General features: G+C 39.1%; 1 protein-coding gene and 1 pseudogene across 2 annotated transcripts; one reads left to right on the forward strand and one right to left on the reverse strand.

The window, feature by feature from the left end:
- Window positions 1-21,076: 21,076 nt before the first annotated feature.
- Window positions 21,077-119,002, forward strand: USP12 (ubiquitin specific peptidase 12). Of its 2 annotated transcripts, none has more exons than XM_054577142.1 (9): window positions 21,077-21,298; window positions 76,828-76,908; window positions 86,602-86,815; window positions 94,180-94,409; window positions 98,572-98,648; window positions 98,761-98,844; window positions 110,597-110,794; window positions 111,925-111,974; window positions 114,584-114,662. In XM_054577142.1, exons 1-9 carry the CDS (start codon window positions 21,251-21,253, stop codon window positions 114,613-114,615), a joined length of 1,014 nt encoding a protein of 337 aa, XP_054433117.1. In that variant the 5' UTR covers window positions 21,077-21,250; the 3' UTR covers window positions 114,616-114,662. The 2 variants fall into 2 exon arrangements, with proteins under 2 accessions (XP_054433117.1, XP_054433118.1); XM_054577143.1 differs by lacking the exon at window positions 111,925-111,974 and adding an exon at window positions 115,848-119,002 and having other exon boundaries at window positions 21,179-21,298.
- LOC129073402 (60S ribosomal protein L9-like) lies at window positions 33,686-36,903 on the reverse strand (annotated as a pseudogene).
- Window positions 119,003-144,179: the final 25,177 nt, after the last annotated feature.

Consider the following 144,179-nt stretch of genomic DNA (forward strand, 5'->3'; position numbering starts at 1 on the left):
TTTGCTTAGTTTGTTTCTTAGATTCAGTTGTTGACAGGTATGCGTATCTGGCCCTTTTATCCTTTTATTGTTCATAGCTCTGATCTTTTCTTAAGTAAGTCTGTTGAAAATTTCACATAATGATGGTTTGGTGGTGATGAACTCCTTTAGCTTTTTCTGGGCAGGGAAGCTCTTTATCTGCCCGTCGATTCTAAATGGTAGCTTTGCTGGGTAGAAAAATCTTGGCTGTAGGTCCCTGCTTTTCATCACTTTGAGTATTCCTTGCCAATCTCTTCTAGCCTGCAAAGTTTCTTTTGAGAGATCAGCTGAGAGTCTAATGGGGACTCCCTTGTAGGTAACTATCTGCCTTTTCTCTTACTGCTTTTAAAATTCTCTCTTTATCTTTCACCTTTGGCATTTTAATTATGCTGTGTCTTAGAGTGGGCCTCTTTGCATGCATCTGGTTTGGGACTCTCTGAGCTTCCTGGACTTGCATGTCTATTTCCTTCACCAAAATTAGGGAAGTTTTCTTTCGTTATTTTTTCAAAGAAATTTCCAATTTCTTGTTCTTTCTCTCCTCCTTCTGGCACCCCTATGTGAATGTGGGATCGCCTGAAGTTGTCCGAGAGGCTTCTTACACTATCCTCATTTTTTTTATTCTTTTTTCTTCTTTTGTTCTGATCGGTCATTTCTTGCTTCGTTATCTTCCGAATCATTGATCTGATTTTTGGCTTCAGCCACTCTACTGTTGTTTCCCTGTAAATTGTTCTTTATTTCAATTATTGTACCCTTCAATTCTGACTGGGTCTTTAATGCTGTTGAGGCCCTCACTATTGAGCATCTTTATAACCCGTGTTTGGAACTCTGCATCAGGTAGATTCCTTGTCCCCATTTTGTTTAGTCCTTTTCCTGGAATTTTGTTCTGTTCTTTCATTTGGGCCATGTCTCTCTGTCTCCTCATTTTGGCAGCCTCCCTGTGTTTGTTTCTATGTATTAGGTGGAGTTGCTATGACTCTCTGTTTTGGTAGCGTGGCCTAACGCAGTAGGTGTTCTTTGGAGTCCCGTGGCACAGCCCCTACTATCACTCAGGTTGGGTACTCAAGGTGCACTCTCCATGTGGGCTGAGTGCACCCTCCTCTTGTAGTTGAGCTTTGATTGTTGTTTGCAGGTCAATGGGAGGGGTTTACTCAGGCCAGTCAGCTGCAAGGAGTGGCAGTGACCACTGACCACCAATCTCTGCCTTCCATGGAGGATCAGCTGTGCAGGGGCAGGGTTGTGGTGCTCTGAAGTGGTCTGTAGCTGTCCACAGGGTGCACAGGTTCTAGGGTTTCATGGGTGGTTCAGCCAAGGTCGGCCCCCATGTGTGTTGCCCTGGGCCATCCTGCCTGAACTATATAGCAATCTGAGATGGCTTCTAATTGAGCTGGGCTTGGAGATTGCCAGATGAAGCCAAGCTGTGAATCTTGGCTGGCTGCTTATAGTGCCAGGCCTGGGGCCACTTAGCAAGAGTTACAAGCCTGGGGGATCACTAAGGTTAGCTCCTGCTTGTTTGGGGGGATTTAAGAAGTTGTAAGGCATGAACCAAGACTGGCCATTCATGTGGAAAAGCAGCTTAGTTGGGCCCATAAGTTGTGTGGAATGGAGTCTTTGGGGAACTCCAGGATAGGGCATATAGTGTTATAAAGGTTGATGGAGTCTTGGGTATGGCATGAGCCTGCAGCCTCTGTAGCTCCATTAGGGGAGGATTCAGGAAAGGGACATTTGCCTCTCTCCATTTTTCTGTCTGGGAGGAAGCTGTTCCTCTGCTCTCGCCTTGATGCCAGACATTTCAGTTCTTCCTTGTATACCACTGGGGCCTTTCAAACTCTTCCCCCAGTGCTGGAGCTTAGAGGGAGTGAGTCTGAATAAGTCCATGTGAGGTTCTTTAGGAGGAACTGTTTCAGACACCAGAAGTTTCTCTACTGACTCAATCCCTGTTGGTTTGCAGATAGAAGTATGAGGACTTATCTTCCTGGCACTGGTACCCTGGGCTGGGGGGCATGGTGTGAGGCTGGGACTCCTCACTCCTGAGATATCCATCCAAAATTTTTATCCATCACATGTGTATGTGGAACCAGCCTGTTCCATGTACACCCTTCCTGCCAGTCTGGATGGATGTGGTTTCTTTTATCCTGTAGTTGTCAGACTTCCATTCAACTCAATTTCTGCCATTCTGATTGGTGACTGTTCTATAATTTAGATGTGGTTGTGTGAGGAGGTGAGCTGTGCTTACTTATGCTGCCATCTTGACCAGAAGTTGATAGAAAATCAACACTTAATTCAATGTGCCAAGTTCAGAAACATAAAATAATGGAGCAAGATAACTAAAAGATGGGAAAGACTCCAAGATCTGTCTTCTTAATCTGTAGGCAAGTTCCCAATTACTTTATAAATGAACTGCCCCTGCCCCACAGTGTCCTTAAGGCACTGCAATCACTTAAACTGAGTTGAGAATATCTCAAATATATGTTTTCTTAAACAGCTGATTCAGGTTTGGCAATTGGTTGGTGGGTTTTTTTCTTGATAAGTGCTCTTAACATATTCATTCATTCATTCATTCATTCATTCACTGTGTTCCCTTTAAATGTTGAAGGTATTACGAAAACGAAGTAATTATATCCACATGGCTTATTTTCACATTCCTTATGTGATATATACTCTTAAGAGCAGTACAAATGAAGCAATGCAGTAGTTTTAAGGAGTGAGAGAATATTTCTGCCTGAAGACATCAGGGCTGACTACACAGAGGAGATGACATTTGGACTTTACATTGAAGTACATAGGATTCCAACAGTTAAAGAGTAGAGAATGCCATTGCCTCTCTGAAGGCAGAAATTACATTTACCTTGTTCACCACTGATTCCATACTTATTAGCTAGGCTAAAATGAAGGTATTGAAATGGCTATATTTCTTTCTGGAGACTTTAGGGAAAGATTCATTTTCTTGAATTTTTCAGCTTTGAGAGGCTACCCACATTCCTTTGTTGTGGCCCTTTCCTCCATCTTCAAAGCCAGCATCATAGTATCTGTCTGACCCTGCTTTCATCATCACATTTGCTTCCTCCTTCTGACAGAGTGCTTGTTGGCCAACGTGGCGCTCATCCCTCAGAGAGCCTCATGCCTTAATGGGAGCTGACCCCAAGCCCCAGCTCCAGGGTTGAGCCTGCTTCATCCAGGAAAACCCCATACCTATACCCTTACCAGTGATTTGTTCAGAAATTCAGTAATGTCTGTTTCTTCCACTTAAATGTAAACACCACCAGAATGTATCAACAGGATGTTCACTTGTTTTGTCAAGAGCCCCTAGAACAGTGCCTAGCACATAATTCTTAATGAATATTTAAAAAATTCAGTTTTTCATTTCTATTTAGTAAACTTAAGTTGAACAGCTGATACATGTTGGGACTCACTCTTCCATGTGATAAGGATGCAAAAATATGTAAAATTCAAGAAGTCTAGGAGGGAAGACAGGCATGTAAACAATTTCCTAACAGCTAAACCTGTCATGACTTATACATAGAGGTGGAACAAGCACTAAAGGAGCCACTGATTTCTCCTTCAGGACTTGGGCTAGGTTTCCCTGCACTGACAGGGAGCAGGTCATAGAAGATGAGCAGAGACTTCCCAGGTAAAGAATTAGGTCATATGTAGTGTGACCACATAACTTGTTGCCCAAACCAGGACACTTTAGAGAGTCCTATTAAAGGAGGCTATTAATAATTATACTGAACAACAGGTATAAGCAGAGACTGCTCTGGGCCAACCAGCCATATGATCACTCTTGGCAGAAGGAGCACTGTGGAGAACAGAGGATGGTGGAAGCACCTGGAGAAAAAACAGAACTTCTCTGTGTTGGAGTAAGGAGTACAGCACAGCTGAAGGGAGCATGAGGGCAGAAGTAGGGGTGGGGGTTAGAGTGAGAGGGACCTACTCTGGCATGCGAAGAATTTCAGAGTGGTCCTCTGGCATGGCATTTCTGTGGCCTTCTCAGCAGGAGAGCGCCAAGACTAGACAATAGCTCTGGCAGGCATGTGGAGAAAGGACTGGAGGGACACAGACTAGAGGAGAGAGACCAGAGAGGAAGCTGGTACAGTGGCTCATTAGGGGATGATGGGCTCCTAATCTTAAGCAACATAGAAGGGTGGGTTCAGAGGGAAATATTTATACATACACAGGTACCTTTGAAGTGGAATGGACTAGGCCACAGGGAAGGACAGGAGATTTGGGAAAAGAGAAATGAATGATGCTTAAGTTTCCAGAAAATGGATGATGGTGGCTTCTGTTCTTTCCCAAGGGGTGACAAGCAACCTCAGCTGCTTGCCAGACTTTGAGAGTTGACAGGGAACAGACAGAGGAAGCTGACTCTTGTGAGGGGCCAAGTACAGAACTGAGTCACTAAATCCAAAGGGGTCAGGGCAGATAGAAAAGGAGTCAGAGTGGCTTGTGGGAACAAGGAACACATGTGAAGGAAAAGTATTGAAGCAGATGGGCAGGAAAGCAGGAACCCAAAGCCTGGTTATATGTTGAGTCACAGGCATGACCCATGCATTTGTAACCTCTGCACCTTCTCGTTGTGATTCCGATTGCCACAAGGATTCCCAGGCAGAGCCATGGAAGCACAGGTAGAACATGCCCCCTAGGAATGGAGTAGATTGTATGGCAAAAGAGGTGTATCTGCAAGCAAGTCTTTGTATGGAAATGACTGATGTTCTGGGTACCCAGAGGAGGAAGGAACTCAGTATCAATGATCAAACTGGCATTCTGTTTGTCTACAATTCATTGGTAAAAAATTATTTTTTAGCCCTGGGTGGTGTGGCTCAGTGAATTGATAGCCTGCAAACCAAAAGGTCGCCGGTTTGATTCCCAGTCAGGACACATGCCTGGGTTGCACACCAGGTCCCCTGGTGGGGGTGTGCGAGAGGTAACCAATCAATGTTTCTCTTGTACATCGATATTTCTCTCCCTTTCTTTCTCTTTCTTTTCCTCTGTCAATAAAAATAAATAAATGAAATCTTAAAAAAACCAAGATGCATTTTTTGATGTCTGCTTTCTTTCACTTAGAATAATATTTTAATAATAATAATAAATTATTTTTTATTGTGGTAAAGTATACATAACAATATTTACCATTTTAACAATTTTTAAGTGTACAGTTCAATAACATTAAGTACATTCGCATTGTTGTACAGCTGTAATCACCATTTATACCTAAAACTTTTTCATCATCCACGACAGAAACTCTGTCCCCATTAAACAACTCCTCCTTTCCTCCTCCCCTCCCCCTGACCCTTAGAAGCCATCTTTCTATTTTGTCTCTGTGAATGTCACTGTTCTAGGGACTTCATATGAGTGGAAGTATTTGCCCCTTTGCCACCGGCTTACTTTAGTGAGCATAATGTCTTCAAGGTTCACCCATGCTGTGGCACGTGTCATAATTTCCTTGCTTTTTCAGGCTGAATAATATTTTCTTATATGTATTTACCATATTCTGTTTATCCATTCATCTGTCGATGGACATTTGAGTTGTTTTCACATTGCTATTGTGCATTCATTACTTTTTGAATCAAGCAATCACAAACTATTCTGACTGAATTGTTTTGTTGAAGAGGGGAGAGGAAAGATTCTAGGTAAACAATCATGGTTTCTTCTTATCTCATCATCCTGGGGGTTCAGTGTATGGATGAATAGCATGTCATTTAATCCTTCCAACAAGAGTAGGGGTGTTCCCCTTTATTTAATGAGGAAACTGAAACTTAGAGGGTTAAGAGCTTTCAGGATCACTAACTGTCCATTCTGGGCGTTGTGAGAAAGGGGGAGAGAAGAAGGGGTGATTCAACCAAGCCTTCTTATGCCCTGTTCTTAACTTGAGACACTCTAGTATTTCAGGGGCCAACTACAATACTACTTTTGAGCTTTATAAAATTTTACTTTCCTTTATTCATTATTTTTGTTGTCTATTTCCTATTTCCTGTGCAATGATTAACAACAGAATTCTTAAACTAAAAAACTCCTTGCTGCTTACAGGCAACAAAAGAGAAGAAGTAGGGGCTCTGGAGACATTGTGTGCCAGCTTCTCAGGAGAAGCAGCCCTAGGCTTGAGCTATGTAGAGATTGGTGTGTATTTCCCTGCTACCTGGAAGACTATTTATTTACTAAACACTGTGAGTTCCTTTTTTGTCTTTTTTTAATCCTCACTGAAGGACACATTTTATTCATCTTAGAGACAGGATGGAAGACAGAGAGAGAAACATTGATCTGTTGCCTCCTGACCGAATCGAACCTGCATCCTAGGTATGTGCCATGACTAGAGGATTGAACCCACACCCTAGTTATATGCCCTGACTAGGGATTGAACCCACAATCTTTTGATGTATGGGACAACACTTCAACCTAGTGACCTACCCAGCCAGGGCTACCTGGAAGACATTTTAAAAGAAATTCTGGTATAAACTGTTGTTAGTGTATCCTCAAGTTTTGTGCCAGAAGGCAACAATACCTACTCCTGTGCATAATTGCTGTTAAAAAAAAAAAAGGTAAATTTCAGTGTATATCATGCCTGGTGGATATGACCTGAGGAAATTGGGAAAGGCTAAAGCAAAAAACAAATAAAACCCCCATAAAATGAAAACATAAACTCTACCAAAAAAACAGAAAAAGCTAAGATGCAAAAGTGCCTAGGAAGGTGAGGGTGCTTCCTATGCTGGGAAAAAGTCAGTTACAGGACTGCTTTGTGAACAAGTGTTGGTCATCTTATCATATGATCATGTGATAGACTGTGAACATTGCTTGCTTTTCTGTTTGGGCCTTGAAGATGGAGTGCCAGGAACATGAGAACATAGAGGAGTTTCTGGGTTCATTTCCTTTCTCATCTCTCACCCCACAACTTCTGTCTTTTGACAGAACAAGAAAAACAACCCATGGACAGCTGCTTGAAGCAGGCAAATAAAAGCTTGCCCCAATGTTAGTATAAAGAGACTGTGACTCTCTTTACTAGGAGAGTCTGAGCCACTGAAGGCAGAAGATAAGAGCTCTAAGAGAGTCCTAGGGAAGGAAGTGTCAGAGTTCAAGTGCATATTCTACTCAGAATTAAACTAGGCTCACACTGAGAAATCACTTTTAAACAGAAAAACATCATTTAAAAAATTTTTTTAAATTTATTTTTAGAGAGTGGGGAAGAGAGGGAGAAAGAAAGGAAAAGAAACATCAATGTGTAAGAGAAATATCAACCAATTGCCTCTCGCACACTGCCCCAACCAGAGACTAGGCCTGCAACCCAGGCATGTGCCCTGACCAGGATTCAAACTGGTGACCTTTCAATTTGAGGGATGATGCCCAACCCACTAAGCCACACCAGTCAGGGCAAAAAAAAAGAAAAAAAAAAACATTAGAATGTACCTCATAATTTTAAAATATTGTCACATAAATGTCTTTTATTTAAGCTTTAAATGTTCAATTTACCTGATTTTTGAAATAGTTAATGAAACATTTGCATGGTTCGAAACTCAAAAAGTATTAAAAGGTATTCAGTAAAAATTTCCTCTTTCCTCTTGTCCCCAATTCCCTCATTCCTACTTCCTCAATCCCAGGAAATTACCATTAACAGTTTCTTGTATATCTGCCAGGAGCTTATGCTAAATATACTTTGAAGTTCTTACTTTTGTTGAACACCACAATGCTTGAGCACTTTAACAGAGTATGTTTTAAAAAGAAAAAGTGGAAGCCATGCTTATTTCCCTTAACTGATGATGAAGCTTGAATGTTTCAAGAAAGCCCCAGGTGGTCCATTGCCTCTCACTAGGTGCCCCGGGTAGGTAAATTAAATTAAATGGCAAGGTGGCCTTGTGGGTCTTTGCTAATATATAAATTTGACAGTAACATCACCAGTTGCAGCCAAATTCTTACGTTACAAACTCCAAACCTATGGTTAACCTCTTGTAAAGCATATAGAAAGATTACCCTGAAACATTTGAGAAGTAGGTAATAGGGAAAGGGCAGGGTGAAGGAATAAGTTGTCTCTACAGGAAAAAAAAAAAAACAAAACCCTGAAAACACAATAAAGATAATCAGAGTTATGATGGGGAAGTTAGACATAGGTGCTGGAAACCTTTTGGAATCCAGAGGATATTATTTTTCTTTTTTTCTTGATGAACTTTCTGAGAGGTGGGAAAATGCTGAAGTGCAAATGGAGAACTCCAACTTGAAGAAGGTCTGAGAAGCAGCAGAGCCTCTGTGACTGTAACAAGGGGACCCCCACAGTAATGGAGGCGGGGTAGGGAAGCACAAAGGATGGGGCATGAGTGGAAGGCACAGTGTGACTGCTGAACCAGCATATGTTTCCCTGGAAACCAGGGCAATTCATACATGCTGCACAAGGGATTCTGGGAGCGGTCTTTAAAAAGCATAATGTGCAAGGAACATATAGCAAGGACTCATGGACAAAACCAAAGGGGAAAGATTGAAGGAGGGAGGGGAGAAGGGGGCAAGGGAGAGTGGGGGGAAGTCAGAGACAAATGTATTTGAAAAAATAAATAAATTTAAAAATAAATAAATAAAAAGCAGAGTGTGTGTGACTTCTGGTCGAGATGGAGGTGTAGGTAAAAGCAGCTCATATCCTCACACAACCACATCAAAATTACAACTAAACTACAGAGCAATCATCACTCAGAACCATCAGAAATTGAATTGAATGGAAGTCTGACAACTGCAAAACTAAAGAAACTGCATTTGTCCAGACTGGTAAAAGATGGGGAGACATGGATAAAAATTCAGAAGGGATATCTTGGGAGTGAGGGATCGAGCCCAAAGCAGGCTCCGAGACCAGGGTTCAAGTTCCAGGAAGATAAGTCCCCAAAAATCAGAGGGTTTGAGTTAGTGAAAGGAACTACTGGAGTACCAACCGGCTCCTCTTAAAGGGCCCACACACAGAGTTACACAGACTCACTCCATCTGCACTCCAGCACCAGGGTAGCAATTTGAAAGGCACTACTGGCATACAAAGAGGAACTAAAGTGTCTGGCATTAGAGCGAGAGCTGAGGGTCAGCTTTCTCCCAGACAGAAAAGTGAGAAGAGGCCATTGTTCCTTCCCTGAGTCATCCCCCTACAGACCACAGAGCCAGCTGGCAGGTACCATATCTGAGACTCCATCACGCATGCTCACATGGTTTGCTCTGCCTTGGTGAATGGCTGAGGCTCCACCCCACCCAATTTACAGCCCACCCAAGCTGTTAACAGTGGCTTTTCCATATAAATGATAGGTCTTGGCTCAGGCTTCATATCTTCCTAAATCCTCCCAAACAACCAACAGCCTGCCTCAGTGAGCCCAGAGACCCTGTACCTCTGGCTAAGTGGCCCCAGGCCTGGCACCAGCAGTAGCCAGGTTTGGATCACAGTTTGGCTTCATCGGGGGACCTCCAAGCCCAGCACAAGTAGCCACCATCTCAGATTATTTTGTAACTCATTCTGGGTGGCTCTAGACAGAACACAGGTGGTTGCTGAACCTGGTCTGCACCATCTGGGGAACCCTAGAGCTGGTACACTCAATGGACAACTATGGACCACATCGGAACACCACCACCCTGCCCCTGCACAGCTGATCCTCCATGGAAGGCAGAGATTGGTGGTCAGTGGTCACTGCCACTCCTTGCAGCTGACTGGCCTGAGTAAACCCCTCCCATTGACCTGCAAACAACAATCAAAGCTCAACTACAAGAGGAGGGTGCACTCAGCCCACATGGAGAGTGCACCTTGAGTACCCAACCTGAGTGATAGTAGGGGCTGTGCCACGGGACTCCAAAGAACACCTACTGCGTTAGGCCACGCTACCAAAACAGAGAGTCATAGCAACTCCACCTAATACATAGAAACAAACACAGGGAGGCTGCCAAAATGAGGAGACAGAGAGACATGGCCCAAATGAAAGAACAGAACAAAATTCCAGGAACAGGACTAAACAAAATGGGGACAAGGAATCTACCTGATGCAGAGTTCCAAACACGGGTTATAAAGATGCTCAATAGTGAGGACCTCAACAGCATTAAAGACCCAGTCAGAATTGAAGGGTACAATAATTGAAATAAAGAACAATTTACAGGGAAACAACAGTAGAGTGGCTGAAGCCAAAAATCAGATCAATGATTCGGAAGATAACGAAGCAAGAAATGACCAATCAGAACAAAAGAAGAAAAAAGAATAAAAAAAATGAGGATAGTGTAAGAAGCCTCTCGGACAACTTCAGGCGATCCCACATTCACATAGGGGTGCCAGAAGGAGGAGAGAAAGAACAAGAAATTGGAAATTTCTTTGAAAAAATAACAAAAGAAAACTTCCCTAATTTTGGTGAAGGAAATAGACATGCAAGTCCAGGAAGCTCAGAGAGTCCCAAACCAGATGCATGCAAAGAGGCCCACTCTAAGACACAGCATAATTAAAATGCCAAAGGTGAAAGATAAAGAGAGAATTTTAAAAGCAGTAAGAGAAAAGGCAGATAGTTACCTACAAGGGAGTCCCCATTAGACTCTCAGCTGATCTCTCAAAAGAAACTTTGCAGGCTAGAAGAGATTGGCAAGGAATACTCACAGTGATGAAAAGCAGGGACCTACAGCCAAGATTTTTCTACCCAGCAAAGCTACCATTTAGAATCGACGGGCAGATAAAGAGCTTCCCTGCCCAGAAAAAGCTAAAGGAGTTCATCACCACCAAACCATCATTATGTGAAATTTTCAACAGACTTACTTAAGAAAAGATCAGAGCTATGAACAATAAAAGGATAAAAGGGCCAGATACGCATACCTGTCAACAACTGAATCTAAGAAACAAACTAAGCAAACAAGAAGAACAGAGACTGAATCATGGATATGAAGAGTATTTTGCTGGTTCCCGATGGGGGGTGGTTTGGGGGAATGGGTGTAGAGGTGAGGGAATTAAGAAATACAAATGGTAGCCACAGAATAGCCAGGGGGGTATAAAGTACGGTACTGGAAAGGCAGTTTCCAAAGAACTTACATGCATGACCCATGTACATGAACAAAGAAATCGTGTTTGCCTGAGGCTGTAAGAGGTGCTTAGTGGGTGATGGCAAAACAGAAAAAATTGGGACAACTGTAACAGTATATTAAAAATATAATTTAAAAGAAAATGATAATATAATAAAATAAAAGGCAGAGTGTGCAGAAATGCTGCATGCTTTCCAGTCTGCTCTCCTCCCTGGTCTGGTTGGCCTTTGGGGGCTCAGGCTCCTGGGCCAGCAGGAGACCATGTGGTCCAGGGAGGTTCCCAGAATCCCCCTGTCCTCTAAGGCCTGTCTGTAGCACAGTGGGAGGTGAGAAGAGAGGACCATGCTGGCCAGCAGACCCTGGGTGCTATGCAGCCACACGGCAAGCCCTATACCCCTTCTCCATGTGTGAAGCCATGGTGGCCTCTTACGGCAGATCAATCTTGAGAATGTGGCTGCCCTGCATCCCTCTGCAAGGTACTGGTTGCCAAGATTGCTAGAACAGTAAAAGGAAACAGCTAGGGAGGGAAAGAATCCCAAGACTGTATGAGCTGAACCCACATGCACACTGGTATTGGGACACAGTGCCTCATAGTCGCTTCACTATCTTGGGTGAGCCATGTGAGTGTTCTCCATGTGGGATGAGTCACGTGTATGTGCCACCATTTTGGCTCCAGGCAGGGTGGTGGCCTACGCACTGCGTGTGGGCTTTGTGCTGTGTGAACACTGCAACAGTCAGGTTTTCTATGCTACTGGGTTTTGATAGAGAGCTTTGATTTGAAGGCCATAACCTGGCATCTGATGGAGACAGCTCTGGTTCTGAGGGCCACGATTTGGGGCCTGAGCGGGGAACATTGAGCTTGCAACTGAGGTCCAATGGGGACCATTTTGTATTATGGGGAAATAGGGCCCATGCATGGTTTCCTAAATTGCTGTACCATTTTGGAGTTGGAACTGTATTGCCTGTGGTTAGGGAAGTGGGATGAGATACCATATGTCCAGGCAGTGAGGTCATTACACAATAAGATCTTTGCAAGGTCTGAGTTTCAGTAATTTGCAGGATGTCCTTGCAAATCCAGGGACTTTTAGCTGCCAGATATTGAATTAAGGTATGGTCCTTCCCATTGTTATAAAAACAATGATTGAAAGTGAGTTATGGTTATTTCTGAAGGAGTATAGAAAGTTGTAAGAGTTCTAGTTTAAAATGAAAGAAACCTAAGTTTTTGGTTACAGTCATTCTTTGCTTGCTTTCTGATCTTGTGGGTACTGGGGGAACTTAACTGTTTTGTATACACTGGGAATCCTCTGCCTCTGCCATTTGGACCCCATAAAGGTCATTTGTGATACCAGTTGGTGTGAGATAACATTTCTGCTCTTTGGACTTTATACCATTGGACCTCATCAGTGTTGATCTTGGTACTGGTTGGAGTGAGAGAGTGTCTACCATTTGGGGCTTCACTTGGGCCTCAGCGAGTTCATCTGTGTGACCACTTTATGGGATAGGTTGGTGTGAGACAAGATTCTAAGGCTAGTTCCAATCCCCCCTCCATTTTTATGAAACTCTGTCCTTGCTTTGGATTTCTGTTTTAGAAAGAAATTGAGGCTCCAAAGGGTTAAAACTTCATATTTAGTTGGAAAGTAAAGTGACAAAAGATGTAAGAGATGGAAATGTAATTTTGGTAGATACTGGAAGGACAAAAATTTTCCCTTTTGCTTTGTATTTTTCTCCCTACCTGATCCCTCTAGAATCTGGCATTTGTAATGAGTGAGTACTGACATGAAGCTTCTTTGCATGAAACCAATAAGACTGGTTTCAAATCGTGGTTTTAATAACCAAGACTCTGACTGGAATGTCATGCCTGAAGGAGGCATGCCTGGACTCTGGGTGTTACCAAAGAGCCTTGAGGAACTGAGATTGACTTTCAAAGCTAAGGAAAGCCCACTAGAAAAATGGCCTGGTACCTTGTTCAGTCGTGGGATTTATGGCAGTATTTCCAGGGAAGAAATGAAGGTTGCTTTCCTGAAAGATAGCAAGGAGGACATGATGGGAACCTCAAGGACGTGAGGAGTACAGGTGCCGCAGGCAAAGATGTATGGCAGGTGTGTTACTTGACCTCTGTGCCCCAAAGGGCTAAGGGTCAGTCTAAAGTTTCCTTGTGGAAGTTCCAGCAAAGAAGACTTAAAGAGCCTATGTGATAAATTGCTGCCCTTGTTGTGCTCATGCAAATGATGAGGCAAAATTAAAACCTGACAGTCTCTTTGATCATAATGAGGGTAATCTTAGGGAGAGGAATCAGGTCTTAAGGAAAATAGATATGCTCAGTTATGAATGTTGGACTTTAGTATACTTAACTGTCTCAAAGTTTGTTTTCCCTTAGAAGTTGAACTAGTTTACCTCAGCACCTGATGACATCATCAGAGGTATTCAATTTATAGACATGAAGGAATTGTCAAATTGTCACTGCTTGTTATCACTCCAGCAAAGGTCTTGCAGCTGAATGTATTTTCAAAAGACAGTTGCAGACTCAGAGATGGTATAGGCTGCACTTGAGAAGCCCACTTGCAGTGTAACCTCCTGAAACTCAAGTTTGACTGGACTAGATGGTTGAGTTGGTGAACTATGCAGCAACCTACAGGCTTCACTTTAGAACTGCTTTCCTCTTCTGCCCTAGTGGTTTAGACAGAAAGGGTGCAGAAGTGTTAAAGGGGAGGGGGATTTCAGAATATTCCCTGCAGCCTGAGCTAAGTGTTGTGGGCAATAGGGCTTTGGAAAGGTGTGACAGGCCTTGCACACTTTCCTCCAAGAAAGCCACTCCTTCTTAATAGGGGACACTGTAGAATTAGCCCCTACCTTTGTCACTTAGCTGTTATGGTTCTGATTGTGCCTTCTAATGCTCTTGCTGAATTTGTTGCCTCCAGAATACAAGTTTGCCAGCTTGTCCAGCAATACCACCCTTTGGACATCGCACATGCCACTTTCTAGGGACAACCAACTGATATGGACCTTGCAAGATCCTTCCTTCGCATGAACACTCCCCTCCACTCCAGAACCCCTTTTGTTAGGGACTGCAGGACCAGGAGATAGGCAGGACTATGGCATTGGCCAGCAAGGAGCATTTACAGAAGAATGAGAACTTCATCCATTTTGCCATTGTAAGATTTGAAGTGTCCAGAGACTTAGAAGAGGGGGAATTGTAATGGGGAGACCCTAAAGGAATGGGGGAGGGAGTGGGAAGCACCAAGGATATTGCATGAGCAGTAGCTGCAATGCAGCTGTTGAACCAGCGTATGTGGCTCTGGCAACCAGGGCAACACGTGTATGTTGTGCAAGGGATTCTGGGGGTGGTCTTTAAAAAGAGCATGTAGAAATGCTGCACATTTTGCAGTCTACTCCTCTTGCTGGTCCCATTGACCACTGGGGCTTGGGCTTCTGGGCTAGCAGGGGACTGTGTGGTCTCAGGAGGTTCCTGGCACCCCTCCCCAAGGGCTCCAGAGCCTGCCTGGAATGCAGCAGGGAAGAGGGGAGGCCTGTGTGGGTTGGAAGACCCTGGGTGCTGTGTGGCTGGGAGGCATACCCTGTACCCTTCCCCACACAAACAGATATGGTGACAGCTGCCTGCCTGCTGCCCACACATGCTCTTCCAGTGCTGTTCCTGCTGCTAGCCCAGGCTCCCAGGGCCTGGGAGGCAGAGGCAAGGCCCTGAACCCATGAAGAGAAATGTCACTTCTATGCAGGGGGCGGACAAGTGTTTTGGTTGCTGACCACTCCAGCACCTTACTGGGAAGGAACAGCACATATGGAAACAGAAATCTGCTGTGAGGTGATGGCGGCTCTGGCATGAGAGAGTGAGAGAGAGAGAGAAAGCCTGGAGCTGGAGAGACAGAGATCAGTCTTAGGCTGCAGATAAGAAATAATGGGAAATTCCTGGGCCTGGGTTTGGATTTTAATCTTCCTGGGGGTGGCTGGTTTTCTGTGCTCTATAGATGAGGCCAGCTCAGAGCAGGAATGCTCCCAGCCCGCTCAAAATGGGTACCCTGTTAACGAAAACCTATTTTCTTCCCACACATCTTGTTACGTGTGTACACGGAGACAAGCAGCCAGACCCCAGGCTGCCTGGTTACATGACTACTTTAGGACAAGTCAAATTTATCGTGTTGATTAGTCAAGATGAAATACCTCTATGTGCCAGAATTCTTTCTTTCTTTATCTGTTCTGGAGTTGGGCATACTTGAAATGTAGATGTTTGTCAGTTTGAATTCACTCAGCAACAACTATTTCCTGAGTTATTATTCTCTCCCAGGCATTGGGGATAGAGCTCTACAAATGGACAAGGTTCTAGTTCTCATAGACCTTACGCTGAGAGGAGGGGGATCGGGAATCAGGGCAGCCCTCCTCGAGAAGATGACATGTAGTTGAGGCCTATCAAGTGAAGGGGTAAGAGTGTCCCAGAGGGAACAATTGGCCAGTGCAAATACTCAGAGGAGGCATGGAGTTTGTTGGAGGCAAGTGTGATAGGAACGTAGTGATTGAAGGGGAAGAGTAAAAGATGAAGCTAGAAAGACAGGCAAGAGGAGGAGGAAGTAATGGTGGAGGATAGAAAATAACAGATACATCTGTTCTTCAAATATATAATTATGTTACTCTAAGATTTCCCTGTGTCATCATTTTTGATGCCTAAAGAACAATCCCTGGTGAGGTAGCTCAGTGGGTTAAAGCATTGTCCTGATATGCCAAGGTTGCTGGTTCGATCCCTGGTCAGTGCATATACATCAACCAACCAATGACTGCATAAGTGGAACAAATCGATGCTTTTTTTCCCCTCTCCCTCCAAAGTCAATCAATTTAAAAAAAAGAAGAAATACTCTCTTCTCTGAGCCCTTATAACAGGATAAATCACACAATTAACACTTATATAATTAAAATCGTTTGCATACATGTCTTCTTTCTCAATCAGATGGCAGATTTTTGAAGGCAGGACTCATTCCTTCAGTGTCTACCATAAGCCTTCACAAGTAGGAGGTACTCAAGGGATATGTATTGACTAAAAAAAAAAATGCAATTTGGATATACATGGCTGAATGATTGCATAATCAGAATGGATCTTGTTTGTGCATGAGGTTGTCAGTGTGTTGCATACTTTTTGGCTCTCTGTCTTCTTGTCACAGAAGAAAGGGGTAGCTAATGAAAGCATTGGGAAAGGTGTCCCCCTCTCAAGTTAAGTTCAGCAACTTTTGAACTTTCTTTAAAACAGCAGGAATGATTTTGTCATTCTTCCCAGCATCTGGGTAGTCCCTTCTGGCCACGTCCTGCTTAACCAGAAGCCAAGTGCACAAAGAAAATATTCTGGTTTACTATTGTGCGCACCAGAAGTCAAGGTTTTCTCACCAGTTATAGACATCTTGGTTTGCTATATCCTTCAGATTCTCTGCCATCCTTAGTCTCAAGAAATGGCAGGATCAGGAATTTAAACTGATACTATGAAGAACAAGGAAGAGGTTTAAAGTAGACTAATTGTACCACTTATTGATGGATATGACAGCAGAGATCCCAGAGTTCACCACCTTTGCTGGTGTCGCTGTGAGTTGAATTGTCCCCTTAACATTCCACTCATGTCTACAAACTCCCTGTAAAACTCCTTGAGCAGCAGCCTTGACACATCCCATCTCTTTCAGGGCTCCTGCAGGCAACTTTCCCTCTGCCTGGGAGTCCACTGCCTTCCCCTACTCTCTCCTTACTGTCCATCCTATTCTTCTGGACCTTAGGCTATCCTCAGTTTATTCCTCCTGCAGGCAGAGCCAGGCCTGCTCCCCCACCCCCACCTCCAGCTAACAGCAGTTGGTTCTTTATTTTCTCAGCTCATTTTCCACAAAAATCATCTGTCTATTCCAATGGACTGTGTGCTTCCTGAGGACAAAGATTTCTCTTAGTCATTTGTAGATGATCAATAATAATTGTTTTAATGAATGAACTCCCATTTCAGTTTTAAATAGCATATACTGGGGCTGTGCCTTTGGCCCCCTTATTTTAAACCTAGATTTGAATAAAGACAAAGTTTTAGATATATTTGCTCTGTGCCATCTTGCCCAGCAAATCAGTCATGTGTCCACTGTGCAGATAACTAGACTTTGCTCCTCTGAATTAGAAGTCAGCCTTGAAAAGCAAGTGGCTGACTTGTTGACTCAAATCAACAAAAAGAACATCACTGTTTTAATGTTTACCTTTGAGTAGCAGGAAGATGTTAATTCATACGACCAAGAAGGTTGATTCATTCAACTGTCAATGGGCAGGGTAGAGAAGGGTAGAGCTATGGGTTTCGAGTGAGTGTTTGGGTATGGATCCTGGCTCTGCCCTCCCTGGGCAGCACCATGGTGATTGTGGTAAAATGAGCAGGAAGTGGCTGAACTCCAAGGGCATCAGAAGGGTTACATTAGAAAAAGCATCGGAAGAGAATTAGGTGCCTGGCACATAGCAGAAGCTCATTAAATTGGCGGCGGGGGCGGGGGGGGGGGCGGGGGGAAGTAAACTGGCTGCTTGAGGGCAGTATCTGCCCACATTGACTCTTAAAATGTTGACTCTGAATAGCCATTGTGAGCCTTCCAGCTTGTGTTGAGGGCCAGGCACGATTCTAAACATGCCCCATGTTTTGTCCTTGGAAGTAGGCGAAACTGTTACCCTTATTTTCCAGATGAGGAGAGTGAGACAAAGAAGTATCTCTTCGAATAAGTATATTTTGTAGCTAAAACCTTCATGTGAGTCCCAAAGGAGCCACCTCTCAGGTTCACCCTAGTAGAATTCAAATGAGGCACTTTCACATGAGCTAGTGTAGCAGGAAAGTGGATACAAGTGTGGCCTCTAGAGCAGAGTTCAGATCCTAGCTTCATGGCTTACTAGTTGTGCAACCTTGTACAGGGGAAGAAAGCTTTCCTCTTCTTACCTTCCAGGTTTCTTCACTGGTTTAATAATTGACAGAAGGCAGATTAACAGGAGAAAAACAATTTTAATTTGGAATGTACAAAAGCTCATAGAAATATGAGACTCAGGAAGGAGAGACCAAAGCAGGCAACTTTTTACCTTTTCCAGAAAGAAACAATACATTTGTGATTAACTGACAAAACAAAGGGGTTTGGGCTGTGGGGTTGCCAATGAGTGGAGAAGTAACAAGGTTTCTTGATGCAGCTTTCTCAGCCTTGAATTCCCCATCTCTAGTGATAAGGATGTTTCTCTACCCTCCTGTTATAGGGAGGGTACCTTTCACATGAAAGATTTATCTCATGCTTTCAGGGGGCAAAGAGGCTCAGCATGTTCTTGCACCAGCTGTTTCTCAAGTAACTTTAACTCAAAATAATATGCCAAAGAAATTTGAGGAGACCGTATTCTGTTCCCCCTCACTTGAGAAAGTTATTTGTGAACCTCGATTTCCTAGAAAATTGGGGTAATAAAGCACCACTTTTCTGGCGTTGTTAGAGGATTTGATAAAATGCGTGGTGTACAGGTAAGTCCTTAAGCATTACCTGTCATTATAGATGTTTTACACCCGCCCTGTTCACCCTCTCCACCTCTCCCTTCCCTATCCTATCACAGGCAGCATTTCTTTCACTCATTTATGTTAGCTGGTGCTAACCCAAATGCCTTCAGGGAGAAGTGGCAGAAATATATGAAGGGACATGAGGTTCAAGAGAGACAGGATAGGTAACAGAAAACATGGATGGCTTGCAAGGAACTGCACAGTACATGATTATGTAAAGGTATTCAAATTAAACGATTTTTAAAAATGTGTGACCAATGAATTAAGGTTGGCTTTAGTTCATTTACTTGCTTGTTTCCTAAGGTTATCTGGGTCTGTTTTGTAGCTTACACTCTTATGAAGGTCCAGTAGAAGTCAGAGGTATACAAACTCATCTTTCTCTAGGCACAATCAAGCTCTTTGTAAAATACAGCCGCTGGTAAAAACTGTGTTCTAAGCTCAGAGGGCCTCTTCTAAGCTCTAGGTAGAACCGTGTGGCCTTTCAGCCAAATCTTATCTTCAATTGCATTATATATAATTAAAAAAACACCCCAGGGTAGCACCTAGCACATAGAAGAATCTCTCTTTTTATTGTGCCTCTCTGATTAACCTTAGGCTGGGGAGACAAGCATTGTGAGGTTGTACAATTAGGTTCTATGATATTACCTGCAAATTTAGATGGCTATACCACTAAGCACAACTCCAGATAATTCTATCAGAAATTCACTTTAAAAAGGCCTTGTTCTTATATACTTATGTATAGAGCTGGTGGTCTCTGTTCCCGTGACATTTTAGGATTATGGACAAGGAGGCATGTTGGTGAGCAGTGTAGATGGAGGTGGGGCTTAAATTCTGGCACATGAGACTTTTGTGTTGGAACAGAATAGCAGCAGGACAGGATGACTATTAGACATATATCCAAATAGACGACACAGGACCTAGGAGCATGGTGACAGTGGTAGGAGGCCCAGGCAGGCCCTCGAGGTCTAAGTAGAATGGCATACAGCAAGTAAAATTCAGGTGGGTGACACTTCCAAGTCTAGGGAGGGAAACAGGAGGCAAGTACCCACACACCTGAATGCGTAGTGATAAACAAGGTCATAGCCACTGGCTTGGGTATCAGGCAAAGAGCTTGGGCCCCAAATTAAATGGAGTCAGGTGCCTGGAGAGCCCAGCCAGCTACTATGGGACTCAGCTATATTCTAGTTGCAATTTTTTTTCCACAAGCGAGCTTATAATTCATGAAACAATTCATGCACAAGGAATGTATTTTCCACCTAAATTTTTCTTTGAGTGTTTTGTTTTATGTTTTGAATACTTTGAACCTGTAAGGTAAGGCATATTTGAGTTTAGAGGCTTGTGTGAATTCATTTCCTCAGTCCCACTGAAATGGGGGAACCCAGAAATCACCCCATCACCACATTTCACCAATAGAAAAAATATCACAAGCTTTCTAATAGAATAAAGTTATTCTATTCACTCAAACCGCTTTCTCAAATAGGAATGAAGCTGAGCTGCTTGACATGAACAGGGTACAATGAATTTTATAAAAGTAGAAAAGAGGAACTAACCACTGGTTAACACCGCTTAAATATTTCTCACGGGACATTTTCTCACTTGAGACTTCTTGTCTTGGTAACATCATCATCATTGCTGGGTTGAGATCTTCCCTATTTTGTAACTCACCTTTCAGAAGGAATATATTTAGAAACTATATTCATAAACATATTCTAAATGTATGGCCAACAGGCAGTGATGAAGGCAGTTTAACCCCACTCTCCCCTACCCCATCACCATCATCACCTTTCTTAATTCGAAGAGCTAAACATAGTTTCTTTGTCTCTTTCATTTTTATGCAATTAGTCTTTAGCTAAGTTAGGGAATTTTGACTCAGGAGACTTACCCCAATATACAAAGAAACAAACCACTTTACATTGTAAGTGCTTGGGACGTTGAGTTACCTGGGTTTTTTTAAGTGTAAAGAAACAGATTTACTTCCATCCCACTCGGAATGATCCAGACCACCGCTCCATTTTCTGATTCAGCAGTGGGAAATAGCTGTCCTTTCTCTCTCGGTGGAGGTTGCCGGTCAGTTCCTTCCGGGATTTGCGTAGGTCGCCCTCGTAGCCAACGCAGCGCCCCGCACCTCCCCAGCAGTCCCTCGCAGCTGGAGCGCGGACTGGCGCGCGGGCCCTAGGACCGCGAGGGACGCGCGCAGGAGGCGGTGCCTGGCCGCGCGCCAGGCGGGGCCCATTCCGAAGTTCCGGGGCAAGCGCGCTCCAGGAGGGCGAGGCGTGCGCGGGGGAGTGGGAGGGGCTGCGCGCGGGGCGGTCCGGGAGCGCGGCGAGTGGGCGGGGAGCGGCGCTGGGCTGGGAAGCTGCCGGGCAGGCCGGGCATTAGGGCCTCGGCGGAGCCCGCTCCCCAGCGCGCTGGGCGGGGTGTGTGGCGGACCGCTTCGCGGGCAGGCGCGGGCCCCGAGGCAGCGGCTGCGCCCTGCGCCGGGGAGGAGCCGGAGGCGGGCGGTCGGCCAGCAGGCGGGGGCTGGGACCCGAGGTAGGGAGTGCCGGAGCGCCGGCGGCGACGACGGCAGCGGCGGCGGAGCAGCCTCAGTGCGTGGGTCCTTGGAGACTCGGGTTCCGCCCGCGGGCTGCGGTGTGAGCGGGCGCCCGGCTCCGTTTCTACTCCGCCCGCCGCCGCCGCCGCCGATGTGATTGGGTGGAAGATGGCGCTGGGCGGATGGAAATCCTAATGACAGTCTCCAAATTCGCCTCCATCTGTACCATGGTAGGTGCGGCGGGGGGACGGCCGGGGCGGCCCGGAACCCTGGGGCAGGCGGCCGGTCGACCGACAGCCGTCTCCGCCCCTCACTCCGGCCGTCCGTAGGGCCTGGGCGGCGGCGGTTGGACGGCAGCGGGCTGGGAGCACGGGGATTAGCGGCCCCCGGGGACGGGGAGGTGGCTGGCGATCCGGGACGGCGCGAGGGTGTCCAGAGCGGAGGATCCCGTGCAGATTGTGGCTGGGGGCGGGCCCCGGTGTTCAGCGCCCCGGGGCTTAACTGCTGAAGTCTCGCGGCGCCGGACTGAGCAGTTGGGCGCACCCGGTCTGTGGGTGCGCGGGCTGGAGCGTAGCCCCGGCCCAGGTCGGAGGTGGAAGGACACGGGGCGGTGCGCTCCGTTTCCGTCTGGCTGTGCGCGGAGCCGGGAGGTGGCTCAGAGCGGCCGTGGGGGTCCGAGAGTAGGAAGGCAGGGTCTCGTTCCTGCCCCAGAGAGGACGGAAGTCTAGTGCAGATTCCCTCTCTGCTCCTTTGGCGAGGCCGAGTTCTCCACCCTTAGGGGAAAGGGGCTTGTGTGAAGATGGAAACTTTAAGTAAGTGCGGTGGAAATTTCCCCCAATTCTACTCTTTCTGAGAAAAACGAGCTCTTTTTCAACCACGTGTCCAGGTGGCAGTCTTGTCTTTGGGAATTCACGTTAATGTTGCAAGCCGATTAAACTTCCCTGTCACTTGTTTACTTGAATATACTAGGCACACATGTGTGTGGCTTGAAGTAGTTCTGTGTAGGGACTGACTGCAAGGGTTATGGTCTGTGTTTTATTGGGGTTTCTAAACAGTCTTGAAGGGCAAAGTGCTAATACCTGTTGAAAAGTACCGAATAAGCAAAATGTGGGTGCATGTAAATCTTGGTGATTTGTGCTTTGCCAGGAAGATCACAATTTTCCACACCATGTGGCAAATTCATTTCATTAACTTTCATGAGCTTACATCTGAGGATGATAATTATGGGCCATCACAGAAAAAAATTCTTTGCAACGTGGGCTTAGTGACTATGTTTTTAAAGACTTTGAAGATCTCTTCTGTTTTTTCTTACTAGCCCCTCCCTTTTTTTAAAATGCACCTGACTGTATATAGGAGATCCCCAAAGCAATCTTCGATTTAAGGGTGGTACATTTTATGTACTTTTTAAAAAAGTGGTAAATCAGATCTGCAAGATGCGCTAGAAGCAGATTCTATACTGCATGCTGATGAACAATATTTTAAAAAAATGGCTGAAATCAGATGGGATTAAAATCTACAGCAGTGACTTTCAACCTATTTCGTCTCATGGCACATGTAAACTAATTACTAAAATTCCATGGCACACCAAAAAGTGTTTTTTGCTGATACGACCAAAAAATAGGTATAATTTTGATTCGCTAATGCCAGACGGCTATTGTTGTGTTGGCTGTTGTCATTTCTTAAATTGACAGTCTAAGGGAAAAGAGGTCAGTGCCCCTGACTAAATAGTTAGATACTGCTTTAAATATTCTTGTGGCACACCTGTTGAAAATCGCTGATCTACAGGATTAAAGAAATCATATTGAATACTGAATCATTGGAGAATCTTATTTCCCCAAATAGATGTTTGTTTTTCTCCCTCACAATATATATTTTAGGAAGCATTGATATTAAAGGAACTACATTAAAATGATTTCTGAGGGTGATTTGGGTTATTTTTAGGTATTCCAGTAGTTATTCTGTTTCGAAAGGAATCTGATAATTAAGTCTTTGAAAGTGATAATCTTGCAAGATTGCTGAGCTAACACAGATCGTTGGGTCATAGTTCATTATCAAAGTCTAGTGCTTCAGGAGTGATATGTTACTGTAGTAACTATTCATTCACTCGGGTATATCAGGTATACATTTGGCACCTACTAAGGGCTAGAGACTGGCCTGAGGATACAGCAGTGATCAAGACAGTCTCTGCTGTCATGGTGTTTACATGATAGTTGAGGGAGACAATATTCAAATGAACACGTTAATAAATATAAAATAAAAATATGCTATAATCAGATTAGGAACATGAGGTACAGAGATTCGTCAAGTCAGACATAAGTAGGATTCTGATCTCAAGAACTTCAGACACCAAAGCTCTTGCCTAGGGCTTCTACTCTGGGGCATTAATTGCATTGGGGGGGGGGGGTTAGGCGGGGGCTGGGGCGTGTGGCGTGTGTGTGTGTGTGTGTGTGTGTGTGTGTGTGTGTGTGTTGTTGGCAAATATAGAGACTCCAGTGGTTGGCCAAATGTGTATTGTTGGCAAATACAGAGACTCCAGTGGTTGGCCAAATGAGATTGTTCTAAAAGTAGTGTTAAAATTGTCTATATTTATATTTGAATAAATGCTGATGTGCTTCCCAAGTAGTGCTAAATCTCTCAAAGTAATCTGAAATTTTGTCCTTTAAAGAAAACTATAACCCACCTTCTGAGAACTGCAAAATTAACAATCTAGGAAAGCAAAGGTACTTACCTCTGTGCCTTTGTAGATGCTGTTTTTCTAAGCTTTGAACACTCCTCCTCCCACCTTGTCAAGCGAGTTCATACCTGCCTGTCAAGCAGGTATCCTTACTTGGATTATACTACCCCCTTGCATCCCCATCCTCCATCCACCTCATATAATTTCACTGCATTTTTGTAATCTCAGTAGCACTTATCATATCTTCTGTGTTGTATGTTTTCTTCTTACCTGCTTTTTAGATTGTGAAGGTATATGGTGAGGGACTGTCATTTATTTCTGCCTTCTGGTGGAACACTAACTTCTACATACAATAAAACAGTTTGGTTATAAACATGGATAAGATCGGAGGTGAGTGTGGTGTAGTAGAGAGAAGAGGGGGCCTGAAGAGAATGGTAGTCCCCAGAGAATCAGCAGCTGTGCAAGTATTTATGAGGAGTTGATTTTTATTTTACAAATAATGAAATTTACATATTTTTTCATTTGTCAACATAAGGTACCTGGGCAAATCTGCATTAGCTTAGTTCGGTTAAATAACTGTTAAAAGCAAATCTTTCAGTTATATCTTATTCTAGATTACTATTGTTTTAATTATATGTGAAAATCAGTAGTTTGTTTTTCTTAAGTTAGCCTGACCCAAATGAGAGATTATGTTTAGATTTCACTGAATAAAATTGCAAAGGTATCTCTAGAAATGCCACTTGGTATTTTTACAAGAAAAAATACATGTTTAGTATCACATGGTGTGTGTTTTGCTTCTAAAGTAGCTTCAGACTTCAGGGCCTGGCGCAGAGTAGCTACCCAACACTTAATTTTATACTTAACAATTGTGAAATAGTGGAAAAAGTGGCCAAAAACATAGAGAAGCCTGGATTTTGAAATCGAGCTGTAAGTTATAGAGCCATTTTTGGTGGCCTGGGACTGGAGAGGGATAGTGTGGGTCTTGGCCGTTGCATGGAGGCAGGCGCTGCTGTGGTAGGGCCTGTAAATGTTCGCTGGCTCCCACTGTGATTGTTGTTTCTTCCTGTCTGGGTTGTAAGAGTCGTGGTTGGGAAGGGATAGTTGGGGAGGGGACTGAGTAAGAGAGGCTGTTTGCCTGGGAAGGTAGGTAGATCATGGGGAGGCGCTGACCTGGCTACTTGCCCACCTGCAGTCACAGGGGTGACACAGATCTGTTAGAACCTGGTGTCAGTGAGGCCAACGCCACAAGTTAGCTGCCAAGTGGGTCTAACAGGTTTACCTTGAACAAGCCTGTATCCAGCACAGCACCCTGCCCATGGTAAACTGTGAACTGCTTATGGAAGGAAAGCCACAAGTGAAGCTGGCTATTTGTCTTTTTTTCATCCTCGCTGGTGCGACTCAGTAAGAATAAGATGTGTGTGGGGTTAAAGCATTCCAGAAAGAAAGGAAAGGGAGAAAAAACCTCAAAGCCCTTGCCTTGTTCAGGAGGATGGTTTGATAGTCTGCCTTTCCATAGTCAGAATATTATATTAGATAATAAAATTCCTTGTTCTGTCTCAAGAAGTAGGGTAGATGAATTTTTTGTTAGTAAAATATTTAAATTTTATTAATATTGTATTAGTAAAATAGTGCTTCAGTGATAGGAGCAAAGTGAGTTGCCATTGTTTTACTAATATTTGCTGTTTTTACTATAAATGTTAATTTAAGAGGAATAAACACTTCAAAAATAAGTCTTCTGTCATATATAAATGTTGGTTCAATACTGATAAGCAATGTTTGAGTGTATATTTGAGGAGGCTTAGGGGAGAGAACATATAGCCTAAGTGTTATTAAAGTTTTATTTAAACCTGTTGATCTTTTGAATTTGGTTAAAATACACTTTGGACATTAAAAATAGTATATTCTTATAGAAAATTTGGAAAATATTCTATTAAAAAAGAGTTTGGAAATTCTCAAGGAAGCAAAAAGAAAATAATTTATCTCTCAGAACATGTCTTTTCAAAAAAAACCTTCATTGAGCTTACACCCTAGATAAAATTTTGCTGTTTAGCTTGCCCCAAAAATGATTGTTTTGTTAGTTTTAAAATTTTGTACAATTTCAGAATTGGCATGGAGAGTTGAATGTTATAGCAAGATTATTGGCCCAGTGAGGCATGGTGATAGGCTACTGAAGTCCTTGACAGGTTATTTCATGATTATTAGAGGATAAAATTATATTGGCAGTAGAAATGGAATTTTATAAGAGATGATGAGTTTTTTCTAATCTTAGGCACTTACTCATTATTGCAAGTAAAGGTGAGACCATTGGGATTTGAAACTTTTAATATTCTCTAAAAGGTTAGTTTTAAATATCATGTTCAATTATGTGCAATGTGTGTAAAATCTATTCTATTCTATTTATTATGTCATTTTATATTATATGGCTTTGCTTACCTGCTGGTGGTTTCTCCTTTCACTTTAAGCTAATCTTTTTATAACAGATCTCAAAGTAGGGTAATTATCTACTCTACCTTGAACCATGTAGCCAGTTTCAGCCAGACTTTTATCACAACATATGCTGTTTTGTTTAATTCTAGGCTTTTGACCAAGCCCCTGGAGATTGAACCCACCTCCTTTTCATCACTTACAAGTTCGTTCTTCTTTAAAGTCATTTATTCTAGCTCTCCTGACACTTTTACGGTCTCAGATTATTGAAGCATTTGTTTACTTAGCATTAATTCCTTTCCAGAAATCTTCATTTTTCAGATTTAAATAATTTAATTTGGTCTTCATTTCTCTTTTAGTAGCTCAATTTCAAAAACTTTAGTATTTTCTGTATCCTCCAACTTGGTTTATTAAAAAGAGCAATTGAACCAGAAGATAAATTCTAGTCCAGGTTTTGAATTTCAGATCTGTATGGGAAAGTCTCATAAAACTTTGAGTTGATTTTTCTCATTTGTAAAATGAAGGGGTTGGGCAAGACACCCTGTAATCAATATTTGTTACATGTTTGTTTCCTTCTAGATCTAAAACTCAGTATTCTGTGATCCTTTGAGAATTTTTAAATGATTGTCGATACCATCATTTGGGGAGCTCTGATCTTGTTTTAGGTAATATGAGGAGCATGGAATTAGACATAGTTAAGTATGAATTATGCCTACTTTCCCAGTTTTCTTTTTAGTGTTATTGAATTGATGGAAAGTTACAGTTGAAAATAAGTATATTTTTCTTCCTTTAAAAGCATTTAGTGAAGGTTGGTGATATTGCCATTTTATTCATTAACAGGCTAATTTTACACAGCTATTTACTCATTTTTGACACTTTTTTCTTTTCCAATACCATTAAAAAATATTTGCATTGGTTTCCTTTTTACATTCCATGTTTCCCTAGCTGTATAATCTTGGACAAGTTACTTCTCTGTGTCACGGTTTCTTGTCTGTAAAATGGGGATAAAATAATACATGTAGTTCAGAGGGTTGCGGAGTGGTCCCTGGTCCATGGCAATCACTCTGTAGCAGCGGGTGGTGGTGGGGATTATTATTCTAAAGTGATTTGCCCCCCTCAATGTGGTAAGAAGGACTCATTCGCACTACTAATTAATGTTAGCTCAATAAACACTAGTAACCAAAATTGAAATTTGTGTTTTATGAAATGCAGTTATTTCAGTTCATTTTCGTCATAAGAAACACTAGTTTATTAGTAATATATATACCTCTGAGAAAACACAAATACACTTTGAAGTTCAATGAATTAGATTATAATATAATTTAAGAATGCCGATTGTCTCTTCTGTTTTGAATAGTTTGTAGTAAGACATTTTACTCCTTTTGTCAGGGAGTAAGAATGGTCTGATTTGTGATATTCTTAAACATATTTTACAACTTTAGATAATTTGGGAATACTGCTTTTAAAATAAAATTTTACTCTATTTGTTATACTAAAACACGACGACTTCTTGTGTTACATCAAGGTATATGTTAAAAGTTAGCTTCAGGCCTTATTTCCTTCCAGAATTTCCTGTTGTTTACTGGGGCCATACTATTGCACTTAATTCCCTTTTGCCTCTGTCCTTTACTCTTGTTGGCCTACAGCGCAGTTACCCAACTTTCTTTTCGACATTTTTGTCTAAGACCTGCTCTCTCCCTATCTCGTGGGCTGGAAGAAGATTATTTCAGTATCTCTAATGTACTTTAAGGTATTGGAAGAACAGGCTAAATGCTAGATATTATGAAGAGTTATGGGCTGCTGAATTGAAAACTCCATCTGACGCAGTATTGTTGAAAGTGCCTATGTATAAACTTTGATCATTTAAAATCTTACGCACAAAATATATATTATAAGGAGATGAGAGAGTTTATACATAATTTATTTTGGAAGTAAAACTATTAAATCTTTGACTGCTTTCACAGAAGTACCCAATGAAGAATTTTGTCATAGTGTAAATTACAAAATATTTAATAGAGAACATGATTGAATGAGGTTCTGTAGCTCCTCATAATTCTGTATGTTCACTGGCTGTGTTTTTCTCTTGTCTCTGTATAAGAAAGAGTATTAGCTTTTTCTAAAAATTGTGACTACAGAGTGATGGGTAAGCTTGCTAAGGATCTCCGTCTGTAGTAATCCACATGTCTAAAGCTGCAAGCTGATAAGAATTTTCAGCTTAAAATAAGAAGTGATGTTTATTTCAGTGATAACTGACAGATGTTCTTACTGAAATGCTTCATAGGTCCAGGTACCATCTATGGTTTTCCTGCTTGTTTAAGTCATAGTATTTTTTAGTGGTGTCTGAGTATTGTTGCTGTTGGTTTTATTTTTGTGCCCTAATGAGCCTTTTCTATATGATAGTGAATAACTTTTTTAATGAGATGACAGGCATGATTTTTTTTTTTAAAGCTAATAGTGACTTTTTTTTTTTTTTGTAAAGAGTGTCTTTTCTTCAGTAAGTACTTTCTGGAAGTATTAATGGAGCCCTACATTATATTAGCATGTATGTGGGTTCTGAGAATACAGAGATGACTATGGTAAGCTCTGGTATTGCAGAGCTCCCTATTTTTGCGTGTCCTGTATGGGATATAGTTGTACTGAGAACGTAATCCCGTCCTGTTGGCCCCTAGGCAAGCCAGGATGTATCTGGGTTGACCAGAAACCCTCGACCAGTCACATCCAGGTGAGAAGAATCTTACCTGTATATTCTTGTGGGCTCTACAGATAGTATTTTCTATGTGTACCATGACAAGAAAACGGTTGGGAAGGAGAATAGACATATAATACAAAATGAGTGTGATGAGATGGCTTTCTTCCTATTGGTGTAAGTAATAAGTGTATGTGAAAGAGAAAGTGGTTATATCTCCCTGGGAGAGTGAAAAGGGTTTTCAGGAAAAAAACTACATAGGAGAGATTTAAACTTTGTGAAATGAAGTCATCTATTTTATGGACAGGAAGAGCTGGAATTCCAAATATGAGCAAAGGTGTAGAGTCATGGGATCATTTGTTACTTTTAGGTTCTGTAGCTGGTTCAGCATGGAAGGGGTCTTGGGAGAAATAGGCTGCAGGAGAGGATAGGGCCAAATCAAGAAGTCTCAAGAAAGTTTACCAACTATTGACTCTCATTAAAATATCAATAAAATATGTATTTAGCGGTAGGAAATGTAAGTTCAGAGAAAAGTTGTGGGGATAAAATAATAAAATTGTTAAAAATATGTTGGTAAATTTCATTACATTGATTGTTAAAAAGTTGCTTGTATTTTTTTTTTTTAAGGTAAAGTGATGACAATAACAAGATGTGGTGGGATAGGAGTAGTTAAAACTTGTTAAAGATCTTGTCTCCCCAAAACCCTAATATTAGAAAATCTAAAATTGTACCTGCATGTTAAAAAGTAAGGGTAAATGTATACCTACACAATAAATGAATATTTTTGCTTCTGAACCAGCAGAAACTTAAACTTTTTCATTCAAACTTTGAGGGTAGGAAAATAGGAAAAGTAAGAAGAAAAAGGAAAGGATAAATAGAAAACCAAAATAAAGTGGAATAAATAAGCTTTATTTCATTAATTACAATAAATCTAAATGGGTCAAATTTATCTGTAGTATATTAATGGAACTATTAGATTGGTTAGAAAACAAAATATTACTTAACAAATAACCTGCCTAAAATAAAAGGACACTCTATATAGCAATAACACAATACTGTTATCACACCTAAGAAAACAAAATACTGTACTTATATAGATTGCTATTTGAGATATATCAAAGTCATTTAGTTCTTTTTTGTTAGTCTCATACTCTTTTTCTCATGTCTGTCATCTCTGTGATCCATTTAGAACTCAAAGAGCTCAGGTAATATTAGCCCCACTTTTACAGATTTGGGGGCAAAAAAACTTCAGGCCTTCCACCATATCCACCAGGGAAGAGATACAGATTTTTTTTACTCCTAAATTCATGAGGACATCTACAAGCTAATGTGTTGCAGCTTTTCTGTTTGATCCAAAATTGTTTTTCATTCCATTTTAAACAGGAATATGGGAAATTTTTTTGTTTCTAAATTTTAAGTTTTATGTACAGCTTTGAGTCTCATTTCACTTACTAATTACGTGTTTTTGGATAAATCAGTTCCCTGATTTCTACTGTGTAGTGGAATAATAATTTCCCCATTAGATGAAATGAGAGGATACATGTGAAAGGCATGTTTACTGTACATATAAATTAAAGCCCTTCCTATATAACTATTATTTGGTAGGACTCATTAGGAAAGTATAGAAGGTACATTTGAGAGTTATAACAGGACTTAAAAGTTACCTTTGACAAAGTGTAGTCATTTCAAGGTTTAAAAATGAGTATTTTAGTGATTTTGGTCTTAGGATGGCCAGGTAATTAATTAAACAAAGTTTTAGATTACTCTTAAAAAAAAAATCTAATGTGTTAGGAATTTATGGTTCATGGAACTTTTTTTTTTCCTGATGAGATATCTGTGGGTTTGGTTCTCTTAGTGACATACAGTTCTTGGTTAAATTGTTTGTGCTGTGAGGGAGTAGTGATGTCAGCAAACTTCCTGTAATTCCCTTTTAGTAACTTTTTTTAAAGGTCTAAAATTATAGTGAGTAAATTGTGTTAGTTTCTATGGTATTGGTCTACCTGGAAAACAGGTGTAATTCTTTCAAATGAGAATCATCTCAGCACAAAAGAAGCCATGAAAATTCTAGGGGCAAGGAAAGAATAAAAGACTTTTGTTCTTTGGAATGCAAAGTATGTTTATAATGTGACATCCTGTAGACAGAAACGTTTGTTCAGCTTTGTGCATATCTCAGCCTAAAAAATCTAGTCATTATATCTTTGAAGAAATTACTATCTTTTTTTCCTAGAATTCTCTCTCCCCACCCCTATTGATGTTGGAAAGATTCTGTGGTGTTTAATTTGCTCTATGAAGATAGCATGCCACATGGTTAAGGGGGTAGCAATTGGTAGTTTGAGGTTTGCATGAGGAAGATGTATCTTGAGTAGTATAGAAAGTGTGTTCTTTCTGTAAAACAGGATACCGTGTTTAAAAGGTGTCAGATTCATAGCCTTAATTAAGTAAAGGAGCTTTGGTTCACCTAGGAACAGGTGAGGAATGGAAATCATGTTTTCACCATTCATTATTTTGATGGACCTAAGGGTAACATTGATGATTTCCTCAGACTGAGGGTGCCCAAAGTTTTTTATTTCAAGTTGGACAAAAATTGGGAAAATTTTGAAGTATCAAAGCCTCCGAACGAGATATAATTGATCAAAAACAAATCCAAAATTATACTGTGCTTTGATCCTGCTAGGTAAATTTATTATTTTTGCTGTCATTATTTGCGTGTGTATCTTTAAAAAGATCGTTCACTTTTTTTTTTAAACCAGTTTCCTTGGCAAGTATTAAATAGTTTCATTTGTCTGAATTGCATTTTTTTTTTAATTTGAGGTGGTTTACGTCTGTGTCACCGGGAGCCCAGCTTAACGATGTGCTCACATGCCTGATTCAAGCAGTTGCCTTGACTTTGACAATTATCTTTGCAAATGCTAAACTGAAAGGAAGCAACTTTCAATGTGTGATTGTTTCTTTCCTTATAAAAATCAAGACTGCAGTCTTGATACCCACACGGATACCCACACTTGCTCGTTTGCATCATTTTCTAATTTAAAGACATGAACTGAAACATACAAGTGCTATCTGTCACTGTTTTTTTATCTGTAGTTTTTTTAGTTTTGCTCTTTTGAGACTGTGTTTGTTCAGGTCACTGCTCCTTCCTGGCTTTCTTTGGCCCTGACTTTTGAGTAGTTTTTGCTTCCTTGCATCCTTACAGCTTTTTTTCTGTTTGTTGTACTTCTTCACCCCAGACATTAGTTGCTTTAATTCCCCACCATCTTTTTTTTCACTCCTGGAACTGAGTTGTAGTAATTACACCATTTTAGTACTAAGAGCCTGGCTTTGTTGTGACACTTTTGCTCTTCTTCTCTGTTAATGGTGACTTGGGTCATTTTAGTAGACTTTGTACAGTTGAATGTGACTTCTATAATTTTCAGCTTTCCTAAGAAACTTACATAGACATTTAGTGTATATTAAGTGCCTCCTTTGTGCTGTTGCTAGTACTTCACAAATTGAAATCTCAAAAATGAAGGTGTAGAAGGGTTTGGAGTTAGGTAAGATGATAAAAGTAGAGTGAATTATTAAAGAAAATATTCAGATATTTGGTTGACATCAAAGTTAACAAGGCCCTCTGTGTTACTTGGTGCTGGAACAAAGGAAGGGCTGGACTGAATAGGTGTGGCCCAGTGGAGAAATGAAATTCAGTGATGGAACATTTGTAAAACCTCCAGAATTATATGCCTTATAGACATGATGTGGTGGGTAAATGTTATCATCTTTTCCTTCTGTGATTTTTGCAAACAATCTGTTTAATACTGCTTCTGAAATATAATGACATGCCCACTGTTAGAGGTGGAATAGTAGATGTGCCTTTGTAGTTCAGTAATTAATGCATTGCATTGAACTATCAAATTGAGGAATTTAAAAGTGAATTAAATCGCTCAGGTTTAACTGTGTATTGTTAAAGAATAATATGACATCTGATTATCTTTTGGAAATAGTTTCTTTTAATTCCACATTTTAAAAAAGTTCAAAATAAACCATTGAGTTTTTAAAAATACAAAATTATGTGAAGAAAAATCTACTACAAAAAATTTTGAAGAATGAATTGCTCATAAGAGTTTGTGTGTGTGTTTGTGTGGTTAGACATTTCCTGTGCGTAATGAAAACATGGTATTGTGGGTTTGTTAGTCCTCATACCCCCAAATAAAATCTTGAAATTTATTTGCAACTTACTCTTTTCACTTAATATATAATGGACATTTTCCTTTATCCTAATGCTGCTTCATTCTAGGTCAGACTGTGCTCATTTTAATTCTCCATTATCTTCAGTGTCTATCATATTAGAAAGGTTTAGTCATGAAATACTGTTTGTATTGTACATTTTTATTTGCTTAAACATCAGTTGTAGTTGTATTAGTTTTCTAAGGCTGCCAAAACAAAATACCAAAATCTGTGTGGTTTAAAGTAACAGGCGTTTATTGTGTCTCCTAGTTCTGGAGGCCAGAAGTCCAAAATCAAAAAGTTGGCAGAGTTGGTTCCCTTGGAGGACCTCTGAGGAGAGTCTTGTTCTATGCCTTTTTGCCTGGCTTCTGGTCGTTTGCTAGCAGTCTTAAGCATTAGATACATCATTCCATTTTCTGCCTCTGTTAATGTCTGTGTTGGTTTACTTTGTTTTCTTTCTGCATTGTTTTCTCTGTGCATGTCTGTCTCCATGCCCAAATTTCTCCTTTTTAGAGGACCCTTTTCACCCCCGCCCCCAATTCAATACATGGCTTTTATTGCAACTAAAATATTTCAGATAAATCTGAGGAATCATTTGGCATCTGCTGTTTCTATAGCTGGACAATTTAGATCTTATTCATCAGCCTGCTGGACTGTTGTTCCTTTTTCAGAAAATAGATATCATCCATTTTCTGATATCCTTGTTTTTAACTGTTGCTTCATGCTGAATCAAAGCAGCTGAATTTGATACAAGTTCAATGTTGTTCCCTTCAAGAATCAACTCATCTTTCTGGGCTTGAGATACTGAACAGTCAGCGCCCAACCTCATCCCAACCCGCTTGATGTATTTTTCGCCCAAGAAATTTCCGATTTCAACAGGAGAACCATTCTCCTGAAAAATAGCGTTGATGGGGATGTGAGTGTACACAGACCTCATCTTGTAGGGTAACACACGTGATCATGTCCTGTACATGACTGCAGATAGTGCAGACTGTGGCCAGTGCTTTTCTGTTGTTCCACCATCTGTCAACCTGGAGGCTTTTCTTTTTCGTTCCAAGGAGGCTGAGTTCCACATTGACGTGATTGAAGTCGCTCTCAGGGTGCCCCTTCACAATAACTGTGTGTCCCTTCAGAGTGATGTCCACATTTTCTGGGATGTTGACAGTCTGATTGCTGAGAATGGTCTTCACCCTTGGAGTAGATGTGGCAAAGACAGCTAATGACCCTTGGGCCCCTCATGACCTTTTAAGTTGGTTACCTTTGTAAAGCCTCTGTTTCCAATGAAGTAACCTTGAGGTTCTAGGGGTTACGACTTCAGATATCTTTGTCGGTGGGCATAATTTATCCCTTCACACCAATGGAGCAATCAGGTCCTTTTTTACAATTAGTATCAATGACTGTAAGTAGAATTATGTAATAGACACTAGAGATGCAAAGTTGTTTCAGTTTCTGTTCTCAAAGGACTTGCAATCTCTTTGGGAAGACCAGATTGTGCATAACAAGGTGAACAGTGAGTGATGCCAACTTGATAGCTAAGTGTTAATGATGCTTAAATGGAAGACAGACTGGCACTTGAAGTGAAGCCTGGTCCAACTGGAGAAGCGAAGGGTTTTGAGAGAGGTGGGGAGGGAGCTTGGTGTGATTTAAAAAGTAATTCAAGGAAGATGAAGAAGGGGAAAGGGCTTTGGAGAGAATGTGAGAATGTGAGTGAAACAACTAACAAATAAGAATTTAGTGATTAAAATTGCTTATGCAGTTTAATGTTTCAGTAATTTTGTCCTCAAACTTGTTAAATTAATTGGCTTTGTATTGGTTTAGGCAAAAAACTATGAAGGTTGTCTGGTAGTTAAAAAAAGGCGTGTATATGTTCGTGATCACATTCTGGTAGAGATTGTAGAACTTACTTTTGCTGAAATGAGTTAATCAAAAGAAGTACTTTTGATCCAGTAGGGAAGGAAAGTGGGGGAGATTGTAAATGGAACAGCACTCAGTCTTTATTCCCTGTTGTAGTGACAGGGGAAAAAATCTGTAAAATCCGAAGATTCTACATTTCAACTATGGCACTCTTAATGTGTTTTTAGTTTATTATATGTAAAACAAATTGAAAAGGATCAGAAGAAGTGGTTTCATAGAACATTTATTGAAAAAAGTCTACACAACATAGTTACTGTGGGTCAGTCAGTAGTAAAAATAAGTTACACGGAATATATTTTTGTGGCAATACCTGCTGTAAAGAAACTTCATCAATATCATTGGCATATCAGATCATTTTATTATTATCTCATTTTTTTTTCTGAACAGCAATTGGAAAATCTATGAAATGGGCAGTAGTATTCTGTTTCATAGATTGGGAAATAGTCAAATGGACAAATAGATTACTTCAAACTACAGTGATGTAGTCAGTGATTTGAGATTAGGAACCTGGCTGGAGGGGGATCTCTGTCCACCATTTACTGCTTGTGCCACTGGACTACAGTGCTGCTCATGGACGTGTAGAGTGTCCCCCTCCCCCATACAAGCACAGTATCACTGCTCTCTGAGTGCTGCCCCTGCCCCATGCTCAGTTTCTTAATATGCCCAATATCATTATTGTTGAAATTGCCCAGTTGTCTCAAATGGTTTTATATGGTTAGGTTCATACATTGCATTTGATTGTTACATTTCTCAAGTATGGGTCTTCCACGCCCTTTTTAAAATTTCAGTTTATCTTGTCGAAGAAGTCAGATTGCCCCTTAGCTTTTTCCATTTTCTGCATTTTGCTGACTACATCCTCTAGTGGTATTTAGCACATATTCCTCCTGTTTATTTTCTGTAAGCTGGTAGATATAGAGGCTTGATCCAGATTCCTAGTTATGTTTTGCTTTGTTTTTGCAGGGGTGGAATGGGTAAGTAGGTTGGGTGGACATGAAAAAAAGATATCCTAGGTGATATGTATTCCTATCACATCACACTAAGAGGCACTTTTGTCCTCTCCTTTTTGTGATTGTAACATTGCTTGATGGGCTGAAGTGGGGTCAGCATAAGTCTTCTATCATGCAGTTCCTCTGCAGCTTGTCACCTGATGATTTTTAGCAACTGTTGATAATGATTGCCTAGATCCAGCATTTCATTAGAGGTTCAGGTTACAGTTTTAACTGTTTTTGTAAATTTCTTATTTTAAAGAAATATCTAAAAAACATTTAGAGAGAATCTGGACCTACTCTTTATATTATATTTAAAGCTATATAGATGTAATATACAGAATATTTCTATAATTGTACTCTGAAAATAATAAATTTCATCAGGCTAATCTTTGCATAAAGTTCAGCTTTTTCGTACCTAAACATAATTTTGTGATATGACAGATGAATAAATACATGGGATTCTAATGAAAATTCTTGCATCTGAATTGTAATTAGTGAGACTACACTGATACTTGACAAAATATGTTTTATTTTCCATTTTGAACTCATATACTTACTACTCTTGTTTTTAAAGCAACTTCAAATTCTAAAGCATATGATTCAGAAAACAAGATGAACTTGCCAGATACAGTCACGTGAAGTTTCACATTTTAGGGCTGTTTATGTCTATTTGTAATGTACATTTATGTCTATTTGTAATGTTTAAAATGAACCAAAATTTATGTGTGTATTAGTTTCCTAACGTATTCTCAGGTTCTGAGGATTAGGTTGTGGACATTTGTGGGGAGGCAGGGCTCTTAGTTTTCTGCTACCACAGTGTTGTTATTGATTGGAAGTTGGTGCTCCCGATGCTCCAAAATTCAAAGTCAGTTTGGTATAAGGAAAGGTTTATTGATGTAGAAAGTGGCAATCGGGAAGATGGGACACACAGTGGTACCTCAGATCCATCTTCCTAAAGTACAGAATTTAGGCTTCTTTCCTGTCAAGGGAAGAAGTGGGAGGAGATCAAGGACCATAGACATCGGTTCCCAGTAGGGGTCTGAGGAAGACCTTGACACCTCTGTTTCCAGTCTATTGACTCCAGTTGACTTTCATCTGGTCACAAGGTTCCTGCAAATCTTTGATAAACAGTCATTATTTTTTACGTTTTCTCTCATCTCCTGGAGGGGCTGGTTTTGTAAAAACCCAGGCCACAAGCATAATTCCTTTTAACGATAGCACGTCTGTGTACAAGAACACAGTAGGGCTGAATAAGATGTGAGAGACTGAGCATTTCACTCTGTTACAGTGTGTGTACATTTTAACTGTAAAAAATCAGCCAGCATTCTAGTAAATGTTTAAAATTGGTTCCCGATATGCTCATAATGAATTTTGGGCTGTGGTGAAGCTTAGGAAAAAAGTTTGAGTGGATTAGTATACATACACCTTTTGTATTAAGTGGATGTTAAGAGGTGGCTATTACCTGTTGTAAGTGTAGGAGTTAGCAAAATGTGATTTGTTTACTTCAAAAACTATTAGCATGCCACCAGTCTTGGCAGGAGAAATGTAAAGATGCAACAGGGCATTAAGGGAAAATTAGTTACCAATACTTTTATAACTTTTGATACATTAGTAAATATAGACTTTGTTGTATGAGAAGTCATGAAAATGGATAAAACCTATACTCTGTGTCCTTGCTCAACAGAGAATATGTAGAGCATTTTTAAGGGCTTTATGAACAGATCAAAAGCTTTTATAGCTATAATAATTCAGATAATGGTTTGGTTTCATTAAAAGGTAATCTTTGGGTAAATTTAGAGAGAAGAGGTTATAAGAGGTTGTATGCCTCCTCAGGAAGAAAGGATGGGAAAGGGTACTTGGGATAGTTCTCATGCAAAGTGGAAAGATAGGGAGATTCTTACAGGATATGTGAGATAGATTTTTTTCCCCATATTTAAAGATAATTATTAGAAGAAACTCTAACTTGAAGATTGCCAACTCTCAAATGGTTCTTTGATTTACAGTTATTAAACTACTATCATAATTAGATTTGATATCTTAGTCAACTTAAGAGAAATAGTTGAAACAAAAGACTTGGACATTTAGGGATTTTATTTTTCACTTTTTGCTCATAAGTCTAGAGGAAAATCAAGAGAATAGGAAAGATTAAGAAGAAACATGTTAAATAAAGAAGAGAAAAGAGAAGAACCAGTAAATCTGTCTATTGCTGTTCCAGGTGAACTGGGGAGCACAAGAACAGTTTCTTAAGGAAGATACGGTCTTATTGGGGAGATGAGGCTTAAATTCATGGCATTCAAAGAAAATGGCAGTCTGAAAAGCAGGTGTATGAGCTTTGCTAGGATTGTCTGTAGAAGGGGAAATGTCTGAATCCTCAAATTTTTAAGGTTTGTAACACTGATGTACCAATAAATGGATTTAGCACAACTGCTTGCTGCTACAGAAGTGAAATACTCATTCTTGCCATTTCCATTTTTGAAGTAGTGCACTGTTACTAGATTTTACAGAACTTAGAGACTAGAAAATATTTATATACTATTATTTTATATACCTTTGTATACATATATGCATGCCAGACATTTATTGAAGAAGATACAAGAAATGTCGTACACAGGACGGTGATGCCTCAGTCTCCGTCAAAGTAGGCACCTTGGGACCTCACACAATCTTCCAAATTGCCTGGTGTATTTTCCTGAATCTCATCAACAGCCTGAAATCTCTTCCCTTTCAAAAGTGGTTTTAGTTTTGGGAAAAGCCAGATGTGGCAGGTTTCCAAATCTGGGCTGAAGGGGGGTTGAGTCACCTGGGTGATTTGATGTTTCACCAAAAAGCTGTATGAGATGTGATGCATGAGCAGGTGCATTGTTGTGATGAAGCTGCCAATCACCAATTGCCCACAGCTGCAGCCTTCTGAATCATCTGAATAGTTTCCATGGACAAATGTTCGAGTTTCACACAAAATTTGATGCAGATTAGTTGCTCTACTTGCTCAGTCATTTTGAATGCGATGGCCACACAGTACACTTGCTCACTCAACGGTATCTACAGCCTCCACTGACTAGTACAGTAAAGTCATTGTTCACACATGCGCATTCCAGTCCGCTTGCCTTGGCTGCCAGCTTACATCAGTGTTGCACAGACTGTTCTTGTTATATTAACAATGACTGGACTTTTTCCAGACAGACCTGGTATATATTTTATCTAAACTGTACACTTATATTAAAGACTATAAAAATGAATTTGAGGTTTGAGTACTACAAGCTCTCCCTCTCCCTTGTGACATTTTTATACATATTACACTTGTTAATGTTATAAACCCAGCAGTAATTGTTGTAGTTATTAATTTACCATCTCTATTTCCTAAGCCTATTATGGCTTTGCTCTCACCCACCTCTTTTGTGTTGTTACTGGTAATTATATTACATGTGTGTTTATTTTTATACATAGTGTAGGCCAAGCAATACTTTATGTACGTACATCTTATGTTATACAACTTTTAAAAAAAAAGTAGGAATAGCATTCCTTGTAGGGAAGTAATTATCATTAAAGGCCTTTTTTGTTGTTGTTCATGTGGACTCAAATTATTGCTTGAGTGCAGCCTGAACAATCAGCCTGTGGACTTGTGCATCCATGGATTTTGGTATCTAAGGTGGGTCCTGAAACCAATTTCCTGTGGACACTGAGGGATGACTGTAGTTATGTTTTGGGGAGTCAAAAGTTACATCTGAGTTTTTGACTCTGTGAGGGGGATTCAGCGTTTCTAATCCCCACATTGTTCAAGGGTCAACTCTATGTTTTTTCTACAAACAAAATTGTGCACTGCTACCTCTTTAAAAGGGCAGTCGATATGAGGCTGTTCAGCTTCATGGAGGTTGTAGGATGGTGTATTAGTTTCCTTAAGGCTTCTGGAACAAGTACTTACAAACTAGGGGGCTCAAATAAGGGAGATACATTGTCTTATAGTTCTAGAGTCCAGAAGTCCAAATTCAAGGTGTTGGCAGGGTTATGCTCTCTCCTAAGGTCTGTTCTAGAAAAAGATCTGTTCTAGGCCTCTCCCAGCTTCTGATAGCCTCAGGTGTGCCTTGGCTTGTAGATGGCCATCTTTCCTTGTATCCTCACATTGTCTTTCCTCTTTGTGTCTAAATTATCCCTTATATAAGGATACTGTTCATTGCATTAGGGTTCATCTTAATGTCCACATTTTAACTTGATTATTTCTGTGGAGACCTTACTTCTAAATAAGGTCCCATTCTGAGCTACTGAGTTAAGACTTTAGTATGTCTTTTGGGGGCAGGAGGGGACACAGTTTAGTCCGTACTGGATGGGTTAAGGGAATATTGCCATCTTAAGTCCTTTCAGAAACAAAGTAGGGACTTACGGTACTGTACTTTTATAAGGGGAGCAGCAATTGGTTAAAGTATCTTTTTAACTAGTTTAAATACCTGTAGCCTCACTTACAAGTCAGCATTGAAGATCCACAGGGATGGAACTTAACACTTAATTTTGCATTAACCTATTAATGGCTGACATTTTCTGGAATTGGGTGTAGTTAACAACCAATTGCTTGATATGTAATAAGAAATTTTACTGTTTTACTGATTATAAAAAGAATACATGTTCGTGATGGACAGAAATATGTAAAAAAATACTAGAAGTCAACTATAATGCATTAATTACTAGTTATTGATAACATATTTGTGTATGCTATCCTGGTCTTTAGAATACATGGCAAACATTTTTAAAACAAAATTTGGATTAATAAATATCCTTTTAACTATTCTGTGGGTAATTGTTCATGTACTCTCAAATAAGTTTTTACTCTCCTATCTCCTATTCTGTAATGTTTTACAGACCAATTTATTTTCATTGTTCCTGATTTTCTCTATTGACAACAAAAGTTTTGTGTCATAGATTATAGAGTTTTGGATTTAAAAGGGATCTTAGGACAATTAGCCCTTTATAATGATAATTATTGTAGGTGAACTAAGATAATATTTCACAGTGATGAACAGATTGTAAATGAATTGCTTCAACACAGCAATTAGATTGCAGTTACTTGGGAGCCAGTGTAGGTTATTTGTTTGGAGCTCATTCATTTTCCCATAAATTCAGTTCCGTAGCCAAATGGACAAGGTGTGTTTGAGTGCTGATGGTTAGTATATCTCAGTAACATTTTGACAAATAGTTCATTCATAGGGGCTACCGTCACTGTATGGAGAAAAGCATGGCTCAGAATTTCATGTCTTTTGACACATGTTACTCTTCAAGAAGGAAACTCACTGGGAAATATCTTACACTTTTATAGTTGTTTGAGGAGACCCTGATATTTGGAGAGGAAGAGAGAGAGGTGTAGTGAAGAGTGGGAGCTCTGCATTTGACAGAGACCTGTGTTCAGGTTTCCTCAACGCCATTTATTAGTTACAACTGTGGGCAAATTGCCTTAAACCCTTGAGTTCATTCTGTCTGTAATATGGACCAAAAATGATATGTGTAACAATTAGGTGTTACTCACTGTGTGCCTAGCATTATTCTCAGCTCCTTACACATAGTAACTCACTTTGTTTCCACAACAACTCTGTAAAGTTGGAAGTGTTGTTTATCTTTTATGGATAAGAAAACTGAGGCACAAATAACTAAAGGAATTTTCCCCGTGTCACACAGTAATGAAGCTAGTAGAGCGGGGATTCAGGTTCCTGAAATTGGGATCCAGAGTCTTCGTTTATAACTTTCATACTCAGCTGCTTGTCTAAAAATACTCCTTTATGGGTGCTGGGAGGAGTAAATGAAAGAGTGCATGCCAGGCGTCCAGTTCAGTAAATGTTAGTTCCCTTCTTCAACTCTTTAGGTGTCTCCTAATCATGAAGTATGAATTCCCTAAATCAGCAAAATAAATTTCAGTGACATAGTATCTCTCTTGATTTGTCTACACATTCTCTTCTTACTGTGGGGGAAAATCCTCAATCAAAACTTAAGATAGTTTCAGGGTGAGTGGAAAGGGGAGGGAAGAACACTGGGAAAGGCCTGACCAGCACAGGATGGTTTCACTGGAAGACAGGGGGTGCCAGGGCCTGGGGACACCTGCCACGTGCACTCCTCCTCTCTGGGGATTAAGAGCCTTCTCTTTGTAATCTTGACTTATACTTATCTCTTTCTTGATTTTGCTTCTAATGTAAAAAAAATTAACCTTTAGGTTAAAAGTTGTAGACATTTGATGAAGGAATTGAATTTTAAGGAATGATTAAGTAGGCAAACCCTGACAGGACATCTAAAAATAAGGACACAATTCTACCTAAGAACTCCCTTTTCTCACCTAGGAAAACTATTGGTAATTTTTAAGTATCGTGTAATATTTAGACCATATTCCAGTTTCCCAGTTAAAAGGTTCTTTTATGGTCTTTTGTGGTTTTTCTTTTAAACAGTCCAATAAAAGTTCATGCTGTATAGTTGCTGTTACATCTGTGTAGTCTTTCTAAATCTCTCAGGTTTCCTCCCTCTCCCATCCCCCTCCCCGCACTCTGATCCTGACCAGATAGGTTTCTCCATATAATGACTCTTTCTGGATTTGTCTGACCATTTCTTTGTGGTATCTATTAACTCGCTCCTCTATATCTTGTATTTACTATAAAGTAGTAAAATTTTAGGCCTTAAAGTTTGATTTGACTGAGGTTAAACACTTTTTGATAGGAGCCCTCATAAGTGATGCTGCAAGCTTCATACTGCAGCGTGTCATGAGGAACATGGTGGCCGGTGTGTCTACTGCTGGCGATGCCAAGTTTGTGAGCTTGATTAAAGTGGAAACCACCAAATCTCATCATTTTAAGTGAAATATTTCACTTTGGAGTTACCAAGCTATATGAGGATGTTGGGCGCTTTGCCCATGCTCTGTTCCTTGGTGTGTTACCCATTGATGATGAGGGCAATTTGGAATGATTTCTTTGCATTTTTCAAAAAAGGATTTTTCGAATTCTGTTATTCCTTCCATGTTTATTAGTAGCCATTCCTCCATAAAGAAATTCTCTCCTTAGCTAGAGTTGAAATATAGGTCCTCCTAAAAAGGCAGAGTAAATGCTTAAGTCTTCCATGATCAGTTTTTCCAAAGGGGATTCAGTCTGACACTTGACACCAGTGCTGTGAATGAGCCTTTCTTCCTGTGTCTTTCTTTTACTCTCTCTTCCTCTATTGAGTATCACAGTATTTTTATTGTTTTATAATCAGTTACAGTTGGTTTGATAATTACAATCATTCTTTTCCATGCTCAAATTATTCTAGATTTTGCCACTGAGAGCCCCTCACTGGCTGGCTACTGTGGCTTTTTGTTAAAATTTTGGACAGCAGTACAAATAACTCCCAAATGTTGTTTACTTAAATTCACTGCATGTTGCTGAACTTGCTTGGCAAATGTTCAGTGATTTTATTTGAACCATTTGAGGATAAGTTGGAGAATTGGGCCACTCTACTCTTAAATTCTTCAACATACGTTTCTCAAGAACAAAGATACTCTCTTTCATAAATACAGTAGAATAAAAAAATTAATACTGTTATCTAATCAATTTTCCATGTTTGAGATTTAGTCAGTTGTCCTGATAATGTCCAAAATAAAATGAAAAGTTATTATATGACATATTTGTCATTTTTTAGTGTTCTTTAATAACAGTATTTTAGCCTTTCTTTGTCTTTATTGATGTAATACTAGCCAACTATTTTGTATACTGTTTCTCAATTTGTGTTTGGCTGATATTTCTTCAAGATTAGACTTAGGTTATGCATTCTTTTTAGCAGGAATACCACAGCAATGATGTGTCCTATTCAGGAGAATATGATGATACTGATTGGTGGTGGTAACTTTTATCATTTGGTTATGGCTTTTCACCTAGTTTTTCCTCCGTCAAGTTACTGTGCTTTACTTTGTAATTAATTTTGGGGGCAGTACTTTTGATACTGAGTAAGCATACTGCTCCTCATCAAACTGCACTAGTTAGTTTTAGGACTTGTCATTCCTTCTACATGTACTTGTTGGCATTCTCCTGCAACAAAGAGGTTTCCCTGCCTTCTGTTCATTTGTTCATGTATTTATTTATAGCAGTAAAGGCCTTTATTTTGTGTAACAGATTATGCTCCATTGTTATTACTCTTAATTTTCATGCTCAAGTCCCTGCTTTGGCCAGTGGACTTCAGGCTCACTCCTCTTTCCCTCTGTCATGTCTTTGTCATTCTTTGAACACATTCTAACATAAGATATTCTAGGTTCATCTTGCATTTTCCTTTACACAACCCTGTAGCCAGCCATTTCTCTAAAGTTCCTTATAGTGGAGAATGATATTTAGAAACCAAGCTATGAACTCTAGATGTGCACATTGCTACTGGAGTGTCATGATTTGAGGCTCTTCAGTGGGCAAAGCAGGGAAATTTTCAAAAAATTAACTCACATTGATATTTTCAAAACACATTTAATATTAGAGTTTTTATTTTCTTCTTTGAATCTGAACATCTTCCTTTTTAATTCAAATAGCTACAGAAGGCCTTAGAGAAATTCTTGTGTGGTATTCTTGAGGTTCAGTAGTAATCTAGTGTTAGGAGGTTGTTTTGACTGCAAAGTCACTGTCACTTGGCTTGAAAATAATGTGAAATCTGCTGATCTCTTGTTAGAGCAAATGAACATTTTGCAATTAAAAACTTTTACATTTCAAGTTGAAATCTTTTAAAATGCTTTATTATATCTAGATATTAATTTATTTATATGTGAAGAAAGATTAGCGTTAGTCGAATTTCCAGTCTTTCAAGGATTGAAAGTGCTAATTTTGTTGTCTATAAAATTACGATAATATCTAAAAGGGTTGTTTTGAAATTAAAAGAGATTGTATAAACTACCTGGTATAGTCTTTGACCCTTCATAAATATGTAATAAATGGTACCTATTATTGTTACTGTGTCCTATTTTGCCTATACAGGCATAATGAGCGTTAAAAATTATTTGATTAATAGTCCTTGTTGATGTAGATCTAGAATTTCATATGTTAAACTTTCCATATGTTTTCATAATTATACTTACTTGCCTAACACATAAATGAAAATGTCAGTGAATTTTTAAACTGAAATCACCCATGTAACCAGCTTCAATATTAAGAAACAATACCATTGGCGCTTCTGAAGCCTCTATTGTATTCCCTCCCAGCCACTGCCCACTGTCTTCTCTCTTAAGACAGTATGTCTTACGGGACATACTCTTAAGGGACAGTATGTAAATTTTTCTACTTTTCTGCCCTACGCAAAACATAAAAGAACTGTTATATTTTTGAGATTAGAATTGTGTTAGATGAGAAACTTTAAATGGGCTCTGTAAATAGCCTTTTTCATTACGTATTGTAATTTTTAATGCATGTACACTAATAATATATTTGCAAGTAGGAAGTAATTTGTATCTGACATGATTACAGGGTAGTCAGTAAGTAGTCTGAGAACAACGAAGGCAGAACCTCTATGTCCTTTTCTGTAGGGGTGAGCTGACTTTGTATTCCCTATCTTTAGCATAGCACCTAGTACACATAAGCCACAGAAGAAAATGTTTTTAAAATACTGGGTGGGGGAAAAGTAGGTTTGCAGTTGTGAGTACACAAAACAGTTTTTTCTTGTATTATTTATTATTATATTATTTTCCATATGAACATTCTTTTGCCCCACACTGTAAATACATGAATCAATATAAGCAAGTACTTATATATATATGACTGCACATACATTTAATTGTATCCTCCCTACTAGAATAATTTAAGGTGGGACTTGCATGTATGAAGTTGCTGTAGGAGGGTTCTATCTTTCTAAAGAAATTCCAGGTGGTACCAGTTTATATGAGTGACTTTTTGAAGCAGTTTTATGTAAGTGTGTAATCTAAGTTGTAGGAAACTTCTCGTAGTTGCAGGAATGTAGGATATATCAACATTATAAGAACCAATAAAACTCCGTTGAGATGTAGGGTCAGCTCTGTTAAGTGTGTTTGCACCTGAAGTATTATATTTCTATCTGTATGCTGGACATCTTTGTCATAGAAATCATCAGTTTGGGAAGAGTTTAGCAAAATGTTAACTGTAATGATTAGAGAGAGACAGGAAATATATGCAGGTGGAGCAAATTGAAAAGAATAAGATAATCTTGCCTGGAAAACTTAAAATACAGAAGGCGAATTTAGAGCTGAAGGGTCATTTATTGTCTAAACTGGAACTCTTTGAGAGTGAAAAGTGTTATGACAACTGGCACTCCCTGTCTAGGCAGTCTGGGTCATTTGATCTGTTACAGGGTGAACATGGATTCTCTGCCATTTTCTGGAGTTCTAGAATTAATATTTCTTTAAATTCAAAAGAAGTAATAACACACAGCAGCACAACAACAGAGGTAAACAGTACCGAAAACATGGTAAATCAGGAGCTTTTGAATTGAAAATATGAGGGAAAGTTGTATTAATTTTGTGGGCCATGGAACAGATTGTCACAAATTTAACAGTGTAAGTCAACACATTTATTACATAATAGCTTCTGTGGGTAAGCGATGTGCTCTGCAAGGCTACATACAACCCACGTGTTGGCCAGAGGTCAGTTTTCTCCTGGAGTCTGAATTGGCCACGATCTGTTTCCGAGCTTACTAAGGGTGCTGCAGAAGTGAAGACTGAGTGAGGGGTGGAAGTTGCCCTCAGCTCCAGGGGACCGCCCGTGGGGCCCTCACACAGCATGGCAGCTGGCTTCTTCAAAGCCAGCGTCAGTCAGCAGACCAGAGCCTTCTATAATGCGCCAAATCACAGAAGTGACGTCCCGTCATCTTTGTCGTAGTCCGTTGGTTAGAAGCAAGTCACAGGTCCTGCCCACGTTCAGGGGAACACTTTAATTTCTGTCCACCACAGTGATGCATTTGCAATGGCTTGTCAGTGAGACTGAAATTTATTTCCTGCCTTGTATAGTAAGTATCTTACCTGTACTTGTTTTACTTGAGGGGGCATCTCTTTTGGAACTAATTCAGTCATTATCCAGATTACTTATTTGGGAATTAATCATATATTTTTTCACCAAGCCTATTCTTCTTTATTATAGAAAAACTTCAATGTATTAAAATGGACAGCATAGTATTATGTGCTAGCTGCAGCAAAAAAGCATCTCTGGACCAAACCTTGTGCCTTTCTTTGTTCTTACTGACTTTAAACCTTCTCATATTATTTTGAGGAAAATTCTAGGCATTATTTTATTATTTAAATATTGTGTGATTTGACTTTTTATGTGTTTGATCTAGGTCCCTGTCTTTTATATTGTATATTCCATACATTTTGTTCTAGTGGTGCTTAGTGGGTAGTCAGTACGTATTTGGAAAACTGCCCATAAAAAAATTAGAAAGTTCTATATTCTCTAATTAGTTTGCATCAACACTGCAAACTAACCTTAGGATAAGTTATTTATCCACTTTATTCTCTCCATTGAAGAAGAATTTCACCTTATTAAATTACACAAAGGGTCTTTATTACAGTATGTTCTGTCCTAGTTATTCATAAGACTTGGACTTACAAGCCTTAAATTTTTTGGTGCTTCTGTAGCAAGTCGTAGTTTTTTGAAGTGAAGGCAATAGGTCAAATAGAACGTGGAAAACAGTTTGCTTATTATAGTCACCCTAACTCTCGCACCCTCAGCAGGAGAGCAGAAAATTAGGACTCTGCATAAGACAGTATTCTTAGAACAGGAGTTTTTTCAGAATCCTCCAACAGTGGGGAACTCAACAATTCTTCCTAATTGCTCTTTCACAGTTGACCTGTGTTGGGGCAACAGTCCTTAGGTATCTATTCAGCAGTGACTCAGGCCTCTTGGTGGTGAAAGGGAGTTGCTGCTGCCTCAATTCTAAGACAGAATGAGTCCTATGAAAGCAAAGTTCTTCTCTTTTGGGATGGGATAGTCTTACCCAACTTGGAAGTGAAGAAAAGCATGTTTTCTTTTGTCATTCCCCCTCGCTTCTCATGCTTGCTTCTGGCAGTAAATGTTTATATGCGTATATATAAAATAGCAGATATCTAATGACTTATATATTTCATAGACCTTAATGTTTAAGTGTTTGATCAATGTTTAGAGATTCACATGCTGTAGTAAAGGGTTATTTGTATTAATTTATAAATTTTGTTGCACATAGAGATTTGAGATTAAAAATTATAAATGTTTTCATTCATTTTATACTATTTTATTAGTACAATTGTTCATAGGTACTTTCACGTCAGTGATTTGTTCATCTCTAGTCATTTTTGTGACAGTAGTATAGTTTGTCAGAATATATCATCTATATTTCATTTAAGTGTATCGCTATATACAGCACTTTCACATGCATTTTTGATTGCATCAGTGATGCTATGGCTTGGGAGAGCAGTTCTATTTATATACTCCGGACAGTTTTTTTTGTTCACTTATTTGCTGATATTCCCACATAATATATTGCCAATTGCTGACCTGTTCTTTCCTTTATAATAGTGATTTTTAAAAAAATTTACTGATTTTAGAGAGAGAGGAAGAGGGGAGAGAAAAGAGAGAGAGAGAGAGAGAGAGAGAGAGAGAGAGAGAAACACTGATTTTGTTCCACTAGTTATGCTTTCATCGGTTGATTTCTTGTATGTGCCCTGACTGGGGATCGAACCTGCAACCTTGGCTTATCTGGATGATGCTCTAACCAACTGAGCTGCCTGGCTAGGGCCTATAAAAGTGATTTTAAAGGTTTTATTTTTTTATCACATCTATCATGTACACTAATGAGATATTTCTAGTTCAAGTTAATCACTGTGTTCAAGTTATTCTGTAAAGGCACCCAGAACTGTCATTTACTGAAGATGTTTCAGGTCCATGATAACTTTTTGTTGTTCAAAATGAGGTAATTCTGAGAGAGATTTGGATGAAAGTTCACTCTCTTTGTGCATTCTAACCTTGAACTCATTGAACTCTTTCCCCCCTGTCTGATTGAGTAAAGGGGGCCTATTCTCTCCTTTTTTTCTGTCAGTTTTCAGAATATAATAGAGGATGAGCCTAGATGGTAAGCCAAATGTGATAAATTTTAGAAATTGAGTTTTCTAAATTTTCTAAAATGTTGCATCTCCCTGTAATTGATGAACAAGTACAGGACAAGTTCTGTGCTGCTTTTGTAACCCTTGGAAGAGAGCATCTTCATTCCTCTTCATTTTTAGTGTGGTGACACATTTCAGTGTTAACATGTAACTCATACAATTTTTTTAAAATTACAATACAATTTTAAAATTTTCTAAAACCTGTAAATTTTGTTCACATTTCTACATGTAGTACTTAAGAGAACATTATTGGAGATTATTAGAATAGTGGTCTGAATGATGCTGGCTTTGGTTTGGTCTGAGTTTGATGAGATTGAATCAGTGTCAGAGATATTCCTTCCAATACTGTAAATGTTTATTAGCAAAACTTTCTATATGATTTAGGCAGTACTTATAGTCTGGGTTGAGCAGACTACTTTTGAGTATACTTGTTAAAATACTCTTTATTTTGTAAAAAATATGTTACAAAGGAAACGCCAGCCAGTCTGAATACATGCACATCAACTTCTAACATTTCTGTGTAAATAGATGTGCCTGTGTGAGTGTTCAATTTATTAAACTATAATAGAGCCCTGACTGGTTCGGTGTTGTCACACAAAGTGGAAGGTCACCGGTTTGATTCCTGCTCAGGGCACATGCCTGGGTTGTGGCTTGGTCATGTATGAGAAGCAATCAACCAATTGATGTTTCTCTCCCTTTCTTTCTCCCTCCTTTCTCCTCTCTCTAAAAATAAATAAATAAAAATTAACAAGAAAACTATAATAGAAGTAGAGAATAAATGGTGCTTACCAACAGACCAGATAGTTTTGAGGAATTCCTAGAGGATTGAAAAGTAGCAGTTAGGATTAAAGAGGCAGCAGTGAGTAGGAAAAGTTAAAGCAGGAAAGAGGATAACCACTAAACAGAACAACTGGCCATGGAAGCGTGAACTTGGATTCTGCAGTCGGTTGGTGGTGTGTGGCTGTGATGCAGTCACCATGGTGATCAGAGAAGTAGAAGCTTCTCTCTTTTCCTGTTTAAACAGAATAGTGGGCCTGCCTTGTTTTACCTTTAGGATAAAGCCAGGGACATAGCCTTTGCAAAAAGTGGGTGAGCTTTCAGGGTTGTCCAGCCGCACACAGCCCAGGATGGCTGTGAGTGTGGCCCAACATAAAATTGTAAATTTACTTAAAACATTATGAGATTTTGTTGTGATTATGTGTCACAATGTATTTACTGTGTGGCCCAAGACACCTCTTCTTCTCCCAGTGTTGCCCAGAGACGCCAAAAGGTTGGACACCCTTGCTAAGGCCTGAGAGTGGAGAGGGCAGAGAGAGGTTGTGGTAGTTTGGTTCGGCCACAGCCTTGGGGACAGGTTGCAGTTCCACACTCAAAATAGTGCTGCTCCCTTTCTTGACTTGCCTGCTAATTTCTCACACATTGCCCCTTCTGTGGAACTTGGAACTTGTGTTTTTCAGGACAGATGGAGAGGAAACCCATGGGATGGCCTTTAATTCACAAATCTGAACAGCTAACCTGGGATTTGCAGTGATGTGAGGAATACCAAGAGCTTGAATGAGATCAGAAACTTGAAAGTTAGTGACGCAGGCCCACATTTTCCTTCCTTCACTTTTTTCTTTCTTTTTTTGCTTTCCTGTACTGCTTTCGGTTGGAGTGATTTTAATTTTTTCTTTTACTCATTACCTATAAACTTCTTAGCATACGTAACTAAAATTTTCTTACTTCTGAAGCTATCAGCAGCATCTCCATCCTCCATTCTCTACTGTACAAGTCCAGCTTCTTTGTATACACTAACTACCGTTTGAGCAACCTCTTTCCAGTTACTGTTTTTTGAATGAAGCAGATTTAGTTATAGAAGCAAAAATAGGTATTACAATATCTGAACATAAAAAGAAGTATTTGTGAAGTGGAGGAAATGAGAGGTAGAAGGAGAGGAAAATGCTAATTTCCTTTTGTTTCTTAGCAGACACTTCTGAAATACTATATGAAATTGGTAAATCTAGCTAGAGATTTAAGTATAGAATTTCTACAAGCCCTAAAACAATATTATACCCAATAATACGTAATAACGATTAGGAGGTGGCCTGGGGAAGGAGAGTTGGGAGGTAGTTGTGTGCCAGTTTTTTGTTTTTTATTAAATTTTATTTTAATTTATTTTTTCAAATACATTTGTCTCTGCCTACCCCCCACCACTTTCCCTTGCCCCCTCCCTCCTTCCCTCCCTCAACTCTTCCCCTTTGGTTTTGTCCATGAGTCCTTGCTATATGTTCCTTGACTTTCCCCTTCCCTTCCTTTTCCCCGCCCTGCCTCCCTCCTTCCCTCTTGTCTCTGTTGATTTCTTTTTCTTTCAGTGTTGCTGGTCTTATTTTCCTTGCATCTTTGTATTACTGGTTAGGTTCCACTTATAGGTGAGATCATATGGTATTTGTCTTTTGCCCCCTGGCTTATTTTGCTTAGCATAATGCTCTCCAGTTCTATCCATGCTGTCGCGAAGTTTAGTAGTTCTTTTTTTCTTTCTGCTGCGTAGTATTCCATTGTGTATATGTACCATAACTTTTTGATCCAGTCATCTACTGATGGGCATTTAGGTTGCTTCCAACACTTGGCTATTGTAAATTGTGCTGCTATGAACATTGGGGTGAATAGGTTCTTTTGTATTGGTGTTTTGGTGTTCTTAGGGTGTAGTCCCAGGAGGGGAATCACTGGATCAAAAGGCAGTTCCATTTTCAGCTTTTTGAGGAAATTCCACACTGCTTTCCACAGTGGCTGCACCAGTCTGCATTCCCACCAACAGTGTACTAGGGTTCCCTTTTCTCCACAGCCTCGCCAGCACCTGTTGTTTGTTGATCTGTTTATGATGGCCATTCTGACCGGTGTGAGGCGGTACCTCATTGTGGTTTTGATGTGCATTTCTCTGATGGCTAGTGATGCTGAGCATCCTTTAAAATGTCTCTGGGCCCTCTGAATCTCCTCCTTGGAAAAGCGTCTGCCCGGGTCCTTTGCCCATTTTTTGATTGGATCGTTTGTCTTCTTGGAGTGGAGTCGAGTGAGTTCTTTATGTATCTTGGAGATCAAACCTCTATCTGATGTATCATTAGTGAATATATTTTCCCATACAGTTGGCTCCCTTTTCATTTTGCTGATGTTTTCTTTAGCCGTGCAGAAGTTTCTTATTTTGATGAGGTCCCACTTGTTTATTCTTTCCTTTATGTCCCTTGCTTTAGGAGACATATCAGTGAAAAAATTGCTGCGTGGGATATCTGAGAGTTTCCTGCCAATGTTCTCCTCTAGGACTTTGATGGTGTTGCGACTTATATTTAAGTCTTCTATCCATCTTGAGTTTATTTTTGTGTATGGTGTCAGCTGATGATCCAATTTCAATTTTTTGCATGTAGCCATCCAGCTCTCCCAACACCATTTGTTGAAGAGGCTATTATTGCTCCATTTTATGCTTCTGCCCCCTTTGTCAAATATTAGTTGCCCATATAGACCTGGGCTTATTTCTGGGCTTTCTATTCTGTTCCACTGGTCTATGGGTCTGTTCTTGTACCAGTACTAGATTGTTTTCAGTATGGTGGCTTTGTAGTAGAGTTTGATGTCCGGTATTGTGATCCCTCCTACTTTGTGTTTCTTTCTCAAAGTTGCTGCGACTATTCGGGGTTGTTTATGGTTCCATATAAATTTTTGAAATGTCTATTCTATTTCTGTGAAGTACGTCATTGGTATCTTAATAGGGATTGCGTTGAATCTACAAATTGCTTTGGGTAGTATGGACATTTTGATGATATTAATTCTTCTAATCCATGAGCACGGTATATGCTTCCATTTATTTGTGTCTTCCTTAATTTCTTTCTTCAATGTTGTATAGTTTTCTGCATACAGGTCTTTAACCTCCTTGGTTAAATTTATTCATAGGTACTTTATTTTTCTTGTTCCTATATCGAATGGTATTTTTTTTTCTGATTTCTTCTTCTATTTCAATGCTGGTGTACAAAAATGCCTTTGATTTCTGCATATTGACTTTGTATCCTGCTGTTTTGCCAAATTCACTTATTAGGTTGAGTAGTTTTGTAGTTTTTTGGTAGAGTCTACAGGGTTCTCTATGTACACTATCATGTCATCTGCAAACAATGATAGCTTTACTTCCTCCTTTCCTATTTGGATGCCTTTTATCTCTTTCTCTTGTCTGACCGCTGTGGCTAGGACTTCCAATATGATGTTGAAAAGAAGCGGTGAGAGCGGACATCCTTGTCGTGTTCCCGATCTTAGTGGGAAAGCTTTCAGGTTTTGCCCGTTGAGTATGATATTGGCTGTAGGTTTTTCATATATGGCCTTTATTACATTGAGGAATGCCCCCTTTATTCCCATTTTGCTGAGCGTTTTGATCATAAATGGGTTCTGTACCTTATTGAATGCTTTTTCTGCATCTATTGAGATGATCATGTGGTTTTTGTCTTTTCTGTTATTTATGTGATTTATCACGTTTACTGATTTGCGTATATTGAACCATCCCTGCACGCCTGGGGTGAATCCCACTTTATCGTGGTGAATAATCTTTTGAATGTGTTGCTGGATGTGGTTTGCCAGTATTTTGTTGAGGATTTTAGCATCTATGTTCATCAGCGAAATTGGCCTGTAGTTTTTTTTCTTTGTAGGGTCTTTGTCTGGTTTTGGGATCAGGTTGATGCTGGCCTCATAAAAAGAGTCTGGGAGTCTTCCCTCCTCTTGGATTTTTTGGAATAGTCTGAGAAGGACAAGGGTTAGCTCTTCCTTACATGTTTTGTAAAATTCTCCTGGGAAACCTGGCCCTGGGCTTTTGTATGTCGGGAGTTTCTTGATAACTGCTTCAATATCCCCAGCTGTTGTCGATCTGCTCAAGCTTTGTTTCTTCCTCCTTCAGTGTTGGAATATTATACTTTTCTAAAAATTTGTCCATTTCTTCAAGATTTTCAAATTTCTTGGCATATAATTGTCCATAGTAGTTTCTGACAATCCTTTGTATTTCTGTGGTATCAGTTGTTATTTCTCCTCTTTCATTTCTGATATTATTTATTTGGGTCCTCTCCCTTTTATTCTTGATGAGTCTGCTTAAAGGCTTATCAATTTTATTTATCTTTTCAAAGAACCAGCTTCTGGATTGGTTGATCCTTTGAATTGTTCTTTTTGTCTCTATGTCATTCAGTTCTGCTCTAATCTTGACTATTTCCTTCCTTCTACGTTCTTTAGGATTTATTTGTTGTTACTTCTCCAGTTCTTGAAGTTGTAGTGTTAGGTCTTTTATTTGAAATGTTTCTATCTTTTTTAGGTAAGCCTGTATTGCTATGAACTTCCCTCTCAGGGATGCCTTTGCTGTGTCCCATAGGTTTTGGACTGTTGTCTGTTCATTTTCATTTGTTTCCAGAAATTTTTTGATTTCTTGTCTTATCTCATTATTGACTCATTCACTATTTAATAGTCTACTGTTCAGTCTCCATGAGTGTGCAAGTTTTTGAAGTTTCTCTTTGAGGTTGATTTCCAGTTTCAAGCCCTTGTGGTCCGAGAAAAAGTTTGGTATTATTTCAATTTTCCTGAATTTGCTGAGGTTTGCTTTGTGTCCTATCATGTGGTCTATCTTTGAAAAACTGCCATGAGCATTTGAAAAGAATGTGTATTTTTCTTCTTTGGGATGTAAGGTTCTATATATGTCAGTTAAGTCTCTTTGATTCAGTGTGTCATTCAGCGCCACGATATGTTTATTAATGTTTTGTTTGGAAGATCTGTCCATTTTTGACAGTGGGGTGTTGAAGTCCCCTACTATCAGTGTGTTGCTGTCTATATCTTTTTTGAAATCATCCAACAATTTCCTTATAAACTTGGGGGCTTCTATATTAGGTGCATATAAGTTTACAATGTTGATGTCTTCTTGATAGATTCTTCCTTTAATTATGATAAAGTGCCCCTCTGGGTCTCTCTTTATGGCCTTTGCTTTGAAATCTACTTTGTCTGATACAAGTATGGCAATGCCAGCCTTTTTCTCATGCCCATTTGCTTGGCATATTATTTTCCATCCCTTTACTTTCAGTCTGTGTAGGTCTCTTGCTCTGAGGTGGGTCTCTTGTAGGCAGCATATGTGTGGGTCATGTTTTCTTATCCATTCAGCTACCCTGTGTCTTTTTACTGGGGCATTTAGTCCATTGACATTGAGAGATATTACTGATAGAAACTTACTCATCTTTTCTCTTTGTACCTGTGTTCCTCTCTCTCTCTAGTTCTTTTCCTTCATCTGCTTAAATCAGTCCCCTTAGCATATCTTGGAGTGCTGGTTTGGTAGAGATGTATTCTTTTAGTCTTCTCTTGTTTGGGAAACTCCGTATTTCCCCTTCTATTTTAATGGAGAGCCTAGCTGGGTAGAGCAGCCTTGGCTGTAGGCCCTTGCTTTTCATGACTTGGAATATTTGTTGCCATTCCCTTCTGGCTTGTAGTGTTTCTGTTGAGAAGTCAGCTCCTAGGCGTATAGTGGCCCCCTTGTATGTTACTTTCTCCTTCTCCCTTGTTGCCTTGAGGATTCTTTCTTTGTCTTTGATAGTTGCCATTTTAATGATGATGTGTCTTGGAGTGGACCTCTTTGAGTCCCTCTTGAGTGGGGTCCTCTGTGCCTCCTGGATCCATGAGAGCCTTTCTCTCCTAAAATTAGGGAAATTTTCCATCATTACTTTTTCGAGGAGGTTCTCTATCCCTTGCTCCTCTTCTTCTCTTTCTGGTATCCCTATTATGCGGATATTATTGCGTTTCAGGTTGTTCTGCATTTCCCTAAATGCCTCTTCATTCTTTTTGAGTCTTTTTCCATTTCTTGTTGTTTCTGGGAGCTTCTTTCTACCTTATCCTCCATCTCACTGATTCGATCCTCGGCTTCATCCAGCCTGCTTTGTATTCTTTGTACTGTGTTCTTCAATTTAGATATGGTATTCTTCATATCCTCTTGTGTCTTCTTGATAGTTTCTATGTTATTTTCCAGGCTGATATAGTTTGCTGTGAGATCCTGATAGTTTCTCTGCAGTTTCTCATAGTTCTCTTTGAGCTGGCTGAGCTCATTGAGCTTCCTTAGAACCACTGTTTTGAATTCAATATCTGACAGTTCTCTTGCCTCTATTTCATTTAGCTCTCTCTGTGGGGATTCCCCTTTTCCATTCATTTGGGGGAAACTTCTTTTTCTTCCCATTTTTGTGAGAGTCTGTTAAGTATTTTTGTCCTTTACTTTTCTTTCTGGGCCTGCCTCTGATGATGTCAGTTGTTGACCCTATATGACCATGGGTTGTTAGTTTGAGCTTTCCAGGAGTCTACTGTCTGTGTCTGACTCCTGCTTGGGGCAGCTCTGTGACCCCTTCGGTCAGGGCTGTGCTATTTTTTGGGATCACTCTGCACTCTCACGCTGGGTCCTTGAGTGCGCTCACCGGTAGGCAGGATCCCCCGCCTGCCTGGGCTCGCACGTGCTTGCCCCTGACCATGGGGCTTATTCGCGACCTCGAGTACTCATCTGGCCCCCCTGGCCGGCGAGCTCCCTGGCACTGGTCAGTTTAGGGTCTTCTATTGTGTGTTTTCCCTGCTTTTGGCTCTTTGGGTGCGTTGCTTGCCCTCGCCAAATGGGGACTACGGAAATGGGAGGAAGTCAGCTCCAGGACTCTCTGGTTAATCCTGTCTCCAGTCTCTTCTCCAGGGACTCTGGGCAGCTCTGTGACCCCTACGGCCGCGGATCTACTAATTTTGTGGGCTGCTCCGAAGTCGCGGGCGGGCGGGTCAATTTACACCTGCCCTTGCCGCTCTGTGCACTCCCTCGCAGGCCGTATAGGTTCCAATCTGTGGGAGGCCTTGCCGGCTGGTACAAACGTTCGCCAGCCTGCGCGGGTCACACACACGCTCGCTAACCCTCGCCGGTCACTCGGCGCAACTGTGCCTGCCTGCTCTGGGTGTTTTTGGGGTGTCTATGTGTGCTTCTCAGCTTTTGGCTCTTTGGGGTTGTGGCCTCTTCCCGCGCAATGGAGACTATGGCAAGGAGAAGGAGTCAAGGAGAAGGAGTCGGGACTCCCCGGCTCCTCCTCCTGTTCTTTTCCCAATGCCTCCGTTTCTAGTCTCTCCTCAGGGATCTCTGGGCAGTTCTGTGACCCCTTCGCCCAAGGATCCACCACCTGTGCGGCCTCTGTTTCAATCGCAGGCAGTCTGGTTCCTGCGCGCCCCTCTTCTGCCTCTTTGGGGGCGCGCCTTTCCAGCCCACAATGGAGTCTACGGACTAGGGAGGGAGTCAGGGCTCCCTGGTTCCTCCTCCCGTTCTTTCCCCAGTGCCTCCATTTCCAGACTCTCCTCAGGGGCCTCCGGGCAGTTCTGTGACCCCTTCGTGTGTGCCAGTTTTTCATCCCACATAGCCCAGATTTAAAAGCTGTCGACTGAGGCATAGATTATTTAAACTTATGATAATAATCACTTTAAAACCAAACTGTTAACAGTGATTGTTTCTGGGGAAAGGCACCAGAAGGGAAGGAGTGGTAAATAATACTTTTATGTTTTTATTTTATACCCTCTCTACTGTTTGCATTATTTTTAGATTGTGAACATGCCGTATTTATTAGATAAAGTTTCATATAGAGGTGTACAAAAGGGATATGATGCTTGTTTTAGTATTTACAACAATTCTCTATAGGGAGATAACTTCAGACTTTCGAACAGATTAAAGATTGGCATGTGTTCCTTCTACCTACACGTAGCTTTCAAAACAGAGTTCACTTAAAGAAAATAATGTGTTCTATTGGAATTTTCCATGTGTTACTCAGTTTGGTGAAATGATCACTTAGAACAATTGAAATGACTAACAACTTTACACAGTACTTTACTGCTCTAGAGAAGTTTCATATTCATTATTTGATTTTCACAATAACCTGTGAGGGGAGCAGAGTAGATGGTCTCCTGTATTATATAAAGTGAGGAAACAACTAAGAATGACAAAGTAACTTGTCCATGGTCACATCGCTTGTAAAGTGGTGACAGCTAGGTCTCAAACTCTTCTGATTTCAGCTTACTGCTCCTCCCACTACTTCGGTAATGGTTGTGGTCAGCCTTCTCCTATACTGTGACATTTGAGATGTCTCCCTTGTATCAGTTCACATCTACCTACTCTATTATATAACCCAACACAAGTTCCGACATCGATTTCTTACAGCGTTCTGACATTTGTATTCTGTGTGTTTTAAATACAAAAATCTGCGGTTTATTTTAAAAGATGAATTTCATTACCCTTTTTAAGACGTGCCAAACATAAACATTGGGTATCATGTCTCTCGTGATTTCTGGACCTAGAGGACAGTTGCTCCTCACTCTGAGGAACTGGTTCTTTCTCAGAGACACAGATGCTTTCCAAAGTTTTTTTGGTATCTTTGTTTTGCACTTTTGTGGCTTACTGATTCAAAGCAGTAGAATTTAAATGTTTACTTCAAGAATTAACTTATCTTTTTTGGGTTACAATACTGAATAAGCAACACCTGGCCTTATCTGAACTCTGCAGTTAATGTTTTTTACCTAAGAAATTTTGAATTTCAGAAAGTGAGTCGCTCTCCAGGAAAACAGCCCTGGGGAAGTGAGCAGTCAGTGTATTAGCTCTTGTCTCATGAGCCCAGTGTAAGAGAACCTTCAGCGTGTGTGTGTGTGTGTATGTGTGTGTGTTTTATTGTGGTAAAATACATATAATGTAAAACTTGTCATTTTAACTAATTTTAAGTGTATATTTCAGTGACATTGATTACATTTGTCTTGTTGTGCAGCCATCACCACTCTTAATGTAATTCCGGAACTTTCTCAGCACTGCAAACAAAAGTTATAGCTATTCAGTAGTAGTTCCCCAGCCTCCCTCTGTCCACACCTTGCTGTCCTCTGATCTACTTTCTAATAGGAGTGTCTTCCATGTTGTAACATGAATAAGTACTTCATTTTTTTTATGGCTGAATGATATATTATTCCACATTTTGTTTATTGATTCATCTCTTCATAGGAATTTAGACTTGTTTCCACTTTTTGGGTATTGTAAATATTGCTGCTATGGACATTGACACATGAAGTATCTGTTTGACTTCCCGTTATCAGATCTTTTGGATGTATTCATGGGAGTGAAATTGTTGAGCCATATGTTAACTCCCTATTTAACTTTTTGAGGAACGACCAAATTTCTTCTCATCCTTGCCAACATGTGTTGTTCCCCTACCCCTTTTGATCCTGGCCATCCCAGTGGGTGTGAAGTGGTACCTTGTGATTTTGATCTGCTTTTCCCTAATGAGTAAGATATTGAGTGCTTTTTCATGTAATTATTTGCTATTTGTATATCTTCTTTGGAGTAATGTCTATTAAGTCATTTTCCCATTTTTTTAATTGTATTGTCTTTTTGTTGTTGAGTTGTAGTTCTTTATATAATGTGGGTATTAATGCCACTTGGTCTTGGTCAATAATTCTGTTAATATATTTTTGAATTAGTTTGCTAGTATTTTGTTGAGTATTTTTACATCTATAGTCATACAGAATATTGGCCTGTAGTTTTCTTATAGAGATGTCTTAGTCTGGGTTCAGTGTTGGGGTAATGCTGACCTCACAAAATGGGATAGGAAGTGTTTCCTCTATTTTTTTTGGAAGAGTTTGAGAATGATCAGTATTGATTCTTCTTTAAATGTTTCATGTTGTTTAATTTCCACATATATGTAAGTTTTCCAGTAAAAAAAATCAGCCTATGGTTTCATTACGGTATGGTCAGAAAAGATACTTTATATAGCTTCAGTCTTTTAACATATATTAATGTGATATAACATGTGATCTATCCTGGAGAATGTTCCACATGTACTTGAGAAGAATTTATTTTATTATTGGGAGGAGTGTTCTGTTTCTGTCTCTTATATGTGTTGTTAAGTCCACTATTTCCTTATTCAGCTCTTATCTAATGGTTTTATCCATTATTGAAAGTATGTATTGCAGTACCCAACTTTTGTAGAACTTTCCCTTTCTTCCAGTTTTGTCGGTTTTTGATTCATGTATTTTGAGGTTCTCTTGGTTGGTGAATATACATTTATAATGTTACATCATTTTGATAGATTAAACCTTCCATTAATATGTGATATTTTTCTTGTCTCATAATTTCTGCCCCCAAGCTTTATTGAAATATTGTTGACATGTAACATATGCAAGTTTATGTATGTATAAAGGATGATTACTCGATACATGTATATATGCAGATTAATTACTACCCTAAGGTTAGTTAACATTTCTGTCCCCTCACATAATTACTGTGTGTGTGTGTGTGTGTGTGTGTGTAGGTAACATTTAAGATCTACTCTTTTAACAACTTTCAAGTATGTAATAACAGTGTTGTTATACTTCTTTTTTTTTTAATAAAAATACATCTTGTCTGATAATAATATAGCTCTCTTCTTGCCAGCTCTCTTTTAATCACTGTTTTCTTGGACTCTATTTTTTAATTTTTATTTTATTTTAAATCATATTTATTCTATTACAGTTGTCTCAGTATTTCGCCCTTTGCCCTCCTCCAACCACCCCCCCACCCCGCTCCCACAGTCAGTTTCCACACTGTCCATGTCCATGGGTCATTCATACATGGTCTTTGTCTAGTCCCTCCTCCTCCTTTCCACCACTGTCCTCCTTCCCCATCCCCCTTTAGTCACTTTCAGTCTTCTCCATTTTTCCATAGGTGTGGTTTATTTTGTTGGTTAGTTTATTTTGTTGAATAGATTCCACCTTTGGGTGAGATCATACGGTATTTGTCTTTCACCGACTGGCATATTTCACTTGGCATAATATTCTCCAGTTTCATCCATGTTGTCACAAAAGATAGGAGTTCCTTCTTTTTAAAAAAAAATGCAGATTGATTTTATTTATTTTTTTAAATGTCAAAATTCATGATAAAATATTAAAAAATTTAAATCCATTATAAAGTCTCAGCAATTAAAACAACATGATACCAGCACAGAAATAAGTAGATCAATGAAATAAAATGAGCATTCTAGAAGCAAATGTATATATCTAACAATGTAATATATGATTAAATTGGTATTTTAAATCAATGGAGAAAAAATAAGGCTTATTCAACAAATAAGGTGCATGGACCACTATTACTCGAAATAAAACAAATAGAGAGCCCTATTTCACTCATACAAAAAATATTCCGGTGAGTTAAAAATCAGTATGTAAAATCTAAGGAGTTTTAGGAGAAAATACAAACTAATATTTTTCTTACCCTGAAGTAGAATAGTCAAACCCAGAAGCTATAAAGTAAAATATTGACAATATGACTATATTAAACATTTAAGACTATACAGTAATATACATATAAAAAAGTTAAAGGACAAGTACTAGAATAAGAAAGTATTTCCAGCACATCTATAAAAGGGTTAAGAGTTTTTTCTTTTAGGGAAAAAATTCTATAAACATTTAGTCAAAAAATAGATAAAGAATACCAAAAAGTCATTTAAAAATAATAGAAATAGGCAAGAAATATACAAAACAGGCTTAGTTTCAACAAATAATAAAGTAACAACTAAAAATAACATCAATGTCACAATCAGATTAATAAGTATTAAAAATATTGGTAATATCAGGTATTGGTGACTGTTAAAGGCACTGGGTATTCATAGACTCTTTTCATCTTCTTAAAGCAGTCCCTTTAGCATATCTTGCAGTGCTGGTTTGGTGGAGGTGTATTCTTTTAGCCTTCTTTTATCTGGGAAACTCCTTATTTCGCCTTCCATTTTAATTGAGAGCTTTGCTGGGTAGAGCAGTCTTGGTTGCAGACCTTTGCTTTTCATTCCTTGGAGTATTTCTTGCCATTCCCTTCTGGCTTGTAGTGTTTCTGTTGAGAAGTCAGCTCCTAGGCGTATCGGGGCCCCCTTGTATGTTACTTTCTCCTTCTCCCTTGCTGCCTTGAGGATTCTCTCTTTGTCTTTGATATTTGTCATTTTAATGATGATGTGTCTTGGAGTGGGCCTCATTGGGTTCCTCTTGAAGGGAACCCTCTGTGCTTCCTCGACTTGTGTGACTTTTTCTCTCCTCCAGTTACAGAATTTTTCCATCATTACTTTTTCAAACAGGTTCTCTATCCCTTCCTCCTCTTTTCCTGGTATCCCTATAATCCGGATATTAGTACGTTTCAGGTTGTCCTGCATTTCCCTCAATACCTCTTCATTCTTTTTGAGTCTCTTTTCATTTTCTTGCTCGTTCTGGGAGCTTTTTTCTGCCTTGTCTTCCAGCTCACTGATTCAGTCCTCAGCTTCATCCAGCTTGCTTTTGATTCCATCTGCTGTGTTCTTCAATTCAGAAATTGTATTCTTCATTTCCTTTCGTCTCTTATTAGTAATTTGTGTGTCCCTTTTCCTGCTGATATAGTTGGCATAAGTTCCTCGTAGTTTCCCTGTAGTTTTTGGTAATTCTCTCTGAGCTCACTGAGCTTCCTTATAACCAGTTATTTGAACTCATCTGATAGTTTTCTTGCCTCTATTTCATTTAGTTCTCTTTCTGGGAATTCCTCCTTTCCCTTTGCCTGGAGGGTGTTTCTTTGTCTTCCCATTATTTGTGAGGCTCTTTTTTCTCTTCTGCTTCTTCAATTGATCTGTCTTGATTTCCTAACTTTGTGGTGTGAACTTCTGTGATAGGAGAACACTGTTTTTTCTTTTTGGATTTGCCTGTGATGATGTCAGATGTTGACCCTGTCAGATCTTAGACAGTCTGTTCGACACTTCCAGGAATGTACTGTCCGTAGTTGTCTCCTTCAGTTAATCTAGTCACTCTGCACTCAGCAGTCAGGCTTAGACTCCGCAGGGCGGGGCCGAGGCCCTCCTGGGGGCAGGGTTACTGGGTCCTCTCACACTGCTGCTGCTCAGGGGAGTGGTCTGCCTGAGCCAGATGGCTGCTGCCATCTGGGGGAGGAGTCAGCACTGGGATGCCGCCGGCTACTCTCTCTTTTTACTCCCCGAAGTCTCCTTCCTCAGAGTCTCCTCAGGCATCTCCAGCCCCATCTGCCCCTGCCTTTGCCAGAGACCAGGATAAGTGGCTGCAAATACAAATTTATTCGTTGGACCTTTAAATGGCTCTTTGCATCTCCAGCCGCCTGTCTCTGGCAGAGAGCAAGCCTGCCACTTCTGCAGCTGGTGGTTATCTGTGTACTTTTTGGGCTCTCACAATGTAGGCTGGAGATCCCCACTTATCATTTAGACCCCACTCTTCTCAGGGGGATCCAACTGGCCGTTTCAGTATTTCTCTGGCACTGCCACCCGCCTTCACTGCTGCTAAAGCTGATTCTTCTGTCTGTCTGAGGTTATGAGGTTCCTCTCTATTGTTTAGTTGTGTGTTCCAGGTGATTTCTCCACAATTCAGTTGTAAATCCAGATCGGTTCTGGGAGGGGGTTAGTGTGAGTTCCTTCACTCCTCTGCCATCTTGATTTCCTCTGGACTCCCTTTTTACATCCTTTTGCTTTCAACCTCTTTTCATGTTGCTATCTAAAATGAATCTATTGTAGATATTATGTATTTGGGTTATTTTTTTTTATCATATCTGCCAGTCTGCCTTTTAATTGAAGAGCTGAATCTATTTACATTAAAGTAATTACTAAGGAAAGACTGACTTTTGCATCTAGCAATTTGTTTTATGGGTGTCTTATTTTTTTTGTTGTTCCTTAATTCTTCCATTAATGCCTTTTTAATATTTACTTGATATTTTGTAATTGTGCCATTTTGAGTTCCTTCTTTTCTCTGTATTTTTGAGTTGTTTTCTTAGTGGTTTTCTTGGGTATTACAATTACATCTCAAATTTCTAACAGTCTATTTTTAGTAATACCAATTCAGTTCTAATAGTACACTAATAATTTGCTCCTATACAGCTGTTTCTCCACCTTTTTATATTGTTGTCACAGATTACATATATACATTGTGCACCCATTAACACAAGTTTATAATTGTTGTTTAATGTGTTTTCCTTTTTTAGTCATATATGAATAAAGCGTAATTAAGAAACTAACACATTATAAAATAAAAGTACTAAGGACATCATGTACAACATGAAGATGATAGCTAACACTGCTGTGATATATATATACATATATATATGAAAGTTGTTAGAGTAAATCCTAATAATTCTCATCACAAGGAAAATTCTTTTACTCTTTATTGTATCTCCATGAGAAGATTGATGTTAGCTGAACCAACTGTAGAAATCATTTCACAGTATATGTAAATGAAACCATCATTTTGTATACCTTCAACTTACACGGTGATGTATGTCAGTTGTTGCTCAGTGAAACTGGTAAACCCCCCAAAAGTACAATAATACTGGCTGTTACAGTTACCTGTGTTCTTTATTTCTTTACATGGCTTTGAGTTATTGCCCAATGTCTTTTCATCTTAGCTGGAAGGACTCTCTTTAGAATTTCTCATAGGGCAAGTCTACTGGTAATGAATCCGCTTAGCTTTATCTTGTAATACATTATTTTCTCTTTTACTCCTGAAGGATAGTTTTGCCATTTATAGAATTGATTCACAGTTTTTCTCTCTCGACACTTTAAATGTCATCCTCTACCTTCTGGCATCTGTGGTTTCTGATGAAAAATCAGCTCTTAATCCTTCTGCAAATCCCTTGTATGTGATGAGTTGCCTCTTTCAAGACTTGGATAGTCTCTTTGTCTTTGAAAATTTTACTGTAACATGTGGATCTTGTTGAGATTTTCCTGTTTAAAATTTGTTGAACTTCTTGGATGCATAAATTCAGGTTTTTCATCAAATTTGGGAAGTTTGGGCCATTATTTCTTCAGAAATTTTTTCCTGCTTGCTCCTTCCTTTTGGTCTTCTGGGATTCTCGTGATGCATATGTTAGTACGTTTGATAGTGTTTCTGAGATCTTCATGGTGCATATGTTGGTATATTTGATGGTCCGTCAGTGTCCATTTTTCTAAATTATTTCTTCTTTGTCTTCTTCAGACTGGATAATTTCAACTGCCTTACTCTCAAGGTCACTGGTACTTTCTCCTGCCTGCTCAAACCTGTGTTGAACTGCTCTAGTGAATTTATTTTAGCTTAAAAAAGAAAGCAAATAGAAAATCTAGAATTATTACAGTCTCTTTATTGACATTCCATATTTACTCAGACAGCATTCTCCTGATTTTCTTTGGTTCTTTGAGCATATATAAGACAGTTGATTTAAAGCCTTTATCCCGTAATTTCAAAGTCTGGAAGTTCTCAGGGACAGTTCTGTTGTCAAATTCTTCTTTTCCTACAAAAGTGCTTTGTTTACCCATTTCTTTGTAATTTTTGTAATTTTTTTTTGTTGAGTATTGGACTGTTTGACTATTATAATGTGAAACTGGAAATCAGACTCTCTTCCTCAGTGATTGCTTTTGAGTGTTGTTGTCTGTGTAGTGACTCTTCCAAATTAATTTTGCAAAATCTGTATTCTTTGTTGGGCGTGGTCACTAAAGTTTCTGTTACCCATTCAGCTTGTGATATGAGAGATTTACTTAAATATCTGGAACTACCCCCCTCCCCTGCCCCCATTCAAAAAGGAAGGTTGCTGCAGTCTAAGAGGGTGGAACAGAATGCAGCCTTTGCTGTTCTCCAAAGTTTAGAGGGCAAGGTTCCTGTTGCCTACCCCTGCTGTGGGGCCGAGTGACAAGGAATGGTAGCTGGTTGGCACACCCTGCTCTATCACCTGGATTCAGCAGCCTCTCTTTACCAGCCACTTCCTTGCTTGTTTTAAGTGTTGAGATGGTCAGTTCTGCTGGACTTTTAAGCTTAATGGTTTGGGTGGAGGGACTGGCCCCTGGAGCTTCCTACTCCACCATTTGCTTTGACGTCATTCCACCTTTGTTTATGTTTGGACACAACTGCTCATGGTGCCAACTGCAGCCAGTTCCTTTCTATATTTGCTAAAACTATTTAAGTTTGATGATAGTTTTACCTTTTATTAGGGTGAGATAGAGTATAGTTAACTTCTGGGATCTGGAGTTTGAATTCTGTTTGTAGTAGTTAGAGAGTAATTCCTGTCAGTCAGTAATTTATATGGTTTTGATTTCACCTAATACTGCTTGTATCTGTGTAGTGATTCCTTTATAGGAATGTGGGAGCAAGACATTTGGACTTACCCATTAGTGTTGGATATGGTACCTCCCTGTTCTGTTGGTATCTTATCAAGGCTGGCTTTGCTTTGGGCTAAACTCTGATTCTCAGATGGTGTTTGTAGCCCTCTGGGATAGCTGTGATGGTACAGTGACAGTAATAAGTCTGTGTCAATCTAAGAATCCTTTGTACTATCTGTGGAGCACATTTTAACTTTGAAGGTAGAGTTAAAACAGAGGAGGCCACTGTAGAGGGTCTAGATCAAGATTCTTAGAATGACCGCACATCAGGGTGGAACCCCCAGCCTTTTGAGAGGTTCATCTGAAGATGGGAGTAAGAAGAGGCAAAAGAACTATTTGTTTGATGATTACTTTTCCATACATGTTTCAAAATATCTTCTTCATGGTTTTCAGAAACAGGCCATGATGAAGGTGTTGTTTTCCCTGTTTTGCAGATTAGGACATTAAGAGCTCAAAGGGGTAAAATTCTTGTCCTAAAAATCACACTATGGTTGTGCTTGTATATTACGGCTCTTTTAGAATTGTAGCATTCTTGATTTACAATATGTACCATAAACCGGACATCTTGCTGGTGAGAAAAGCAAGGCAATTTGTGGAAGGTGACCCTGTGTTTAGTGGGGTGTATTAAAACCAGGCAGTAGTGCAGGCCTCCTGATCTGTAGGCCTTTCCTGCTGCGCAGCCTGCAGCTGCAGTGTTCAATTGCCTATTCATGTTCTTCAGGCTTTCAATTTCCAACATGAAAAGCTGTAATGAGAACACCTCTGAAGAAAAATTCAAGGCTTGGCTCTTCCATCTGTTTACGGAGCCTGTCAGAAATCCTCAAGCTCTCAGTGTTATTCCTGTCTGACATCCTGTAGTACATGCTGTGGTGGAGCATAGTTTGGTACTTGTTCTCTCCTCTATAACTCAACGTTTAATAATTTTTTACGGTGTGTCATCGTTAAAAGCTAATTTTCATTCACTGTGTACTCCTCAATTAGATTGACTTTGCAGTTGGTTTTCTTAGCTTTTTAAAAAATCATTTATAGCACTGTATATCACAACTTTATTGATTTCAACTCACAGTGAGAAATAGGCTTATTTCTTTGCAGTTAGACTTAATTGTACATACTAAACATTGGAACAAAAGTTTCAAGAACCATTGTGTGTAATCTTAGTAGGGAGATGTATTGTGATGTATTCTGTTTTACTGAAAAAGAAAATGATAGTTAGGTGCTGTAGTTTGAAAATCACATTCTATAACTTCTCACACAGGGCTAGACATTGAGATACTGTTTGGATTTCACCTTTTCTTGCAGGACTACTGCTTTGAGGCTATTTTTATGATGTCTGAAACTGAGGATATGGAAATGGTTTGCTTTTTTCATAAAAATTTTGTTGTATTCGATATAGTTTAAGGGACACAGTGTCTTCCAGAAGATCAGGTATGGGTTTTTAGCCTTAAGTTTCTTTGTTTTCTTGTGTAAGAGATAGAAACTTGTTTCTCACATCTTCTGTACTCTGAATTCATTCAGTCTCTTTGTTTTGTTTACATTCTCACTTCAGCTATCCCTGTGCCTCCAGAACTTTACTTAGTGTACTAAAATCACTTCTCTTATCTTTGGGAAGCGTTTTCTGCCTGTTTTGGTAGATCTCCTTTAGGTACTGACATGATATGACCCTTTTCACATTAATCTTAGAATGATACATATTGGGTTCTAAGATAGGATTTGAAACAAAAGGGGGAAAAATGTGTTGTGTTTTCTTATATTGTATTAAACAAAAAGGAAGTTGTGTGGGAACTAACAGTTTGTCATAACCAGTATAAAAAAGGAATTTTTTTTACCTTTAAAAAATTTGTTTTAATTGTTGTTCAATTACAGTTGTCCCCATTTTTCCCCTCGTTACTCTCCCCTTCCCTCCCCACCCCCTCCCACATTGAGTCCTCCTCCCCTGACACTGCCCTTGTCCATGGGTCTTTTATAATGTCCCTTGACTTGACCCTTCCTCTTCTTTCCCTTGTTATCCTCCCCCCACCTCTGGTCACTCTCAGTTCATTCATTCATTCATTTATAATGGTTTTTATGAGAGAACTTTTATTTTTTAAAAAAATTTATATATTATTGATTATGCTATTACAGTTGTCCCATTTTTTTCTCCCCTTTATTCCCCTCCACCTTGCACCCCCTCCCACTGGCATCCTCCCCACCCCTCCCACCTTAGTTCATGTCCATGGGTCGTACATATAAGGGTTCTTCAGCTTCTCCATATCCTATACGATTCTTAACCTCCCCCTGTGTATTTGTTCCTGCCAGGTGGTTCTTTGTTTCCATGTCTCTGGTTCTGTTTTGCTCGCCTGTTTGTTTTGTTGATTGGGTTCCACTTACAGGTGAGATCATATGGTATATATCTTTCACCTCCTGGCTTATTTCACTTAGCATAATACTCTCCAGTTCCATGCGTGCTGTTGCGAAGGGTAGGAGTTCTTTCTTTCTGCTGTGTAGTGTTCCATTGTGTAAATGTACCATAGCTTTTTGATCCACTCATTTATTGATTGGCACTTGGGCTGTTTCCAGCACTTGGCTATTCAAAATAATGCTAGGAACATTGGGGTGCATAGGTTCTTTTGAATTGGTGATTCAGGATTCTTAGGGTATAATCCCAGCAGTGGAATTGCCAGGTCAAAAGGCAGTTTCATTTTTAGTTTTTTGAGGAAATTGCATATTGTTTTGCATAGTGGCTGCACCAGTCTGCATGCCCACCAACACTGGAAATTTTCCACATTCTTGCCAGCACTTACTTGTTGATTTATTAATGATAGCAATTTTTTCAGATGTGAGGTGATATATCATTGTGGTTTTAATTTGCATCTCTGATGGTTAGTGATGTTGAACATTTTTTCCTGTGTCTGTGCGCCATCTCTGTGTCCTCCTTGAAGTGTCTATTCAGGTCCTATGTCCGTTTTTTAATTGGATTATTTGTCTTTCTGGTGTTGAGTCATGTGCATTCTTTATATATTTTTGGAGATTAAACCCTTGTCTGATGTTATTATTGGTAAATATGTTCTCCCATACAGTGGGTTCCCTTTTCATTTTGCTGATATCTTTAGCTGTGCAGAAGGCTTTTAATTTGATGTAGTCCCATTTGTTTATTTTTTCCTTTGTAGTCTTTGCTCCGGGAGATATATCGGCAAAAATATTACTATGCAAGATATCTAAAATTTTACTGCATTTGTTTTCTCCTGGGATTTTTATGGTATTGTGATATATTTAAGTCTTTTTTCAAGTTTGAGTTTACTCTTGTGTATGCTGTAAGTTGGTGGTTTAGTTTCTTTTTTTGCAAGTACTAGTCTAGTTTTCCCAAAACTACCTATTGAAGAGGCTGTCTTTACTCCATTGTATATTCTTGCTTTCTTTGCCAAATATTAATTGACTCTGAAGGTGTGGGTTTATTTCTGGGCTCTCTATTCCATTTCATTGATCTATGTGTCTGTTCTTATGCCAGCACCAGATGGTTTTGATCATAGCAGCCTTAATTTGATATCAGGTATTGTGATCACTCCAACTTAGTTCTTCTTTCTCAAGATTGCTGAGGCTGTTCGGGCTCTGTTTTGGTATTATATAAACTAGTGGAATATTTGTTCTATGTCTGTGAAATATACCATTGGTCTTTTAATGGGAATTGTGTTGAATATAGATTTTTGAGTAGTAAGGACATTTTTAATAATGTTAACATAGTGTATCTTCTTCAATTTCATTATTCAGTGTTCTATACCACCGGCTTTTTACCTCTTTGGTTAAGTTTATTCCTATTTACTTTTTCTTTATTGTTGCAGTAGTAAATGGGATGTTTTTTTCTTTGTTTCTTGTTCTGATAGTTCATTATTGGTATATAAAAATGCCATTGGTTTCTGAGTATTGATTGTTGGTATTCCGCCACTTTGCCAAATTCATTTATTAGGTCTAGCATTTTTTTTTGGTGGAGCCTATAGGGTTTTCTACATATAATATCATGTCATCTGTAAATAATGACAGTTTTACTTTCTCTTTTCAATTCAAATGCCTTTTGTTTCTTATTTTTACCTGATTGCTGTGACTGGTACTTTCAGTACTATGTTGAATAAGACTGGTGAACGCGGACATCCCTGTCTTGTTCCTGATCGTAAGGGAAATGCTTTTAGTTTTTGCCCATTGAGCATGACGTTGGCTGTAAGTTTTTCCTTATATGGTCTTTATTAGGTTGAGGTATGATCCCTCTATTCCCACTTTGCTGAGTGTGTTTATCATAAATGGGTGCTGGATTTTATCAAAGGCTTTTTCTGCATCTATTGATATGATCCTGTGATTTTTATCTTTGATTTTGTTTATGTGATATATCACATTTATTGATTTACAAATCTTGTACCAACTTTCCATCACCGGAATAAATCCCACTTGATCATGGTGTATGATCTTTTGATCTTTTTAATGTATTGCTGGATCTGGTTTGCTAATATTTGGTTGAGGATCTTTGCATCTATGTTCATCATGGATATTGGCCTGTAGTTTTCTGTCTGTTTTGTGTTTTTACCTGGTTTTGGAATTAGGATACTACTGGCCTTGTAAAAAAAGTTTGGAAGTCTTCCCTCTTCTTGATTTTTTGGAATAGTCTAAGAAGGATAGGTGTTAATTCTTCTTCAGATGATTGGTAAAATTTGCCTGTGAAGCTATCTGGTCCAGGACTTTTGTTTGATGGGAGTTTTTTGATCACTGCTTTAATTTCATTAGTTCTTAACAGTCTATTCAGATTTTCTACTTCTTTCTGATTGGTTTTGAACGAGTGTATGTTTCTAGAAATTTATCCATTTCACATAGGTTGTCCAATTTCTTGGTATATAGTTGTTCGTAGTATTTTCTTAAAATCCTTTGTATTTCTGTGGTCAGTTCTTACTTCTTCCATTTCTGATTTTATTAATTGGGGTCCTCTTCGTTTTTTTATTGATGAGTCTCTTTAAAGGCTCTCCGATTTTGTTTATCTTTTCAAAGAACTAGCTCCTGTATTTATTGATCTTTTGAATGATTTTTTAGTCTCTGTATCATTGTATTTCCACTGTTATCTTGATTAGTTCCTTCTTTCTACTCATTTTGAGCTTGTTTTTGTTTTTCCAGTTCTTTTTAGGTGTAGGGTTAGATTGTTTATTTGAGATATTTCTGTCTTCCTGAGGTAGGCCTTGTAATGCTATGAACCTCGCTCTCAGGACTGCTTTCATTGTGTCCCATAGGTTTTGGGCTCTTGTGTATCTGTTCTCTTTTGTTTTCATGTATTTTCTGATTTCTTCCTTGATCTTATTGATGACCTATTCATTATTTAATAACATGCTGTTTAACCTCCATGTATTGGAATGCTTTTGAGTATCCTTTTTTAGTTGAGGTTGATTTCTAGTTTATGCCATTATGATCTGAGAAAATACTTGATATGATTTCAGTTTTCCTGAAGTTGTTAAATGTTTTTTGTGTCCCAGTATGTGGTCTGTCTTTGAGAATGGTCCATGTGCACTTGAGAAGAATGTGTATGTTGCTGCTTTGGGATGAAATATTCTATAAATATCAATTAAATCCATTTGATCTAGTGTGTTATTTAAAGATGCTGTTTTCTTGTTGATTTTTTGTCTGGAAGATCTATCCATTGTTGACAATGGGTGTTAAAATCCCCTACAATGACTGTGTTGCTGTCAATCGCTTCCTTAAAGTCCGTCATGCTTTTCTTTATATATTTAGGTGCTCCTATATTGGGTGCATATATGTTCACAGGGTTTATATCCTCTTGTTGTATTGCTCCCTTTAGTATTATATATCCTCCTCCTTTGTCTTTTGTTATAACCTTTGTTTTGAAGTCTATTTTGTCAGATATAAGTACTGCTACTCCATCTTTTCTCTGGTCTCCATTTGCATGAAATATTTTTTTCCATCTCTTCACTTTGAGCCTTTGTAAATCTTTTGTTCTGAGCTGGGTCTCTTGTAGACAGCATACTCTGTATTTTGCTGTGTATAATACACTCCTGTGTTTAATGGGTACCCATGTTTTTGGCCCAAACTTTCAGGAAAACATCTTTTTAATTCAATTATTTATATTTAGATACTTATTTTTGTATTATAAAGGAATTTTAGCATTTATTTTTGAACACATGGTACAAGAAGTTTTATGAAACAAATAATTACAAAACACAAGAACAAATACAACATATTTCAGATACAATACTACCCATGTACAATGCTCGTCCTTATTTTCCCCTCAAAAATTTGGGCAAAAAAAAGTGCATTATACATGGCAAAATAGGGTATAGGGTTAATTTTTTTATACATTCATCTACCTATGTCTTTTGATTGGAGCATTTAATCCTTTTACATTTAAGGTTATTATTGATAGGTACTTAGTCATTGCCAGTTTATTCCTTTATACCTGTGTTGCCCCTCCCCCACCACCATTTCTTTTTCTTAAAGCAGCCCCTTTAAAATCTCTTGCAGTGCTGGTTTGGTGTTAATGAACTTCTTTAGCCCATTTTTTGTGGGGGGGGCTAGGAAGCTCTTTATTTCACCTTCAGTTTTAGATGACAGCCTTGTTAAATAGAGTAGTCTTAGTTGCAGATCCTTACTTTTCATCACTTTGAATACTTCATGCCAGTCCCTCTGGCTTGAACTGTTTCTGTTGAGAAATCAGCTGATGGTCTTATTGGAATGCCCTTGTAGGTAACTGACCGTTTCTCCCTTGCTGTCTTTAAGATTCTTTGTCTTTAAAAGTTGCCATTTTGATTGTGATGGTGTCTTGGTGTGGCCCTCTTTGGGTCCAACTTGCTTGAGACTTTCTGAGCTTTCTGGACTTGTCTGTTTCATTCACCAAATTGCGACACTTTTCTTTCATTATTTTTTAAAATAAGTTTTAAATTTCTTGCTCTTCCTCTTCTTCTGGCACCCCTATGATTTGGATGTAGGTACATTTAGAGTTGTCCCAGAGGTTCCTAAGCCTCTCCTTTTTTTTTTTTTTAAGTTCTTGTTTCTTCTTTCTGTTCCGGTTGATTGTTCCTTTCTTCCTTTTGTTCCAAATCGTTGATTTAAATCCTGGCTCTCCTCCCCTCACTCTTGGTTCCCTGTATACTTTTCTTTATTTCACTTTGTGTAGCTTTCACTTCTTTGTTTGTTTTATGGCTGTACTCAATCATTTCTCTGAGCATCCTGATCACCAGTGTTTTGAGCTCTGCATCTGATAGGTTGGCTTTGTCCATATTGCTTAGTTCTTTTTCTAGAGTTTTGATCTGTCCTTTTATTTGGGCCATATTTCTTTGCCTCCTCAATTTGGCAGTCTCCCTGTGTGTTTCTGTGTTTAGGTAGAGCTGCTTTGACTGCCTGTGTTGGCGCACCTGTTAACGTTTTAAGGGCTGGAGCCTTAGGTATTGCGAGCACAGTACAATGTGATTCGCTGCTGTGTGACACAGTATATGGAGGAGGGGTCAGAGAGGGAACAATACTACTTGCTCAGCTCTTGCCCCATCTCCAGTCACTTCCCCCACTTCCTGTAAGCATCTGGCGCCCTTTTACTGCTCCCCTGGTGCTGATTCCCAGAGTGGGTAGGATTACCTGTGTTCTAGGACCCTGTGGGCCCTTTAAACAGGCTATCCTGAGAGACCAGTGGTTTCTCTGCCACCCCAACCCTCACTGGTTTTTACAGCCAGAGGTTATGAGGCTTTTTTTTTGCTGGCACCAGAACCCTGAGCTACGCTGTCTGGCCTGGCACTGGTATTACTCTCTCCCTAGTTGTCCCTCCTGGTTTTTATCCTCCTCATGTTAATGTGTGACTACCTGTTCTGCCGGGCGCTGAACCTGCTGCCTCACCTCAACCTCACTGCACTACACCACAGTCTTTACTCCTCCTACGTGTCTGGCTAAATGTTTCTTCTCTAAATATTTGGTGGTCGGACTTACATACAGTTTGATTTTTTGGCAGTTCTGGTTGGTTTTTGGTTTTAGATTGGTTGTTATCATTCTTATGGTTGTGTGAGGATGAGGCAGAGAGAGTTTACCTGTGCCTCCATCTTGGCCAGAAGTCTCTACTTCCTTGAGCATTTGAGAGTTTGTCCTTGGAAGTCCAGGAACATAGTAATTGAACTCAGTTGACAGTGTTACATACTTACTTCTTAGCTTTTGCATGGAGTAGGTGATATTTATTAATATTACCAACTCACAGAAGTAGCTTTTTTTTCTTCTTGGTATTGAAGTTGGGAAGGATGAGAGCCAGCATTTATGGGGCATATACTTATGTACCAGGCACTGCCAGCTGTTTTTTCAAAAGTTTAAACTTTGATAATTTCTGGCTGTTACTGGTGATTGATGGACCTTGGTTTTTGAGTTCGGTAAAGAAAGAATTCGGAGTGAAGAACACCAGTGCTAGAAGTTTATTTAGCATGCAAAATGAAAGTATACTCAAAGAAGATTTGAGTGGGCTGCTCAGAGAGCTTCCTTGGTCTTTTAGAGAGATAGTGAGAGGCAGAAGAAGAGAGCCACCTGGGCTCCTTGGACTCAGGAAACAAGTTACAAAGGCAAAAGAAGGGCCCTTAGAATTTAGGAGAAAGAAAGCAAAGGTACATACCTGAAGAAGGAAGCTGTGGGTGTACTCTGGAGAGAGAGCATGCACTGGGTTCTTTTCCTTGAGGGTAGTTATCTGTTTTCTAAAGGTAGGAGTTTTAGGGGAAGTCTTGGGAGGATCTGAATAGAATATGCATCAGCTTTCCAGGTGTGTCCTTTAATATGCTGGTTCATCAAAATGAGCCTCTAAGGGTCAGGGTCGCAGTCTCTGCTGATTTGTTGGCACCAGGGTAGGGGTTCATTGGTCATCGCATCTGGTCCTGACGTCAGCCATGGCATTGCTGCATCTCACTTTGCTACTTTCCTGGGCCTGGTGCTAAAACATAACTGATGCCTAGAATGTTATCTCTGGTTTGACCAAAGCTCCAGTTCTAGGGTCAACAGACCCTGAGGCCTTGTTCCTAAGATTATTTGATTCTGATCAGAACCACATTGACCTGAGGATTTAATGCGTAAGGGAGTGTGCAGGAGAGGAGGCAGCAAGCTAGTCAAGGTGCCAGAAGAGGCCGTTTTGAGTCAGCTGTCTGTCTCAGTTTCCCCATTCCACTTGCCAAGGAACTTTCCTAACTTCTTATTATCCCACCTCATAGCTACCCTGTAAAGTAGTTGGTTACATTTTCATTTTACAATTAGGAGACTGAGGCACAGAGAGGCTGATAACTTGGCTCATAGTCAAAACTTGAGGACAAGACAATGGGGAGGGGCTTTCTGAGCAGTGCATGAAAGTATGTGTATATATGGGGACAAGAGGAACATTGTGGATGGTTGGACTACACAGGGTGTGGCATGTGATTGGAATTACACTGGTACTGTTCACATGTTTTGTCCTTGGTTCATCCTAAGGCCAGAAGTGCTTTTCTAAAGTGTTTATAACTGACATTCCACATAGATAGATATATAGGAGGTGGTATTTTGGATAATAACTAACCCTTTATTTTTCTTTTTTCCAGTAGGAAAGAGTTCATACTCATTTGAAAATAACCAATTTCAGTAGGTGGTAAACATCAGGGGTTTTAATGATAGTTTCGAACATAGGTGAGGAAATTTTGTGACAAGATACTTGAGCTGGCAGGGATGGAGACTGGGGCTTACAGCACTCCCGTAAAGACCATTTTGGTCAGTGGCTCTTGAAGTTGCTGTAATAATTGAATTTGATATTGTTATAAAACAGTTACTGGTAACCTAATTTAGAAATAAATGGTATTTTTAAGCTACTGATTGGGTCAGAATGTTATGTAAAAATAATGCACACAGAGTGCTAGATGGCTAGAAGATATTAGAGAGAATAGCTTGTTTTGACAGAACTTGGCCACCAACCCAGAGGGTCCCTTTAATCAGTACTTACTTATTTTCAGGCTTGACCCATCTGGAAGTTCAAGATGTGTTGTCTAACAAGGGTCTTGGCTTCTCAGGTTCAGGAGACCGCAGGCATGGGCTTCCTCCCACTGAAGTGCTGTTAGAAATATGATGTAATTTTATGTTGCTCTGTTTTTCTTTTTTTATTTAACATTGTTTTTGAGAAGTACCCATGTTTGTTTATGTAAATCTAGTTTATTCAGACTCTGCTATATAATACACTATCATATTTTAAAGACCACCTATATTACCTTTAGCTGTAGAATCACCAGTGATACTTAGTAAACATTCTTGTCACCTTTGGTTCTGTGTGAGAATTTCTCAGGTATATATACTTTCGAAGAATTGTTAGGCCACTGAATATATGCATTTTAATTTCACAAAATTTCAACTCTTTGAGATGGCTGCTGTCAGTTTACAGGCTTCTGTTAGAGTACATGGTGCAGCAGAGGCCTTAATTCATTACTTAGAGAAAAGAAACAAGTTAGGAATATAATTCCTTGATTCTTCTTTGGTTACTGAGGAAGTTTCTGCAAACTAGTTTTCAGTAATATTATTAAAAGGTTTTATTCACTCTCCTTTTTAATTTTCTTTGAATAATGTTAGGCAGTTATAGGAAACATAGTTTTTTAAAGGATGCCTCCATAATGCCTAAGTAATTATGATAATGTTAGGAAAATACTCTTAATACTAAGAATTTTGTTTTTTGTTTTGTAGGGCGCCAATGCCTCGGCATTAGAGAAAGAGATTGGTCCAGAACAGTTTCCAGTCAATGAACACTATTTTGGATTAGTCAATGTAAGTATTCATTGATGCTTGGTCTTCAGAATTATTGTGGGAAGTATTTTTTAAAATGGTGAATGCATTTCATAATTTATTAAAGGAATCAATTTCTATCAGTATAAGTAAGAAATGTAATCTGGAGTTTTGAAGTTATATTTAATGGATGGGACAAAGTTGTCCGATGATTTGAGTATTAGAGAACAATTTCTACTTACAAGCCTGATTTTTCCTATTTTGAGTCAAATCTCTCATAACCAATATTTCATAGGGCTTAGTCCAAGTCATCTCTTGATTCTTTGAGAATTATTTAAATGTCTACATGGAAGTGGTCCACATAGTTTTGTAAATGCCTCCATGTGTCGATAGGGTCTTTGTCAAATTACTTCTGGCTTTTTTCCTACTAGTATAGATATAAAAGTATAAAATACAGGGAAAAAATAATTCTAATTCTTGTGGAGATAATTCTAGTAATTATACATTATTAAAACTTTGGAAGAACCTTCTTTAGAATTTTTAAGTCTTCTGCAATACCAGAAAACACCACAAATCTGTGTTATACAATTGTCATAGTAACTTATATTCTTGAACTATACTGTTGGGTAGATCCACGGTGAGTGTTTAAAGGAAAAATATATACATATATGATAATACATTTAATAAAGTAAGCTAAATTCAACAAAATTGGTGTGCCACTAAATACTAGTGTGTAATTATGATGTATGAAATTTCTTTGTGATTTGGGGAAAGCACTTAAAGTGCTGTGTGTGCTTCCCCTGCTTTGGGAGTCGTCTCTGTAAGTGTAAAGCTTATAATGAGGAATCAGCAGTCTTCACTCTCCGCCTCTCCCCAGCTATTTTTTTTTTTTCTGGAATTTATCCTTAGATTCTAAATAAAATGCTTGTACTTCTATTTTTAAAATCCTGCTATTAAGAAAAAAAATCTATTGACTTACTGTTACAGTAGATGAGAAATTTAGCTCTTTACATCTACCACCATCCCCTGCCAGCTTTACTGTCCCCCATTCTTTCAACAAGGAATTAACCATTGCTTTATTTTTTCATTTCCTTAATTTCCATTTATTCTTCCCAAACTTTTTATCAGAACTTTAAAAAAAAAAAAAAGGAATTTCTCACTGTCGGTTTCCACTGAGTCATGACCATCAGGCAAACTCTCCTTTCCCTGGTAACATCCTCTGGAGCCCTCGGTCCTGCTCTGCAGCCTTTGCCTGCCATGCCTTTCTGTCACCTGGACGTTTCCTTCATGTCTTGCCTTTTCTAGATCCTGTTTTCTTTCCTGGTTTTCTCCCTGGCCTTGTGGAACACATTCTATAGTAGCTTTTTTAGGAAGTGTACAGGGGAGATAGATTTTGAGATCTTGTGTATTTAAAGATGTTTTGGTTATTGTAATAGCTTCATGTAGATCCTAGTTTATAACCTTCTTTAAGAATTTTTAAGGCTTTACTCTCTTGCTTTCTGGCTTCCGGTGCTGCTACTGAGAGGGCTGATGTCATTCTGATTCTTGGTCTCTTCTGCATGTGACTTCCGCCCCCCATTTAAAAAATTTTGGGGGGACTTTTAGGGTGTTCTGTCTCTACTGTCCACAGTGTTCTGAGCTTTTGTGTGTCTTGTTTTCCTCTCCTCATTATTGCATTGGGCATTTATGCACCTCTCCAGACTGATGATTCAATTTCCACAGTTCTGTAACATTTGTTACTGTTATTTGAATAGTCTCTTTTCTATCAGTGTAATTTCTTGTTGTTTTTGTTTTTTTTTTTTTTGATATACTTTTAGTTGCATATGGAAACACTTTAGAGTGATCCTCTGTATTATTTTTTTCTCTCGTATTTGATCATCTGCCTTTTTAATTTTGCATGTTAGGCTATTTCTTTGGCTTTTTATTTTTTTGTCCAGTGCATTGCACTTTTTATTTCTTAGATTGTTACTTTTGTTTTTTGATCTTGTTTCATTAAGACAATATTTTCTGTTATTTTTCTCAGGTTAGAATTTATAGTTTTGTTGTTGCTGAGGTTTTCTTAATACTTGGCGATTGTTTCTGAGACCTCTAAGCTCATTTGGGCCCCCCTGCCTCCGTTTTAAACTACTTTTTTTTTTTCTATTAGAAACATACCTCAAATTTAATTCATACATAAAAGTGAAATTCTAAAAAACTGATTGGGTTATTATGGATGGAGCTTGTTTATCGTGGGTGTCACTTTATAGTGACCCCTAGCAAACAGACTGTTAAGAAGATAGCTCCGTGTCCATCTCTCCCCCAGCGCACACAGCCAGTGTCAGTAGCTACATCATTTTCCCTGAGGCTGTTTATTCTCTCTTGGGAGCACTCCTTCAGTCTCTGTATAGGGGTTGCCTAATTCAGGTTTTTATTTAATCTTCTGTTTCCTGTTCAGTGCCTCACTGCTGTCATTCAAGGTTCTTGACTTCTGGTCATTCTGGTCAACTTCTGTGGAGCCTAAATCTTCCATTGAAAGAAAAGTTAAGTGTTTCGGGGGTCGAAATGGTCCTTTTGAAGATTTATGACCAGATTTGCAATTTTAGATGTAGGGCAACCCCACGCACACACCAAATCCTTAGGTCTTCAGGTGTGAATAGATTTGTTTTCTGCCTCTCACAGGTACTTGGGCTTCTACTTTTTCTCCATCTGCCTTTTATTCTCTGTAAGTTCTTTGACACCTCTGGGCTATGGTCATCTTGGAACTTTTGAGTTTTCCCCCGATTTCTTCTTTTCCTGTCATTTTATTAGGATTTCGTGGGGAGTAGAGTTTAAAAGAGTATATTTAATTCACCTTGTTTAACAAGGAGTTTTATCTCTATTTCTAGTATCTAATTTGTGCTTACATACAGAGTTGTCTAGTGATCAAAAGCTTCACTTAAATTCTGGGGATGGCAGAACCCTTTTCCTTCCGTTTCCTTACTTCTTTACTGTGGCTCTCACCATGATTTGATTGAGACTCCAACACTGATATGTGTATTGAATTGTTGTAAAGTTGTGCCCATTGATAGTGTTCCAGAAACCCATTTTTAAAAGAACAATTGTATTTTATATATTGAAAGTTGTTTTGCTTTTAACCTTTACTAGTATAAATTCATGGTGGGACAAAAGTAGGTTTTATAGTTGTTTGTATGGAAATTAATACAATCATTAACAAGTAATATAAGAATAAACTGTGTTTTGTATACTTATAACAGTAAACCTACTTTTGCCCAATTCTATATTTCAACCTCTCTATTTAGTGTTTGACTTTTTGCATATAGTCTCAGAACAAGTAAAACAACAACCTAGCTAAAATTACATAAAATGAGTACTAAAGCTCTATGTTTTTTCTGTTGTTGTTTTTGACTTAGTGTGATAACACTATCAAAATTCCACTATCGATTTTATATAAAAAGGGTTTCAAAGAAGGTATCATTTTTATTACTCCGTGGATCTAAATTCAGAAGGTAGTCTTTGTGCTTCTCTCTCAAGCCCAGAAACTGAAATTCAATGAAATCAAAAGAAGCAGAATGGAGTGAAGGTGGTAAGAGACCACCAGAGGAAGCTTTGCCTTTATTTATTTGACGAGTACAAGTTAATTTCTGATCTCTGTTCCTACTTACGATGATGAGGATTTGGGATCTCTTAAGGTAACCAGGCTCTGGCTTCGAAAGACTGATGAACACCTTGAATTATACTTGGAAATAAGTTGGTGGTCAGAGTGGATGCAACAGAACCAGTATAGTGATTAACTTTTCTGTGATTTATACTTCAGGCTACTTGGCAATTGTGTTCTGTACCTTTAATCTTTTTCCATAAGTCCCTTTTTTCTGCTCTTCAGTTATCACTTCTGTTTCTTGTTCCCCTTCTTTTTTATTTGTAGAGTTACCACATTACAAGAGTTTCTTTAAAATTAAGGTTAGAGTTTTCGGGGGGCAAGGGAGGGTGGCTTAGGTAAATCAGAGATCAGCATTTCAGCTTTTTTTATTCCCTGTCCCTATACCTGTCTGCCAAGTAGTTAGTGTTGGAGATTATACTGGAATGTAGCTGCTTTAAGAAACTTTGTGGTTACTCTTTTCTAAGGATTAGATTTTGTTAAAATGAAGCATAATAGGTAGGTACAAAATAGACAGGGCGTGGCTAAGAATAGTATAGGAAATGGAGAAGCCAAAGAACTTATGTATGACCCATGGACATGAACGAGATGGGAGGAGGGGATGCTGGAGGGAATCGGGGTACCGGGCAGAGGGGGATAAAGAGGAGAAAAAAGAATGGGACAACTGTAATAGCATAATCAATAAAGTATACTTAATACATAAAATGAAGCACACATATATTTTCATTAGTCTCTTCTCAGGTAAGATTGTATTTCCAGGTTAATTTGAATTGCTTTTACAAAGAAGCATATACTGAGAAGAGCTAGTAATTGTGCCTGATCGGAGCCATTTTATGCAAGCAGTGAGTGGCAGAATCACTCAGTAGCGCTTGCCATTGGGAAATAGTACATATGTTTGGGCAGTTAGAAAAGTAGACCTTTTTTCTAATGAAGAGAAGAAAAATAACCACAGTTTAATTAACCTAGCAGAAAATAACTGTGTCATTGTTGTAACGTTGTTCATGGCAACCTATTTTCCACTATGTTTAGTTGCAAATATTTTTATTTTGGAGGAATATTTATAGATGATAGCTTTTATGGCAGTTTACTCTTAATAAATGGTAATTCTAATGTCTATCACAATAACCTACATGAAACATAGAATGGGGATTTCCTATTGCTTTATCTTGTGTGGACGTTTTAATATTCCTGGTGTTACTGGAGGTCAGGAGAAACAGTGGTATAGCATAGCGGTCATTAAACAATCCTGAGAAAGCAGAGGAACCCTTGGAAGCTTTCTCTTGCTGTAAAATACCCACCTTGCATGCTAGTTGTTTGTACAGTCAGCTAAATTCTTTGAAAACACATTGATTTACTCTGATAAACCAGATTGCCCTTTTCCCTATTTCTTGTAGCTGAGGAGTGCTTTAGTAAAGTTGACAGCAGAGTGTGATTCAAACTAGTAGTATTTTGTACTTTTCGTGCAGTCGATAGATTTTTAAGAGCCTGTTTTCATTGTTTGGTTCTAAATTAATTTTCTAATACAATAAGCCCTAACACAGATGTAGATGGAGCTCAATAAACCTATTTGTGAGGCTACCATGGAATGTGCTCTCCTCCCAAATCTTTGTTACAAAATTATGATTGTGTTCCTAAACCACCTTGTAAAAGGCTAATTTAGCCTGAATTTAGCTAGTAGTCATTACTTCAAATTCTGGATCCGGGGAACAGGGGCCATGATGGAGGAGAGAAAGAAATAAATGTGAAACTTTCTTTCCATTTGTGGGTTATAGAGTTGATTAAGCAAATGTTTCTTAGTTCTCTTTTCTTTTGCATCAATTTGATGGCCATAGGCTACTTGAGGGTTACTTTATCAGAGAACTCAAAGAACATCCATATCAAATGTAACAAAGAATTCTGGTCCAGGTTCTCTGGCTAGATTGGATCAAGTGCCCAGCCAATAAAAGGATTTGCAACTGACCACCTGACAGAATTTGCCTAGAGAAGTCAGTTCCTAGAAGGAAGCATGTGTAGGGGTTAGCTAACAGATGCTCACTAACATGTGGAAGGACACTTTTGGATAAGGTCCACTTGGTTGTACTGAGGGTCATAAACCCCATTTGACAGGTGGAAGCTGAAGAACAGAGAGGCTTAGTAATTTTCCATCATCAGGTTGCAGAACCAAACTCAAACCTAAACAGTTTGGCTTCATGCTTCAAATGTGCTTAGTTACCATGCTGTGCCGCTCATGAGGCTGATAGTTACTGAATGAATCCAAACAAATTTGGTAGATAAGCATTGAAATTTTAGTACTATAATTTATAAAGTAAATGCCATCAAGGAGACTCTTTTCCACTTGGATCTACATATGTATCTTTGTGAAGATACCTTTTTCAACGTTGATAGCTGTCCAAACCACATATCCAAATAACCTAGACTATCAAATCACTGTATTAAAATCTGTAACCCACAGCTTACCATAAAAAGCGTATTTGTTTCAATTTTAATGAAAATAAAAAAATTAGTGTAAGACAATTTAAAATGTTTACTTCATCATAATCACATTCGTTATATTTTTAGTGTATACAATGTAGTACATTTGTACATATGCCATAATATTAGGCATATGTGCTAAAGTGATGGGGATATAATAAATATTTGTCATTTATTTTAACAAATATTTTGGGACATATTTTAAGATACAGAGAAAAAGTCATTAGAGAAAGCAAGGATAGGTCATTGTGTTCAATATGCAACTGAAAAAAAAATCAATGATCAGGCTTGAGGATTTAAAATTTGCCTCCCTGATTTTAAGTCTAGTCATATTTTTGATTGTCAGAACCAGCTGAAAAAACATGGTAAATTTCAACCCTTAAGAATGTCTTTTTCCGAAATTGAGCATTCAGAAACAAAGAGTATAGATGTAATCATCCCAGGCATCCTTTGGAATAAGTATTTACTTGAAAGATATAATTTTAGGTTTTAAGAGCTTGAATGAAAGTTACTATTAAAAATCAAGGAAATTGAAGAAGTTTCAGAGTTACGAATAAGATCAAAAGTTAGCATATTCTGGAGAAATATTTCAACCCTTAATGTTTCTTAATGGGATTGACGAAGGTAAGTAAAAGATGACCATACTAGAAAACCTCAAAGAATTGATTATAATGTTAACACCTGCTTGATAGTCAGAAGATGAGTAAGGGACTGCCCTCCAGCATACTGTACAAAGTAGAGACTCCTTAGTCTAGTTTCTCAGCCTCTCCTTTTTGGTTCTTGTATGTGTGTTTTTTTAATAAGTAGATCAAGCTTCATTATGAAATGTTCTAATACACTGTGAGATGCTGTCTTTTGTTTTTATCTCCCTCCTCTGTGGAAGTTGTTAAGTGTCTTCTGTTGCTTATTTTTTAATTAAAGTGTTCCAACTATAGAGATTATGTCTTCTCTTCAATTGACAGCCATAGTTTGTTGGTCATTAGAGTCATTAGACTGTGGTACAAATACTAGTATTTTTCAGACTAATACTGAGTAATTGGTAAGTTAATCTTTACAATTATGAATTCTACTGCAGGTGTCCTTAGCTTCTTGATAAACTTTATTGAATTATATCTATAGTTATATTTGTCATCAGTAATATTAATGCATCATCATCATCTGCCTCTTTTAGCATATTTTTAGAAAGCCTTTAAAGCCTTTATGAAACCAGTTCTTGGCTCTGATTAGCAATATGCATGGAAAAGTCATATATCTTCATGGGGTCCCATGTCCCTATTCCTGTTATTATGGTATTTTTTAACTTGTTCCTCTGTTCCTGAATGTCTTGTAAATTGGTAATTAGATTTAGACCCTTGATAAAAGTTTAGTGGTTTTGTTTTGTAAGATAGTAATACTTAATAGTAGATGCTGTATATTTCTTGGTGAATCATATCATGGACATGGAAGTTCGGTTGTTCATTGTTAATGATGCTGGAATGCATTTGGGGCTTCTGATCTGGAGCAGACTTCCATTTTAAAGTTCCCTTTCATCCTTTAACCTAACATTTTAGTATCCATTGATAATTTTTACCTAATCCATTATTTACAACCTTTTCTTCTGAATTTATGAGCTAAACACGAACTTCCTTTATCAACTGTTTAGTGTCCCCTGAACTAAAGTTCTTAAAAGAAAGGCAAGATAAAACTTGCTTTCCTTTTATATGTTACTTTACAACCTCCCTTGGAGACTAATGAAGGTTTTTTTTAAAATGTTATTATTAATTCATGGGTTTTTATGTAGTTGATGTGCTTTTTATTCATTGTGGTAAATCTTCTTGATGCAAGTTGGCTTTTGTATCCCACTAAAAGATTCTCTAGGCTAATCTTGTACATTGTTCATTTCCTGTCCGAGACCTTGCATAACCCTATGTGCAAGGTGTCCTGTTCCTTTTTATGAGAAAAAGGTTTTTAGAGGCCACAGCCTGGGTGCAGGGGAAGTTTATTGCTGGTAGGCCTTTTTAGAAGGCAGTGCGCATGTGCTTGTGCTTGTGCGCTCTCTCTCTCTCTCTCTCTCTCTCTCTCTCTCACTCTCACACACACACACACTCACACACAAACACACGCACACTTACAAAAAGGCAAGAGTTTATACTCATTTCTAATTCCAGTTTAAGTTTATAGGGCTTTTACTTTATTGTTTGTAGTATTGTCTTTTTTTCACATTAAAAATTTTGTTTCTTAAGGATATTAACATGATTCCTTGATTACTTTGTCCTATAATATATCCGTACTAGTTTTAAAATAATATCACTAGATTAACAGTGTGACTGCTCAGTGCTGTTTAAGATTTTTTTTTTAGTTCTTACACTGTAATTTGGTGGTATGTATAGTAAAAATTCTGTTTCAGAGTTTGTGGAAGCAATTCTTCTGTGTTTGTAGTTCTACTGCACCAACTTGATACACATTAGTTTTATTTATTTCTATTTGTTTACAGGAATTTCTATTTTTCTGCTCTTTTCATTTAGTTTTTAAAAAATGGATACAAAGTAAACTTTTTATAACAGTGTATATTCACAGGAATCTCACTTTCATTTTTCTCTATTTTCTATCTTTATAAACATTTTCATTAGTTTTTAATTTATCTTCTTGTAGCTTTTAAATATAAGCAAACATGTATGTGTTTATGGACGTACATTTGACATTGTCAATTGTTAAACGCTCTTCTTTACCTAGCCTTTTGTCACCCCATGGCCATGCCATGAGAATTGTCATCATTCCTTTTTTATAGTATCAAAGTACTCCCCACACCCTCATTCAGTTACTTGTGGGTTTTTTATCAGCTGATTTTGGGAGCCAGTATCTAGGGAAAAGGAAGACAATAAATGTTTATCAAACCATGTGTCATTTTTTCTGTAAGGTAGGATTATTTTCACTAAAGAAGAGGAAATTGAGGGTCAGTAAAATGTAGTGATGTACTCCACATCACATGACCAATAAGAGATTGATCCCTAGTTCAGGACATAACTCTGGGGCTAAAGTTAATTTCTTTCTGATAGAGCAAGATTAAGTGATCTAACATTTCAATGGTTGTTAGGCTGTTAAATCAATTTTTTTTAGTCTAATATTTCGGAGGATCTTTTTTTTTTCTTGTTTTTTTTCTTGTTTTTTCTTTTTTGTTTATGTTTGGATGGCCCTTAATAACCTGAATTTTAAAAAAAACAAACCTCACTTGTTTTTTTAAAGAATTTTTTAGTTATATTTTTAATTGTACAATATATAAAATGCTTAGTATACAACCAATACTATTAATAACAATGGGAATTTAAAAAGAACAAAATTATCTGGAATCTGAAACCTTAATTAACCTATTTAAATTACATAGTTCTTTAAGTCAGTTTTCAGAAAGACCAGATATATTATATATGTTTTCCTTCAATTTTAATCAGAAACGGATGCCAAGAGCATCTGTTTAATGTTAAAGTAGCTAATTTGCAGTCAGAATATTTATTTCTATTCTCAGGTACCTTTTAATTTATGAGGATCATAGATTCCCTATTTTTCTTTTTTCTCAACTATGCACATGGAAACTCTTTCTCTTGCAAATGTGTTGTCCTTAACTTAACCAAAAAAAATTTTTTTTTCTATTCTAGTTTGGAAATACCTGCTACTGCAATTCAGTTCTTCAAGCACTTTATTTTTGTCGTCCATTTCGGGAAAAAGTTCTAGCATACAAGAGTCAACCTAGGAAGAAGGAGAACCTTCTTACGTGCTTAGCAGATCTGTTCCATAGCATAGCCACCCAGAAGAAAAAGGTTGGAGTAATACCTCCCAAGAAGTTCATAACAAGATTACGGAAAGAAAATGGTAATCCCTTTACTTCTGAATATATTGCTTACCTAACAGGAAGGTTATATATAGCATACTGCAATTCAGCAAGCATTGCCTGAGCATCTTTATGCCAGGTGCTGTGTTAGACATTGAAGACTCTAAAGTGATGTTCCCATCTTTAGGGAAGGCTAGTTTAGTGAGGAGGTAGTCAAACAGTAATTAATGAGCTATGATTAACATTTGAAGTATTATACCAATATCAGATTTTATATGCCAGGAAATGAGAAATCATACAATAGTTTCTCTCTTTTTTGCTTGCTTGGCTTTTCTGTCAAGTATGAAGTTTTTTTTTCCACATTATTGTTCATTTGTTGTTTTGTAATGCTTTTATGTATTTAACTTATTTGTTCCTTACAATGCTGTGATATACAGAGCATGTTTTTGCCCATTTTAGCCCTGAAAAAAACAAGCTGAAAGCCTTGCCAGGAGTCACATCCTAGGGAAAGAAAGAAACAGAACAATAAATCCACTCTCTGGCTTAGGATAAATAACTTTAGTCATTCCCCCCTCCTTTTAAAAATAGTTACTGATTAAACCCCACTTCCCTTTTCTCAAAATATTTTTAATTTTTACAGCAAGCCCATAAGTAAGACGTTGTTATACTTTAAATGAGATAATTGAGGCTCAGAGAAGTTAAGGTAACTGGTCCCATACTTCTCCCTGACACCTGACCCCAGTGTTCCGTTTAGTATGGTGTGCTGCCTCAAAAAACTCTAGTGGGATTTAAATAACATGTAGAAGAAGTTGGGTTTTGTTTAAGGTGGGCATTTCAATCATGTAGATGTAAAAATGAGTGGTGTTTTTAGTTTAATACTGTTATCAAAGAGAAAGATACTTCACAGAAATATGATTTGAGAAATCTAAGGTTGATTATTAAATACACCAATGGCTAATCCTGCCCTTAATTCAGTTGTTTATTATCATTTAAATTGAGATGTGCCTGGGTTATATCTTCCTTAAACACGAGAAGATGCTGGAGTAATATGGCTGTAGGCTGTTACTCTTGCGTCTGATACACATGTTAAGTTTTATTCATTTTCTCCATATGCACCCCAGAAAGTAGAGTAGTTGATTAGTTATTCAGAAAAATTCATCTTTTTTTGTGTTGTTTCTTTGGTGAAAGCTAAGCAGTGTTTACTTTCTTAGATTATAGATCTGTATAATGTTCTTACGATTTTAAGAAAGCCAAATCTAACTCTGTTAGAATGTGGACTGAGTGATTCAGGTCTGTCCAGTGTTTTTGTCTATATTGCTAAAAAACTTTAAAAATTTTGTTCTGGACTACAAATTCACAACTATCAACAGCTGAACCTTAAAAAAACCAAAAACAAACTAAGCAAACAACTAGAACAGGAACAGAATCACTGAAATGGAGATCACATGGAGGGCTATCAGCGGGGACAGGGGAAGGGGAAGAATGAGGAAAAGGGACAGGGAATAAGAAGCATAAATGATAGGTACAAAATACACAGGGGGAGGTTAAGAATAGCATAGAAAGTGGAGAAGCCAAAGAGCTTATATGTACAACCCATGGATGTGAACTAAGTGGGGAGAAAAGCTGGGGGGAGGGGTGCGGGGTGGAGGGATATAAAAGGGAGAAAAAAAGAATGGGACAACTGTAATAGCATAATCAGTAAAATATACTTAAAAAATAAAAATTTTGTTCTGGTAGAAAATTCATGTACATGTTAATCGAACATGCCATTCTTTCTCAGTGATTTTTGTTAGTATTTCAGGAACACAACATTAGAAATGTGAAACACACACAGAACACACATTATTTTCCTTTTCATTTAACATTACATTATTCTTAACCTCTGTGTTTAATATATTGCATGTGAACTGTCTTAGTTTGGGCTGCTGTAACAAAAATACTCTAGACTAGGTGGCTTAAACAATAAAACATTTATTTGTCACATTTCAAGAGGGTGGGGAGTCCAAGATTAAGGTGCCAGCAGATTCCCTGTCTGATGAGCTCCCTTGTTCTGGTTTGCAGAAAACTGGCCACCTTCTTGCTGTTTTGTCATACTGCAGGGTGGGCAATGGCGCGGAGGGGCGGGGGCAGGCTTTCTCTTGTTTCTCCTAATAAGGGCACTAATCTCAGCTCTCTAGACCTAAATCGACCTCCCAAAGGCCCTATTTCCAAATAGTATCACACTGGAGATTAGAGTTTCAGCATATGGATTTAGGGCAGGGTCACCTGTAATCAGACCTGTAACATGATCTGTAAGTATACAATGATTTTTTTAATTTTTTAATTTTTAAAAATTATAGATCGACTGTCATGTTGAACAGAGTTGAAGTTAGTGTGTTTTAAAAGTTTTGTGTGGTTAAATACCCATGGCTGTATATGTTTGCTTCTCAGAGTGTTTACTATTTTTTAATTGTTTAATATTTTCTGAATTTTGTGTTTAGGCAAAGTAAATTGATGCACAATAGACTTCTTAAATATTTTGTTGAATGAGACTGATTCATTCTAGAAGGAATGAAGGAATATTATAGACCCATCTCATAAATTTTGTGTTCATGTTTCTGTACTTCAGAAACATTTAATAGAAAAGCATTTTTATTATTGTGATGCTGCTGGTATTTGTAAGTATGTTTTGGAATATATTTTTGCTTTTGAAATTTTCCTTGATAATTATATAGAGAAGAGCATACAAATCAAAGAGGATTTCATAGGTTATCCATTATGTAAATTTCCTTAGATTTTGTTTGCTGGTTTGTTTTAAATCTCTGTAAAAAATACGTTGCCAATTTTAATATTTCCACTAACTTCACTGTTCTTAAATCAACTTCCATGTTATGTTCAAAACTTCATGTTTTATATTCTCAATATATAAGCTCCCTATTTTTAAACTACTATTGCCTTATATAACTAATCATTTTTATATCCTTTGGAAAGAATCTGTTTTCATTTTAGTAATGAATTTTTGTTTTTAAAATTTTAATTTGTATCACGCAGTCTTGGCCTAAGAGGGCTATGGCGCAGCGCTCCTAAGTTGTCCAGCGCGATCCCGTGTGCTCCACGCATCTTTGATGAGCCAATACAAGCTGGATGTTGGAATTGATAAATCATTATATATTAGTTCCTGCTGTGTGCCAGGCAGTGCACAGAACTAGGGATACAGAAATAAGGCAAAGCCTCTGCCTTCTTGGAGCTGACATTCTAGTGGGGAGGACAAACAGTAAACATTTATGTAATATAATGTGTCATGTCTGTGATGGAAAATAAACCAGGGAAAGGGGGTGGAGAGTGAGGGAGTTGAGGAGTGGTGTTAGGTCAGAGATTTGAAGTGAGAAGCCATTTGAAGATCTGAGGCAAAACTTCCCTAAGCAGAATAGAGATTGCAGTTGCCCTAAGTGTGTAAAAAATACCAAGAGAATTAGTGTGGCTAGAGTGGAGTAAGATGAAGATAAGGTTAGAGAAAGCTCCGGGAAACCACGTAGTGTTGGGAGCCCTCTGGCTGCGGGGTGCCCACTCTGTGAGAATGGGATGGGGTGGGCAGCATGAGAAGAAGCAGGGAGACCAGCCAGGAGACTCTTGAGTGATCTAAATAAGAAATGAAGCCATCTATTTAAAATCAGTAACTACTTCTAGGCTTTCCATTATTTTGGAAAAAAATTGAAACAGGTTGGTGACCTAATTATGTTAGCTAGAGTTGAGTCAGCTCTAGAGTGTGGGATCATTTACGGTGGCCTTGAGCATCAGATCAGATGGCGTCTACAGCTGTGCTCCGACTTACTGAATCTTGGCAATGTACATACTTCAGATTGTTGCTTTGGGCCGTACTTACTGTTCTCATGTCATTTTTAACTGTATGAACCCCTATTGTTCCTTGTTAGTTTGTTCATTCAAAAACTGTCAAATCTATCTACTATGTGGCAGACATTGGCCTAAGTGCTGGGGATACAACTGTGAAAGAAATAGGAAGGGTCCTGGTCTCAAGGAACCTGTGTATACATAACAGTGTATCAGGTGATGTGGGGAGATACAAATAAAAATAAATATATGTAGGTATATGTGTATATATATGTATGTTTTCAGGTGTTGGTCTTCCTCAAATGAGGAAATACTAGTTGTTCACAAGTAACACTTTTTAAATATATTTGAATAAGTAATTTCTCATTCATTTCAGTCTCTTTTCTTCAAAAGAGCATGAAGGATATTTTGTATAATGAAAGCTATTGCTATTTCTGAATTACAAAGAAAACAACTTATTTTTAAGCAGTGATTTTGTTTTCATTTTTTGCATTAATGTTGTAGCTATATCAGGACTGTAATAATTTATACATTTTTATATACATCTATGTAATAATAAAATTATATGTCTCTCCCACTAGCTTGTTAGTTTTGTGATGTGGGGAACCCATTTGTTTTTGCTCACCATTGTATTCCCAGCACATAATCTAGTTCCTGGCACGTAGTAGGTGCTTACTAAATATTTGTTGAATGAATGAATGAATCAGTGAATGTAACTGTTTAAAATTTTCCAAAGCGAATTTGTAGTCTACCTTTCCTGTTATGCTATTTAGCAGAGGAGAAAGCAAACCAGAAGAAAACGAAGATTTTAAAAACAAAATACAATATAGTTTACAGGGATTGTCCTGAGGTCATTTAGTTGATGTTGTTTTGATGTTTCTGCAGTCCTGGTTGAGGTTTTTAAAACTGTAGTGGCTGTTCTGAGGCAGTGCAAGATTTTCGCATATTCAGTATATTTATAGAAAGTACACTATTATTTTAAATATTTCAACAGAACATTTAAAAGAGTATTTTATGGTTTACTTTGCATCTCATTTCTGGTGCTTTCAGGTCAGTTGAGATATTTTCTATGAATATGAAGTCATTGTTCTCTTTTAAGAGAACATCCAAAAAAAGATGTTTCAGGTTTTTAAAAAACAAAAGCATATGCACAGTTTTGCTTTACTAAAATAATTACTTTGAAAAATGTGCATATATCCTAAAATATCTTTTTTAACAGTGAAAAATTAAACTACTTTAGATTGTGGCGTTGAGCCATCATGTAGTTAGATATCCATGTAGTGAATTATTCAGTTCTCGTCTTAACTAAGCAGTGTTTATAAAATCTTACTGGTCCTCTTCCATAATTCTTTTTAGATTTCTCCATGACTTCCCCAATTTGTTTCCATTTTTCCCTAAGCCCCCTAATCAACTCTAGCGCAATTTCCTTCCAGTTTTTATTTTAATGGACTTACTGAGGTGGTAGTTCTAGATCTGACCTGTGGTGGAAAGTGAGAGAGAGGAAAGCTTTTGATTTTTAATGAGTCCACATGCACAAAAGGAAGCTGCCTGGACACTGAAAGTGGCAAGGTTGGTGCAGGAGTCGGGCTGGACAGAGAAACTGTGAGGCAGGCCGTCACTGGGTGAGTGAGGAGAGATTGGCAGTGATAGGAGGGTGAAGGGTAGTGTGGCCAGATTTTAAAAACTTTTTTGATTGAGGGTCAGTTTTTATCTGCAGGTGGGTGTGTGTGGTGGTTTAGAAGTGGCAGCAGGGAGCTAGAAAGTGCCAAAGGCTGAAGAGATAGGGGATTTTTATCAGAAAGCGGTTCCTGCAAGGAGCAACGTAAAGGGTTAAGAAAGAGGACAGTCCCTAGGCTGAGGAAAGAAATAAGGTACAGAGTGAATGAGAGTAGTAGGAGACTGGGGTGGAGGGGTGGGGTAGTATTTCAGGGATGGAGAATTACTGCATTGAGAAGCAAGGTTAAAGGTAATTGACTTGTTATTTCAACTTTGGTATAGAAGACTGACCCAATGGTGGACCCACCTGAGGGTTCCAAGCATAGCTTGGCTCGGTCTCGGTCTCAGAGAGATGAGGTGGGTGGGCAGAAGGTTTTACAGAGGTGCCGTGTCTCTCGGTGTCAGGGGTAGATAGTGAAGTGACTTGTGCAGTGGACAAAAACCAGCAGACACATGACATACCAAGTTAAAGATTACTTAGCTGTTAATACTTCGTAGGCTAAAGCAGTAACTTTTAGGACTCTGGGCTTTCATTGTTCTTAAAAATAACATAGTGAAATCATGTGGTTCTTAGCTTTTTCTGAATGACTTATTTCACTTAACATGATATCCTCAAAGTCCATCCATGTTGTCGCAAATGGCAGTATTCATCTTTTTTTTTTTTATGGCCGAGTAGTATTCCATTGTATGTATGTACCGCATCTTTTTTATCCAGCCCTCTACTGAAGGACACTTTGGTTGTCTCCACTGTGAATAATGCTGCAGTGAACATAGGGGCACATATATCTTTGTGCATAAATGTTTTTGAGTTTTTCAGGTAGATACACAGAGGAAGGATTGCTGGGTCATATGGTAGCTCTATTTTTAGTTTTCTGAGGAACCGTCATACTGACGATTTGACTTGGGGTGGTGAGCACACACATTATACATCATGTGTCATAGTAATGTATACTTGAAACCTATATGACTCTTAATGAATGTCACCCCCCTACATTTAATTAAAAAGTAACATAGAGAGTTTGTTTAAAGCTAATCAAATCCCTCAGGACAAATATATAACAGAGAAATGAAGTGTGGCTCCAGTTTCATTCTTATATTATCGTATTTGATTTGCAGTCCAACAGAGAGGTTAAGTAAATTGCCTGTGACATGTGATGATTAGAGGTAGACCCATAATGGGAATCCAAACAGTCTTGCACCTTAAATATGATTCTGTTTAAATGTGATACTTGGTCTTCGTGACACCAAGATTAAACTCATCCTTTATATTCATACACCTCCCTGAGAAATATTTTCACTTTTTTCCATTTTATTTTTACAGTAAGCTTTCAAAGGAAGATGGTATTACATTTTACAGATACAAAAATCAAGACTTTTGATTATCGTGGGGGTTGAACGTTTTCTCATGTTTCTTAACCTTTTCAATTTTGTTTCTTTAAATTGTTGATTTCAAGTCCTTTGCCCACTTTGCATTTTCTTTTATATAAGCTCTTTATATGCAGAGGATGTTGAGAACTTGTCATGTTGAAATATTTCTGGGATAATAAATTAGATAAGCTAATAAAAAGCAATTGCTTCTCATCATCCTAGTACATTATGTAACTGTATGAGTATAAGTTTTGCCCTTTCTTCTTGGATCACTATTATCTTTTAAGAAAATATTCTCATTCACCTTAACTTTATTTCCCCAAATTCAGTCATAATTTTTAGATGTGAAAGATAATTTATTCCTTGTCAATTTCTAACACTACCAAACATCTTTTACTTAGTTCTGATTGAATACTATATATTCTTTTTTTAATTTGGCTTTTTATTAAAGTTATTATGTTATTCTGAAATAATTCTGTATTTTTATTTTTAGAGCTTTTTGACAACTACATGCAGCAGGATGCCCATGAGTTCTTAAATTACCTACTAAATACAATTGCTGATATTTTACAAGAAGAGAGAAAGCAGGAAAAACAAAATGGCCGTCTACCTAATGGTAACATCGACAGTGAGAATAACAACAGCACACCAGACCCAACTTGGGTTCATGAGATTTTTCAGGGAACATTAACTAATGAAACCAGATGTCTTACTTGTGAAACTGTAAGTATATTTGAACATTTTATATAGAAAAAAATTTAATTCATTATTGTGAAAGTTCTTTGAGGATAAGTATGAGAGATGAACTTGGAAGCTGTCATTCTTAGATGTGGGGTAAATGTTAAAGATGGACTTGTCAGTTGAAAAAATCTCTGCACGTTTTCATAATGCTGCTTATGTGAACACCTACAGTGACAGAAAAATACTTACTGCAGCTGGAGCTATTTGATTTTGTTTCTATTTAAGAGGCCATAGACCCATGTCTGGAAATTGTATCTTAGTTAAGCTGGTAACAAACTTACAGGTCAGGGAGGTATATTATTTTATTTTTCTTCTTCCACAATTGTGTATTATTTATGGTTAAATGAAAACTAAAGCATACTGTGTACACTCGAAGGGGAAAAATGCCCGCTTGCTGGGTACAGAGTCCCCCGTTACCTACAGGGGATACATTTCAAGACCCCCAGTGGATGATGTTGAACATCTTTACATATGCTTATTTGCCATCTGTATATCTTTGGTGAGGTGTCTCTATGGGTCTTTCTCCCATTTTTAAAATTGGGTTGTTTTAAGAGTTCTTTATATATTTTGGATACCACTCTCTCTTGAAATATGTCTTCTGCAATTATTTCCTATCAGTCTGCGGTCTGTCTTCTCATTCTCTTAACAGTGTTTTTGGCAGGTCAAAAGTTTTTAATGTTTCAATTTTAAGATTTTAATTTTAGTGAAGTCCCGTTTTCCCTTCATGGAAATGGTGTTGGTGTTCTCAAAATGCTTCTGGTTTTGTATCTAAAAAATTTTCACCAAACCCAAGGTCATCTAGATTTTTCTCCCTATGTTAATCGTTTAGGAATTTTATAGTTTGCCTTTTAAATTTCATTGGGAGTTAATTTTTGTGAGAGGGGTAAGGTCAATGTCTAGGGTTTTTTTTTTTCTTTTGCATGTGAATATCTAGTTGTTTCAACGCAATTTGTTCGGGGAAAAAATCATAACCCATACCAGTGAGTGATCTGTTGAGTGTCTATGGATTGATATTTTTAACTGTAACTTGGCATTTGCAGAATGATCATTGTCAGTACTATAATTTTAATTAATGAAAGACACAGTAGTAAATAAATAAAATTACCTTTTCTAAATAAATTTTTATTGGTGAGCCTCTTTCAGGTTAAGTGAAAGAGGTATGACTGAGTGCTTAAATACATTAACAACCTGTGAAGATGTTTTGGGTTTAGAGTAAGGTTATCTGTGGTGTGGGCTTTGTTCATTGCTGCAACCATCAGTTAGTTGCAGTAATGGCTTTGACTGGTCAATGTTTGATGTTGGGGATTGGGCTCAGTACTCATCTTTACTCAATCTAATCAACTTCAATTATTTTTTAATTAAATTTATTGGGGTGATATTAGTTAATAAAATTATAGAGGTTTCAGGTGTACAGTTCTGTAGTACATGATCTGTATGTTATAGTGTACGTTCACCACCTGGATTCAAGTCTCCTGCCATCGCCATTTATCTGCCTTTACCCTCTTCTACCTCCCGCCACTCCCTTCCCCCCTCAACCTAAGTTACTTTAACATGAGTTTTTTTTTTATATATCTTATAAAGAAAAATTTTGTCATAACTGAAACATATTGCCAAATTATTGAAGCAGTATTTCAGTTGGAATAGTAGATGTAAATCAGAGAATTTGGCAGTTGCGTGATTTTTTTTCTTCTTAAGAGAGGAAGGGAGAGAAACATCGAGGCATTGTTGCACCTTTCTATGTGTTCATTGGTTGGTGCTTGTGAGTGCCCTGACCAGGGATTGAACCTGCAACCTTGGCATATCAGGACAGTGCTCTAACCAACTGAGCTATTAGGATCTTGATGGTATAATGGTATTTGGTCTGTGTTAGAAGATATGTATAGTTCAGCCTTCTTCAGTGAAATAGAAAATAATTTAATTTGCTTAGCATGTTGAGAAATGAAGTAATAGGTGAAACTGGCAAAGTAGGTTTGGGACCCTGTGTGGAGGTCTTTGGGGTACTATGCTAAGGACTTTGAAGTTTAGTCTGAGGGTATTAGGGGATAGGGAAAAGTTATATTAGCCATCCTTGTTAGTGCTCAAATATTTATTAATTTGATTTGTAATGGGTAGATAGTGATTTCTCCACCCATTTTTCCACTAGGTCCTCCTGTGGCCTATAGTATATATTTGCAGGTAGTCTCCCAAGAATTAAGGGTTTGAATTGAGAATACTTATAATCTAAGCCGTCATTTTACAGATCCAGTAGATGCTCATTAGTAGATACCATTTCTTCATTTAGTTTTGCACAAGTATTTAAGTACCAACTGTGCCAGGTGGAAGATGGGTAGAGGTTGGGGAAGATGAGTAAGACATAATTTCTGGTCTCAAGATGCTCATAGAATAGTGACATCCAATCAGCAGCTAGTCAGGCAATTCCAGGACAGCATGCTATGGTTTAGGGAAGCACAAGATGTGGAGCCAAAGAGTAGACCTAATTCAGGTAGGAGGGAGAAGCGTTTGTGAAGGCTTGGCCTGGGCTTCCAGAAGACGACGACTGTGCTTGTATGGCAGGTTTCAGTGATGCAGTTTTTACTCTCCTAGTTGGTAAGAGGCTGGTTTCGGTAACCACACCCCTTTCTGCTGTTCTCTGTTCTGTAATGGTTCCTTCTTGGTCTCATTGCCTGGCTTTTCTTCTATTAATCCTTTAAAGATAGACCTCCTCCAGAGTTTCATTTTGGGTTGCCTCTTACTCTGTACTGGGAAGGTCATGCTCCATTTTCATTACCGCCTGTGCTGATGATTCCCTGGTCAGACTCGTTCACTGAGTTTTAGACCTGTATCTCCCAGATACTGGGTGTGACCCCACATTGGGACATAGCAGCCCAACAATAACCAGGCATATTTACAAACACTTAAAAGTTAAATACTGCCCCATTTGGTGATCGCCTGTCACCCAGAGAATTGTGAACACAAACATAGTAACTCAGCTATATCCAGATGATCCTTACGTCAAATTTTTTATGTTACCATAAAATTGAAAATTTAAGATGAAGACCCCTGAGGCAGCATGAAACACCACAAACCTCACTGAGAACCATCAGACTCTTTTTATCTTTATTTCTCTTAGCCGCACCTCATCTGGTATGAAGCTGATCTGGTATAAAACCCTATCTGATCTGGCATTAGCCTACCTCTACCACACTCTGTCTTGTCACCTTACCCACATCCTACACCACCGCGCTAATTATTTCTCCTTCAACACATCATGTTTCCTTTCCTCCTTTATTTGTCTTTTTCCCTTCCTTCTTACTGAATCTTTTGAGACCCAGGCGAGTTATCTTGCAGTACATACACATACCCCTGTTTATTCCTATTTGCACAAGTGTCCCTCGTATATGACCCCATAATCTGGCACAAACTAATGATACTGAACATGTAACAATGATGCAGTATTGAAGCAGGAAGACAGTTACTCAGTTGGGTGTATAATCTTTGTGGGTGAGAGGCACAGGGAAACTGAGGCTTTTCTCCTATAACATGGTCACCTTGGACAGAGTCACTGAAGGAGGAAATAGCGAGGAAAATTGATGTCTAAAGTTGTGATCTGGTCCAAATAAAATGAATAAGTAATCACCATTTTTTATAAGGTGATTTGCCCATAAGTCAAATCCAAAGTTAGATTTTGGTTTGGTTTTTTTTTTTGAGAAATAAAAGGTCATAAATGGAGATTGTATTTGGCATTTTGGGCTAAGTTATTTTCTTAAATGATAAAACAACACAGGTGTCATGTCCTTCGCTAAGCATTCTCATTCACTCTTGGCCTGCCTGTGTTTTTAAGAATTGGTCTATATGGAATAGTTTGTTTCATGCTTTATAATAATACCAAGACTTTGGGAAGTGATGGAATTTCACATTACACTAGCTTTTGCCAGTAAGAGAATCAGTCACAGGTGTACCTTGGTGTTTTACCCGTACAGATAGTGAAAGTTATTTATTCAGTGTTCTGTTAAATAATCCAAATCAAGTCGTTTTCTTTTGAACTTGGGGAAAAAAATTCTTCATACACTTCCTACTAATATTATAATTCATTTAATTCTATCATTTTGGAAGAGTAGTTTACTGATACTTGAAAAAAATCAAAGATCATTCCCTGTTTTCACAGATAAGCAGCAAAGATGAAGATTTTTTAGACCTTTCTGTTGACGTGGAACAAAATACATCAATTACTCACTGTTTAAGGTAAGTGGAGATTTATTCATTGTAAAATTTAATGAATATCTGTAGAGTATTTCTAAATGAATACATGGTTTTCTGGTGTAGCCAAAATGAATTTATTTTGAATTTTACACAGGGGTTTTAGCAACACAGAGACTCTATGCAGTGAATACAAATACTACTGTGAAGAATGTCGCAGCAAACAGGAAGCACACAAACGGTAATTTAGTGTTTTTGGAATTTTTTAGTGATTCTTTGACTGTGAATGTTGTAGATGGGCTTTTCTAGCTAAAAATAGTGTGTGAAAATTTACACTGAATAAAAATTTTTAATTTTACCACCAACAGTTAAGACTCACTAAGTAATTACTAGATAAATGATATTCCACTATGTAACCTCAGTGGTTTTTCTGAACTTAACAATTGTTTAATAATCATGAACCAGTACAGTTAAAGTATTTGGCTTGGAAGCTTTCTTGATTATGTAAACTTTTTTCTTGTGATGGAAAAGGGACTTTTCTTCGCCCCATCTTAGTCTCTACAATTCTTACACTGGATTTTGTACCTTCTCTTGGTATGTCATTATAGAGACAGGAATTTGGTACCAAGGAAGGGCGTCTATCATCATCATCCTTGTTATTTTACTTTGTATTTTGAAACAATCTCAGACTCAGAGAACAGTTGCAGGAACAGTACCAAGAATGTTTTTTCTATGCTAAACCATTTGCAAGTAAGGTCCTGATGGTATGTCCCATGATTTTGGACACTTTAATAGCGATTTCCTACCAATAGGGAAGTTTTCCTATGTACCATGTCTGTCCAAGTCAGGAGATTAGCACTGACGTGTTACTGTTTTGTAGACCTGATTTTAGTGTCACCAATGTCCCAGTGTCCTTTATTGAGAAGAGAATCCAGTCCAAAATCATACATTTCGTTTAGTATTCATGCCTGTTTAGTCTTTTACATTTGGAATTGTTCCTTATTCTTTTCTTGACTTTAATAATCTTGACACTTTTCACAATTTCAGATTAGTAATTTTGTAGAATGTCCCACTTCAGGTTCATCTCATGTTTTCTAAAATTAGATTCAGGTTATGTATTTGGGGGTGGAAAGTTTACAGAAGTTATGCTGTGTTGTCATTGTATCCTGTTGAGTGGCACATGATTCTGATTTGTCTTGTGTTAGGGTTTCCCTACAATACTCCTGGATTTGGTAGTCAGTAGGATTCACAGGACTCAGCATATACAGTCATGTTCACAGCTAAAATTTAACACAGGGAGAGATGACAAAGCACAGCAAGGAAAGCCAGTCAGGCTCCCAAGAGTTTTGTCCCAGTGGAGTAACACAAAACACATTAACTCCTCCCGTGTTCTGCACTAACTATATTGTTTGAGCAATTTTGGCACATTGAGTCCCACCCTGGTGGGACTACTCTCTAAATCAGAGTTTCCAGTAGTTAATGGTGGACCATCCTTGCATGCAGGCCTTCCTATCCAAGGATTGTGTGAAGGCTGCTGTGTTAAATCTTTTCTTAACACTCCATTACTGATGCTGTTATCTTTGAACACTTGATTATGGTGATGTCCCCCAGCATTCTCCACTGTAATCTATGCTTCAGACTTTTTTCATTTTTTAAAATCTCAGTGTGGACTCAAAAAGTCCTATTTTTTCCCCAGTGGATTATGATCTGTTAGCATTTTTATTTTCATGCTCAAATTATCCCTGATTTGGCTAGTAGGAGCTCCTTCAGGTTGGCTCCTGTGTCTTTTTGACATGACCCATCGTTCTTGATCACTTCCTTACTTTCTCTGTAGCACAAGATTTTCCACACACATCTTGTACTTTCCTTGCCCCCACCCTGATACTCCCCATTTCTCCAAGGAAATGTTTCCTTTTACAGAGAGAATGATGTTTAGGAACCAGGACCTTGGTACAGGTATGGTCATTGCCATTGGGATGTCCAAATTCCTGAGCCCATTAGTGAACAGAGGTAGAGAATATGTATGGACATATATACACATATATACATATCTATACACACACAAACACCTGTGCTTACTTATTTATTGATCTATTTTTTTTGAAACACCATGCTTTCACAGTGATTATTTCCGATTTCAGCCAACACTATAGAGTTCATTCTAGTTTTTTCCTTTTTAATATTGGTGATTCTCTTCTCTGACGGGAAAAATTGGCTCCCGTTATCCTAATATATTTACTTATTTGCTGTTTAGTCTGTGCCCCTCTAAGTAATCAATTTTAAACTGCCTCATGTCTATAGATGCATAGGTCTCTCATATTCATATAGATATGTTGCTTACTATGATTAGGCTTTCTCTCTACCCTACCTATACAGATGTCTGTCTGTCTTCCATGGCCCCACTAATGTTTGAACTGAAGTGTTCATGAAAGGAAGGGAAAGAACTTACATTTTTAAATGGTTATAATTTTGTTTTTGTTTTGGACACAGGCTTTATTGGGAAGGGAAGTGTTTTGGTGATGGACATAGGTAATTAAAACAGATTTCTCAGTATTCCGTTCAAATGTATTAGATTAATCCTGAAAATGTTGTAAAAGTGCCTAAGACTGTTGGTTAAGAAAGATAAGAGTCAAGAACTAAATGTAACTAAAAGGAATGTAACTCAAATTTTGCTGGCTAGATGGAGAAAGGCCCCTCTGTGAGTGTAGGCTGGTCTTCATAGAGTATGATAAGTAACTACATGAGTAATTAAAAATTGTTTACAGAGTCAAGCTGTTTGTTTTCAAGATATATGTGAGATTTTATATATTACTTAATATTAATCTTTTATTAAATTACATGAGGAACATAGGTTCTTTGTACAGATATTAGGAAATATAGCTAAGAATGAATTACTTGAGTTATTCATGAAAACAGTTAACATTTTTGTATAAATTCTAGATATTTTAAGTGCATGTGTATGTATACACAAAATTCTTGAAATGGTATCGAACTTTATACACAGGTGTATAACTTTTTTCACTAACTAAACTTATAGCCATGTCAGTGAAAATATACTTATATCAGTCTTAAGAGGTGCCACATGTATTTTTTTGTATCAACACAGCATTCTAAATCTACCAATCCTCTAAATCTAACCATTTAGATTGTTCCCATTTTTTTCACTGTTTTGGTGCTTTGATGAACATATTTTTTATGTATACATACATCTCTACCCACATATTTTCAGACAGATTTTAGAGTATTTCTGCAGAATAAATTATGTGTAAGTCTATGGAAAGACACCAGTACAGAAATTACATATTTTCACTAGGATAGAGGAGCAACCGTTCTGATAACCTGCAGTGAGATATTAGACAAGTCTTTTTGGACCTCATTTGAATTAGTTGATTTCTAAGATCTGTATCATCTCCAAAAGTCTGTAGTTTCTAGTCTTAAAATAAGATTATGTTGAATATACAGATCATAATTCTTATTAAAGAAAAAAATCAATTTGACTTCAAAAGGTTTCAGTCTGGATGAAGGACAAAAACCACATCATCATCTTAGCGGATGCAGAAAAAGCATTTCACATGCCCTGGCTGGCGTGGCTCAGTGGATTGAGTGCTGGCCTGTGAACTGAAAGGTCGCTAGTTTGATTCTTGGGCATGGCACATGCCTGGGTTGTGGACCAGGTCCCTAGTTGGGGGCATGCAAGAGGCAGTCAATCCATGTAACTCTCACACATTGATGTTTCTCTCTCTCTCTCTCATAAAAGTCTTAAAAAAAAAGAAAAAAGAAAAAAAAGCATTTGACAAAATTCGATACCCTTTCATGATATAAACACTCAGCAAACTAGGAATAGAAGGGACATACATCAACAAAAGGAAGGCCGTATATGAAAAGCCTACAACCAACATCCTACTCCGCAGTGAAAAATTGAGCTTTTCCTCCCAAATCAGAAACAAGACAGGATACCTGCTCACATCATCTTTATTCAACATAATTTTGGAAGTCCCAGCCAGAGCAATTAGGCATACATAAATAAATAAATAAATAAATAAATAAATAAATGGCTTCCAAATCTGAAAGGAAGAAGTAAAATGATATCTGTTCAAAGGTGGCATCATCTTAAATATAGAAATCACTAAAGAGTAAACAAAGCCTCGTTAGAACTGATAGGTTTAGCAAAGATGCAGATATAAAATCACACAAAAATCAATTTCAGCTTTGTACATTAATGATGAAAAATCTGAAAAGGAAACCAAGAAAATAATCCAATTTACAACAAACCATCAAAAAATACTTAGGAGTAAATTTAAACAAAGAAGTGAAAGACTTGTGAGAACTATGAGATACATACAAATAAATGGAAAGATAGCCTATGTTCATGAATTGGAAGACCTAATATTATTAAAATGGCCATACTGCCCAAAGCAATCTACAGATTCAGTGACAAACATTTAAAATTTATATGGTTAATTTTAACTGACTCTGAAGAACCAAAACAGTCTTGGGAGGGTGGGGGGAATGAGGCTAGAGACCTCATATCTTATGACCTCAAAACACATTACAAAGCTACAGTAATCAAAACAGTGTGGTACCAGCAGAAAGACATAGACTGGTGGAACAGAATAAAGAGGAAAAAAACAAACCCTCACCTACGTGGTCAAATGATCTTCAACAGTGTGCCAAGGCTACACAATAGGGAAAGGATAGTCTCTTCAACAAATGATGCCAGGAAAACAGGATATCTGCATGCAAAAGAATGAAGTTGGACCCTTAGCTTACAGCATATACAAAAATTAAGTTAAAATAAATTACGGATCTAAGCATAAGACCTGAAACTATAAAACTTCTAGAAAAAAAATAGGAGGAAAGCTTCAAGACATTGAATTTGATAATGATTTCTTGAATATGACACAAAAAACACAAGCAGCAAAGCAAAAATAGATGGGACCATATCAAACTGAAAAACTTGTGTGCAGCAAGGGAAGCAATAAACAGTGAAAAACCATGAATGGCAGAAAATATTTGCAGAGTATTTACAGAATGGGAAGAAACATTTGAGAACCACATATCTAGTAAGAGGTTAATATCCAAAATATTAGAGAACTTCTATAGTTCAACATCCAAAAAGAAAAAAAGTCAATCAATTACAAAATGGGCAAAGGGACTTGAATAGAGATTTCTCCAGAGAAGATGTACAAATGACCAACAAGTACATGAAAAGATGCTCAACACTACTTATTGTCAGGGAAATGCAAATCAAACCAGAGTCACCTGTCACCTCTCACCAGGTAGGATGGCCACAATAAAAAAAGAGAAAGACAGAAAATAACAAGTATTGGTGAAGCTGTAGAGAAACTGGAACCCTTTTATACTGTGGTGGGAATGTAAAGTGGTGTCACAGTTATGAAAAACAGTATGGAGGGTCCTCAAAAAATTAATAATAAAATTTCCCATATGATCCAGCAGTTCTATTTCTTGGTATATATCCAGAAGAATTGAAAACAAATTTCCAAGCAATATGTGCACTCCCATGTTATTGCTGCTGTATTCACACTAACCAAGTGGTGGAGGCAGCTTAAATGTCCACTGACAGATGAACAGATAAAATGTGTGTACAGTGGGATATTATTCAACCTTAAAGAAGGAAATCATCTCACATGCTACAACATGGATGAACCTTGAGTACAAAAGTGAAATAAGTCAGTCACAAAAAGACAAATTCTGTATGATTCCAGTTTTATGAAGAATCTAAAGGAGTCAAATTCTTGGAAAGTAAAATGCTGGTTGCTAGGATCTGAGGAAGAGGAGTAGGGGTTGTACAGTCGGCACAGTCAGTTTGCAAGATGAAAATGTTCTTGATCTATTGCACAACAATGTCCATGTATCTAACATTACTGTACTGCACTTACTTTACTGTACTTAAGTACTTACTTTGTACTGCATTACTGTACTGTACTTAAAAAGGATTATGATGACAAAGTTTATGTTGCATGTTTTTTACCACAATAAAAAAACTGCACGTGAAGTTTGACTTTCATTTATGATATATGTTTGAATTGATATAAAGACATTGTCTTTAAAAAGTGTCAATTTGGAAACACTGGAGAATGATTTCTGGGAATCTTTTAATATGCCAAAAAATGAATATTTTGTGATCCTGTGAATTTGCTACATAATAACATTTCCTGGTAGTTGTTTGTTTACATTTCATACTGTAGACTCTGAGAAGACCCACAGAATAGAAGAAATGTACTCTGTTTTCTAGCTTTTTAGAGAATTAATTTACACATAGACTTCTTTTATACAGCATACTTACTGAACTGTGTATAGCACAGTCCAGGAAAAATACTAGCTTGGTAAATGGGATGTAACAGTCATAGGCTTTTATCCAGCAGGATGACAGAGCACATGGGGAAAGTGGAAAGATATCCCTAGGGAACTGGAATGAAAAAGGATTTGATGGCTTTGTTTCAGGTGGTATTTCCCTCTCCTCTGGGCCTTGGGGGGAGGGATTGGTGCTGAGATTTTTAAAGAGCAATATTTCTGTTGCTCCTCTCTTACTTTGATGATGAGTGACCATCGACTGGGAGCTGAGCCAGCCTGACTGGCTCTCTGCCTACACGTGTTTCCTTTCTCTTTATTTGCTGTGCTTTCCCTTTATTCCATATTCAGCTTAGCCCACTTCTAGGACCAAAACTGTCATTATGAGGCATCAAAGAAGACTCCCTTCAATGCCCAGGCGACTCAGCATCAAGTTGTCATGTCCACATGTTTGTCTCTGTCTGCCCTAGATCTTGTCATTGAGATTCTTTCTATTCCTAAAATGAAGTCCTTCCCTTTTGCTCCATTTTCATAACTGTATCTGTATCTTATTCCTCTGTGTCCAGGTTCTGTATGTAAGTATCACGTCTGGATCTTTTCAGCAGCAGGAGTTTGTCTTCCTGGAGTTGACATCCCCAGTTACCCTTGCACACACCCCATCTTAATCCGTTCAGGATGCTGTAACAAAATACCATGGCCTGGGTGGATTATAAACAACAGGAATTTCTTTCTCACACTTTTAGAGGCTGGGAAGGCCAAGGCCAAGGCACTAGCATAGTCATGTTCTGGTGAGGACCCTCTTCCTGGTTCATAGCCAGAGTTTTCTCACTTCGTCCTCACATGGTTGAGAGGGCGACAGCAAGCTCTCGGTGCCTCATATGCTACGTATGAATCCCATTCATGAGGGGTACACCCTCATGACTGAGCACCTCCCAAAGGCCCCATTTACTAAAACTGTCACATTGGGCATTTGGATTTCAGCATGTGAAATTTTGAGGGGGACACAGACATTCAGACCATAGTCTACCCCCTCCCCCGCCCCCGCATCCTGTTAGAAGCCTCCTGAATCTGACCTGCATTTCTGGTTTTCTGGGTCCTTTGTCTTTTAACGTGTTGGTCAATGCTGCTTGCCTGGCAGCATCTACGGTCAGTGCTCAGTACTCTCTTCCACCTGTGGTTGGGGCACTCCATGGACCTCATCCGTCCTCTGACCCTGTCCTTCATCAATGACACAGGCTGGAGGTCAGGTTCTGTCTTGTCTGGCTCCTCTCAGTGCTCCCATCTCAGTCTCCTAGTGTCTTCCTCACATCCAGTCATAACATCATATTCTATTCTCATTCCTTAGCCTGATTTGCCCTAGTTAGTCCTTGTTGGCACTACAGTTTATAAGAGTGTGGAATTTTATATCTGTACAATTATTAAGCTTTTCTCTGTGGTCAAGTTTTCTCTACTAACAGTATTTAGTGAATTTTTGTGTGCCTGTGCTGGAATATTAAATATCTCTGTGTCAGTGTTTGCAAACTAGTGCCCTTTGGGCCAAATTTTGTCTCTAGACCTCTTTGCTTGGCTCACACCATTTATACAAGTAGGATATTTTACTTTAAAAAAAATGATTTCTGGCTATTCTTGGGGGAAAAAATTAAAACAGCAGGCAGTATTGGGCCTGCATTCCATGATACCCCTGATTGCCTGCAGCTGAGTAGTCAGTGCTCCAGTTAGGACTGGGTGCGGACTGGGTGCAGACCAGGTCGGGTCACCCCCCGCTCCCCTCCTGTAGATTGCTTTCACTTCTGCGTCTTCCTTGGAGGACTCTCCTTGGGCTACTGCAAAGGAAGTTTTGGGGAATTTTTCACCTTTGACTGACAGGAGAAGAGAAAATGAAAACCCATCAGTCCTTGCTGTGGTTGAGGAAATTGACAATCCAGAACTCCCCTGTGGGGCTTGGCGAGCTGCCTCTGTGGGACCTTGCCTGCTGTCGACCCCTTCCCTCCTTCCCTCAGTCTGCCCTGGAGCACCGCCTGGGTGAATCTCCCAACTGGACCCAAAATAGGGAGGTTGTGCTCCTCCATACCATAGTCTCAACACTGTCTATTATAGGGGCTGCGGTCGTTTTGAGTTTGTAACCTGGTATATAATGTGGGCAATAAATTCTTACTAAGAAAATAAACCTGTGGTCCACTCATTCCCAGTCTCATGGGAAAATGTTTTGATTGGGTTGGAAGAGAACATGCTTGTTTTGAAAATTCACATTATTGATCTGTGTTGTTTCTGGAAAATTTAAGGTAGGGTGAGGATGTTTTCCTTTAGAAGGAGAAATATGTTTACAAATTTTTAAACGCCCCTTCCGTAATTGTCATTACTTTGTTAATTTAGGAATATAAAGGACCTTTCCATTTTATTTTTATAGTTACTAGTTTTAAGAAAGAAAGAACCTGAGGCACAAATCATCCATTCATTTAGTGTAACTATTGCATCATCACCAAGGAGGTTTATGTGTTGCTGGATCCAGTTTGCTCATGTTTTGTTAATGATTTTCACATTTATGAAGTCTCATGGGAGATACTGGTCTGTAATTTTATTTTCTTATAATACGTCTGTCAGGTTTTGGTATTGGGTTTATGCCGGCCACAAAAATGAGTTGGGGATTATTCCCTTCTCTTTAATTGAATAATTGATAGAAGATAGGTTTTATTTCTTTCTTAAATGTTTGATAGAATTCCCCTATGATGTTGGGTCCTGTTCTTTCTTTTGAAAAGAGGGGAGGTTTTGATTATAAGTAGATACTGGAATATTTAGATTTCCTTTTTTTTTGTTTTTGTTTTCAGTTTTGGTAAATTGTATGTGTGTTTTTCAGGAATTTGTCCATCTCATATAAGTTCATTTCATGTGGAGAAAATTCTTCTGGATCTACACTGTACTGGAAATTTTTAAAGGCTATTCTGTTTTTTGTTGTTTCGAAAAAATTTGTTTTAGGAGCTCTACATGTGCCTGATGTATATAGAATTGGGTTATCGGTTATATAATTTTATATTTTGATATTTATTTTTTTTTACTTTCCAAAGTATTTTTCTATGCCATATAGAAAGCTTCACCATCACTTTTGTTTGAAGATGTATAATATTCTGTTATGTTTATATTGTAATATATTTCAACATTTCCTATTTTGAATAGTGAAGATTTTCCCAATTTTCCATGATACTAAAGTAACTCTAGGAGGGAGTTTTTCTCAGAAATCTTCTATTTGAGATACACTTTCTAGAAAGGGGATTACTGAGACAAAGACCATAAAAGGCTCTTAATAATTCATATTGTTAGATTGCTTTTCAGGAATGATTAAGAGTTTACATTTTGTTTTTGCTAGTGTTTTTTTCAAAGGCCACGTTAGTAGAAGAGTAAATATTTCTGTAATAATAAGAAGGCCACCACATTTAAGATCTGTAGAATGTAGATTTAGTACAATGCTCTAAAATTACTCTTTTTCACTTCATTAGGGACAGTGGCTTAGTAAATTTCATTTTTTAATTATGAAAAGTGTTTTTGCTTCACTGCACACGTAGAGATTTCAGTTCTGCAACTTTTGTCAAATATCTATCATGTGCCAGGCATGTTGCTAGATAGAGGAGGAATAAAATGAAAGAAATGTTTTCCGCCTGCCAACAGTTCAGACCTAGAAGAAGAGAAAGACCTGTAATCATATAAATACGTACAGTGATAAACTATGCATACATAAAGTGAATCTGTAAAGTGCTGATGGAAGATTGAAGAGAACAGTTTTTTATGCCAGAGGGTATAACATTTGAGCTGAGCCTTTGAAAGTGGTCTGTTGCTAGGTGAAGTAGGAGCTCAAAGGTAACTCAAGCTATTGTAAAGGTTATTGAGAGTGTGAAGGGTAACCTTTGTTTCACAATTAAAAACTTAACTCCTAAAACTTCCTGGTTATTTTACTCTCTTTCTAGGATACATGTAGTCTTATTCTTAATATGGAGTGGTTTCTTTCTGGCAAACACCTTTAGTAGAATGGTCTTTAATCCTTTTTTCATTGTCTCCTCAATCTGTTACCATTTTTTAAAATCACTTTTTTATTTTTTAATTACAGTTGACATACAATATTATATTAGTTTTAGATGTACAACTCAGTGATTACACATTACATAACTTACTGAGTGATCATCCTGATAAATCTCTTATGCATCTGGTACCATACATAGTTAATTAGAATATTACTGACTATATTCCCTGTGCTGTAGTTTACAATCCCCGTGACTAGACTGTAACTACCAATGTTTACTTCTTAATCCCTTCACCTTTTCACCCTGCCCCACAGCCTCCCTCGTGTCTGGCAGCTCTCAAAATGTTCTTTCTATCTGTGAGTCTGTTTCTGTTCATTTGTTTTTTAGATTCAGTTGTTGAGACATATACATTTATTGCCATTTTATTGTTCATCATTTTAATCTTTTTCTTTCCCCTTAAAGGGGACCCTTTAACTATAATCCTGGTTTGGTGGTGATGAACTCCTTTAGCTTTTTCATGTCTGGGAATCTGCAAAGCTAAATGATAGCTTTGCAGGACAGAGTAATCTTGGTTGTAGGTCCTGGCTTTTCATCACTTTGAGTATTTCTTGCCAGCCCTTTCTGGCCTGCAAAGTTTCTGTTGAGAAATTAGCGAACAGTCTTATGGCAGCTCCTTTGTTGGTGCTACCTGCTTTTCTCTTGCTGCTTTTAAGATTCTCCCTCTCTCTTTAACCTTTTGCACTTTAATTATGTTGTGTCTTGGTGGGGGCCTCTTTGGGTTCATCTCGGACTCTGAATTTCCTGGTCTGTCTGTTTCCTTCACCGAGTTAGAGAAGTATTCTGTCATCATTTTGTCAAATAGGTTTTCAATTTATTTCTCTCATTTTTCTCCTTCAAGCAACCACATGATGAGAATGTTGGTGCCTTTGAAGTTGTCTTGGCTCCTTCAGTTATCCTCACTTGTTTTTGCTGTTCTGATTGGGTCTTTTTTTTGCCTCCTTATATTCCAAATCACTGATTTGATTCTCAGTTTCACCTACAACCATTGTTCATTCCCTGTAAAGTATTACTCATTTTAGTTATTGTGTTCTTCATTTCTGACTGATTCTTTTTGGTGATTTCTATGTCTTATTTTATGCTGTTCAGGTTTTCACTAAGTTCATCTACTCTTCTCCTAAATTCATTGAGCATTTTTATAACCAATGTTTTGAACTCTGCATCTAGTAGATTGCTTATCTCCATTTTGTTTAGTTGTTCTTCTGGAGTTTTGTTCTGTTTTTTTCATTTGGGCCATGTATCTTTGTCTCCTCATTTTGGCAGCCTCTCTGTGTTTGTTTCTGTATATCAGGTAGAGCTGCTACATCTCCCAGGCTTGGTAGAATGGCCCAGTGGAGTAGGTGTCTTGAAGGGTCCAGTGGCACAGGCTCCCCATTCACCAGAGCTGGGCACTCAGTTTATGTGGTTTGGTGATAATGGGTGGGGTGGGGTTGTCTTAAGATGTTCAAAATACTGCTTTTTTAAAATAAATATAATTGGTAGGGATATGCAAAGTGGGCAGTGCTGGGGTGTTAAAACTGACCATTAACGGTTTGTTAATCAGATCTTAAAATTTGATAATTCTTTGAAGGATATGGTGTCTTTTATGAAATTTTATTTTGTTTATTTTAATAGGATGAAAGTTAAAAAACTGCCCATGATTCTAGCTCTACACCTGAAGAGATTTAAATATATGGATCAACTGCATCGATACACAAAACTTTCTTACCGGGTAGTTTTTCCTTTAGAACTTCGTCTCTTTAACACTTCAGGCGATGCGACCAATCCTGACAGAATGTACGACCTTGTTGCTGTAGTGGTTCACTGTGGAAGGTAATTGCAGCTTTGGGGCCTGGCAGTGAGTGTGGGTTGGTGAACAGTGTGTATTCAGGGTGTTCCTGAGGGATTCCAGGGTAGACCTTTTAGAGGTTCTCATTGAGATCCATTTTATCATTTCCTCCTTACAGCTTATAGATCTGTTAAAATTTATTATTTTCTGAATTTGATGTTTAATTGAATTTTTAGGGGTGACATATTGGTTAGTAACATACAAGTTTGAAGTGTACAATTCTGTAGTACGTTATCTCTATGCTCCGTTGTATGCTCACCACCCCAAGTCTTGTCTCCCTCTCTCTCCGTAATTTGACCCTCTTTACCCTCTGTGTACTCCCCCTCCCCCTTCACCTCTGGATTTAAATCTTGTTCTTACTATTTAAATATTATTAATAACTTTAAGACCTTTTTTCCCCTATTTTTAAAAAGGTTTTTATTTTTTGGTAAAAATGGCAGTGCCTAAATAGCTTTGCAAAATAAATTATATAGGAGATTCATTGGATATGTTCTTGGTGTTAATGGTTGTGAAACCATTTTAAGAGGCTGTGAAATAATCTGCAAAGATAAGTTTTTTGTTTTCTGTCTTTTTTACCTCAATATGTTTATTTCCTATTAGCTAGTGTAGTGTGATGTTCCACGCTTTGTATCTCAATTTATAAGATAGCTCAAAAATTCTTAAACTACAAGACCATCACATAATCAGAATTTATATTTGAAATATACAGTCTTCATTGACTGTTGTGAATTTCCTGTAATAATTGTAAAATAGGGCACTCATCCTTTTCCCCAGGTTTGGGGAAACTCCTACTAACAGTATGTTTTATTCAACTAAAAAAGTCCCAGCCTCCCCAGCTCTGGCTGCCCCTCCCAGCTCTCTGCGCCTAATACAGCTGGAAGGCAGCTCTCTGTCATGACAGCCTCGAGCTTCCATATGGCCCGCAGTAGCCTGTCTTCTTGTGTTTTATACTTCGCTGTCATCTGTCTTTTCTGTTTTTGAAGTATTGATGGCTCCAAAATCTGAATGCAAGAAAACAGTGAGAGATAACTCAAAGAACCTGTCGTTTTTCAGACCAGAGGTTATAGAGGCAGGGAAATCTGATCTCAGTTCTCTTTCTGTCGTTTCTGGTCAGTGAGACCCCATACAGAACTCCCGGAATGTCAGTTTTCCCTGCTGTAAAAGGTAAAAATATTAACTACCTTACTGCATTGTTAGGATCAAAAGGGAAATGTATATTACTTAGCTGCTACTGTTTTAATAAAAATATAATCTTAACATTAGCTTTTCACGGCCTGACTTTACATTTTCTAGACGTTTCATGTTCAGTGGCAGTTTGACCCCATTTATATTCTTCATCTTTTGGAATTGCTCTACTCATGAGATGGGAACTCTGGGCCCCCTCCCCGCTCTTTCTTTTAAAATTTCATCCACCCTTTTCCCCTTACAGCTTCTTAACTCTTGACCTTTCTTTTTAACCCTTTCCTTGGTCTTAGGTGCTTCTCTTCCCGGCCTTACTATAGTCAGTTGTCACAAGGACTGTGACAATCTCTTGCCGCCTCTCTGTGTCTCCAACATTAGTGGTCAGAATGGTGCAGAAAGTTGAAGGGTGGGTGCTCATAGACTCCTCACAGACCAGCTGACTGCAGTGGGGCTCATTCCTGCTTGAGTTCCTCACAGTAGCCATTTGTCATCCCTCCCCACCTGTCTCTTAATCCTTTTGTCTCTCTCTGGTCCCCTCATGCCTTCTTCGTGACCCGTGCTTTGCCTGTTAAACCTGTTTGTCTTCCTTGGTGCTTTTCTCTACAGCCTCATTTTCCATTGGGTGCTGCTTTGTACTGTATTATATTTATTTGTTTATATGTCTCTTTATGAGAATGGGCACTTTTTAAAACAGGAAATGATTTGTCCATTAAACAAAACACTAATAACATTTTAATATTTTAATTTATTTTATTTATGTGATTTATCTGTAGATACATTTCATATCAGTATACAGGGTTTACCTTTGTCTGTCTGCATCCTTGACTATTGGGGGATCTCATTTTCAGCATGTTTGTGCCAGTCCAGTTTGCTTGCCCTCTATTCCCAATGCCTGGCATATAGTAAGTTTCCAACAAATGTTTGCTGAATTATTAAATAGTATACTTTAAGCCCATCTCAAACCCCAACTGCTTTATGTAACTAACCTTTCTTGATTCCTCAGCCCTCTTCCCTCCTCTCTCACTGGGCAAGGTCTTGTCTCACAGTCCCTATGGCTCTGCTTTTGTATCCTGTTCTCTATATGCTTTTCGAGTAGTTTACCCACTGAACTGGCCACATCTTCAGGGCAGGACATTGTTGGCGCCTCCCTAACCCCCACAGCGAGAGCACTGTCATTTGTGCACATCAGGCATTCCCGCATATTGAACTGAGCATGTTTTACGTTCAGAATGCAGATCCCTAATAAACTTCCTTGGGTATAAATGTAGTACCCTCCGTCCTTCATCTTATTATTAGTTTCTGTAATTAACTTTTTCTACTGTTTTTCAAACTAGCTCTTTGCCAAAGGAGAAAGCTGCCTAACATTTTCAGTCTGATACCTGTCTTTCCTCAGAGCACCCACCTTCTTCCGTCCCAGCCTCTGTTATTCAACCTTTCTACGATTTTTCTTTATTTTCAGCCCCCTTAAAATGTTTTTCTTTTTTTTCATTTCTTACCTCTCAGTATAAAACACATGATTTTTAAGATGAATCCTATAGAAATGGACAAATCAGGCTTATTTTAGCATTAAAATCTTTAAAAAAAACTTTTGAGATGTTTTCCCCTATAACAAAAGGTCCTCTTGTTTGTGCCATTTTGTCAACCAAGATACCCAACCCACCTCTAAGACTGAACGATTTGACACATGGGAAATGGAGCAGGTCTCTTAGTCTAATATATGAGGTTGCTTCTTTTAAAATAGTGTTCACCATAAAGAATAATTTGCGTTGAAAATTACTTCAAATTTTATAATATCAACTATAGAATCACAAGATAATAAAAAAATATATATACATTTTTATAATGAATCATACTTAAACTGAGAGAGGTTAAAACACTTAAGCATGTCCTTGTATAAAGCAAAGAAATTTATTTTAAAAGAAATAATCTTTATTTTTACATATATCTAGATTTCTATATTCCAGCTTTATTTAAAATGAGCTACCAACACAATTATAATAATATAACTTAAAGATAGCACTACTAATACTAGTCATTGGGTAGAAGTCGTTTGTTTTTAAAGAAATTTATGAAGTTTGAACTTGAGTTTAGAGCCATGAATTTGGTATCTTTTTGCCTTTTCAAGCATCACATAGGATCTTTGCATGAGAGAGAAGCCATTGCCATAGGAATAAGACTTAGAGACAGTTCTGCAAGCATTGTTTTATAGTTTACCTCAGCATGTACTGGCTGTGACCCCCTTCTTTCCCACCAAAAATTCTAGAAAATTTTATTTAAATCTTTCATAAAATCAAATTTGAAAATTATTTTTAAAAATACTTAAAATTATTTCAAAGACAATAAAGAATTTTAATAGCATAGTTTTATAGTAATAGGATACTTGTTATATCTCTCAAAGTAGAGTACTAATTATTTGATTTTAAAACTGAATGCAAGTTCAAGTCAATGTAGCTTGATTTGGGGGAGAATGAATAGGTAAGGAGTATTTTACCTCTTGGTTTTTCTACTTTATAGGACATCAAATTTAGGGCATAGACAATTAATATTAATAAACATTTTATAAAATTAACTTTTTTTTCTCTTTGTTTCAGTGGTCCTAATCGAGGCCATTACATTGCTATAGTTAAGAGTCATGACTTTTGGTTGTTATTTGATGACGATATTGTAGAAGTAAGTAGTTTCTTCGTTTCTTATTTTTCTTCAAAGTTGTGTGTGTTTTACTCTTCGCTTTTTTCTCCCAGCTTCTCATTCATACATGACAGGTGATGAGTATTAAAAAAATGTCCAGGTCTTTATATTGTAATCTCATTTCTACTTTGCACTCCCCAACACCCATTCCCAGTGCTTGAATGGTCAGCTAACCTTTACAGTGTTTAGAATAAAATAAGGAATAGCTTTTAATGACAGAGTTAGTTTTTAAAGAATGTTTATTATTAAAGAAGAAATGTATTGAGCTATAACATACCTATAGGAAAGTACACAAATCTTAAGCAACAACTTAATGGATTTTTGCGTGGGCATGTGCTCGCACACACAACATGTGCGTGTACACACACGTATATCCAGATCAAAGTATGATATATTTTCAATACCCCAGTGAACTTTAGTTTCCTTTTCTTATTTAGTACCCACAGTTTTCTTTCCCTCTATGCACCTTCCCTTGAAACCCCCTATTTTTACTTTTATTATCATGATTAATATTACCTATCTTTGACTGTAAATGTACTCATCAAGTATGATTCCTTTTGTATTTGGCTTTTTTCACTCATCGTTATATCTGTGAGATTTGGTCTTGTGGCCTTTATTGGTAATTCTTTATTGCTATGTAATTTTCCATTGTATGAATATACCAAGTTAGAAACTTGGCTTTTTGTCCATTATTGACTATTATGAATAAAACTACCTTGATTATCCTTGTACAGGTCATTTCCTGGACATACACACTTATTTTCTTAGGTGTATATGTTAGGTTTGACCATATGAAGTTGTCATTTCACAGGTCCCAAATGGCTAACTATCAGCGGTTTCATTTAGTTTGGCCATTACCTAGGAATAGAATTGCTGGATCAAAGGGTATTTGTATTGCCAGCTTTAGAAGAGAATGCTAAACATTTTCCCAGTGTGTCTGTATGATTTTATATTCCTCCCAGCTTTGTATGAGAGTTATAGTTGCTGCATATCCTCACCAGCACTTGGTATTACCAGTTTTACTAATTTAAGCCATTCTGGTTGTGTAGAGTCATTTTATGAATAAGAAAACGAAAGGCATGTTTTCTAAGAAATGTTGAAGGTTTTTCTGGATTAAGCAGTTTGAGGAGCTTGTTTATGTACTAATGTTTACATTTTGCCTCACAGAAAATAGATGCACAAGCTATTGAAGAATTCTACGGGTTGACATCAGATATCTCAAAGAACTCTGAGTCTGGTTACATCCTTTTCTACCAGTCTCGGGACTGAGTGGGAACCGTGATGAAGAGATTTCTGCCTCATTTCTTCTCTGGTTATTGTGGAAAGGATCAAGCACTGATTTTCCAAGAAAAGAGAAATGCAGGAAGCTCAGGGGGCAGTAGCACACTTTGCACACAATAAAGCAAAGACTATGGATTAACAAGCTCTTCCTATCATGGTAGTTGATTTATTTGCTCAGGTATCATGCTGTCTGTGCAGTTCCATTCAACAAGGAAGTGACATCAGAGATAGCAGCTCCTCCTGTAAAACAGCCTTCCGGTAAATGACATACATGTTCTCTTTATTAATTGTACCAGTAATGATTTGAACTCCTTGGGGTGCAGTAGAAAGAATAGGAATCTGTGCTAGGATGTATTGATAATTTAAGGAAATGATAGAGAACACACTGCATATATTTGCCTGCATTGAATATGTATAGAAAGAATACTTGGTGGTCTTTTCAAGCGTAAACCAGAAATACTTTTGGGCCCAACACTTGCAGTTGCCTTCCTGATGTAAAAAAAAAAAAACCAACCAACTAATAGATACTAGAATCCAGTGTCAGGAAGACAAATATGTTTTGCTTCTCTGAAGAAGCTTTTAATAATATACAGTATATGTATATGTAGGGAACAATTGGTCAAAAGTGGCTCTTTGTTTCCCCAAGGGGAAAGACTGGCTTTGTAATTATAATTTTTTTCTTATTTATTTTACTTAAAAACTGGTAGAGTCTAAGTATTGTATGAAGTGCCCATGATTCTGTCAGTAAATTTTAGCATATTTTTACTAGTTTTTGTCAGTTTAACTAGTCCTTTTGTTTGTTTCTATTTTTAAAGTGAATTTTAAACTCTATTTTAAATTAGTAAGATACTTTAAGACAAATTGCAATGAGAGGAGGTAAATATTCTTTTTTAGGAGGAACTGATATCTCTGGTTAAATATTTATCTTTCGTTATAGTTTATAAGTCAGTTATTTTATTCAGCTTTAATTTGAACAAAACAAGAAACTATCAATTTCCTACAGTTGTTGGAATGATAAAAGACATTCTGGTGCAGTGGTGATATACCAGTCTTTAGAATTCTTAAATACTCTAATGTTTCAAGTTGAGGTCATGTCTGGAAGCTTCATGTCATAGCAGTTGGCTTATTTTCCCGTGTCATTCTTTACCTTGGAAAGAAGGGGTCATTCATCATAACCCCAGCAGCCTGGGTAGTTTGCTAACAGACCCTTTGAAAATTAACTTTTAATAAAGTAGACCAGGAATACATAAACGAATCCTTTCCCCCCTCTGCCTTTACAAATCTTCCTGGAAGAGTGTTTGGAAATTAACTTAGTTAAGACTTCATTCTTTGGGGAGTTTTAAGAAGTAATGTATGTAATTAAAATGTGTGTAAACTATTGCAGTTGACGTTTTTCCTTGCAACAGTAAGTTCTCTGACAGTGGCCAAATGTCACTTGCAGAAAATAATTGAATATATATTCAAAATAATAGCAATCAGGCCTTGGATAGTCTTTATCCGAGTCTTTTCAGGCAGTAATTTTTTTAAATTGCCGTAATTTTCTAAACTTACTTTACTAATACTGTTGACTACAAAAAAAAAAAAAAAGAATTTTTTTGTCTGCTGCTATTATTAACATTTATTATCTGTATCTTTTAGCTCAGGAAATGACTTTACCTATTTGTTTCATGGACATATCTCTAACAGGGTCACTTAGCTAATTGGGCTGTTTAACAGATGTGTTAGGAGAAAATTATAATGTATTTTGACAAAGCTTTTCAAGGTACAGTTTCTGAAGACTTAATCCTGGCTGGAATTGTTTTGTACAAATCACATAGCCTGGCTGACTTACCGACGTTGCACAGAGAATCACAACCAGGAATGTGGGGAAGGTCATAGCAGTAGAGCTGGCCACATTTCTTATTTTGAGGGCTTAACCACCCTGTCTTGGAACTAAAGCTGTTTCCGTGGCTTTCAGCACAGAAAAGGAGAGTAAAGTGAAACTGAGTCAGTTTTTACATGAGTCAGGCCACAGCATGTATAAGAAAGACAGATGAAGTTGTTTGCATAAAGGTACAGCATTGGAATACTATGTTTTGTTTGTTTTCACAATGTATATTTTTAAAAACACAGCAAAAAGCCAAGGCTAAATTTCCCGTTAACGCGAGTGTTAGCATTCTTACTGAATTCCATGGTAGTCACACACTGTTCACATCCACACCATATTTAATAGTATGATTTGTCGGGGAGGGCCTGTGGGGTGATGGTTCTCAATTTACTTTTTACTCTTAGTGCAGCTGCTTCTAAGTAAAATGTTTGGAAGCTTATCAGAAACTCAATATACTTTAAAAACATTTAGGGTTAAGGTTGGGGGGAAATGCAGGTAGAGTAAGAAATGACCCATATAGACAGTATTGTGAGAGTGTCTCTCAGTTGAGTGATTGAAATGAGGGGCAGCTTAAGTTGCAAAGGATGGCTGATAGCTGTCTATGTACATCATTGTTGGGATGGCTGTCCCTTATATTGTATATTGGAATAAAAATTTCTATAAATTATTGTAACTAAAAGTAAATACTCTAAGTCTCACTTTGAAGTCATATGGCTTCTGTCTGGCAACTTTACCTTCAGCCTGTGACTTCAGGAAGGAAAAAGGAAAGTGTAACATAGGGTCTTGTTGCCTCTAACCGTCAGTATAGGGGTTTTTTTTTTCCTTGATGGCAGTAGAAAGACCTCATTTTCATAACATACTACTCTTGATACTTCTTTAAAGATACTTTTCATTAAAGATTGTCTCATGAGGTGTTTAACTGGGAGCTGGGAGGCTACGGCACTCAGGTCCTAGCTCTTCAGTGAATTTAACTCTGTGACGTTTGGCAAGTCACTTAACCTCTCTGTGCTTCAGTCTCCCTATCTTGTAAAATGGGAGTAATACCTACCTCACAGGGTTGTTGTGGGGATTAATTAGATATAATGTCTGTAAAGCATCTAAGGTTCTTGAAGAAGGCGCTATATAAATATAAAATAATATCTATTAAAGTTGGTTTATTTGTGCCTGTGGGTTTTAAGTGTGTTTTTTCCTTTTTGCCTGAAGTACACTTGCAGATTAGAAGTACACACTTTGGAATTGTCTTACTGCTTTTGCTCGAAAGTCACTTTTGCTATCCAAAGACATTTTACCAGAACAGCATTCCATATTGTATTTTTCTTTATGGAATAGCATTGCTTTCCAAAAAGCCCAAGATTAAACATTTAAATATAGAATCATACTCTTAGAGGGGAAAACGCCTTCGAAGTCACTGTTCCTAGCACTCCTCCCTTCCATTGTGGTAATTGTTTCTGTAAGGTCTGTACTTCAGTACTTGAAGCCTGCTCTGTTGTTGAGAAACTTGAACTGTTGTTCATGTCACCATTATATGTCATCCATCCTTCACCATTCTTGGGAATCCTCTTCTGGAAGCACTCTGCTTTATGTGAATGTCTAAACAGGTGTCCTTAGAATAAACAGTAATAGGTGAACTAGACTGCCTCTGGGAACCTCAGGTTGCATTTTCTTTTCTAAGCATGTGTATCACACACTTCATACTGAACTTTGAGTAAACGAAATCTGTTTTCAGAAGGGTTTTCATGAACTGTTGAAAAGCCAAGACTGCCCCTCCCTTTTTAAAATTCACTTGTTGCATGGCGCCTGTGCATGTATTTTAAAGCTTTTCCACCTCTTTTCATGTATTTTTTTTTTTTTATGATAACCTACTACCTAATTTTTAATCTCTGGAACTGCTAAAGTAACAACCCATCCTGGTGAGTTGATAGTGTGATAGGCCCTATACTTGACGTTTTACTCTTTTTTAATGTTTATCTTGACAACAGTCTCTATGAGGTAGTGATACCCTCGTTTTACAAAAGAGGAAACTAAAGCTCTTCAGAGGTTAAGTAATTTTTCCAAAGCCACTCAGCTGGAAAGTAGCAGACCAGATTTCAGACAGGTGTGACCTCATTGCCAGGCTCTTAACCATGACTGTCATCATAAAAAATTTTATTTATTGGGGGAAAAACACATAGCATAAAACAACCATTCTAACCATTTTAAGTGTGTAATTGACACTAAATACATTCGCAATGTGCAACTATCGCCACTATTCCACTTGCAGAATTTTAGTCTTCCCAAACAGAAACCGTGTACCCATTAGACAGTAACTCCCTGCCCCTCCTCCCCAACTTCTGCTTAGCCCCTTTCCTACTTTCTGTCTTTATGAATTTGACTGCCATATATAAATGGAATCATAACAATATTTGACCTATTATGCCTGGCTTATTTTACTTAGCATGTTTTCAAGTTGTAGCATGTGTCAGAATTTCCTTTTTAAGACAAAATAATGTCCCATTGTATGTATAGACCACATTTTGTTTATCCATCTTTTCATGGACATTTGGGTTATAGCCATCTTCTGGCTATTGTAATGCTGTTATGCACACTGCTATACAAGTACTTGCGTCCCTATTTCAGTTTTTTTAGGTATACGAGGTCATGCAGAAAAAGGCCAGTCATTGTTAATATAACGAGAATGGTTTGCATGACATCGATGTAAGCTGGCAGCCAAAGAGAGTGGAACTGGAATGCACATGCATGAACAATGCACCATTGAGTGAGCATGTGTACTGTGTGACCATCACATTCAAAATGACTGAACAAGCAGTGAAACGAATCTGCATCCAAGTTGCATTAAGCTGCACATTCCTCCATGGAAACTAGTCAGATGATTCAGAAGTCCGCAACTATAGGCAACTGGTGATTTGCAACTTCATCACCCCAACATTCTTGCTTGTGCGTCACATCTCCTGCAGAGATTTTTGGCAAAACATCACATCACCTAGGTGACGCAGCCCCTATACACCCTAGATTTGGCACCCTGTGACTTCTAGCTCTTCCCCAAACTAAAATCACCTTTAAAAGGGAAAAGATTTCAGATCATTGAGATTCAGGAAAATAGAAGGCCACTGATAGCAATTGGGAGAACTGTGAGGTCTCAAGGTGCCTACTTTGAAGTAGACTGAGGTGTCATTGTCCTATGTACAATGTTTTTTGTATCTTGTATCCTCAATGTTTATGTTTTTCATATTACATGGCTGGATACCTTCTGGACAGAACTCGTATACTAGGAATTGCTGGATCATATGGTAATTTTGTTTAATTTTTCAGTAACTGCATACTGTTTTCTACAAAAACTGCACCATTTTACATTCCCACCAGCAGTGCACTAGGGTTCCAGTTCCTACATGTCCTTTTCAACACTTAACTATTTTCTATTTTTGTTGCTATTGTTGTTTAGGGGGAAGAGGATTTGTAGTGGCCATCCCAGCTGCTATGACGTGATATCTCACTGTGGTTTTGATTTGCGTTTTGCTGATGATTAGTGATACTGAACATTTTTATGTGCTTATTGGCCATTTGTATGTCTTATTTTGAGAATTGTCTAAGTCCTTTGTTTATTTTTAAAAATTGAGTTGTTTGTTGTTGAGTGATAGGTGTTCTTTATACATCCTGAATATTAATTGGGTTTCAGATATATGATTTGCAAATATTTTCTGCCGTTCTGGGAGTTGTCTTTTTACTCTAATGGGTAGTATCCTTTGACGCACAAAAGTTTTTAATTTTGGTAGAATTCAGTCTGCCTATTTTTTTGTTGGCTATGCTTTCAGCATTATATCCAAGTCAGCACCATATTCAGAATTATGAAACTGTTCCTCTGTGTTTTTCTAAAAGTTTTATATTTCAGTAGTTTTAACTCTTATATATAGGTCTGTGATCCATTTTCAGTTAATTTTTGTATGTGGTTGTAGGTAAGGATCCAACCTCATTATTGTATGTGTGTGGATATCCAGTTTTCCCAGCACTTGTAAAACTGTTTTATCCCCATTGAATATTCTTGGTATGCATGTCAAAAGTCAATTGACCATATTTATGAGGCTTTATTTTGGGGCTCTAGTCCATTCCATTGATTAATATATCCATCCTTATGCTAGTACCACACTGTTTTTATCACTGTATCTTTGTAGTAAGTCTTGAAATCAGAAAATGTGAGGCCTCCTGCTTTGCTGTTTTATTTCAAGATTATTTTGGCTGTTCACAGTCCCTTGAGATTTCATATAAATACTAAGATGGGTTTTTAGTTTATGCAAAAATTGCTGTTGGAATTTTGATAGGGATTACCTTGAATCTGTAGCTCACTTTGGGTAGTATTGTTCTGTTAACAATGTTAAGTTTTCCAATCCATAAACACAGGATGTCTTTCCATTTATTTGTGCCATCTTTAATTTTTTTTCATAGTTTTTAGTATACAAACCTGTCACCATCTTGGTTAAGTTTATTGCAAAGTGTTCTTTTTGATGCAGTAGGATTGTTTCTTAATTTTGGAGGAGGGGAAATTATTCATTATTAGTATATAGAAGTGCAACTGAATTTTGTGTATTGATTTTATACCCTGCAACTTTGCTGAATTTGTTTATTCTAACAGGTTTTGGTAGACTTTAGGGTATTCTACATATAAGATTATGTCATTTGCAAATAGATAGTTTTACTTCATCTTTCCCAAATTTGGATGACTTTTATTTATTTTCTACCCTAATTGCTCTGGCTAGAACTTCAAATATTACATTGACTAAAAGTGGTGAAATTAGGTGTCCGGGCCTTGATTCTGACCTGAGAGGAAAAGCTTTCACTGTTTCACCATTTATGAATGGCCTTTACCATGTTGAAGATTTCTATTTTAATTTGAGTGTTTTTATCAAGAAAGGGTGTTGAGTTTTGTCAGATGCTTTTTCTGTGTCATTGAGATGATCCTATGTGGGTTTTTTGTTTCATTTTATTAATGTGGTTTATCACAGTGATTACATTTCATGTATTGAACCATCCTTGCATTCTGGGAATAAATCCCATTTGGTTATGGTGTATAATCCTTTTAATGTGCTGCTAAGTTTAGTTTGTTAGTGTTTTGTTGGTTTTTGCACGAATGTACGGGATCTTGGCCTATAGTTTTCTTGTAGTGTCTCAGACTTTGGTATTAGGGTTCCACTGACTTCATAGAATGAGTAGGATGTTAGAATATCAAAATATTTTTCCAAATAAGCAAAACTTATATGTTCATTATAGATCATTATTAAGAAAGTTGAAGGCATAATCTTTGCCCTGGAGGGATTTGTCATCTAAGAGGAGTCAAAGGAAACAGGTTGCTAGGAAGATCAGCTATATGCTTAAACATACATGTAACTCTGCGGAATAGGTGGAGAATGTGGGGTGGGGAGGTATCACTGACATCCACAGAGGTGCAGTCAGATGACTAGGCCCGAAGAGGATCTGGAAATCAGAAAGAGCGAGCCTAGGTATATCGTAATAGGAATTTAAGAATATTAACTCATGACACCGTTTTGTAATAGAATTTCTAAGTCTGCTTCAAAATGCTTATCCTACCTACCCCCCTTGTTTCTCTAAGGAAAGATTCTATATTACTCTTAGGAATTCTCACTCAAGTAGCTACTGTGAACTCCTGATTCCCGAGGAAATGAGCTTACTCTCTTCTGCATCAGATAGCACTTACTATAATTCACCTTAATAATTGGTTCCTTTTAAAAATTTCCTCACTGATTTCAATGATTTATCCTATAACTAAACTGAGTAACAATTGAAAGTTGATACCCCCTAATTGTTTTCAGAGAAGCAAAATTCTTTTAAGATCAAGACAAGTAGTCCCACTGTACTGATTTGCTGAATCATTCCCAAATCTGGGTGATCAGCAAAATCATGGGTGGAATTTTACAAATGTTCAGATTCCTGAGATCCATCCCCCAAAGATTCTGATTAAATGGAGATGAGAAATCTAGCTTTTAAAAGCTTCCAGAGGATTCTAATCATCCAGGTTTGGGACTTCTGGGTTAGACCTTATCTGAAGTTCTGTAGTTATCATTTTTCTGTCCTGACTGGGGAGCTGGGTTGAACAAAACACCAATCTCAAGATTCCGAAAGTGGCAGAAGTTGAGTGCATGCTGCTTTTAATTTGAGTAGGCATGATGGCCTTGGGTGAATCTACTCTGTGTAAATAAAGCACTTTGCACCGTAAGGTCACTGCTAACCTAGAGTTGACCTAATGGGAGTATTGTCCCAAAATCAAAGAAATGGTCACAGGAAACAAGGGATAGAAAACATGTCTTTACACATGGCATCAGAAGGGTTGCCACCTGGAGGATGTTTTGCTTCTAGGATTGAATTGGGATGGAGGTGAGGAAAGGGCAGAGAGGCTGTAGTAAGTACAAGGAAAAGCTTCTGGTTGTTGAGCAATGAGAGATGCTGACATGCCAAGAATTAAGTGTCATGCTAATGCCATTTGACCCATTGTAGGTGGGGTTTTTAGACAATAGGAGGTTCCTCTAGAAAACCTCCAGCTTCTTCCCAGATGAGGCATCCAAGACAGGGTAAACGGCAGAGCTGGTATCTAGGTGTATTTTCTATTCCAGGGCCCCTAGTTAGTTCTTCATCACCCTCTACTTTATCCTCTAAAACAGTGCTATCATTTACTATGGGAACAATTTAAATTGTCATTAGGTCATCCCAGTCCTTGACTGGGGAGCTGGGTTGAACAAAACACTAATCTCAAGATTCCGAAAGTGGCAGAAGGTGAGTTTATGTTGCTTTCAGTTGGAATAGGCACAATGGGCTTGGGTGAGTCCACCCTATGTAAGGAGAGCACTTTGCACCATCTCTAAGAAATACTTCTATGCAGAGAACATTCAGGACCTTTAGATTTAGGAACCTCTGAACTATGGCCACCTTAATAGAAAGCATATTAAAAAGTAACTGAAGGGTGACCTCATCACCTTGCATGTTTGTATAATACTGTCCCACTACGTCCAAGGAAGTATGAAGAATAAAATGGAATTTTGATTTCACTTTACTTGGCCATGTGATTGCAGAGTCTGTCCATTCACTGCAAAGCACAGAGCAGGACAGTGATACGCAGTCTGCACATTTTGGGATATTAAATGCAACGATTGTTTTTGTTGTTTTCAACCTACTTACTGAAACTTGTTTGCTGGTAGCTTTTCCTTTCAGGTAGAAACCGTTTTATAAATAGTGTTGGTTTTAGGCTGCAAAAATGAGCATTTTCTTGGCTGGACTTTTACTATTTTTTTTTAACCTGCCCGAGTTTTACATTTATTTAAAGGGGAAAAAAGTGGTTATAGGATGATGAGGAAGGTAGACTGACAAAAGTGTGTATCAGTGGATTACCTTGTTAGATGTAATGATGGAAGCTTCAGAAAATATCACTACAGGTAAACATCTTGCCTAGTTTTCTAGTATTACATATATTTCTCACTCTGATTATCAGTGGTCCATGTCATGTCAGGGTTCCTGTGCTGTATATTAAACTGTTGACTGGAATGCATTTGAAATTACATTAATTTACTTCATTGAAAGGAAAGTTACAAACTGAAATAAGGTTTATGATTTCATGCCACAGTAGGCAGGTTTGGAGAGATTTATACTTTGAGAAGGTAATCCCGGGCTGTGGTTTGGAGGGGACTAGAGTGTGTGTGATGAGACCTCAGGATGACAGGGCTTGGCAGTGAGTTGGGAGGGGACGAGGGAGAGGGGTGTTAAGGAGGATTCCCAGGTTTCTCTGGTTTGCACAGTCAGGGAAAGAGAAGAGCCTTTGGTGAGCACCCAGGAAGAGATCTAGTGGGGGGTCAGCTCATAGCGTTCCATGGTATGAATGTAGCAGAGGTGGTTTGTAAGCAATTGCTTTTAATAAACTGACATAGCCTGGCAGTTTGGGGAGGTCTGGCCATGACGGCCGAATAACTGGAATTTGTACGCTCAGGACAGACCTGTTAGCCTCTGTCCTACGTGCCGCAAGTGCAGAGCTTTGACCCTGCAACTTGAGACTGGGTAAACGTTGCAGTGGCTCTTGTGCTTCCGATATAACTGCTCTGATGAATTCACAGACGGTGTTACAAAGTGTGCAGTGACCTAGGCATTTAATAACTGAGAACAGATTGATAAAATTAGCAGCCTCATTGAAGAATGCTGGGTGCCTTTTGAAAGTTTTTACTGGAAACTTGTGTCTGCATCATTTGCTCTGGCATAAAATTTTTCCTTTCATCTATGGAAAGGATGAATTTTAAGGACCCTGGAGAGACTTTAGGATTAAGAAAAAATTGCAGTTGATGGGCAACTTGAACATTCTTGGAGAGAGATTCTGTGAGTGAATTTACTGATGGATAGGTTACCTGTATTTTGCCGTGTATAATGTGCACTTTTTGCCTAAATCTTTGAGGGAAAAATAAGAATGTGCATTATACATGGATATAATGATTACATACCATGGATATAACAATCCCGTGTATAACGTGCACAAAAGCGAGCATGTGCATTGTACACACATTATAAGCAGCAAAATACTTGATAAAGCCCAGGCTTGAAATCTGATGAAAGTGTCCCAGGATCTGGATGTTAGATGCAGCAGCTGTAGTCCACATAGGTCGTAGGATGACCTCAGTCAGTGCTGCCTCTCAGTCCCACCTGCTGGGTGAGGATTTGCTGGTATCACTCGTTGGCAGCCTCTCGCGGGGGTTCTCTTGTCAGAGACCTCTTTTGCAGTGTGTCACGTTCCTCTGGCACAGGTCTCATGTCAGCACCAATCCAGAGCTGAACTGGTGATCACCTGGTAATCTTAATGTTTATTTCCTTCTCCTTTGTATGTCGGGCTAATCATACACTTCCAAGCAGACAGCAAGCCAGCACTTCTCAGCCACGGACCTGGAGCAAGTTGCATCACCATCTAAGCCACATTCCTCATTTATAAACAGCAGAGTAATACTGTCTGGTAGGAATGGTGTGAGGCTAAACTGAGATACATGTAAGATATACCTCCTGCATTTCATGGCAACAGTTGCTCAAATAGTGTTGTCTAGACACAGGCTGAAACCCAACACTAGTTTCTTAAATATTTATTGAGTAGTTATTATTTGATGCCCATTGACTAGCGTCCTATTATAGTGAAAAGCGTTGTTAACAGTTGTTGCAGGGGCTATAGAGATGGCTCAGAAGATTGCTGTTCTCATGGAACTCACAATGTAGGAAAGTTAATTTCTTTTAAATATTTTTTATGCTGTTAAAATTGTCCCAACTTTTCCCCCTTTGTCTCTCTCCACCTAGCCCACCACCCACTCCCATAGTTGATCCCCACACCGTCGGCCATGTCCATGGGTTATTCATACATGTTCTTTGACTAATCCCTTCACCTTCTCTCAATCAGTCCCCACCTCCCACTCCCCTCTTGGAGCTGTCAGTCTGTTCCATGATTCCATGCCTCTGGTGCAGTTTTTCTCATTAGTTTATTTCGTTCATTAGATTCCATTTCTACGTGGGAGCATATGGTGTTTGTCTTTCACTGACTGGCTTATTTCACTTAGCATAATAGTCTCCAGTTCCATCCATGCTGTTGCAAAAGGTAGGGATTCCTCCTTTTTTACTGCTGCATAGTATTCCATTGTGTAAATGTACCACAGCTTTTATATCCACTCATCTATGAGGGGCACTTAGGCTACTTCGAAATCGTGGCTTTGTAAACAGCACTGCCATGAACATAAGGGTCCATAAATTGGACTGCTACGTGCAAAAGAAAAGAAAAAAAGAAATTAGACCACCATCTTAAAGCATACACCAGAATAAACTCAAAATGGATAAAAGGCTTAAATGAAAGTCGTGATGCCGTAAAGATCCTAGAGGAAAACACAGTCAGTAAAATTTCAAGTATCTTGTGTAGCAATATTTTTGCTGATAATATCTCCTAGGTCAAGGGAAATAAAGGAAAAAATAAACAAATGGGACTACATCAAATTAAAAAGCTGCATGGCTAAAGAAACCATCGTTAAAATGAAAATGGAACCCACTGTGTGGGAGAACATATCTGTCAATGATACATCAGACAAGGGTTTGGTCTCCAAAATCTGTAAAGGACTTATATGACTCAACACAAGGAAGACAAACAATCCAATTAAAAAATGGGCACAGGACCCGAATAGACACTTCTCCAAGGAAAAGATAATTAAAAAAAAAAAAAGGACAAATACAAATCTTTGGGTTCAGAACAGGGGGGCCATTAGCAGTAGCGTGCTGGGGTTAAGAGCACTTGTGGGGGCAGACCACCTTCACGTCACTGTCCCAATAAATGTTAACTGTTACATATTTATTCAGCTAACATTGAGTGCCTACTGTGTACCAGTTACCAAGAACACAAAGTTGAATAAGACTTTGTATGTGCAGTTCAGTAAGGGAAACAATCAAATCAGTAATTAATTGCAATGATTTGGTGTTGAAAACCTGAATGGGAACATAAGACAACGTGGAGACATAGAGGAAGAGCGTTTAAGTCATTGCTGGGCAGGGAAGGCTTCCCAGAAGAAATACCGCTGGAGCCAAGCTTTCGAGGAGAAGTAAGGGTTATTTAGATCAAGGAAGGGCGGGGCAGGTGGGGGGGACTCCAGGTATAACAACAGTGTGTGGCACAGAAAAGCATTACATGTTTGGGATGTACAGAGATTTATGGCTAGAGCAAAGTACATTTAGCAACATGAGGCAAAAGAGGTAGGTAGGGTTCTATTTCCAAGAGGCTTAATTTATCAAACCAAGCAGTTTAGATTTTCCTAAAATAGGCAGAGGGAATTTTTGAAGGATTTTAAGTAGTTGACTAGTGGATTTTAAGTATCAGAATGATGCTTGTGAAGGTCATTTTAGTAGCAGTGTGGAAGTAGATTTCTCCTGCCTACAAGAGGAAGACCAATGAGAAGATTGGACTAATCCCTTTAAGAAGGCAAGAGAGCCTGGATGAGGTGATGGCAGTGGGAACAGAGGTGGCAAATCGGGACACAAGATACTGAGGTTGAATCTATAGGACTTGCTTGAAAATAAGCAGGAGGAAGGATCCCACTCTGCCCTCAAATACTGGGGTTCTCCAGGGTTCTCTTTAGGCATTTGCTCTGCTCTTCACTCTTCTGGAACAACCACCTCACTCCCATGGCTTCACTTATCTGATACCAGTGACTGCTAAATCTTTGCCTCTAGCCTTGAGTCACAGTCCCATTTAGCCAGTGTGCCTCCTGGGCAGCTGCATCTAGGTGTTACACAGACACCTCAAACCAAATTGTTCAAGCCCTTCCTGCTTGAGTGCATACTCATCCTTCTCACAGTGTTCCCTGTCTCCATTGTAACTCCATTATTAACCTGTGTGCACAAGTCAGAAGCTGGAATAGTGTTCCATTCCTTTATCTTCATCCGGTGCATACATACAAGTCTTGTCAGGACTGGTAAAGCTCCTGGGCCAGGCTCCTGGCACCTATCAGCATTTAAGGCCTCCAGGCTCAGCCTGTGTAAATCCATCCTCCACCCTAAATTTTGAGGGCACATGTTTTTTGAATAAATGGCGAAAGAACTCACTTGCTTAAAAAGGCCATGTTCCTTGGGGTAAAACCAATTTATTCAGCAAGGTCCCTGATAATTTACCCGACTACCCCTCCACCTCTTTTACTTATTCTGAACACACCCTCCTCCACAATCTAGGAGTCCGCTATACTGAATAACTTTTATCCCTAGAACATAACGTGTCTGTTCTCCAAGCATTTGCATGGTGTTTTTCCTCCTGTGAGACCCACCTCACTCCCCAATTTTACCTTGAAGACTCACAGCCATCCTTCAAGTTTCAACTTTGTGTCACCACCTCAAAGAAGCCTGTCTTAATCTTCCCAAGTCGTTTCATTTCCCTCCTAAGTGCCCCTGTAGCCCCCCACACTCCCTCTGTTAGAGCATATTCATGCTCTAAGGTAACTACTTCTTTACCTGTCTACCAGCTCACAGCCAGCCTCCCACCCCACCCCCAGCACACCACCCTCACCTCTAGATTTTAGTTGTGAGCACAAAGCTATGAGGGATGGGTCCACCTTGTACACAGGTGCCTAATGAATAGCGAACTAATGGATGAATCCATGGATGGCTGACCTCCTAATGTCTGGCTTGGATGACTACTTAGATGGATAAAAGCACTCACACTTAGAGAACATAGGAGGAATTAATTTTGGGGAATGATGTTTGATTTTGAGTATGTTGAGTTTGAGGTGCCTGTAATATGACCAAATGGAAATGCCCTATAGGCAGGTGGGCGTCAGAGCAAGAACTAGGGACAGGCTGAGCAGAGGTGGACTTGGGAGTCGTTAGTCTGTAATTGCTACTTGGCACCATTAGTTTAGATGAGATCACCCAGGAGATGTGTATAGGTGAAGGAGTATAGCGGGGCCTTGGTGTGTCCTGGAGACCACTGAAGAGGTGGGAGGGAAAACCAAGAAGCAGAGAGAAAAGGCAGGAGAGAGAAATGGAAGAGGCTGTGAACAGGAAAGAGTAGTTACTGGTATCAAATGTTGAAAACTCTAGTAAGATGACGATAAAGACATATTCCCTGGATTTGACAGTAAGGGGGTCCCTGCTGGCCTTGGGATGGGTCTTGGGGAGTGGGAGCCATAGACAGTAATGTGGGTGCGTAAAGATGTGGAGAGGCCCCGGGCTGACTGCTCTTTCAAGAAGCTGGCCTGAGAAGATGAGAGGGGGAAGTGAAATAAGTGAAAGGCAACGGTTACTTCCTTTGCACACTCAGTGTTTGTAGGATTTAGTATTTAAAGTTTTTATTTATGACCACTGTCTTGCTTGTACCTCTCTGGTTATGGCAGAAATATTTTCTCATTAGAGAGAATTTAGAACACGCAATAAAATAAAAAGATTTACCCAGAATTCACACAACCTTGAGACAGCCAGTGTTCCCATGTTGGAGTACTTGTATTTCCATGCATGCACATGTGTGTGTGCACATTTATGAGTGCAGGTGCAGGCGTGTGTTCATATCCTGGCCACCTGGATGTCCCTGTTGTTCATCCTGACGGCAGCAGCATGGTATGTAAATAGAAATAACTAGGGGGTGGAGGGATTGAACAAAAAAGGAGAAGGACTCACGGGCGTGGACATCAGTGAGGTGACTGCAGCGGAGAAGTGGGTATAAGGGGACTAAATGGTAATGGGGGAAAAAAGAAAAAAAATAAAGATAAATAACACCAATCCCACTGGCGAGAAGCTGGTACACTGCCTGCAGTCCACCTCCCGCCTTAGTTTCCATAGGGACACTTGGGGGTGGTGGCAGGTGGGGGAGGGCCCTCCTGATCACCTCTTGATCAGATTTCCTAAATGATGCTGATTTTTTTTTTATCACTGTGTTAGGTTTCTTACTTGTATTCCCTCTGTCTGTCCTGAGGACACCAGCCGTGTGAGCTGCTACCTTCCCATCGCCCCCCGGGAGTGCGCACTCCCCTGGGCACCCTTCCGGCATCTACGTCCTGCATTGTATTTGCCTACTGACTTCCCTGTCCTTCCCACTTAAACTGTAGACCCTTTAGCACAAGGAGTGTGCCCTGTCCATTGCTTTTTTGCTGGGATGTGGTGAGTAGCTCAAGGAAAATGTGTTAAATAAATACATCCACATATCACCATGTCATTACAACTAATTTTATGGGTATATAATTTTCCATACACTGGACATTTATTTACTAAGCTTGGCTGTTTTAAATGTTTCAAATTCTAAATAAGCATGGTGTTTCATAGGACATCCAGACTGCATCTTGAAATTATGAACTGTGGACAGTGAGCTTAAATCGGTTTTCCACATAATATATCCCCCCCTAAAAAACTGCCCTGAAGTTTAATGGTGTGTCATAATCATGTTATTATGCTCATAAAATGCCTGGGTCAGGACACAACAGGAACAGCTTGTCTCAGCTCCCGAATATCAGGCCCAGGCTGGGAGCGACCAGGCAGCTATGGTGTGGAGTCAGCTGTAGGTTGATGGGGACCGTCACCTGGGACCTCCGCTGAACTTTTTCCTGGCAAAGCTATGCCTGGCCTTCCATGTGGTGTCTCCACCGGGGCTGGCTTGAGCTTCCTCACCAGATGGTGGCTGGGATTCACAAGAATGAGGCAGGAGTGCACAGCATTGCGACTCCCCTCAGAAGTCACCCAGCACCACTTCCGCTACATACACCAGGTTGGGCGAGGCAGCCACAAAGTTCTGCCCAGGTTCAAGGGAAGTGGACATACGTCCCATCACAAAGTGGGAATGATGTCAAGGTCACACTGCAAGAAGAGCAGGTGGGATGGGAGGTACTGTGTGGCCTTCTTTGGAAGAGTTGGTTTGACACACAATCTCACATTTCTTGTGTTTGACCTTGTTGAGGAGAGCTGTCTAGACCTAGAGAGCATATCAGGGTATTTATTTAGTAAAAGCATTTTGGTTATGTCCCTCGCTAGAAGTTCAAGGCCAGTACGAGGCACAGAGGAAAGAGGTGAAGACCAGAGAAGGAATTCTGGGCCCTGCAGATGCCAGTAGTCAAAGATATTGCGAGCAGGTCACATTGTGTAAATTTCACAGTCACTTAGCATTAGTCTTTCTCGTGGATAAGTCTCGCGTCTGACGCTGCTGTGAAGAAACAAACAGGGAGAAGTTGTGTTGCCCACACATAGAAAGCAACACACATGCCTCTGCACTCTGTAGATAGGATGTTGACTGATAGAGCCCTTTTGCCTTTGGCACCTCCCCAGGATCCGCTGAATGTGGGACCATGAATGTTGAAAATACATCAGCACGTCAGTAAAGAAACAGTATCTGTTATCTTTTGGTGTCAAAGCGTTAAATATAATCTGTCGACATAGTAGTTGCTAAAGTTACGAATCAGTGCCACATATTTATAAATACCGTGCTTCAGCAAGGAAAATTTTCTTTAATTCAAGGAACATGAGATAAACTAAGCATGAGTGAGTTGGCACTTAAAAAATGGAACAGAAAATTAGAAACAGGCTTGTTAGTGAGCACTCTATTATGTTTAAAAGGAGAAAAAAGGTTCCTTGAAAAAGAGGGTCATCTAGGTCAGATATTTAAACTGAAGAGGTCATTTATTCCTTGACTCATTCAAGAAATATGTACTGGACACCCAATTTGTGCTTAGCCCTAAACAAGTGAATGAGACCGCCTCCATGGGACTTAACGTTTGAATGGGGCCGATGTGACAAAACTATTAGACACTGTGATGTGCATGCAGAGCAGGAACAGGGCTATGTGCCGGAGCGACTGAACTGGGGGAGGCGTCTCTGAAGAGCGACATCTGAGAAGGGTCAGCCACCAAGGGGCTGGGTGGAGAGCACCCCGGGTGGACGGCAAGGGCATGGTCCTCGGAATGGGAATGAGTTAGGGGTACAGAGCAAGGTCATGTGGCTGGTTCATTGGGATTCCTAAACACAAGTTGCTTTACTGTTGTGTCTTAAACATAGCAAGTTTTTTTGCTGAGTGCAAAAGTTTGAATATTCATTAGGTAGGGATTTAAAAAATGACTGAAAAATTATGACATTTGTTTTCTGTGCCCATCATAGAATTTTTGATGTAAGGAATGAAGGAGGAAATCAAACAGCTAGTTTTTCCAATGTCATTCATTGACTGAATCCTCTTTTCCCCTTTGATGTAATAAAATGCCATCTCTATCATGTGCTGAAATCATGTGGCTCCTGGGGGCCCTCTCCGGTTTTGCTGATCTGCCCGTCTCATTCTCTGCCCAGGACTATACTGTTTTAACCACTGTGGTCCTCCATGCAGTCACTGCACCTAATTGAAAAATAAAATGTAGAACCATAGAGGGGTGTTTAGGGTTTTCTTGTATGACTGTTGTAATACATTTATATAGGAGTTTTTCGTAGGACACTATTAGCATCCCACGAAACATGTATGATCCCTAGATTTCCGTTTGAGAAATAGTAAACTTGCAACCTGTTGCTTCAGAAAGCTCTGGAAGGCCTGGCACTGACCCTGAGGGAACTCAGATTCACAGCACAATTACTGAGCACCTGCCATGTGCCAGGCATTGTGTCCAATGCTTTTAGATACATCATCTCATTTAATCCTTATCTTTAACCTTGGAGTTTGTGTTTTAACCTCTTTTCACAGGGCAGGTAGGTTCAAGGACTACGTTACAATGAGGGACTAACATGTGCCAAACAAAGTGCTAAGAGCCAGGGATGGAATGAAACTTCTACCCACATCCTCTATTCCTGTCAAATTGAGCTGTTTGATGTACCCCAAGTAATGAAAACACCCGCTAATATTTATGGAGGACTTCTTCATGCGGGAAGTCAGACTTAGCATTTAACACGTGTGGTCTCATTCTGCCCTCACACCACTGGATGGTTCTGTCATGGGAATTCCAACTCATTCATAAGTGGTGTGGAAAAAAGTGTAGGGACCCTGAAGTTGGATTTTGTCTCACTTTTCAGGTGAGCACATGGAGGTGTGGGGAGGTCAGTTAGCTTACTTGCTGGCAACGTCACACTGCTGGCAAAGTGGTGAAGCTTGGATTTGGATCCTAGAACCAGGCTCAGCGTTCATAGCTGGCACATCAGACCACACCCTGGTCCCAAGACTTTCTGCCTTTCCTCTGTCCTCATTTCTCATGCCTCCTTCAAGGCCGATTTGAATCACCAGTCACGGCAGGAAGCCTCACCCGGTCCTCAGCTGCCGGGTGTCATTGTCGCTTGCCTTCATCTCCCCTGGCCCTCTGAGCTTGGCAGTGGCACACCTGCCCTAGCCTGGCTACCAGAGTTCAACCTCTCACGGGGCTGGGGCCGCATCTACAGTGTCCTGGCGGCATGTGGGCTGTACCCTGCAGATAAAAGAGTTGTTTACTGAATATGTGGAGCTGACTCTCAAGGAGCCAAACCTAAGAACTTACGTGGGGAGAACAGCTGGACAAAAGTGGTAGTCCCTGTTCAGAGCAGACAAGAAGCCCTCTTTGGGCTACTCTTAGTAAGTGGAACAAACTTGTTTGAAAATCGTTCCCACCACTCATTTGCTATGTGCTCTCTGGAGCTCAGTGCCCTCCCTGGGGAACTGCTGTGAGATTTATATAATGCAGGAATGAATACATGTATAAAAAGTCCCAACCAGAGCCCAGGAGATGTGCCACCCCAGTCCCCACCTTCTCCACCTACTCAATAAGTAGTTAGGAACCTCCCACGGAACTGAGGCACTGCTATAAATATCAAATTTACCAGTTGTTTCTATGGAACAGTATTTCAGAGTTCAGGCTGAGAGAACCCCAAAAGTACCAAAATGGAGAAATCATCACAAACTTGTAGAGCTGAGTGAAACATCTGTGCACCTGCCCTGTGGATAACATCCCCCAGCTCTGGGTCTAGCATTGACCTTCATTCTTTAGTTTATGGAAAGATATGACCTTCAAAAGCAACATGTGGCTTTGTCAGAGTTCCTCGTGAGGCGGTGTTTGGATAACTCAGCCCAGCTCTCTGGTTTCCCAGCAATTATGGAACCAAGAACTGGTCCACTTATCCTCTGGTGACTTGGTATGATGGCCATCAGTCTGGGGTGTGAAGAGGGAAGGGAGGCCTCTCCCCCACACACATTTAGCGGAGTACCATGGATTCTTTCTATCTCAGGAGTTACTCCTTCAGTTGGAGGAACTCTCTATGTTAATATTTTATGTACCTAATGCCACCATGGCCCATGTGAGCCTTGTCAGATATGGGGACTGCAGTAAGTCTCCAAGATCTGGGTCAGAGAGTTTAATGGGGAGGTGATTGTTTTCTCAAGGACTAAAATGAACAGAGAGGACTATTATTACATAATCAATAATTTTGGCTTCTTGATTAAAAAAACAGAAGTAATTTAGCTCAAAATTATCCTCTAGTTTTAGTTCCACAAAATTAGATTACAATAATGTACAAGGTGGGCCTCCTGAACATAGCTATCTTCACATCAACAGCCTCTGGAGGAACAGTCTTCCCAGCCCGGATTTCCTATGGATGGAGTTTTGGAAAAAAAAACATTACCGATGTGCACATTCAAACCATAGTTCCTACAACCATCCAAGGCTATGAGACAACAGGGTGTCATGGGAGAAGCTTGGAATCACATAGACCTGGAGTGAAGTATGGCTTCTTAACCAGCTCTGCGTGTTACTGGACCTTTCTGAGTCTTTTTTCTTATCAAGAAAAGAAAATGAAACATTTAAAAATGGGGATAACAATATCTACCTTAAAGGGTTGTCTTTAGGTTTTCAGATACTGTACGTAAAGGTACATAACACAGTGCTTGCACATAGTAGGTCCTTGGTGTATGGTAACTAGTACTAATACCAATGCTGAGTAGAATACAGATCAGAAGACTATTCAAATTGGTTCCAGAATCAAGGGCTATCTATACCTTAGAAAGAAAGATACACAAAGCCAGGGATTCTCAACTCCAATGGCTCATTAGAATCTTATAGAGAACTTTTAAAGATTTTATTTATTTTATTTTTAGAGAGAGGGGAAGGGAGAGGGGAAAAAAAAACAGTATGGTTGCCTCTCACACACTCCATACTGGGGACCTGGCCTGCAACCCAGGCATGTGCCCTGATGGAGAATCAAACCAGCAACCCTTTGATTTGCAGGCTCACACTCAGCCCACTAAGCCACACCAGCCACAGCTGGAAAACTTTTAGGAATAGCCACCATTCCAACCTTGCCTCCAAAGATTCTGCTTTTAACTGACCTGGGTTGAGGCTGGTGTACACATTCTTTTGGACACAGATGCACCACAGTGCTCTGGCTGTGAACAGCTGCTGTGCATCCTCCACTGGGACTGGCTGACAGACGTCAGGACGCCTCATGCAGTATTTACTGTGGGGTCTGGTTTTAGCTTCAAAGCTCGAAAACTATCTTGTCAGAACCCTCAAGGTGATTGGTCTCAGAGAGATGGACACACACTGAGAGTGGACACTCAATTTATAATGAAAAATACTTGTATAGTTGCCAAATAGACCAAGTATGTGCTCTGGCCTGAACCCTGAATGGCATGTTCTCCCATTAAACAGACTGCAAAGGAAGCCATGTGATGAGTGATGGCTCAGAACAGAGGAGTGGTCGCATGGTTTGAATGCCACCAGGCATCTGGTCTGAGAGCCCATGAAGGGTATGTGCCCTCACGCAGCCAGGATGCTCCTGTCCGCCTACCTGAGTCCCTTCTCACCTGTGAATGGAGTCTGCATGGTATGTCCCTTCCTGAGTGTTCCAGACTCCCCCTTGCTCATCACCATGATGAGGTCACTCAGAAAGGGACTCCGTGATGTGAGTCAAAACAGTGAACTAGCTCACATCTGCATTTAACAAAGTGACTTGCCATGAGATTTATATATGCAGGAATGCATACATATATAAAAAGTTCCAACCAGAGCCCAGGAGACATGCCACCCCAGTCCCCACCTTCTCCACCTACTCAATAAGTAGTTAGGAACCTCCCACGGAACTGAGGCACTGTGCTATAAATATCGAATTTACCAGTTGTTTCTATGGAACAGTATTTCAGAGTTCAGGTTTACAGTGAAAGTCACTTCTGCATAGTCAAAGTGACTATGACACGCCAGAAGAGGGGATGGTCTGAACCTCAGCTATGGTTTGATTAAAAAAAAAAAAATAAAAGTGTCATAAGCATATATAGGAATGCCCAAAAAGGAAAGGATCTTGGCCTTGACCTCTACCCTTCTCATTCCAAAGGAGGATATAAAAGCTGCCTTGAAAGCTGTAGGGTCATAAACATCCATCTGCATAAACAAGAATGTCTGCAGGATCGTAAGCACTTAGCTTTTGGAGCCCATTACCCATTCCTCAGTTGCTCAGATCTTCCAGACTGTGGGCGGTATGGCCAACTAGGGCTCAGCAGAGAGAAGCTGCTGGGCTCTGAAGCCCACGCCCCTGAGAAGAAGGGAGGGTGGTAACATGTTATGACCAACACACATGACACTTACCCCACAGGGTCAGCATCCGGCAGTGGGGCCATTAGGAAAGGGTCTCAGTGAGTGACAGGATAGGGAGCTTTGTTGGGACAAGATCCATAGCTGGGACAAGATCCATAGCTGAGACCAAAGTTGTCCATCAGCACACAGGTGACAAATGAACAGAACAGGGTGATTGAGACATCTGGGCTGTATACAGTGTTACCAGGTGAGGAAGGCAGGGGTTAAAAGTTAGGTTCACTCTGGGTTCAGACGTCTGTCTTTAAAAATACCTGAAGGGATGAAATATTTAGAATTTAAAGGACCTCAAAAAAATTGAGAACAACTGTTCAATCATTCTTACTGAAGCATGAGAACTAAGTTCAGTTTACTAATCAATGATACAGGGTAATTCTATTTCTTGAAATCTGAAATTCATATGGCTCTGTACTAACTTCAGTTCCTTCTCATGAGGGTATCACTTTGGCCAGGAGAGGCAGAAGAAAGTTCCTCACTTATGTTCCGTTTGGTCCTTGTTGCACGTAGCTGACCTAATGTTGCTGCTTTTATTCTCTTCTGTGGCATCCCTACAGTTTGCATTGGAATGGCCATGGCTTGTGTCAGGGATTTATGTGCCACAGTAGCACCTGCTTATCTGCAGTTTCAAGTTCCATGCCTTTAGTTACCCACAGTCAAGGCAGTCCAAAATATTAAATGGGAAATTCCAGAAATGAACAATTCTTAAGTTTTAAATTGCACACTGTTCTGAATAATGTGATGACATCTCTCACTTGGGATGCAACTTATCCCATTGTCCAGCGTCTCCACACTTTATACCCTCCCTGCTCGTTAGTCACTTAGTAGCCATCTCAGTTATCAGATTAACTGTCCAGGTAGCAGTGCTTGTGTTCGCATAACACTAATTTTACTTAGTAATGGTCCCAAAGCACAACAGTAGTGATGCTGGCAGTTTGGGTGTGCCAAAGAGACATCACCATGTGCTTCCTGTAAGTGAAAAGGTATGTATGTATTGGAAAAAGCACAGCATATATGGGCTTCAGTAATAGTTGCAGTTTCAGGCATCTGCTGGGGATCTTGAAATGTACCATTGAGGATGAGGGGGGATTACTGTACAGAAGTTCTATTTTCTGACCTCCTCTAAGCCAGCTCACCATAGCAAACCCACTGGTAGGTGGTAGAGAACACGGGTAGCTCTCCAGTTCACCTGCTCACCTTTGAGTTGAGTGGTGTTTGTTCCTAAACCAGCTTATGCCCATAATACATACAATTGTACTTAAGTAATTTAATTACATATATGTTAACCAATTAAATATTATATAAGATACTTTAATGAATGTAAAAAGGAACAGTTGTTTCTTTGAAAACTGAATTGTTGGAAAGACTCAATAAGGCAGGGTGACTTAAAGATTTGCTTTAAATTAAGTATAATGGAGATTGGGGGGAAACAATGAAAATATGGAAGGATTCTGTACTGAAATTGCTTTTCAAGAGTTTTTAAGATCTCATGTTGCTTTAAAGAAATTGAAGTTTAAAATTGTGGATGACACACTACACTATGACTTATGCAAAAAAAGGAGAGAGCCAGAATTCCCAATGAGGGCACACTATTAGAAAAGAAAAGGCTTTGGTGCTTTTTCAAAATATTGGCAAATAAATGACTATGTACTTGTTTTTTTTTAAGATTTTTATTCATTCATTCATTCATTCATTCATAGGGGAAGGGAAAAAGAAAGAGGAAGAGAAACATCGATGTGTGAGAGAGACATTGATTGGTTGCCTCTCACACGCCCCCAGCCTGAGACCTGGCCCACAACCCAGCCGTGCTCCCTGACCGGGAACTGAACTGGTGACCTTCAGTTTGCAGGATGACACTCAACCCACAGAGCCACACCAGTCAGGGCATGATCATATACTTGTTTAAATTTAAGATAGAACGTTTAACATACTTATATACTTTTTTTATCATTGATTCACCCACTCACACACATTAATTGAGTGCCTACTCTGTGTCAGCGTGCTGGGTTCTGGGAATGCAGTAATGAGGAAGAGGAACAAAGCCTCTACCATCAAAATGTACAGTCTACTGAAGGAGACTGCAGTAAGCAAGTGTGAAACATACATCATGCTCATGTGTCAACTCTACGGGGTGAGCAGATGGAGAGGCAAAGGTAGGAAAGGCCTCTCTCATGAGGAGGCATTAGAGCAGAGACAGGAATCACATGAGGGGTGCAGAGCCATATGAAGCCCTAAGGAAGGAGGACCTGGGGCAGAGGGAGGCACAGACCCCAAGCCGGCCTGAGCTGTGTGTACTTTAAGGAGAGCGAGAAGGCTGGTCTACCTGGAGAAGCAGGTCGGAAGGCGAGAGCTGAGGGCTAAGGGAGACACAGGCAGGGTTAGGTCATCAAGGGGATGGGAACTCCTGGAAGGACTTTGTATCTTATCCTCTAAATGAGGGGGTTTTGACATGTAATGGGGGGGTTTTGAGCAGGCTGGCCAGGTCCGATTTCTATTTCTACATGGTCACACTGGCTGCTAAAGGAAGTGGACTGTACGGGGGCAAGAGCAGAAGCAAGAAGTCACAAATGGGATAGAAAAGAATCCGGCAGAGATGCCTACGAAGACCAGTGAGAGGAGCTCCTAGGAAGCAAAATGGGAGAAGTATCCAGTGCTATGGAGGGACAGGGTGCCTTGGAGGCCTAACCAGGCCCATGGGGAGATGCCTCAGAGGGACAAGGCAGGAGGACACAGGGACAAAGGGGGTAGAGAAGAGGGTCTGGCCTGCTTTCAAGTAGCTGGAATAGAAAGAATGGGGGGAAAAGGCGAGACCCTCAGAGCCACATGGCCTGCTGTGTCTCCCTCAGGACTGTGACGTTTCCTATGCGTTAGAGAGGAGATGGCTTTGTTTATGAGAGACTAAGGCAGAACTTGATCTACTTCACAGTAGGGCTGGTTTTCCCAACTTGGGAGCTACTTCCTTCTTGTCTTTTGCAATTCCGGTTTTCTTCCTTCCAGTGAGGAAGGCAGAGCTTGGAGAGGACAAAAGCCTGCTCTTTGCTTGTCTTTGAAGTGGACCTGTCTGGGGGGCCCCAAGGCCTGTGCTGGGATCTGCAGTGTCCGGGGAGTTGGCTTGGTGTCCACGGGGGTGGTTCCTGCCTATTTGCAGGGCAGTAGGTACTGGGGAATACTGTTGGCAAGGTTCCCAACACTGGAGAAAACTGGGCTCCAGGCTTAAATGTCTCAGGCTTCAGGTCAACTCTTCGTGGTTTAAAAGCTTTTGAAAAATATCCGTTTATGGGAATCTATTTTCTATACAAGTGTCAGCAATCTAACGAGAGAAAGTGGTTCCTGGAAGTCTAGAGATCTGGCTGGGACCCGAGCGTGGACCAGAAATGTCCCCAGGTCACTTTTAGGGACCAGATATGAATATTTCTGCGAGGAATGGGAGGAGCATGGTTCAGAGATTTTACCCCAGAGGCCTGGCTTTAATTTTCCATGACTTCTGCCTCCACCCCTTGGTACTGACCTTTGGGAACAGACAATGCCAAAGGATTGAAGACCCTCAATCTCTGAATTCTGTCCCAACACAGTGCTCCCTCCCCTTCATGTGCCCAAGACAGGAAAATGAAGGCAAATGTACACTTTTTATGACAGCAAAGCCCCATGTGGATCCTACAAACCAGTGTGAATCCCGTGGAGAATGCCTCCTTACTGCACTGGGTGCAGGTTCAGAGACCAGAACCAAAACAGGCTATGTGAGCGTTTCCTCCAAGCCACCCCTGAGTCTTCCTGTGGGAGGAAATAGGCATTCCTGTGTAGAAAGGGCCTTTGCATTGCCCTGGGGGGAAGGCCAGAGCCAGGAGCCTTCACCTCGGGACCTGTAGTATGTGGCCACCCTTGGCCAGCTAGGGTGGGGAGCACTGCGGTGGGGAAGGGAGGGAGAAGGCTGAAGGTGAGAGGAAGACAGGTGAGTGAAGGGAGCAGAGGAAGAGAAGGCAGAGTTTCTCCAGGCAGGCCTGCTCCCGGAGCCCAGCCTTTATTAAGTTTTTGCAAATATTGCTTCTATTGATATATACAACCAACATACCTAAACTTGCATGAAAGAGTACGTACAGTTTTAAGTAAGCATTGTGCAGGAACAGCTGGGTCATCGCTGCTTGTCAGGAAGTAGACTAGATTCTGTCGCTGTGTGTGCCCCCTGGTCACCCCCACCCCCAGTGACCACCGGCCTTACTCTTGTGAGAAGCATCTATTTACTTTCCTTTGTAGTATGATCACTTACATATGTATCTTAAACAGTAAACTTTACCTTTCATTGTCTTTAAACTTTATAGGAATGGAATCATACTGTATGTAATTTTTTTATCTTCCTTCTTTCCCTTTGAGAGTCATCATGCTGTTATGTGCTCTCTGGTTTTCACTGCAGTTTAGGATTCTCTCATGTGAACACGTCACAGTTATTATTCACTTAACTGTAAATGGGAAATTGTTCATTGTTTGGTGTCATAGGCAATAGACAATGCTGTGAATGTTTTTGAATCTGTGTCATGGTGTACATGTGTCTCTACTTTCCATTTCTAGAATTGGAAGTTCTGGGTTTGCATGCCCATAATTTTAAAGATAATGCCAACCTGTTTTCCAAAGAGATGAATTGGGTTGTCCAACTCTGCATCCTTGCTGATTTTTATCTGTTTGTCAATTACAGAGAGAAGTATATCAAAATCCCCTACTATGTTTGTGGATTTGTCTATAATTTTAGTTCTGCCTCTCTCTTTTTGTTTTATATATATGAAGATATGTTATTAAAGACATAAAATTGTTAAAACTTCTTGGTGAATTGATTATATTCAAAACAATTTTGACCTACATTACAAAACATTTACAAATACCATTATGTACAGCCAACAGCAGCGAACAGCAACCCCAGTGGGAAACTGAGTGTTATCCCTATGAAGTGACCCTTCATTATTTCTGCTAATTCTTTTGCTTTAAAGTCTATTTTGTACTGCTAACCATGTTGCCTCCAGGATCCTGGGGAAAAGAGACCGAGAGTGAAGTTGCTAAGAGTGAGGCAAAGAGGGCAGAGAGAGAAGCTGGCCCCTCTGCACTCAGGGAAGTTGATGGAACCTCAGTTTGCTTCCTTTTGGGGACTGGGATGAGGCAGGGGAGGTGAAGCAGAGTCTTGAGGACAGTCCCTTCCCATCAGAACACCTGCTGGATCTGGCCTCAAACTCAGCTGTGTGCAGATGTGGCTTCTCACTTGCTCTCCCCATAGCTACAGGGGTTGGTGGCCGGTGCCTCTCTGTCCTGGATTGCTGCCTGGAGGATTGATTTTCCTTGAGTTCTGGGTGGGAGAGAGGCGGGCATAGTGTTCTCAGGTGCTGTGTGAGGGTGCTCAGAAGAGGGCTCCAGGTGTTGATTACCATGTCATTGTCTTCTTCATGTATGTATTTAGTCAGTCAGCAAATGCTGAGCTCAGTCAACAAATGCTTAGCACCTGTTATGTGCAGGCACTGGCCCATTCCAGCTCTTCTCTTTGAGCTTCCTGGTCCCTGTATTATGGGCATTGGATAAAGATCTATCTGTCCTTGAAAGGCCTGACTCTCTGGTATCCTGTGGTAGGCAGGAAGGCTTTGGCCAGTTAGCAAAGGAGAGTGAGAGACAAGGGCTTCCCACCCTTCAGTTGCTCTCCTTACAGGTCAGTAACATTTGATTGGGATGTTCCCTGCTCTGTGGCAGTTCTCTGCTCTGAGAACCGTGAAGGCTGGTGACAGGGAAATGCCCTCTGAAAACACCTGGGGATCTGCAGTGTGAGGGTCGCATGCAGTGTGGAGTGTGCTGTCAAATACCCTCTATTCTTTCTCCCAAACTGACAGGAGTCTCCCTCAGGCTTTCCCCCAGCAGACAATTCAAGTTTAAACAACTGCCAGTTGCCAGGAAGGCTTTAGAAGCCCAAAGGTGTAGCTGCCATCACAGAGACCGAGGATAACTACAAACATTTTTGAGAGTGAAAGAACAACAGCCGTAAACCAAGAGTGTCAGGGGCAATCTGAGAGGTATGGTCACCCTTTTAGAATGGAGTTTTTCAGAAATAATCTGCAGTGAAAAATGTTGTTCCCCCTCTGCCTTCTAGGAATTTGACCCAGAACTCATGCCGACCAACAGGAATCTTTCCAAGACAAGTGTGCCCCCTCTTTCCAGAACATATAGCAGGAGAATATCTCGAAATGCCGCTGGGCCAGGGCCACTTTGTAAAGCCACTCTGGACTAAGGGCAGAGAAGGACATTGAAAAGGTGCATGTAAAACTCCCATGAGGAAATAGCACC

Source organism: Pteronotus mesoamericanus, unplaced genomic scaffold (genome assembly GCF_021234165.1).
Source record: "Pteronotus mesoamericanus isolate MK-2021 breed Mesoamerican mustached bat unplaced genomic scaffold, CSHL_Meso_final contig_41, whole genome shotgun sequence".
NCBI lineage: Eukaryota > Metazoa > Chordata > Mammalia > Chiroptera > Mormoopidae > Pteronotus > Pteronotus mesoamericanus.

Bases quoted from the DNA above. Each gene is read 5' to 3' on its own strand.
- USP12 (XM_054577143.1), top strand. From the start codon at position 21,251: ATGGAAATCCTAATGACAGTCTCCAAATTCGCCTCCATCTGTACCATG. The intron at 94,410-98,571 runs GTAAGTATATTT...CTGTTTTCACAG, and splicing joins GATGTCTTACTTGTGAAACT to ATAAGCAGCAAAGATGAAGA. The intron at 110,795-114,583 runs GTAATTGCAGCT...TCTTTGTTTCAG, and splicing joins GTAGTGGTTCACTGTGGAAG to TGGTCCTAATCGAGGCCATT.